This window comes from Mesoplodon bidens (genome assembly GCF_964165515.1).
Source record: "Mesoplodon bidens genome assembly, chromosome: 2".
NCBI classification, from domain to species: Eukaryota; Metazoa; Chordata; class Mammalia; order Artiodactyla; family Ziphiidae; genus Mesoplodon; species Mesoplodon bidens.
The window spans coordinates 127,619,426-127,746,252 of record NC_138177.1 but is presented as its reverse complement, the minus strand read 5'-3'; the positions used below and the strand labels follow the sequence as shown (position 1 = coordinate 127,746,252).

General features: G+C 41.8%; 1 protein-coding gene across 4 annotated transcripts; it reads right to left on the bottom strand.

Annotated features, from left to right (window-relative positions):
- Positions 1 to 11,991: 11,991 nt before the first annotated feature.
- On the bottom strand, positions 11,992 to 118,197 carry WLS (Wnt ligand secretion mediator). 4 transcript variants are annotated; one of them, XM_081225774.1, is made up of 13 exons: positions 117,832 to 118,197; positions 79,676 to 79,948; positions 50,499 to 50,623; positions 45,234 to 45,395; positions 43,378 to 43,514; positions 40,255 to 40,423; positions 38,028 to 38,125; positions 37,599 to 37,662; positions 35,335 to 35,478; positions 34,022 to 34,105; positions 28,703 to 28,856; positions 13,218 to 13,382; positions 11,992 to 12,935 (listed from the first exon to the last, which is right to left on the bottom strand). In XM_081225774.1, exons 1-12 carry the CDS (start codon positions 117,935 to 117,937, stop codon positions 13,231 to 13,233), a joined length of 1,668 nt encoding a protein of 555 aa, XP_081081900.1. In that variant the 5' UTR covers positions 117,938 to 118,197; the 3' UTR covers positions 11,992 to 12,935; positions 13,218 to 13,230. The 4 variants fall into 4 exon arrangements, with proteins under 4 accessions (XP_081081900.1, XP_081081902.1, XP_081081903.1 ...); XM_081225776.1 differs by lacking the exon at positions 117,832 to 118,197 and adding an exon at positions 117,192 to 117,415; XM_081225777.1 differs by lacking the exon at positions 117,832 to 118,197 and adding an exon at positions 117,050 to 117,181.
- Positions 118,198 to 126,827: the final 8,630 nt, after the last annotated feature.

Genomic DNA, 126,827 nt, shown 5'->3' with positions numbered 1-126,827 from the left:
GCTTTTGGGAGGGTTGGGCGGGGACCCAGGGACTGCTCCTTCACGTGGCTGGGTTGGTCTCTGCTTCTGACTGAGTCCGTGGCAAAGCTCGTGGGGTAATAAAAACACTGCATCTCAATGAATACCACCACTGCATGAGAGATAAGCCTTCGAGATAATTTAAATTGCTGGTTAACGTGCATTGTGAGGATGTTCATAGGAAACACTGCATTCTAGATGGAACATGTCATGTGGAGAAACCCAGGAGCCAATATAAGCATTCCTTATTTGTCATTTAGGGAACTGGAAAAGGGTCTGGGCTACATATACTCACAGGTGTCAAGAATCCGTGGCGATGATGATGATGATAACAGCTAACATTTATGGAGGGTTTCTGGCACGCCAAGCACCGGCCTAACTCACGTTTCCTTACAACGCAATGAGATAAACAGTGTGAATCATTTTACACCCTAGGAAACTGAGGCACAGAGCTGGTTCCTCACTTCCACCCCTTTTAAGCTGAATGCAACTTCTGAGATCTAGGTGACAGGACCAAACCAGCCAGAGGAGGAAGTGGTCCCTGGGTCCCCTCTATCCTCCTAGCCAGCCCCCAAGAGCTGAGAGCCTTGCCCAGAGCATCAGCCTGGCAGTGGCCATGACTCAAATTTGTGCCTCAGCAAAACTTCCAGTTACCACACTATGGTCTCCTTCCTACTGAAATAATGTAAACCAAGAAAGTCGAATCCCCTTTGGGAGAATGTCTCTCCTGTCTGCCATTTGGTGGTGTCACTTCAGGTGTGAGGTAGCCCTAAGTGGGCAGGTGCAGACTGGAGCAGCCTCAGTAGTGGGCCAGGGCTGGGATTCTGCGTTTCTATCATGCCCCAGGGGGTGCCAGTGCTGCTGGGGCAGACCTGGAAGGCAGGACAGAAGGTAGGACTAAACTTGCTTCTGTAAGGCCTGGGCTTTACCCGCTCTGGCCCCCAGCTGCTGCGGGGCCTCTGGCAGGCCTCTTCCCCGGGGCCTTAGTCCCTTCTCTTTAGTGTTCAGAATAATGATACCCCTCTTCCCCGTCCCCACGTGAAGTTGCTGAAAGTTTCTCACCAAGTGTGTGTGACAGTCCCTGGCACCTCCTGTTTCAACTCACTGACTGCTTCTCACGAGGTCCTTTCCGGGGCTCCCTTGGGCTTGTGGTTGCTCCAGGCTGGCAGATCCGGATCACATGAGAGCTGGCCCAATCACCCCTGTCCCACGGACATGCAGATCTGCTGCTTCCAAATCACACGAGAGAACCCCAGAGATGAGGATAAAACCCCTATTGTGTGTTCAGACAAAACCCACGGATAAATCATCTTTGGTTCTTGGGATGACACATAGAAGTCCCTGGGACCTAGAAGTCAATCGCTCAGTTTATGGTGTTTTCCTCACTTTGGGACATAGTATAGGGTGGTGGTAATGGAGTCATCCAGGCACAGCCTTGAGAGTTGGCTGTGTGACCCAGAACAAATGACTTAACCTCTCTGAGTTTTAGCTTGCTCATCTGTAAGTGACGTGAATAAAGTACCTATGTCATGGGGCTGCTGTGAGGTGCTGGCACATTATCAGTGCTTCCTAAAGAGTAGCTCTTATAATGTTGTTATCTAGACATTGGTTACAAGAGGGGATTCTGGGGTATACAATAACAGAATACTTCTTAAATGTGCCTTTTAAAAACATCAAATTTCTGGGGCTTCCCTGGTGGCGCAGTGGTTGAGAGTCCGCCTGCCGATGCAGGGGACGTGGGTTCGTGCCCCGGTCTGGGAGGATCCCACGTGCCGCAGAGCGGCTGGGCCCGTGAGCCATGGCCAGTGGGCCTGCGCGTCCGGAGCCTGTGCTCCACAACGGGAGAGGCCACAACAGTGAGAGGCCCGCGTACCGCCAAAAAAAAAAAAAAAAAAAAAAAAAAAAACCATCAAATTTCTGAAGAGATTTTTAAAAATAAAATTAAAAAATATGTTCTCTCCCTATAAGAGAGACATTTCATATGAGGTTGGGCACACATGACAAAAAAATTAACAAGTAGAAATCTAGGGTTTACAAAATTTGAGGACTTCCTTTTTCCTCCTGTGCCCCACTGCTCTGGACCCTTTCCCTCCTGGCAGCAGCCGCTGGCATTTTAGTGCAGCTCTCCCTGTAGACTGGGGGAGCTCCACCTCCCAGATCAGTAGGTGCAGCTCTCCCCTGGAGCTGACCTGAAGCCCTCCTGCTGTATGCCATCCCTTTGCCCCAGAAATCTAGGCCAAGCAGGAAAGAACTCTGAGTTTCATCACTAACTTCCAGGTTGCCTCCTGCCCTTAGTGCTGACCTGGAGAAGGACTCACTAGGACCTCAAGACAGAAGCCTGGAGCAGCAGGTTAGAGATTCCACCCCTCCAGTGGCTTCCTTGAGCCTCCCATCTGAGGGTCAGCTTAGGGGATGGAGGGGGACAGGGACAACACTTGTCAGGACGCTGCTGTGAGCATGCCCTCGCCCTGTGTTAATCTTCCCACAGCTGCATGGGGTAAGGGACTGGCTCGAGGCCACACAGAGGCTGAGATGGATGAGTGGCTGAGCCAAAGGAGCAGGCGGGTGTTTGCCTTTCCACCTCATAATGCCAATGCCTACACAGTATTTGGGACAGGAGGAGAAGCGTATCTGCTAGAAACGCCAGTAAAGGCAGTGAATGGAGTGGTTAAGAACAGGCTCTAGAAGCAAAATGAATTAAACCTGGCTCAGTTATTTCCCAGCTGTCTGACCTCAGGGAAATTGTTTAACCTCGATATGCACCAGTTTCTTCAGCTTTAAAACGATGGAAATAATCATACCTACCTCTTGGGACTGATTTGAGGATGGAAATGAATTGATAAATATCGAGGAATTAAAATGCTACCTGGCACATGCGTAGCATGGGATCTATAAATGTTAGATATTATCACTATTGCTATTGAATTAAATCCCATGAAGGTAGGGATATTTGTCTGTTCTGGTTACTGGTCTGCTTTGGAACAGTGCCTGGCACTTAATAGGTGCTCCGTAAATATTTTGGGGGTAAATAAATATCATCATTACAATCAGTTAGAACTCTTTTGTAATGCAGACATTATTTTTTTTGACCAGCAGAGGGCAGCAAGTAGCTATGACTGACAGTCATTCTGGACAAGGGGGTTTTAAATGTTAATTTTGAAGGCTAACAGGACTGTCGCCTCCTGAGCCAGCTGGTGGGTTGAAAGGTTGCTGTTGCACCTGTATGAGTGGCCCCTACTCCTCCCACTTACCTTTATGCAGTTAGGATGATTGGCAGAAATTCCAACGCACGACAAACCTTGGTTTGATATTCTCACAGGGCCAACTTATTTTCAACTTCTTTCTTCCTTCCTTCCTCCTTCCCTCTCTCCTTCCCTTCTTTCCCTTCTCCCTTCTCTTTCTCTAATTATGTCTCTCTCTCTCTGTCACACACACACACACACACACACACACACACACTCACTCCAATGCATCAAGCTAGTATACTGTACACATTCCCAAATTCTATCTGTACTACTGCACCTTGTACTCCAAACCATTAAATCTAGAGTGGATATTCTTCCCAGTCAGTTAGTGTTGCTAAATATAGTATAATAGAAAGAACATCTGATAGATTAAAAATTAGACCCAGAGAGGTACTGTAACTTGGTCAAAGACACACAGCAATTAGTTGCAAAATTACAGCATAAGCCAGGACATTCTGCTCTGTCCATCCCACCAGGTCATCACTCACCTCCCCTTCTACCCACAGAGAATACTCAAGCGGTCCCCATTTATTGATCCAATCAATGTGATCATCAGCTTCTGACCCCAGATGCTATTTCCCTGAGCTCTGCAATGGAAGAGCTGACTGCTTCACAGGGCATCCCCCTGGGAGGTCCAGGCACAGGGGACAGTCAGCAACCACTGCCTACTTGTCCCTCAGCAAACTCGGCCCCTGCCCACACCTCTCAAGTTTCCTCCATGACCCAGTGCAAGTCCATCGTCCCCAGTGACAGGGCCCATACCGGCAAAGTCAAGGTGAGGACCTGGGTAGCACCTGGGTAAAGGAGCACAGAGAGCTCTACTTCTCACAGGGAGCTTCTAGCGTGCCTGGTGGCTGGGACGGTTCCCACAATTCAGCCTCAAGGCTGTCCCAGAGTCTCAGCTCACGGGTGGCCCACTGCTACAGTCTCCCCAGTTTGCTTAAGATAGTGTCTTTCCCAATCATTATCCAAAAAAACTTTAGAAAAAAGTATTTGAGATTCCTACTGAAAAACAAATTCCATATGAATTAATGAATTAAAGAAAGAAAGCTTAAAAAGAAAATTTAGAAAACTAGAAAAAAATACAGTTGACCTGTTCTATTATCTCAGACTAGAGAGATTTCCTTCAGCATTACAGCAAAGGTAGAAAATATAAAGGAAAAGATTTACAGAATTGACTATATAAAATTAAAAACTCCATGCCCCCAAGAAACATCAAAAACAAAATCAAAAGCAAGTAACAATTGGGAAAAGTTTGGCTACATGTATGAGAGACAAAGGATGAATATCCTAAACCAGAATATCAGAGGAAAACGGATGAAGAATCTGAACTGACAACCTAAAAATATAAACACACAGGAATGTAGAACATATTCAATCTCACTGCTCATGAAATATAAGTAAAATGCAACTTTTTTTGCATCTTAAATTGGCAAATTGCAAAATTGCATAGTGTCAGTGAAGATGTGAAGCCACAGGCCCCCATTATGCTGGTGGCACATTTCTGGGGGCCATGGTAAGCTTACAGGTGTACATCATGAACGCTTTTTTCCATAGTCTTTATCACCATCACTGTGTTTATTTATTACTTATTCCCCCTCACCGCTTCCCCCTACCAGGTCAATATGCACATTGGTGACAGGGACATTGCTTACTTGTCTGTCCCAAGTACTTAGAATAGCACTAGCCCATAACTAGGGTGTTCAACATACACCTAATGAATGAATGATTGAACTTTTGCCCCAGTAATTCTACTCTTAGGAACTGATCCTAAGGCAACCATCAGAGATCTACAAGATTTATATCCAAGGATGTTCATTTCAGCATATAATAGTCAAATTTTGCAAATCATTTAAATGTCCAAAATAGGGGCTTAATAAACAAATGACACATCCTTATTAGAGACTACAATAATAAAGTCATTAAAATCATGTTGTAGATGATATAATGATATGGAGTTTCTAGATATAGTGTATTGTGAAGAAGGCAGGTTACATAATACTGTTTTGTAGAGAATTTCTGGAGAAGTTCTCCAGAAATCTTTTGTATATAATACCACTGTAATATATATAAAATACATGTTACATATATACACATATATTTGATATATACACACATATATGATATATGCATGCATATATAAACATAGGAAATATCTATGCATAAATATACACACATGCATACATGCATATAAAAACTTGTGTAAGAACACTGACATTTTAAGTATTTATGTCTAATACTTCGTGTGACGAAGTATTGAAAAGTTTGCCTTTTTTTCTTGACTCATGCATCTTTCCAAGGTTTTTACAAGCCTGTTTTGCTTTGGGGCATCAGGTAAGAACACAACGTAGCACCCATATTACTCAAGCTGACTCTGGTTCCAGGTAGCTAACAGCTCAGGGGTGACCCTGCACCAGCAGAGGGTGGGTGCTGGCTAGGCCCCGCCTCCTTGCTCAGCGGGGCTGCCGCTCACTCTTCTAGGGAGCCGGAAGCCCGAAGCCGCCTGAGTGAGCAGCGCAGTGGTGACCGTCCCCAGCTTTCCCTTTTCTCAGCATAAGTTCCGCACTCCCTTTCAGTGTCTCCTCGGACCGCCTTACGAACCTGCACAGGAATCCTTGTCTCAGCAGTTGCCTTTCGGGGGACCAGGCCAAGCCACACAAACGTGATTTAACACTCCTGCCCACTCCTAGGAACAGCTCCCTTTGTGAAGCATTTCACAAACAAAGGGAAGAGTCTCTTTAAAACGGATTCTCAGTTCGCAATGAGTCTTGACCGGCTTCTGGCCTTTTCGTGCTGGCCTGGAGTTTCCATCCGGTCAGCATGTAAGGAACGTCCACCAAGCACGTGCGACGGAAGGATCTCCTGTGTTGGCCGCTCCTGTCTTTGGCTCACTTTCAGTCTCTCAGTGTCCCTGAACTGAGAAGAATTCATCATGGGAGTGAAGACCATCCTGACCTTGACTCATCCCCCTGGAAAGAGTCGCTGGCTAGAGCAGCCACCTGAGGGAGCTCAGAGCTTCAGAGGAGCTCAGAAGAACAGTGAGAAGGATCGGAGGGGCTTCCGAGTCAATAAATTCAGGGGATCTATTTACACTAGCACCCCTTCAGGCTGCGATGCCAGCGCATCTGCCCACAGCGGATCTGGATCAAGTGCCCTGCATTGCTGTAAGATGTCATTAACACATAGCCTCCTTTACTGTTCTTAGAATCAGAGCTGGTGAGGACTTCAGAGATCACCTTGTTCAAGGGAGATGGGGTGTAGGCAACTGCCCTAAGGGTCCCAGAGCAAAGTCATATGCAAAGCTATGACAAGAACTCACTAAAAAGCAATAATTATCATGGAGCAACTGCAAATTCCCCCATTCCAAGGTCTGACTTTTGTTCTAAGAATTTGCTCAGTGGTAGCTGTCATCCTCCCTTTGGCCGGAAGAGGGCAGACACTTGCCATCGATGGAAGTGGAGAGGAAGCAGATATTTTTTAGGCTGGAATAACATCTCCCAATAAGGTCATTCTGCTCTAATGAGAGTTGCAGCTCAAAAGAAAATTCTTGACTCTTCTGCTGCAAATATGCCACTGAAGAGACAGGTTTACAGACTGAAGATCTCTTCTTATTTCCAACTTTGTCATTTCACTTCTCTGAACCTCACTCCTTTATTATGTAGTCACTATGTGACTATGAAGAGGAGATATTAAAGGGAAAACATGTAAATTATAAAGTTCCATATTACAAAACACATGCACATGAAAAAAGGAGTTTAACAGTAATGGTGTGTGTGTGTGAGAGAGAGAGAGAGAGAGAGAGGGAGAGAGAGAGAGAGAGAGAGCGAGCAAGCGAGCTGGACAAAGGAGAGATCCAGGCTAAGGGAGGAAATTCTCCAGCAGTTGAAACCAACCCATTTTGCACTTCCATCTTAACTACTTTTATTTACATTTCAAACTGTGCTTATTTAAAAGTTAAAGATATGCTTTACCTATTGAATCTATGTGTGGGAAAAAGTGAAATTCACAGATACACTTGTAAAGTCCTACAATTTAGTTTAAAAAATATTGCTGAATACAAAGGCGGGTATTGGCGATACAGGCATACCTTGGAGATACTGCGGGTTTGGCTCCAGACCACTGTGATAAAGTGAATACCACCATAAAGGGAGTCACATGGATTCTTTGGTTTCCCAATGCATATAAAAGTTATGTTTACACCATACTATAGTCTATTCAGTATGCAGTAGCATCATATCTAAAAAACAAGAGACATGCCTCAATTAAAAAACACTTTATTGCTAAAAAATGCTAAACATCACCTGACAACAGAGGGTCGCCATAAACCTTCAATTTGTAAAAATTGCAGTATCTGCAAAGTGCAATAAAACAAGGTATGCCTGTATTAATTTTAAAAACTCTTAAGTGTTTTAGTGGTCACATGTTCATGAGAAGCAAAAAGGTAAGAAGTGGATAATTTTTCAAATCTAGTGCCATTTTCTTAGGATGTCGAGCCCTAGTAGAAGTATTATTTTCACACTAATCTGTGCCAGCTGGAGCAATGCTGCAGTCTGAGTATCAAATTCTAGAACAATGAGAAACTAGAAGGCACTTAATAGGCGAGCAGTCATGAGGCAAGGGTCCAGAAACCACATCTGGAGGAGGAGCTGAGGAATCAAGGCGTGAGCCTGGAGGAGAGCAGTCCTGGGTGGGACAGGACCTGTGGGAGAAATTGCAGTCAGAACAAAAAGGCCAAAGTCGCAAAGGGAGTCGGGTCTCAATACTGAAGGGTCTTCTCAACCACCGAAGCTAAGTGCATGATCATAGAGACAGGAAGCTCTGGGCACTGGGGTGGATCCAGGAGAGCCCGAAGAGCCCTCTGATGTCAGGAGAAAAGAAACGCACCACTGACACTGTCTCAGAAACCAAGTCATCCCTGTACAATGAAAGTCATCCCTGTAGCAAAATGTGATGGGCAAGAGCAAGCAGCCGAGGTCAGAATGGTTCCCGTAGCACAAAAGTACAAGAGGACCTTGAAATACAGGGAGTGAGGCATAGGCTCATGGAAGTCAGGCTACACCCACACATTAACGCTAATCAACTGCACTAACGTATCCTGATGCTGAATGACAGTGAAAGGAGCAGGGTCTGATTGAATCAAGGGAAGAAGGGCATCCCCATCAGTCAGACAGAATGGGATGAACTGAGGTGCGTTCACTGGCTCACCCACCAATGCTTCCCAGCTGGACTCCCACACTGTGCTAAGCACTCTTCAGGGAGCTGTGTGTATTCTCTTTGGAGGTACAGGGATGATCCCTCAGGCTTCATCATGGTTGAGATGTTATTTCTTTCAAGGGCTCTCATTTCTCTGTGCTTTTATCCCCTGTGCACCAAAAACCTCCCATTTCCTCTTTTAGCCTCCATGGTTACCCAACAATAGCAAGGAAGAACACGTCCTTGATGGATGATGGAGACACAAGGCGTGTCGAACGATTCACTGTTGAGACTGCATGGGAATTGCCATCCATTGAGACTCCCCGATGTGACCAGGCAGCCTCTCAAAGCTGGATCAGTTTGAAAAAGTTGACAAAATAGAGTTTCTAGAACTGCCAAGATGAGGATGAGACCCAAGACCAACCTCCCTTCTGACACTTCTGTAGAGCTTCTCAAGGTACCTGCCAGAACCCCGAGGGGTCTGACTTCCAAAGGCTTCACCAGCTCTTAGATATCAGAATTGAGACATCATCTCAGTTCTGAGAAATGATTAGAACTACTGAGAGGTTGAGAGAAACCACTTATTTCATTTTTATGGACGTTTTCTTCCCCTAAGGGGAAAATGTAGGACTAACACCTCGTGAACCCAATGGCTTAACCAACATAAAACTGATTGTTTTCTATGGGAAATAGCAATTGTACCTTACTTGTTTGATGAATATAATCTTAAATTCTCTTATTTTTTAAAGGCAGATAGTTGGGGAATTTTATACTTCTCCATAATATTCTTCAAAACTACTTTAAAAATTTAACATAATTTGTCAAATGCATACATGACCAATAATTACCTTTTGCTCTAGGTTGATAGTCCTTAATAAAGGCTTTTTCTCACCTCTTGAAGGGTTTCTTGAAGTCTCCAACTGATTGAAAACAATTGTGTTCAACCTGCATTGTTGAAACTGAGAACTTCTTCAGCAGAACTCCAAGCTCATTTCATGTTCATGGAGAAAACAGAACACACAGAGGGACAGGCTGCAACTTCTCTCCTTTTGACCTAAAGTTTCTCCTCTAACATCCATCGGTTATTTCTCTCCTGTCTCTGGATAAAAGTGACCTTTCACTCTTTCAAAGCTAACTCATCAGCTTGTGTCCTTTATCCCAAGTCTCTGACCTTCCTTGGGGCTTATGTTACTTCATCATGGTCTTGACTTCATGGCTGACTCTCACCCCTCAGAGTTTACAAACTCAGTCCCGTTCTCTCCCCAGACTCTGGTTCCTCCTGGACCACCGTCCTACCTCTTTCCTTCCCATCATGAGCACTCTAGTGTCTGCCCTTGCCATGAGGTCCCACGTGTCCAAACCACCAAATCCAACAGGCCTTATTCAATCTTTAAATGCTGTTGAATCTCTCAGGGTATTGAACTTTTTTCCCTTGGGTCTGGTTCTTTCTTTGGCTTGACACCTTGCGTTCCTGTGAGTCATCTATCTCAGTTTCTTCCTCTCACCTCTTGAATGGGCTGTGCCTGGTTCATCACTCACAGCTGACACTTTGCTGCTCTGCCAAGCTGAACTTCATTCTCAGTGATGCTGGCTGCAAAGCCTCCTGCCCTGACTGGTCCGCTTCTTCTCTTGTTCCCAACTGCTAGCTTGTCAATTTCTCCAGAAGCTGGCTTTTAAAACCCAAAACTCCAAACTCCTCATCTGGCCCACTGTAACTCATCTTTTCTGATTGTGTGCCCAGCTCAAAATGGATTCTCCATTCTTTAGAAACTGATGTCAATCCACAGGGTAAGCTGCTAGCAGCCATTTGACTTGGCTTCCTGATCACAGGTGATCTGCACAGGGGCAGCCACCTGCCTGAGACTGAGCCACACACTCACCCTCCCCTAGTTTTGAAGCGAGAGAGACAAAGACTTGGACTAGTTAATGGTAGTGTTTTAGGGGAAAGGTGCATGAATTCCTGGTGCTGGGTGCTCTCGGAAAGTTCTACTGAAGTCCCTCTTTTAGTTAAGCTTGCTAGACTTGGCTTCTAGTACTTATAGACCCTTAGGTAATAGATTCACTGATACTTCCTCTCCAAAAATCCCTAATTCTGTCAAGGGCCCTAACGTTCCCTCACCTAGGAGGGCTTGAAATTTGACTCTGCTCTTGCTTTTCATGAGGTCCACATTCAGAATGTTCAGGCCTTGCCAGTTTTATCTGCAAAATTAATCCCCTCTTCTCCATGTCCTCTACTATTGCCCTGGTTCCAGGGTTTGTGATCTTTTTGCTGGGCTTATCCAGCCTTTCTGTTGCTCCAGCAGTAACTCTGATCATATCACTTTTCTGCTTAAAACTCTAGGCTGAGTCTGATAGCTCTTCCCATAGCATTAAGGACCCTTCTCATTCTGGCTCACAGATACATGGGGCCCATCTTCTGCTATATCCACTCCTTTTATGTGCCAGTCAGGCCTGATGACCAGCCTTGTCCAAACATTCTCTGTTCTTCACTTCCTCTATGGTTTTTTACTGTTGTTCCCTTTGTCCTTCAGCCCTCGTAAAATCTTACTTCTTCTTCTTTAAGGTCTTATCTCAGGCCCTTTCCCCATCTCCTTAGGAGAAACTCTCATCCATCCTCTGGGGCAGGAGATTACTTGTCGTGTTTTAAGTTCATCTTCCCTTCCAGACTGTGAGACATGGGCTACATCTAATTCCTGGCATCACAGTAGTCGATCAGAAGTGGATGTTGAGTGCATTGGATTAAACACCATCAAATGTTTACCAGGACAGGAAAAGGCCTGAGAGAAAAGCCAAAGCCACAGTATTTCCTCCCATCACTATTTACCATGGTTTTAGCCAAAATCAGGGAAAAGAAAGGATGGAGAAGGACTGCCAAGTAGGTGAATTAAATGGATTGCGCTCCAAACCTCCAGGCATCAATGTCTGAAAAACAGGACACTCATGAAGTTGTCTTTAAAATCCAGAAAGAACATAGTTACACAGCTTCAGAGTTTAAAATGCATTTCCATACACATTAACTGACTTAATTTGCACTGCCACCCCATGAAGCAGTTAAAGTTTATGAATGCCAGTTTGTAGGTGAGGGAACAGCCAGGTCAGGTGGCTTCAACAAGGTCATGCTACGTAATAAATGTTGGGCCTCTGCTAGGAAACTCTGCCTTCTAATCTCAGATCCAGTATTCTTTCTCTCTGCTGTACCATGTTGTCTCTCCAATGGCAGAGTTAAAGTACAATGAAACAGGCTATTTGGGGAAGTGGGCATAGGTAGGAGGGTCATAATTTACTTCTAAATCATGTACATTTTCCCCTCACCCTTTCTGTCACACATGCCAGCCTAGGTAGGTTAACCATCCAGTGCAGAAAATGTTACCCTATTTCCAGAAATATATAGCACCCCCAAACACTTTGATTTGATGGCAAAATATTTTAATTTTTCATAGAGCTGTTTCCCCCTACCCCATAGACGCAACACGGAAAAGAATCTGCATGCACATGTTCTGGCTGAGCATGAGGACGAGGTGTGCATATACATATATGCATATACATACAGGTTTATTTAAATGATTGGATCTACACTTTCGGAGGCTGTTTGAAGCATCTTATCAAAAGAAAACACATTTTAAGCAAGAGGTTAAAAAAGCTTTTCAGACCCAGAGGCCATTTAATACAATAAATCCTACTTGGGTAGTTTAGCAAACATTTTTTAAAACCCACATCCAACAGACTGGTTAGTACTGGATATACAGATTTGGTTTCAAAGCTGAAATGCCCCTGGTGTAACAGACCTTCTCATGAAATTCAGTTATTTTATATTATGCCATAAAAAATAAGGGCACATATCTATTGACAACTTAAATATTAACTCGATAGGCTACTTGGTGATATAAATAGGGAAAAAAAAAGTGGTCATGGACTAAGAGGCAAGAAGACTATGACACCAGCCCATCTTGACAGCAAAGAATGTTAAACTCTATCCTAGAATCTAAAACTGGAAAAAAAAAGAATCAAATATTCCACTCCATATAGACCCCATCTGGCCCAAACCATCCCCCAAGGAGTGCACCCCCAACACACGAGGTTGACTAACCACCTGCTACAGCTGTTACTATGTCACTAATTAACAATGATCACAGAACATGTGTCATACCAGAGGGTTTGTTATCATACACCATGCATTAGTGGCTGCAGGAATCTTCCTCCAAGAGTTACCATCAGAAGGCAAGCTGACAAACATCCACACTGCTGGTCCAAGTAAACCACAGCTAAGAGACAGAGCATTCATTTGCACGTGGAGCTCTCTGGCACGCTCCCCACTCTAGTTAGAGGGGCTGGGGCGTGGGGGACAGTCCCAGCCGGGTGCTGCAGCCTCCTACTCCTGGGCCTCCTTGCGGGTCAACTTGTAGATCTCAGTGGGTCCGTCCACGTGGGTGATAGTGGTGGTGAGCTGGAGTTCTTCCCCACTGTGGACACCCAGATCGCCTGAAACAGGGTTTTTGGCGTTAGATGTGATCAAGGAGGAAGGAGAAAGCTGGGATTCGTCTCAGTAACAACCGCCCAACGCCAGAGCTCTTTCACATTCTGAGCTTAGAGAAAAAACCAGGGCACAGACTCCTAAAACTAGGGCTGACTCCCACCCTTTGCACTTGGACTTGCCAGTAATTTCTTAGCATTTCCGTCTCCCAGAGAAGACATTTTAAGGATAGATGAGTCAGCTTACTGCCTACATTATTCGTAATATTATTAACATTTAATAGAGCTTACTTTGTGCCTGACGCTATTCTTGATGCTTTATACGTGATGGTTGAAATTTGTCAAATGCGTCTTCTGCGTCTATTGACACGACCATGCAGTTTTTGCCGTATTTAATCCTCACGAGAGCCCTCCGAGGCAGGAACTCTGGTCTTGCCAGCTTTACAGGTGAGGAAGCTGGGAGGGGGGTCAGGAAGAGGAGCAGACACACGATGGAGCCGGGAACTAGGCCAAGGAAGGTAGGTCTGACTCCAAAATCACGTACACATTCGCTGTGAATAATTTACAAAGCAGCTACGGCCATGTGAAGGTAAAGAAGACCTGCCTATATTTACCAACAGATTGGACAGGGCACTATGTGTAATGCCTTTAGGAATAATTAGGGGTTTTCTCCTCCAGGAAAAAAACATAAGAAATGGGCTCTGAATTTTCTGTTGCCCCCAGGATTCTACACAACACCAGTGTTCTGGAGTCATCACCAGTGGACAAAGGTATTCCTCTGCTAAAATGGAATAATGTGGCCTCTTCTCAACTAGCAGGAGAAAAATAAGTTTCTGTGTTAAACCCTTAAAGTCTGCTACCTGCTGTAAGACCATCAAGTGAATATATAGTTGGCAAAGGGAAAACGAAAAACACCAAAACCAAATGGTTCTCAGTTAGACTGTATGTGGGGTGCACATGTACAGGCATATTTGCAGAGAGGGGTGCTGGAGAACAAAAGGTTAAGGTTATGTCTGGGATTTTTTTTTTACTTACATTGTACACATATGATTTCATAGTTTCTGGAATTGAAACCTTTCCTACTTCAAAGCATGGAATTAAACACACAAGCACTGTTTTCAATTGGGATTCCATACTATTACTTAGAAGAAAGCTCTGGCCCAACTAATATCTTGTCACTAGTTTAGGAATTGCTAGGCATCCATTAATCTGATGGCCTTAGGACCCTAGGGGTCACCCAACTCACTGGTCCTGCAGGCTGCTTGGCTGGTGCCCTTCATGTGTGCCACGGCATATTCATTTTTCACTGTAGATCCTCAGCAGCTGTGCAACTAAATCAGTCTTATGAAATGCTGGAATTGTAGCCCTCTACCCAGGAGAATCTTTAGTCCCAGAAGCAGGGTCATTAGCTGTTGCAGAAACTGTTAATAGCAGTTTGGGGCTGTTCTAGCAAGTGTCCAATCCAAGGACAGGGGGCAGAGCAGGTACCAAAGGGGTATCAGCCCAGACTCCAGTGCTACGGCCCTTGGCATGCACCAGTAGGGTGGAAAGGCTGCTTAAAGGCTTTACACAGAGCTGCCTGGGGCCACGAGTAATTATACAATGAGCAAGTTTTCCCAGGTCACTAACTTACATTCTCGCTGCTGCAACTTCTAGTCCACTCCTCAGTCAAGAACGGGCTTAAACCTCAAATTTCTTGGTCAAAGCTAGTTCTAGATTTGCATATCTGGGTGAGCCAACCAAAACTTCAAAGCCAGTTTCATGATCTGCATGTCTGAGAGTCATCAAAATTTCAAAGAGAGTCCTGAGCACCCCAGTAGACTCATTAGTACCTCCAAGTGTTTACCTAAGGAATCCCTTTCACTAAAGACTTCATAGAAATAGATACTAGATTGTAATTCTACTCAGATTTTGAACCGAAGGCACCAATTATTTAAGCTTAAAATGTGATTCCAATTAGCAGGTCCTGGAAAATATGTATGACCATTACAGATCACATCACGTGAAAAAACAGCCAAAATTACTTGGGCTTTTTAATTTTAACAGGTACCTATATTATAGTGCTTGTCCTATGTCTGACTCCATTCTAAACATTTTACAAATGTTTATGCATTTAATCCTCATTACCAGCCCTTTGAGAGAGGTACTATTTCATCATTTCCATTCTTTTGAAGAAGAAACTGAGGCATAGAGAGGTCAAGTAACTTTCCCAAGACCCAAGTTGATAAATAGTGATGTGGGGTTGAAACCGGAGCAATGAGGCTCCTCAACCTTAGGTTATGCTGACTCTGTGTAAATATTCAAGTTTCCAACACCCATTGAGACTGCCGGTGAAGTACTAATCCACATACAATACGTTACTGTCATAGACATATACATACAGTAATTTGGATGAACTGTTCAGCATATTAATTTTGCATTTGCATCTGATGAAAGGAAGTTTATAGCACACAACATCAGGGCACTGATAGTAAGGAGAGCTATTATTTATGAGTATTTACCATATGCACTTTTGGGCTTAGCACGCCCTGTATTTCCTAATAAGATGTGAAGACACCAAGGCTCAAATAGGCAATGAATTTCTCTAATGTGACCAGGCTTGCTCCCAGCAGAGCCAGAATGAGCACCTGGATCAATGGGACCCTGGCTAGGAAAATCCATGATTCATGTGTGGTTTCATTGTACCTTGAAGACCAACATTTTCCCCTTAGGGAATGGGTGGGAAAATGAGAGTGACATAGCAGGAGTAGGGATCCTGGCATTTGTCTCCAAACTCCACAGACTTCCTCTTCTGCCAAGGTCTCACTCCACCTGCTACCCTCCCTCTCTCAGCTTCTGCTGCTCACTGCACAAACATGTTCAAAGTCTCTTCTCTTCCAAGACAACAAAACAAAACAAAACAAACCCTTCTGAAAATGTGATATGTTTCTTATTAGGGGGTAGGGGCAGAATAAATGGAAAAGAATAAATTATGAAAGGAAAAGAATTCTTCAGTTTGCAGTAAGTCTCTCTTCCTAGTTATGATGTCAGTTCATTGCAGCTAATTAACAATAAGATGAAGCCTTGGGCTTCCCTGGTGGCATAGTGGTTGAGAGTCCGCCTGCTGATGCAGGGGACGCGGGTTCGTGCCCCAGTCCGGGAAGATCCCACATGCCACGGAGCAGCTGGGCCTGTGAGCCATGGCCGCTGAGCCTGCGCGTCCAGACCCTGTGCTCCGCAGCGGGAGAGGCCACAGCAGTGAGAGGCCCACGTACCGCAAAAAAAAGAAAAAAAGAAAAAAGCTGAAGCCATGTTTCTAACCATTGTGAAATGAGACCAATCTCTGCCATGGGATTTAATCTCAGAGGACTATCAATAGATCCACATCTATGGTATGACATCCACAGATATGCAGCTGCTGCTTGATTTTAACTGCTGGAATGCATACTGGGGATGCAGAAAGCTACATAAACTGCACTCTAATGATATAATGATGAGCACAGCTTCCTAAGACTGGCAGCATTTTAACGACAATTATTTGTGTAAATGTGGCTACTTTAGTCAAAGAAGGGAAACTTCTAATTTAATTCCAAGGTTGTTTCACAGAATTTGGGAGAGATCCACATTCTTCTAATATTAGTAAGGGCTACCTAATTCTGTCCTCACAACCACTAAGGCAAATCAGTACCTCATTACCCAGATGTGGAAGCCAGAAAACTCTCATACTATGAGTTGGTATTTATTTCTTGAGGTCATACACAGTATATATTGGAGCCAGGATTCCAAACCATCTGTGTCTACCTCCAAAGCTTATGTTCTTTCTATAACACTCCTGACTTTTATGTGGAATTTTTTCCAGTCCCACAACAAACCTCTTCCCATTTTCACCTTCAACGCTAAGCTCAAATGATAACTCTCTCTAATGATGTCCCTGGTTCAATGGCAAAATGAGAAAATCAAGGAGTGTATTGTTTGTAAAGCTAAATTATTTCCACGCCAAGGACTGTTGTTTACAATTATATCCTTTCTACATTTTGGGTGTTAACAAAATACTGGATGGTGGGTTTTCTAAATCTTTAAAAAAAAATTTTTTTTAAAGAATGTAAATCACCAGCACAGTATCTGCTATGTAGTAAGTGATCATTAAAAACACCCACCAATACTTCCTCACCTGGGCCGGTCCAGCTCCTCCCTGCTCTGCTCTACACGGCTCTATCTAGCCCAGCACCGCAGCACTGGAATTCCCCACTGGGGTTTAGGGACAAACACTCAGCTAGAAAACAGGTGTGCTGGGCTTCCCTGGTGACGCAGTGGTTGAGAGTCCGCCTGCCAATGCAGGGGACATGGGTTCGGGCCCCAGTCCGGGAAGATCCCACATGCCGCAGAGCGGCTAGGCCCGTGACCCATGGCCGCTGAGCCTGTGCGTCTGGAGCCTGTGCTCCACAACGGGAGAGGCCACAACAGTGAGAGGCCCGCGTACCGCAAAAAAAAAAAAAAAAAAAGTGCTTTTGGGATGACTCAGCCTTTGTGATCCCTTCTGGGGGATAAGGCAGAGTGGCCTTGGTAGGAAGGGTTCAGGGATCTCTCAATCCCTTTCAACGATCAAGTTGGTTTATACCAGGCTTGAAGTGAGCCATTTTCCATCTACCTCCATGGTGCCTCCAGACACTCAGTGCCAGGCACCTCTAAGGAGGGGAACAATAAATCCTAGACACTTTGCAAGAAATCTTAGCATCGTAGCTTGAATTGTACCTCCCCGCCAATCCATTTGTTGAAGTCCTCATTCCCAGTACCTCAGAATGTGACTGTATTTGGATACAGGGTCTTTAAAGAGGTGATTAAGTTAAAATGAAGTCATTAGGGTGAGCCCTAATCCAATATAACCATAATTTCTCCTTCTGAGAAAAAAAGAGATGAGGATACAGACATGCACACAGGAAAGACCATGTGAAGACAGGCTATCAAGACCCACTTCAGAATCTAAGCCCAGTCCTAGAGGGAAGACCGATTCCATCGCTGCTCACAGACATCAAGGGGAAGCCAGCCTGGCCATGGGTAGGTGCGTGTCACTTAACACACAAGCAGGGTAAAGATCGCAACAAAAGGCGGCCACTGTCAAAGCCTCATGACTCAAACCAAACATTTACTGAGGCAACAAAAGCCAAAGCCACCTTTCCTGTGAAACAAGCAGCAGGAGACCTCAGAAGCCTCCAGAAGCAAAACTGACACTGAACGGTAGCTACTAAGACACAGGGCCTGGGGTTGCTGCTGTGGCTTCCAGCAGAAAGAATGTGTCAGACAGAAGACATTTAGTGGGAATAGAAATAGAAAGGAACCTGTTGGCACTTAGAGTGTCTCCTGTTCCCTCTGTCATAGTCATCCAGTCAGGAATTCCATTTCTCACTTTTTTTTCTAAAACCTTCTGAAAAGAATTTTATAAATGAAATAACACAAAAACGAAAGCTAGTATCAAGAACTGACTTCATAAGCAACTCCAACTTTTTTTCCCTACATGAACTGGTGACTGAGAGGATCTGGACAGTGTGTCCTGTGTGCAGGGCATCAATGGTGTACCCCTGAGAGATGAAGCCTTTGCTCCGGGATAAGGGTTAACATCAGCCTGTGTTGCAGTTCGTTTCTGCCTGGGAAGACATCCAGAATGATTCGCAGACTGATTATGGAAACAGGTAAAAGGAAAAGCTTTAATGTAAAGGCATCAGGAGCACGGCAGAAAATGTGAATGGTCCTTGAAAGAGAAGGTCTAAAGTATCTTTGCTAAATTAAAGGAAAAAAAGTATATGTATATCTATATATATGTATACACATATATACATATATACACATAAGATGATTATATGTAAACAGATACATATGTATACATTGATAGTCTCATTATATATATTTTTAACACATTAAAAACTCTTCAGTTTTATTAATTAAGGTATATTAAGTACACACATAGTCTAAATAAAGCCTTTCAAAATCCACCGTATGATCCTCAATCCAAATACAGATTACAAGCATTCAAAAACATTCCTGTTCTTCTCATATAAGAATCTGAGAACTGGGATCTCTATGGTTTATAAAACTAAGGGTAATCGTTTAGTAAACATGGACGTAAATTAATTTTATGACCATATATATATAGACTGATTTGAATGTGTTTATACCAACACTGCAGCCAGCTATGGTGGATCAACCGACAGTTAGGAACCTGGAGCACTGCACCCCTGTGGCACCAATGAGCCGCTGACAACATGAAAACATTCTGGCTTGGACACCCTGGCTGGAGTTGTCCTGCCACGTTCCATGTTTCAGGAGGCAGAGTAGGAAGTCTTGTCTCCTAGATCAGACTGCTAGCTCTGTGACAGCAAGCATGTGTCTTTGTCACTCATCCTCTCAAATCCGGCACAGTGCGAAGCACTGAGGCACTCACTGGTTCATTTTTAAGGCTCATTTTCCGAGCCACACAATAAACAGAATTATGTGAGAGAAAATGTTCTTTGGAAACTGACACATTCTCAAACCTGCTGCCCGCTTTGTTTCTCTCTGTCCATTCCTTGACCAAAAGGGAGAAGCAAAAGTCTGTGCTCTCTGCTTTCATTTCCTTCCTATCCACCACACACACACACACACACACACACACACACACACACACACACACACACACACACACATATTTCTCGGCATCTCTCTCCATCTCCCAAACAAAACAACACTTCTCAATGGTTCTTTCTCTTTCCTTAGCCCCTCTGGCCTCTGCCGTATCAGAAACTGCTTGCCAAGTTCCTGGAAATGAGCTTTCTCCAGAGCTCCACTCAGGATCCATCTCACGAAGGCAAGAAGAGCCACATACCTAGGATTCATTCTCCATAGCAAGAGATCCAAATTCTTGGCTCTGGACCTTAAAAGCTAGAGTGGGGAGGGAGTCCAAGCCATTTAAAAATAAAACTTTCCACAAGAAAGGATAAGGAGCATGGGAAAGCTGAGGAAGGAGGAGGAATGCCATCCAGAGAGCCGGAGAATTTAAAAATACAGTGTAGGGCAGTATGGGAAGATGAGGAGTTCACATCTCCCCACAACGTGGGCACTGGCAGGATGCTGGTGGGGTACCTCAAAGCCCAAGGTGACAGGACAAACCCCCGAGCGAACTGGTAGGACACGGGGGGACTGAGGAGGTAGGAGAAGTGGAGGCCAGACAGGACCGGTGCCCTTGAGGGGTGGCTGAGAGGGGGAAGGGGTTCACCCTTGGAGGCTTGGATCAGGGGGAGCACACCCAGAGCATCCCCTGCCCAATCGTCCAGAGAAGTCTGCCTGACTCTCAGGCCAGGTCCTATGCCCTCAGAGGCCCACTCCAGGCTGCATGGGTCCTGGGGGCATAGGAGGGAGATGGGGAGATCAGGAGAGGCGGGCAGGAGGGGGCCTCCAGGACCAGAGGAGCGGGAGAGGAACAGAGGGCGTTGGCCCCACCCACTCGAGCCCAGGAAACCTACTGAGCTCCCAGGTGGGATCCCCAAGTGCTCTGAGACCAGAGGCGGGAGGCACGCCTGGGCCCCTTCTGTTCCACTTAGCCTAAGCCCCACCCTCAACACCCCCAGGGCCTTTTCCAGTCCTGTGGGTCCTAAGCATAGGGCTCGCCCACTGCCCAAACCCCACCCCTGCTTAGGCCCCATGGAAAACTTCCCTAACATGGGAAAGGAAACAGTCACCCAAGTCCAAGAAGCACAGAGAGTCCCATCCAGGATAAACCCCAAGAGAAACACATCAAACCACATATTTATCAAACTAACAAAAATTAAATTCAAAGAAAAAATATTAAAAGCAGCAACAGAAAAACAAAAAATAACATACAAAGGAAATCCCATAAGGTTATCAGCTGACTTTTCAGCAGAAACTTTGCAGGCCATAAGGGAGTGGCAGGATATACTTTAAGGGATGAAAGAGAAAAACCTACAACCAAGATTACTCTACCCAGCAAGGATCTCATTCAGATTCAATGGAGAAATCAAAAGCTTTTCAGACAAGCCAAAGCTAAGAGAATTCAGCACCACCAAACCAGCTTTACAACAAATGCTAAAGAAATTTCTCTAGGCAGGAAACACAAGAGAAGAAAAAGACCCACAAAAACAAACCCAAAACAATTAAGAAAATGGTAATAGGAACATACATATCGATAATAACCTTGAACATAAATGGATTAAATGTCCCAACCAAAAGACATAGACTGGCTAAATGGATACAAAAACAAGACCCATATATATGCCTGTCTACAAGAGACCCACTTCAGACCTACGGACACATACAGACTGAAAGTGAAGGGATGGAAAAAGATATTCCATGCAAATGGAAATCACAAGAAAGCTGGAGTAGCAATATGCATATCAGATAAAATAGACTTTAAAATAAAGACTGTTACAAGAGATAAGGAAGGACACTACATAATGATCAAGGGATCAATCCAAGAGAAGATATAACAATTATAAATGTTTTGGCACCTAACATAGGGTGCATAAATCCACCTCAAGACATAAGGCCAATGCTAACAACCATGAAAGGGGAAATCGACAGTAACACAATAATAGTAGGGGACTTTAACACCCCACTTAAACCAATGGACAGATCATCCAAACAGAAAATAAGGAAACACAAGCTTTAGATGACACAATAGACCAGATAGATTTAATTGATATTTATAGAACATTCCACCCTAAAGTTGCAGAATACACTTCTCAAGTAGACACAGAACATTCTCCAGGATAGATCACCTCTTGGGTCACAAATCAAGCCTTGGTAAATTTAAGAAAATTGAAATTATCAAGCAACTTTTCTGACCACAACGTTATGAGACTGGAAATCAATTACAGGAAAAAAACTGTAAAAACCACAAATACATGGAGGCTAAACAGTGAGCTACTAAATAACCAAGAGATCACTGAGGAAATCAAAGAAGAAATAAAAAGAATACACAGAAACAAATGACAACAAAAATATGATGACCCAAAACCTATGGAACACAAAAGCAGTTCTAAGAGGGAAGTTTATAGCAATTCAATCTCACCTCAAGAAACAAGAAAAATATCAAATAAACAATCTAACCCTAGACCTAAAGCAATTAGAGAAAGAAGAACAAAAATACCTCAAAGTTAGCAGAAGGAAAGAAATCATAAAGATCAGATCAGAAATAAATGAAAAAGAAATGAAGGAAATGATAGCAAACATCAATAAAACTAAAAGCTGGTTCTTTGAGAAGATAAACAAAATTGATAAAACCTTAGCCAGACTCATCAAGAAAAAAGGGGAGAGGATGCAAATCAATAAAATTAGAAATGAAAAAGGAGAAATCACAACTGACACCACAGAAGTACAAAGAATTATAAGACACTACTACAAACTATATGCCAATAAAATGGACAACCACGAAGAAATGGACAAATTCTTGGGAAGGTACAATTTTCCAAGACTGAACCAGGAAGAATTAGAAAATATAAACAGACCTATCACAAGTAATGAAATTGAAACTGTAATTAAAACTCTTCCAACAAACAAAAGTCCAGGACCAGATGGCTTCACAGGCGAATTCTATCAAACATTTAGAGAAGAGCTAAAACTGATTCTTCTCAAACTCTTCCAAAAAGTACAGGGGGAGGAACACTCCCAAATTCATTCTACAAAGTGACCATCACCCTGATACCAAAACCAGAAAAAGATATTACAAAAAAAGAAAATTAAAGTCCAATATCACTGATGAACATAGATGCAAAAATCCTGAACAAAATACTAGCAAACAGAAGCCAACAACACATTAAAAGGGTCATACACCATGATCAATAGGATTTATCCCAGGGATGCAAGGATTCTTCAATATATGCAAATCAATTGATGTGATACACCATATTAACAAATTGAAGAATAAAAACCATATGATCATCTCAATAGATGCAGAAAAAGCTTTTGACAAAATTCAACACCCATTTATGATAAAAACGCTCCAGAAAATGGGCACAGAGGGAACCTACCTCAACATAATAAAGGCCACATATTACAAACCCACAGCAAACATCATACTCAGTGGTGAAACACTGAAAGCATTTCTATTAAGATCCGGAACAAGACAAGGATGTCCACTCTCACCACTCTTATTCAACACAGTTTTGGAAGACCTAGCCACAGCAAACAGAGAAGAAAAAGAAATAAAAGGAATACAAATGGGAAAAGGAGAAATAAAACTGTCACTGTTTGCAGATGACATGATACTATATATAGAAAATCCTAAAGATGCCACCAGAAAACTACTAGAACTAATCAATGAATTTGGTAAAGTTGCAGGATACAAAATTAATGCACAGAAATCTCTGGTATTCCTATATACTAACAACAAAAAATCAGAAAGAGAAATTAAGGAAACAATCCCATTTACCATCGCAACAAAAAGAATAAAATACCTAGGAATAAACCTGCCTAAGGAGGTGAAAGACTTGTACTCAGAAAACTATAAAACACTGATGAAAGAAATCAAAGATGACATAAACAGATGGAGGAATACACCATGTTCTTGGATTGGAAGAATCAATATTGTCAAAATGACTCTACTATCCAAAGCAATCTACAGATTCAATGCAATCCCTATCAAATTACCAATGGCATTCTTCAGAGAATTAGAGAAAATTTGACAGTTTGTATGGAAACACAAAAGACCCCGAATATCCAAAGCAATCTTGAGAAAGAAAAATGGAGCTGGAGGAATCAGGCTCCCTGACTTCAAACTATACTACAAAGCTACAGTAATCAAGACAGTATGGTACTGGCATAAAAACAGAAATATAGATCAATGGTACAGGATAGAAAATCTAGAGATAAACCCACGCACATATGGCCACCTAATTTATAACAAGGGAGGCAAGAACATACAGTGGAGAAAAGGCAGCCTCTTCAATAAGTGGTGCTGGGAAAACTGGACAGCTACATTTAAAAGAATGAAATTAGAACACTCCCTAACACCATACACAAAAATAAACTCCAAATGGATTAAAGACCTAAATGTAAGACCAGACACTATAAAACTCTTAGAGGAAAACATAGGAAAAACACCCTTTGACATAAACCACAGCAAGATCTTTTTTCACCCACCTCCTAGAGTAATGAAAATAAAAACAAAAATAAACAAACGGAAACTAATTAAACGTAAAAGCTTTTGTACAGCAAAGGAAACCATAAACAAAATGAAAAGCCAACCCTCAGAAGGGGAGAAAATATTTGCAAATGAAACAATGGACGAATGATCAGTCTCCAAAACATACAAACAGCTCATGGAGCTCAATATCAAAAAAACAAACAATCCAATTTAAAAATGCACAGAAGACCTAAATAGACATTTCACCAAAGAGGACATACAGATGGCCAAGAGGCAAATAAAAAGACGCTCAACATCACTAATCATTAGAGAAATGCAAATCCAAACTACAATGAGTTACCACCTCACACCGGTCATAATGGCCATCATCAAAAAATCTAGAAACAGTAAATGCTGGAAAGGGTGTAGTGTAAAGGGAACCCTCCTGCACTGTTGGTGCGAATGTAAATTGATACAGCCATTACAGAGAACAGTATGGAGGTTCCTTAAAAAAACTTAAAGTAGAACTACCATACGACCCAGCAATCCCACTACTGGGCATATACCCTGAGAAAACTATATTTCAAAGAGAGACGTACCACAGTGTTCATTGCAGCACTATTTACAATAGCTAGGACATGGAAGCAACCTAAATGTCCATCGACAGATGAATGGATAAAGAAGATGTGGCACATATATACAACGGAATATTGCTCAGCCATAAAAAGGAACGAAACTGACTTATTTGTAGTGAGGTAGATGGACCTAGAGTCTTTCATACAGAGTGAAGTAAGTCAGAAAGAGAAAAACAAATACCATATGCTAACGCATCTATATGGAATCTAAAAAAAACAACAACAAAAAAATGGTACTGATGAACCTAGCGGCAGGGCAGTAACAAAGACGTCGACATAGAGAATGGACTTGAGGACACGGAGGGCAGGGGGCAGCCTTGGCAAAGTGAGAGTAGCATGGACATCTATACACGACCAAATGTAAAATAGCTAGGTAGTGGGAAGCGGCAGCATAGCACAGGGAGAGCAGCTCTGTGCTTTGTGATGACCTAGAGGAGTGGGATAGGGAGGGTGGGAGGGAGGCTCAAGACAGAGGGGATATGGGGATGTATGTATGCACGTGGCTGATTCACTTTGTTGTGAAACAGAGGCTAGTGCAGTATTGTGAAGCAGTTATACTCCAATACAGATATATTTAAAAAAATACAGTGTATCCCTCTGAGAGTTCATTTTCTAGGTTTCCATGTAATATTCCAAATTAGTTTTTTCCAAGGAGCTTCAAAATCTTGACAAACGCTCCATAATTCCTACGATACATTGTGTTATCTGGCAGCGGATGAAGAGATAAAAAGGGAAGAGAGCAGAGAAGGAAAATGATCGGAGAACCCAACTTGGAAGAGCCCTTTCCAAATGCACAGGGCACAGCACCAGCCAGGTAAGTTAAGGGCACAACAAGCTGCTAGGGGCTTACAGGCTTCTGCAAAGTCACAGTGGGTCATGTCACTGCAGGGCTGCTAAATCGTGTGACTAAAAATTGTGTTTATGATCAGAACAGGGTCCCAAAAGAGCTTGCCTGCTAGATTGCTTGAATGTTTTTCAACAAGGGCCCTATTGGCATTTTGGGCAGGATAACTCTTTACTATAAGGGACTGTTTTGCTCCTTGTAGGACATTTAGCATCCCTAGAATCTGGTCACTAAATGCCAGTGGCATGTCCAGGTCATAAATGACAATCCAGTACAGCCATAGACATTTCCAAACACCTCTTTGCAAGGGATTCAGTGGATATGACCTCCTGTTGAGAATAGCTTTTGAGCTTTCTGTGAAATTACAGATCTGTGTGTTGTGTAGACTTCAAAAACAACAACAAATCTGTTGGGGAACAAACCAAGTTCTATTCTCAATGGCAAGGTTCGAAGCCTAGGAGGGTGGCTGCTGTGCTGAGTAAGACGTCCTCATGGGAGCGGCCTAACACTTGGCTAGCAGCTCAAGCATCTGACCCCACAGGGTGGCAGGCAGTCATCCTGCCTCTGCAGACCTGGCTACAGCTCTGGCCTCCCATGTGCCTGAAAGTGCTGGGCTTGGGCGAATTCTCACCAGTGTTTAGAAATCCCTTACGTGTGACGGAATCACCCTCTGGGCTGACACTTTATGAAAGGAGGTGATCTTCTGCCCCTTCCTTGCTAACGGGAACGAAGAGAACCATAGAATTTTACGGTCCCAAAGGATTTTAAGAGATCACGTACAGGTGGGAGAAGTGGTGCACAGAGAGGGAAGCAGTTCGCCACCAGTCACACAGCAAAAACAACCAGAATAGTTTATGTCCATAAAGTGCTGTAGCACGCAGTCAGTACTCAATAACTGTTACCCGCTAGGATTATTATTCCAACATCCCAGGAAGTCCAGCCATTACTTTAGGTAGTATTTCCCTGGAAGGCAAGAACTCCACCTACTAGGTTCTTGCTTAATACTCTCAAGTCAAGGACAAGTCCATATGGTTTCTGTCAAAGTCCAAGAGGATGGCCATGAAATGAAATCAAGATTCTTGTTCACAAGCCCAGAATCCCTTCCTTTGGCATTATGGAGGGCCACTAAGAGACTACATGCTCCCATTACCATGCATATAGTAAAACACAGAGTGCTAGCAGTGGAAAGGAAGCTGAAGGCTACCTGGCTCACAAACTTTGCAGAAGGGAAGTCAATCAAACCAAGAGTTGGGCAGGTGGATAGGTGAGCCAAAGGTCTTTATTCTTGCCCAGGACCCATAGTCAGAGGTGGACTTGATAGTGTGACAGGAAGTCATGGATTAGAAAGGAAGAGAGGCCTGGTGTCTAGGATGCTTTTGTACAGAAGAGGCAGGTGTAATACTGGGGATAGATGGTGGCTGAGACCATTCCACGACCCTATGCCCTCCTCTCCCTGCTCCATCCCTCATGTCATCTCAAGATGACCTATCTCAAGATCACTGGCCCATCTGTGAAATAAGAAAGCTAATCTAGAACTCTTATTTCTAAAGCATTAATGCACTCAACATTTTCAAAGCACCCTTAAGAACCGATCCTGGCCCTTAAGGAGTTAAGTGTTCCAGCAGGAGAGAGAAGGCACAGGCAAACTCATCTACTACACCTACACAGTGAGTGTCATGTGAAAAGTGTAGTAATGTTCCCCCAGGCCTGCTCTTCAGAACACTAGTTCCAAAAGATACCATGCCTGGAAAAAGGGTTCCAGTGGTTAAGACTCTGTGCTCCCAATGAAGGGGGCCCGGGTTTGATCCCTGGTCAGGGAACTAGATCCTGCATGCCACAACTAGGAGCCCACATGCCACAACTAAAGATCCCGTATGCCACAACTACAGATCCGTGTGCCGCAATTAAGACCCAGCACAGCCAAATAAATAAATAAATAATTTTTAAAAATAATAATTTGGAAGTGCTGTTACCCCCACCCATTTTAGAAGACACAGTACAAATTAATGTGCTAAAGGCATTCTTGCAGTAAAATCATATTAATGCTGATTAAAAACCCAATGATTCTCAAACTCATTTGACTACTAAAGCCTACCAACATCCCATGGCAACAATATTCTATTGAATATAATTTGCCGGACTCCAACTGGGGTGATCAGGAATGGGTCTGAAGGAGGAGAAAACATTTTGAATGGACCCAAAAGACGAGTAGGGTTTTATCAGGCCCAGATGGAGGGGGGATATGAATCCATCGACTCAGCAGACACTTGCTGAGCACTTCCTATGAGCAAGGCCAACCCTTGGTGCCACGCAGACATGCAGACCTTAAAGCCCCGATCTCTGCTTCAGGGCAGAGTGAAGGGCACTGGCTCTGATTTGACAAAAAGCATCTTTTGTTTGGGGAATAGGAGGCACATGGCCAGGGTAAAGCAGGCATGAAAAAGGGAGGAAAGAATAAGGGTGGAGCCAAAGAATGTAGGCCTAAGTATGCAAAGAAAAAGGAGCTCTCAGATGTGCTGTTTACCAGGTCACCTCTTCCATGTTAACAGCACTGGCCCAGGCAGTAATGTTCATTTCCCTCTGCCATGGCTGGTAGAGAAACCCCAGGCAAGCCTCTCCCTTCTCTGGGTCTCAGTTTCCTCATCTATAAAATGACTAGACTGACTAAGTTCTCCAAGGCTCCTTGCAGCAGCACCAAAGACAGCACATACTAGCACTTAAGGGGAGGAAGGCTATGGGGACAGGAGAATAGCTACTGGTTTGGATGTGTCAACAGGCTTGCAGGAAAATGAGCAGGGGAAAAACGAAGCTAGCTCCACTTCCACTCAGGGCCCGGTCCCCATCCACCTGATATCTCAGATTGTGGTTCTCAAACTAGAAGAATAAATGTAGCACACTTTCCAACAGTCAATTTTGTTCAAAAAATTGAGGAAAGTAAATTTAATTTTTGTACTAAGACGGGGAGATATTGTAGACTAGAATGCAATATTCCCAATGTATTTTAAAGATTTTTTTAAAATGAGGACTTAATAGAAATACCTGCCCTATGCTGGTGCTTTATCTTATGGCCCCAGAGTCCCTGGAGGTGTTCATTCACACTTGGAGGGAACATTCGACTGGGGAACCCAGAGCCTTTGCTATGTAAATCTTGTAGAGACAGAAGCCTACTTATCCTGATTAAAGCTATGCCAAAGAGGCTGGAACTCACCATTGGACTGGTCTTCCCCATAGTTCTTATGGGATGGTGCATACAAGAACATCAAAGCAAAGACATACAGGTTCCACATGCCATAGATGCCTGTAAAAAAGGCACTGTTCACTTGGACCGTGACGCCGCCCCACTTCCAATGGCCTTCAGTCACCTACAGGATAAAGGAGTGACATTCAATTGGAACCAAGAAGAAACAACTCCAACATAGGAACCAACTAACACAAACACCAAGTCTCTTCCATATATGTGAAAGTAAAGGGCCATGTAAGATTCCATCTTTTAATCTGAATCATACTGGTATGAATTAATGTTAATTGAGGGTTTACTATGTGTCAGGCACAAAGTCAGTGGTTCTCATCTTGGCTGCACATCAGCATCACCTGGGTAGTGTCTCTTCCTAAAACAGCAGCACAGCATTATCTCTAATTTAATGAAACGGCATTTGAGTCTTAACGCTTATCTACAATTATAGTTCCTCCTCTGCTAGCTGTCTTCCCAGCTGGATGTAAACTCCCTGCAGGCAGAAACCAGTTCTGGTTTGTTTTCTGCCGTATCTTCAGCACCTGATATACCACAGGGTTGGTTAAATATGCAAATGGGTCCTCGGAGTGAGTAGTTTTCCTGAGTGGGGCAGTAGGGAGAAGCAGAAGGACACAGGCTTGAAGTGTTTCTAAGGAAACACCCCCCTGCATGCCTGGTACACAGTGGCGCTCTACAGACCGATATTTGTTGAATCAATACGGGCAAAAGCACAGGGATGAGTGCAAGAATGCCAGCACAAATACAGGGGGGTAGAAAGGGTGTATAGAAAGAGTCACTTTTAGGAAATATCTAAGAAGTAAAAAGAAAACATTGCAGTCCATAGTAAACCATAATAATTACACTTAAAAGGAGTAGTCAATAACCTAATGAGTAGTCAATAGGTCAAATCATTTAAATAGTACTCTCTACTCTATTCCTTTAGTATCACTTAAAACAAATTGTTAACGTAGATATTAACAAAGCTAAGACTTTTAGAAATAATAACAAGGATAATGATAGTTAACGTTTATTCAGTGCTAACGATGGGTCAGGCACTATACTAAGAACTGTACGTTGAAGATATCATTTAGTCTTAATAACAATTCTGTAAGGTAGGCAGGTAATATCTCCACTCAACTGATGGTAAACTGTGACACAGAGTATCTTGCCCAAGATTGCTCAGCCAGAAAGTTGTGGCTCTGACCCACCAAAAAGGTGGGTGTTCCTAACCATTATACAACACAAGAGTAGGAATATTATCTTAAATAGGATGTCTCTTAGTTAGAGAGACTAAGAGGTAACTATTGGGTCAAATTTCCTTTGAAATTCACTTAATTGAGCACAATGCACATATTTACACAGTATGTGTGTGTGTGTGTGTGTATATATATATATACACACACACAGACACATACATACACAGGTTTTTATATTCAAATCTGTAATTATATGAACTATGTATCCCAGATGTAGTAATGTTTGGTATATAACAAACTAGATATATATGCAAAATACAGTTTTACAGTAGAAACACTGAAATGGGATGCTTATACTCTGAGGGATGCACTGGAACCAGGACTGGCTGAGGAAACAGTAGATTCATGCCCCCATCCCATGCTTGCTTTAGGACACCTGCACTTGTTTAAAATGCAGTTGCAGAATTACCCATACTATTTGATTTGTAATCTCTAAATGCATTACTTCCTGCTGAGGGCAAGGAGTTGAATTTGCATAAACGGACTGTATACATAATGTCACTCTACTGTTTGGAGACCCCATTGTGCTTTCCCCACTTCTCTCTCAATTACTCATGCCTGAGACATCCTGAGCTCAGAGTACATTCCCACCAATATGTACCACAATGAGCAGCCTCAACAGAGCAGGCCTTGTAAATCCAAAACCTTATTAATGGCAAGTCAAAGAGGTGACAGTCACCCCCTTTAAACTTCCAGAGAGAAAAATCAGGTAGCCCCAACCCAAAAAAAAAAAAAAAAAAAACAGAAAAGAATCTCCCCTCTGCCTGAAGTCTTATTTCTAAAAGTCCCCGTTTTTCCTGATTTCACTTTTGAACAATTTACTTTTGTGTGAAACCACCCAATTATACCCCTGTAGCCAAGTGAAGGTCAAATCCCTTTACACCCAGTAGTCTTGACAACCAACATTCCACTTTACAACGAGGTTTCCAAATCCCAGACACAGGCTCTCTTACTGGAAACATTTCCTCTGTAAGTAACAGAATGAAGTGATCACATACAAAAAAAGAACTGGGGAAGGCTCTCTGGGAGTTTGCTGCATGTGGCTCGACCTAAATGTCAGGCACCTGGAATCCCCTTAGTGAAGGTCAGTGACCGTCTTTCTTGCATTGCACTTCTGTTCCCTACTGCCTGCCATCCCTAAATGGAATGCTTCTTTCTTTTCCAGAGGGAAGGGGCTAAAATACCAGACTGTGACGTGCCATCACTTGGTTGCTATGACTGAGGCCATTTAAATGGCAGGCATTAAAAGACTGCACCTCAGTACCCAACTACAAAGCCTCAAGGTCACTGCATTCCACAGCTTCCGTCGGCCTTTCATTCCTGGCCTCAGAGCTTCAATATCCTGGCGAGATCCCCTCGCATTATATTTCATGGACCTTAAATGCAAGCTCTCCCAGCAAGCCTGAGAGTATAATGGGAGTTTTAATACATTCCTTTTACCTAAGGCTGGGATCTATTTCAGAAAGTTACCCAATAGGTTTTCTTTCAGGTGAGCTCATTGCTGAGACATTCCAAAATGACATTAAAAAATAAATCCTCTGATGATTATATTAATACAGTACCTCGGACACTGAGAGTTATGCCTGAAAACGTCTTAGATATCTATAAATAAACCTTAAAAAAAAATAACCCAGCAGGAGGACTGTAAAGAACTAACGGAATCCAAAAGACCTCATCGCTACCCCCTTAGACTTGAAATCCACTCCAGGCCAACTGTCGCAGCAGATATAAAAAGCCAGCCACGGGCTGCAGCCGTGTTAGAAAATACTGGGCAGTAGAATATTAATCTTTTTCTCCGAAGAAAAGCCACAAACTCTGCGACTTGGAAGGTTGGCCTCCTTTGCCTCAGAAAGGTGTACTAATGAAACATGTACAAGATTAAATTTGGGCAACATGTAGCCAGCTTAAAGATCAGCCAAAAATCCCTCTTGCCTTCAGATGGGAGAGACGCTCTGCAGAAACAAGAGGGTAAGTGGGATGGGATGGGGCCATGGGGGAATGACTTCAGCTTTCTAAAGTAGCAGAAGCACGTGTTAGGAGCAAAGGGGTCCTTTCTTTCTGCCTCCCTGAGAACGTATCTTGGTATTACCTTTTATTACTCAGCCCATCTTCCTCGAGGTTCTGTTTCTCCAAAGAGTGTGTGTCCTGCTCTCGCAGCCTTGCAGAATTGGCTGTATTAAGTGTCACGGTGCATTACTGAGGGTCTGGAGGACTGGAAAGCATTTGGGGCACATGAGGGAATCAGCCAAGGGATAAGTCTGGCCTCAGACACCCTTGTTTGAGCCTCAGCTGGTTGAATAAAAAACTCATTCAGAATCTGAAATATTTTTACTGCGTTTGGAGTGGAGGGTGAAGTTGCCAAGGTTTTATAAACAAACAGTCTGATACAAACACAGCACTGTTATAGGTCAAAGCAGAGGTGGTGAACAGAACCTCTGAAGGTGTGTATGTATATTTGTTTTATTTTTTTCTATTCACATCAGCCTTCAGCAGCAGCACTAACACTGCTCAGTGGGCGTAGCCAACAGGGCTCTAGGGATTAGAGGTACCCTTGGGTATCCTTGGATAGAATTCAAGGGGTCCATGAACTAGAGCGGGAAAAAAATTATGTCTTTATTTTCACCAGTCTCTAACTGAAAGTTACCATTTCTTTCAATTATGAATGTAAAAAACAAATCCCCATGATATTAGCAATACCTGTAATTTTGTCACCAATAGAAATCATATTTTCATATCAATTACACTTATATATCTGAAATCTCTGTAATATGTATAACTGCAAATATATATCACCTATCTATCCATCTATGTATCTATATGATTCCCTTTGAAATCCAAAGTATTTTGTTCATTTAAAAACATTCAAAGAAGAGGCCTTTCGATGTTGGGAAGGCCATGGCCTTCACCTAAGGTAGTATTAAGGGGTCCAGGACACAAAAAAGCTTAGGAGCCCCTCTCCTAAAAGGAAGCTTGCTAGCAGAATGGGGCAAGTCTTGTCCTAAGGCTCTATCTGCACTACTAACATTCTCACTTTTAATCAAATATAGGGATGACAGAGCAGCTGGCAAAGAAAATCAAAAGACTGGATTCTGGTGCCTAACTCACTGTATGTCCTTTGGTACAACACTCACCCTGCTGCTATTCATAAGAGCGCAGCTACTCACGCTCACAGCTTGCCAGGCCCTCTGCAAATCACTTTGCAAGCATTACTTCATATGATCCTTACAGCCGCCTTCTTCAGGTGGTGCTATTATTATATCCATTTTATGGATAAGAAAATTAAACCTTAGAAGTGTTCAGTAATCCATCCATAGTCCCACCCAGTTGGAAAACAGCATAAATGAGAAATGTCTCTAAGGCCATTAGACTTCATATTCTAGCAAACTGGAATAGCAATTCCTATCCTACTTACACATCAGATTTTTGTGAAGCTCAAAAGCAGGATAGGTACGTAATATGTGTGATTTAAACAGTACTTTCCACTTTCCAAAGCACGTTACCAATATTTAAAAATCATTATCATTACCATTGTTGAGATTTTCAAGTAGAGCAAAATGTTGAGCTTTGGAAGTAACCAGCAGAAAGATAAAGCTCTATCAAGGGGAATTTTGAATTACATTTCGTGTTTAAGTGGCAATATAATTGTTACAAAGAATGGCTAATGGACTGTAAAAGGATCTATGTTAATGCTAGATAAAGATCAAATCAAATTAATACTTGCTTGTTGGTGATCTGCTACGGGGCTTGAAAAGTTATCCTCTTAAGTAAATGAAACAAGTGCCCTTCAGTCTAGCTGCAGGCTTTTAATTTATTTAGCAACTTTTCCCTCCTACCAGGCTGTACTGAAAGAAAAATTCAGTCTACCTCTGGCCAGGTGATAACAAGTCCCAGATTAGAGCAGCCTAAAAGCAATGGCTTGATCAGCTGCCCAGCACAACAGCCTCTCTGCTCCTTTCACAGTAGCTGTATAGAATTTTCTGTGCAAAGCAGAGGCACCATTTCAGGACATTCTCATCCTGACCTCTCAGGGTCAACTTACCTGACTAACGATGAAGAAGATGACAGTCATGGCAGCACAAGCCAAGGTGATAAGCATGAGGAACTTGAACCTGAAAATTAGCCCCTATTAGGAAAGAGAGAAAGAGCAGTTTAACATTCTACCAGCTACCACCAATCCTTTTCTCAATATATACATCTATCAAAAGCTAATTTTAAAGAAATCTGTAAAACCAAATCCCTAAGAGTAACAGTAAAATAATTTCACAAAGTAACATTTCTCCTGCAGAAGTGAATATGGCTGGAAAATGTACTGGGCCCAATATTTCCAACGTTCTTATCTGTCATGAAACAGTGATACCAGAGCCTGGGAAATTATATTCACAGCACGTCATGAGGCTGCTAATTTCCCTGCTAAGCTAGTTATGCTTCTCTGCAAGGGTTCAAAGTTACCAAATCCAAGTTTTCTGCGGTTGTAATAAAACTCTGCTCCAGTGAACAAAGAGAAATGTGCATATTAATCAGCATGAAGTGGATTTGGTTGAATTTTCTCATGTGTCACTCCAGCTCTAGACACAGGCAAAGCTTCTGAAAGTGCCCCTGCTTTCCTGAGAGGATTTGAGGGAACCTGTGTTTCAGGGAGAGACGTCTCTTATTCAGGGGCTCTTATTTCCGCTGCATATAAAAACGCTGTGGTTCTGCAGTTTCTGTTTCTCTTTGCACAAAGGAAATAGGCCCATGTCTCCAAGGACAGCCACTTAGGCATGAGCCTAAGGGATCCTTGAAAAATTAAGAATGTGTTGCCTGCATTAGAGATGCGAGGCTGTCGTGTGTTTCTCTTGAACAGGGACATGATCTATAAACAGAGTGAGCACCTGCTGGACATTTTAGGGGAAAGTTGGTTAATTGAAGTCTGGAAATCAGATCACCTGGGCTGAACCCCACTCTCAAGGCTGATTCTCAGCAAGAGAACTTTAAATAAAGCCTCACTCCAAGCCAGATCCCAATTCTACCATAGTCAGGTCTCCTATCTAGCACACACCCACATTCCATTCCAAAGTTGAAGAACCTGCTGAGCAAGTTTACTCCTTATTGGGGATAGAAAGACATTTATACCACAGAACACTCCAAGATCTAGATAAGCCAGAAAGTTAGATGCCTCTCAGAGTAGGATTTAGCCTCTTATTTTGTCTAGAGGTTCTACATTACATGAGAATCTCTCACTGTGTATTTGAAATAAAGGCTTCCATCTCCCCTACATCTCCAGGTGTAGTGGGGTGTGTGTGTGTGTGTGTGTTCACAACAAGCAGAAGACAGTGGGCACCAGTTCCTGAATGAGCCCAGAGATGTGCTCACCTCATAGTGCAGCCGCCGGACTTTGCTCATGGCTGACAGGCTTGACTGCTTCCCGCTGATGTTCCGAAACACCTGAAAGACCATGAAGCACAGAAACAGGAAGTAGAGGCAGAGGCAGATGCCAGCCACAATGATGAAGGCCATCTGATGGCATCCAGTCAAGGAAATGGCCAGCTCATTGCCAAGGACTCAAGTACTTCTCTCCCCATCTCTGTGGGCGATACTCTTTGTCTCCAAATATTTAGGCAATTCTCAGGAGGATAAAAATCTTAAAACCTGGCATTCTAATATCAACAATAGAGAGGTTTTCTGACACAAAAGTACCAGTGAGGAATGTTCCAAATTGCTTTCTAAGCTGAGTAAGAAGAGGAATGGAGCCTTGCTTTCAGAAATGCAGACTCTAGGGTCCACCCTAGACCTACTGAATCAGAATCTGCCTTTTAACAAGGTCCCAAGGAGTGTCAAATGCACAGTAAATTTGAAAAGCACTAAAATATTGGATATTGGTTGTAAAATATCGATCAAGTGGAAAGTTGCATTAAAATCACCACAAGAGTTAAAATACAGGTGCCTAGGTCTCACCGCAGATCTACAGAATCAGATTTTCCAAGGGCTGGGAAACCAAGTACAACAATGTTTGGGAACCATTGGGCTAGTCCCTGGATTTTTTTTTTTGCGGTATGCGGGTCTCTCACTGTTGTGGCCTCTCCCATTGCGGAGCACAGGCTCCGGACGTGCAGGCTCAGAGGCCATGGCTCACGGGCCCAGCCGCTCCGCGGCACGTGGGATCTTTCCGGACTGGGGCACGAACCCGCATCTCCCACATCGGCAGGCAGACTCTCAACCACTGCGCCACCAGGGAAGCCCCTAGTCCCTGGATTTTTATAAGGAGATTGAGATACTCTGGAATCTGGAGGGGATGGAGTGGGGCTGGGTGCAATAGCAGCAGCTGCTGCTACAAGGGATACTGGGCCTGAGACTGCAGGTCTTCAAGTAAAACCAGGGATGAAGTTCTGTCGCAACCTTCTCTCACCACGAGAAAAATCTTGTCAAATGGAACGGGGAGCAGAAGAACGCATGGCTAAAGTGGGAGCTGAGGGTGGGGGCAATATACTCTGAGGCCGATCTTCAAAGCTTAATCTGAGAACCAACCAGGTTTGGGGTAGAGTGAGCTGGCTTCGGAGGCAGGTGACCAGACTCCAACTTTTTTCTGCTACAGCTCCATGCCAAGTTGCATATTTTAAAAAATTTTAACAAGTGTGAACTCAGCATTTATATTTCATTAAACAGTATATTGAATGCAGTTTCTCTTTCTTTCCTAAAATCAATGGTACCCTTGGATGAAGAGAAAAGAGTTGTTTGCTGCAAGACTTGACAATTTATTTGCCTCCTTAGACCTCTATCACATCTACAGAATAAAGGGGTTGAGGCAGACTTAACATTATAAATATTCTTGGTGTTGTGCAGCTCACATTTGAGGGGGCGCGGAGCGGAAAGGGGGAGCTCAACTCTCTTGTCTTTAAAGCAATGATACTATTGATCACGGCCAAACAAAGCATATTCACCAGCACATGACAAGATATTATCTATCAAGAAAGAATACAACTCAAGCCCCCTCGCCAGAGGACAGTCTTTTTCTCCTGAAGCACTTAACATATTGTTGAGGAAGATAAAATATTTAAATCCAGCATCCTAAAAGGGATAAGCTAAGACTGTCGCTTCTGCTTCATAAAGATGACTCAGACACTTTAGGCCAACCAACCAGAAGCCTGGGTGACTCCTCTGGAACTAATCCCCTTAGCCTTATCTCCACTTGGTCTTGGAAATGAATAGCAGCAGCATGGGATGCCAGCACACCAAAGTCACTGTAAGAAGCTTTGCACACAGACGACTTCAGAAACAGGCTCTCCCACAGGGGCCCAGAGATGAACCTCTGTGGCTCCAGGGAAAAGCTAGTCATGCTTCAGTCTGCAGGGAACAAGTGTATAATAGATCATTTAGACAGGCAGCAGTAAGACCAGCTACTCTGATTCTTCTGCCATGGGGATGTACTGCTATCTCTCATTTGGCCTGCTATCACCCAGGCTTGAAAGCAAGCATTAATTCTCCTCATTATTTGCCTTAATTGTGCTGTTATCATTGGTCTGAAGATCAAAGCCCTGGCTGAGCACATACGGAGAGCATCAGTGGGACTTAGAAAATGATCTTGGGGACCAGGCGGCTATGGGACGAAATAAAACCCTGAGCCCATCAAGAAAGGATACAGCCAGCTCTGTTCCAACATCTGTAGTCCAGATACTGTAGAAGGGATTCGTGAGTTGTACCCCTCTACAAAGAGAAACGAGATGGAAAGGCAAGAAACAATTAATACAGAGGCAAAGGGGAACTTTCCTCCTTACATACTCTCAGCTTTTCAGCCAGAGGGGTGGAGACTGTATTTAGACTAAGTCACAGAGGACTTAAAAGAGAAAACGGAGTTTGAAGAATACAATCAGCTCAAATATTTTGTATCTATAAAGAGCTCTGTCTCTGATTTAATCCCAGTGCTTATCTGAGGATGTGACCATGTCCCGTGCTTTCATCCTACAGGCTCCCGACCACCCCCTCTCCTTTTCAGATACTTTTTCAAAAGAGCTGGGAGTGGACCTGGTGACATGCCTTTCAGCCCAGAGTCCCACGATCCCCCTGCTCACCTCTCACACATGTCAAATATGAAGAGACAGAAAGAGCCAACAGCAATTGGTCCGACTTGCTTCCAATACCCTGCTATGTGATTCCGCTCATGCTGATCCTGAGGAAAACCAAGTTGAAAACTGAGATCAAGATGTGGGAGAGCAAAGCAATTCTATAGGTGACTCAGTCATCCAACAATCCTTGCTGACCACCTGTTGTGTATCAAGCATCGTGCTAGACCAGCATACAAGCCCATCCATAAGGGCTCTCATCCTGTTCTCATAAGAACAGGATGCCACAGGAGGGAACACAAAGAAAGGCCTTGTACCTGTCAGGGAGGAAGATATTTTCCTCTACCCTTCTAGGTTCTTCTGGCTGGTCTAAGAATTAAAGTGACATGAGACAGATTAACAAGGTGAAAATCAAACAAAAGTTTAATAACATGGGATAGTGCCAGGACAACTGAGTAACTTGCCAAAATGGCCAAAACCCTCACCTCCCTTTTTCTTTGATAGCAATAAATGGGTGGAAAATTTACTTAGAGAAAAATGCACCCATTCCATAATTCCTTCATGATATAGATAAGAAACATAGTGTTCACAAATGGAAAACATTTCTCCAAGTTGTACATAGCTTTTTGTTTTTTAAAAACAATTACATCATAAAGCCTTAACAACTCTTTCTTGACATCTTCCATAAATTATCTAAAAAATAGATCCACACTTTGTTTAGCTTTTATAAATACCTTGACCTAATCACCAGGCCGCTGACCCTCACTTCTTAAATACCATCTTCAGCTGAAGACAAAAGAGGCTGTTGGGGGTAGTGGTTTGGGACTTCAAAGGGGAGGAAGGCAATTCACATGGAGATGGAAAACCAAATGTTTGGTAAATAAATGTTTGCTGGGCCCTGCTGACGCAATGAGATGTAGTAAACTGATTTTTGAGGCCCTGCTTAGAGTTTTCCCCACCACACCCAGCCCATATTCTTGCAGATGTCTCTGGTGATAGCTCTATTCAGGGAACAGGGCCTCTACTGAAATTGTTTTAGGCAGTTAGGGGGAAGGTCCAAGTTTCTTCCTGAGTCTTTTGAACCTTGATTGTTTCAGCTAGAAATAATTCACACGTCAAAGAGATATTTTGGTTTTGAGTGGCAAATTTTGCTCCCCTTAGGTAGTGGAAGTTCTGTGATCCACAAAATAACTCATTCAGAATTAAATTCCTATGTGACTTATCACTTGTGTTTTTTCAGGTGGGGTAGTTCCCAGAGGACAAAATAAAGACTTAAATGCATTAAAATACGTCAAGTGTAAGAGGTCTCTTATGGTTAGGAAAATAGAAATAAAGTCTATCTTCATTAAAAAGAAGAATGATTCCTCTTGATAGATATACAAAGATGTTAAGAGACAGAAAATGAAGGAATGTAAAGTGAGAAAACAGGGAAAGGTAAAAGACATGTCGTAGTATCCAGGCTAGGCAATCCACCCAGACTGGCTGTCCTGCTGCTGCCCCCTGAGTCACCTCAACTCCCATCCCTGCTGCCGAGGGCTGAAGGACCCCTCATGCCCACCCCAGCTGTAAGGAAGAGCTTCTCTCTCTGCTCACTGCTCTTGTGGAAGGGCTGCAAGGCTTCAGAAGCAATGATCAAACCATAATGGAATTTAAAAACAGTCCGCTCTACTATGAGGCCCATGTGCCTGACACAAGGACCAAGCTCCAGCTGGCCTATCCTCCTAGCCACAACGTGATGACTGCACCATTCTTATTTTTATCCATGGTATCTTCAATCCCTCTTGAAATATGATTTGGTGTCTGTGCAAACTGAGACCAGGGAGGTCAGTATTTCAGGGTAATAGGGGTTACTAGGCCACCTGGACAAATTGCCAGCTGGAAAGAGCCCGGCCCACATTCTCTGGCGGTTACCTTGGTCCTAGGCACAAGCAAAGCTGAAGCCAAAGGACAAGAAAGAGTGATCATCATTAATGTTTGTGCATTTACTTTCTGCTAAATACTTAGCCATGTTATCTCATTTAAACCTCACGAAAACCCTATACATTAGCCTTTAAAACCCATTTTATAGTTGAGGAACCTGAGATTCAGAGTGGTCAAGTCACTTGCCAGCTAGTTTATAAGTGGTAATGCAGGAACCTGAACCACGAGTCTGACTCCAGGGCTCTTGAGCTCACTACTCCTGTAACCACTAGTTTATTCTGCCTCATCCACTGCCTCTTCCCCAGGGCGCTCTTACCATCATGTGCTCACCACAGAAGATGATCCAGAAGGAGAGAAGCATTGCATAGAAGATGCCCTGTCGGATATCGCCAAACAATAGCATCCAGGTCCAGTCAAACCCAATGGAAAACCATTCCACTGGGATATTGATAAAAGTCATGGAAATCCCAAGGGCAAAGATGACTCTGATGGTGAGACAATATCAGGAAAACTACTTTATTCATCTGGGAGGCAAAACATTTTTGATTTAAAAATCAAAACCCAGTTTTGGGAACTGAGATTTTACATATTGGGACTGAAGCCATATGATCAGTTTCTTTGCTCTCATAATGAGTCTTTACACGGAGATGCTAAATGTCTTCTTTCACTGGCACCACTGCAGAATGAAGGAGTATTACATTAATCTTTCTACACAGTAACTGAACCTAACCTCCTGAATGCTCTGGACTTTATCTTGGTGCCACGTCAGATCAAGAGCTTCCTATAGTGTTTTCACCCTCCCTTGCCTTCTTAAACAGACCTCACTGAATATAATTATCTGCTCTTACCTATTCAGGTTATCATTAACCTGATCATTAAGAACACTCATTATTATGATATCCTCAGCAACTATAAAGTATACAAGCATATTGGTTTCAATAATACATGACTCCAAACAATATGAAATACAAATTATTTTAGCTGCTTGTTTCATTTTTATTTTGCTTTTCTCCTGTTATTTCCACTTCTCTATCAAAATATCATTCATTTTGTTACTGACTTATTCACACTTTCATTCACACCCATGATATGTTTATTAAGCACAAATCATGTACCAGGCATTTTGTTAGGGACATACATACCTAAATGAATAGGACCAGTTCTTTCCTTCAAGGAGGTATATTCAGTGGCTGAGCCAGACAAACTGTGATAAGTAATGTGACAGAAGTGTGCACAGGCTGCTACCAGGATTTCTCACTTTGATAGAGACAGAAATTGAACTGAGTTGTGAGTCAAGATTAGGGAGGTGGAAGGGCATTCCCAGCAGAGGGAAGAGCCTGGAGGGAGGCACGGGAGTCTGGAACAGCCTGAAGCATTTGGGGATCTGTATGTGGCACGTATCAGGAAATGACAGGACATGATACCAGAGAAATAAAAAGGGCTGAGCTGGTAAAGAAACCTGCATACCTCATTAGAGAATTTGAAAATTATCTTGAAAGGACTGAGGATCCAATAAGAAGGTTAAGCAATGGAGTGACATCATTCCATTCATTCATTCAACAAATTTATATTTATTGAGCTCCTACTATGTTCCAGTCACTATTCTAAATGCTGGGGATATAGTAGTAAACAAAGTAGGTAAGAATTCTGCTCTAGTGATGCTTGTATTCAGATGGGGTGAGTGGAGGGGAATGGGAGGAATGATAATAAATAAATAGAGAATGAGTATTATGAAGAAGTATAATAAAGCAAGGTAGGAGAATGGAGAGAGATCGGGTGCAATTTAAATAAGGTAGATGGGAAAAAGCCTTTAAGACAGAAATTATATCAGGTCCTGAAGGAAATGAGGCATTGAGCCACAATGATACCTGGGAAAGAGCACTTCAGATGAAGAGAATAGCAAGTGCAAAGGCTCTAAGGTGGGTGCATGCTGGGCATGTCTGAGAACCATCAAGGTGGATGGTAGGTGGTACAGAGAATAGGAGATAAAATTTAGAGGTGGTGAAGAGCCAGGATCATCGAGGGTTTATAGGCCAGAGCAAAGGAAATGAAAAACCAGTAGAGAGCTTTGAGCAGAGCAGTGACATCATCCAATTTCTACTTAAAAGGGAACAGTCTGTCTGCTGTATGAATAGATTTCAGGAAGGAAAATGATGGAAACAAGAGGAGCATCTTATAGCAAATAAGAGGCTATTTCCTATAATCCAGGTGAAAAATGAGAAATCATGGTGAGTTAGATTAGGGTGGTAGGAATGGAAATGGTGAGATTTCCTGGTGTGTTGGAAGAGGCGTGTGAAAAAAAGAGAAGTAAAGGATGCCTCCTACATGTCTGCTCAGCTGCTTCTGAGCAGCTGAAAGGATAGAGTTGCCAATTCCAAAGACCAGGAGGGCCCAAAGAGGAGCAAGTTTGAAGTGAGAGGAAAACAAGTGTTCTTCATATGTGTTACATTTCTGTGTGAGTGAAGATGTTAAGTAAACAGGTAGAATATTTGGGTCTAGATTTGGGAGAAGCTGAGGTTGACCATGTAAATGTAGAGTCATCAGAGTGTAGATGATTTTTTAAGACCACAAGACTAGATGAGATCACCCAGGGAAAGCAGCGTAGCTAAGAAAAAGAAGATGTCCAAAGACCGAGCCCTGGTTCCAAAGTTTAAGAGGTCGGAAAAATCATTGGAAACAGCCATGGAGACTGAGTGGTCAGCAAAGGAGAATAACAATGAGAATGTGGAGGAGACTCTATGAAGAAAAAGGGAGTGATCAGTTATGCCAAATGCTAATGACAAGTCAAAAAAAGCGAGGACTGAGAAATGAGCACTGGATTTGGAATGTGGAGGTCATTGGTGGTTCTGTTGAGCAATTTTAATAAGGGGTTGAAGGAGCTCAAGAAAAAGCAGGAGGAGAAGATATATAGACAAGATTTTTGAGGAGTTTTGCTGTAAAAAGCAGAAAAATTGGTGTGGTGGCTTCAGGGGGAAGTACAAAGAGTTTTGACTAAGAATGGGGGAAGGCAGAGTGTGTCTGTGTATTAATGGGAATAATCCAGCAGAAAGGAAAAAGTCAATAATGTGGGAGAGAAAGGGGCTATGTCTACAGAAACATCATCCTTCTGGCAGTGAGAGGGGTTGGGATCAGTTAGCAGCAAGGCAGTTCGTCCACTGTAATAGAGAGAAGTATCTGATTCAGAACATGGAAATGAAGAGCAAAGATACAACAGAGAGCTGGAAATATGAGAGCAGTAGAACCCCTAGGATTTAATAATAATTTGCACATGAAAGCTGAAGGAGAAAAAGGAGTCCAGGCTGATTTGCAGTCAAATCACCAGCCCAAGTATTGATAACACACTGACCACTTGAACTAGGCCCCCAGCAAAACCAGGTCCATGGCAGGCAAATCACAGGATGCCAGCGTTCCTTAAGGGTGCTCCAAAATCAGCTCTTACTTTTCCAGAAGCACTGGGGGTCGAGACATCATGGTGATCCTTCTCCAATACCACACCATAATGATGAAGATGCTGGGTGTAAGGAAGGTCTTCATGGCAAACCACACCTTGGTGAAGCCTCCATTTTGGTGAATTCCCTAGATAGAGACCAATCATAATTTTGAAGGTCAAAATATCTTAGTGTTATTTTCTACCAGCAGATGCATTCTGGGGAGAGGTAAATGGAGATCTTTTTTGCTGAACTTTCAAGATCAAGAGCGCTAACATTCACAGCATGTACTGTCCTCATCCTACCCCCCTGGGCCCCTCCTCAGGCACTGTAGAAATATAAATCAAAAGGCATAAAGATAGACTCACTCTATCCTAAGGGAATGATTAAGAACATGATCAAAGATTTGTCTATAAGGTTTTCATTGAAAAATTGGAGCTATCTTAGATGCCCAAAATGTTGGCATTGGTAAAACGTGTTAAGGTAAATCCGTACTGTGGAATGCTAAGCAGTACTACAAAGTATATTTATACTGTATTCACAATATACCATTAATTTTTTTTGTCACAAACTCTTTATGAACTCAGAGAAATGTATTATATTATCAACATCTTGAATACATATGTAACTTTACACATACCCTTGCCATTCATTGGTGAATCAATCCCAGATCTCAACACAAATATTTTCCATCACGTTTTTAATAATATGTGGGCATTCAGTAATATGTGGGTGTCTAGTTAATACACTCATCAGACAAATATTGAGTGCCTACATTGTGCCAACAGTTGGAATACAGTTGTAATGTGATTTGTTTCTATTAATACAGTATTGTTAATGATAACAACATTTTTAAAAAATTTGTTAGAGTGGCTTTCAGGTTATTCCCATAAGATTTCATTATACCTTACTTGTGTTACAATATCCTTCCTTTAGTGGAGAGAAAGGGGTGGAATGGATGTCACTGCCACAGGAGTTGCATATAAACACATTCTCTCTTCAAGAGATGAAAAAGATTTTGTGGGTGCCTACTGACATAGTATGCCCATGAAAGTTGGTATATACATAAGCACCAGCCACCGTATTTCACAGTGAAGAAACTCTTGAAAACCACTGTATCAAAGTGCTTTTAGTATTTGCTAATGAAGATACAGAAACACTGAAATTCTGGGTTTCATGTAGAATAATCCCAAATTAAGACATTTTAAATATTCTCAAAATTTCTTCCAAGGAAAGATACATACAATTAATTTTAAAAAGCAAGGAACGAAAGAGTCAGTTGAGTATGATGGCCTTTTTTTTTTGTAAGGGAAGGATTATATACGTATATACACAGAGAAAAAAATTGAGGAGATACAGCATAACCTCAAAGTGGTTATTTCTCTAGATGGCAGGATGTTACAGGTAACATTTATGTTCTACTCTGTGCTTATTTGTGCTTCTAATTTTCTAGAGTAAATATGAATTTGTTTTTTAGATGTAAAAAATCCTAAATTAGATATAAAAAGTCATGCTGAACATTCTATTTTTCCCCTACTAAAGAGATAAAATGGAAAGAACCTAAATCACAACTGCTCCCTTTAACATTTGTGCTTGCAAGGTGAAACATGTAAAAAAAAATTACTTTATCTTGGTGTTATTCACTATATAATCATGACCATCATAATAAAATCTTAAATGGACACAATAATTGCATTACTTTCCATTTCCATGGGTTTGTTATCCTTCTTACTTCTTAATGAAATAGTTGAGACATGGAGAATTCAAGAGTGAGATGGAGCATCTTTCTAATACACATGCTCACAACCAGTGTTCTTAGCCAGTGCTTTGATGTGACAGGCTTCCTGGATCAATCAGATTCACTTACCACCAGCCGGATATCCTTAATCTCTCCAATCCCAACATTGATTTTCTTCTTCTCATTCACAGGCAGCCGGATGTTTAGAAGGTAATACTTATGAGCCACAGACCCAATTTCCATGAAAGGAAGGACGTCACATTCATAGTAACGGCCCTCATGTTCTGCGGTCTGGAAGAAGAGTAGAGGGTTTGAGGCATGGTCACTATTTTCAATAGACAATGTCTGAAGTGTCTTGCCTTTGCCTCATATCACCAATTCTAAAAAGCTAATGCTTAAAGGTATACCTCAGAGGTACAGATAATAGGGTACACTGGAGGCATGGCATCTACAAGCTGCCCCCTCCCACAAAATAAAACCCAGGGACTTCCCTGGTGGTACAGTGGTTAAGAATCCTCCTACCAATGCAGGGGACATGGGTTCAAGCCCTGGTCCAGGAAGATCCCACATGCCACAGAGCACCTAAGCCCATGAGCCACAACTACTGAGCCTGCACTCTAGAGCCCACAAGCCACAACTACTGAACTGGCGAGCCACAACTACTGAAGCCCACGTGCCTAGAGCCCATGCTCCACAACAAGAAAAGTCACCGCAGTGAGAAGCACGCACACCACAAGGAAGAGTAGCCTCCACTCGCTGCAACAAGAGAAAGCCCGCGCACAGCAACGAAGACCCAACACAACCAAAAAGAAATAAATAACTTTATAAAAAGATAAAAATAAAACCCAGCCACATTCGAGACAGAACCAGAAATTTTAGGTAACAAGCAGAAATTTCTTCTATTTCGACACCTTTCTCAGCTCTTCAGTCCTCATTAGAGCCTCACGTCAGACTAACCTGGTCTACCAGGGCTACAATTTTATTTGCAGCATACCATCGGAGACCTCTAAGGCTCTGTAGAACAGTCAACTCAAATGTTCAGGAGGAAGCCCTTGCTAATGTTCATCACTTTCTTGGATGATGACTACTTATTTACATGGTTTTGGCCTGCAGGAGAAGCTACCAGAAGCTGAAAATATCTATTTTTTATTGATTTGACCAAAAAAAAAAAAAAAAAAAAAGAAGCTACCCAAGAAGCCCTTGGAATTTGGGGAAGACACAGGGAGATGAAAGGAAACAATGAGATTAGCTTGCTAGAGATGACCACTTGCAATTCTTTGCCTCTAAAGCTTTCTAACTGCCCAAGAGACAAGATGGCAGAGGGAGCAGAAATTAAATAAACAAAAATTTAGCCCAGTTTCTAGAAAAGCCTCTTGGACTTCCTGCCAAACAATTTAAGAGGTACCAGCCAGCACATGGCAGTGGGAGATTGGCAAGTAGTACAACTTGCTTTTGAAAACTAAATTCTGCTCTTCCTTAGCAGGACACATGGCTATGTGTCCCAGCTGAGGGGTGGGGGAAGCGGGTAAGTATGGACAAGTATAGGCAGGAGCTTCAACAACCGAGGACTCTTCCCTGATAAAGCAGATGAGTGTCTTGTCTTCACTGCTGGGTTCGTATGCCAGCTTCAATGTTTGCATATTACCTCCTGATGAAGTGATGGGGGACTGATTTGGTGTTCCTAAGCCTAAATTCTCAGGGCCTCCAAAATTTTTGTTAATCTTCAGAGTAAAAAGTCCAGTGGAGAAATCAAAAGGAAGGTAACAAGGAGTCTGTTTCTTCTGTGATCTTGGGGCAGGGGATGGCGGGGGGGCTCTTTACTGGACAGTCAGAGCTTAGAGTGCAATAAACAGACCTTTGTACAGGAATGGAAGACACACATAAGTAGAGGTAGAGCAGGCAAATATCTTGCTTATGCACTTCCATTTTTCCCTTTCCCACTCATGGCAGACATCACTAATCAGTCATGATAATTTTTCATCCTCTAAGGTCTAAGGGGCTCTTATCAGAACTACCAGTTGATTAGACACGGCATGTAAGATTTTAAAAATTCTTCTGTAGAAAGGATCCTTCTTTTCCAAACTCCAGCTTCAGGTTGGATGAGTCTTCCTGTATAAATCTGTCTTCCTCTCCCCTCTGCTCCTTTCTCTTATACTTACAAATCAAGGCTATTATTAGGACTCTGCAGAACTACTGAAAATACAGTACAGCCTCTAACTCAGCCTCAGATGAAGCTGCACTCAGGTGGCTGATTACCTGCTATGGTAACAGCAAGAGGTGGGTTTTCTGATGTGTTTCCAGTCAGGGTCTTATTTATAGAAACTGAGAGTTTGAAGGAAACAAAACTTATTTAGTCTAATGCCACTGACTTGATTATGTGGCTCACCCAAGGTCCAAAAGTCATGGCAGAATTGGGTTGAGGACGTGGGTCTCCCAAGTCCAGCCTCCAGCTCTGATTCGAAGGAGGACTCGTGAGTGCAGCAGGAAGAAAGGAATGCTGTTTTGCCTCAGACATGCCTGAAGGCAGGCATTGTGCTGTGATAAGGAGGGCCCTGAACTTCAAGCCAGGAGGCTGAAATTCTAGTCCTGACCTCACCCCTTGTTGGGTACCGGGGGAAGGTCATCCACCTCATTTGGCCTCACTTTCTTCCTAAGTAAAGCAAGAAGGTTTAATTATATGATCTCTGGGGTTCCTTCTAATGCCCCGTCAGGGGTCTCTGTGTGTCCTCCACTTCCCTGTCCCTACAGAAAGGGTAACACCACCACATGAGACAAGTTTACCTAAGTCCAACAAATGAGAGAGACACACAGGGTCCTGGGATCCTGGCCTGGCCTACCTGTCTCAGAGACAAATTCACTGTATCCTGCTGGGGACTTTTCCTTATTCACTGAGGTTCTGCCTCTGCCAGTATTTAGGGCATTTAGGAAGAAAGATTTCCTTCTCTCTCTTCCTCCCTCCTTTTCCTTTCCCCCACATCCCTCCACCCTCCCCCAAATCCAGCATAAGCCTGGCTAATTAGGACAAATTACAGCAGGTGGTAACTTGACTTTTTTTTTAACTTCACAATCCACCAGGGACTAAAAAGCTTTAAAGCAATTTCTCATTTAATCTTCAAACTCAAGTCTAAATTTCACTGCAATCAAAAAGCATAGATTTGATGATTCATTTCCTTCACACTTTTCAAGGTTTAATATCTTTCTTGAAAGGGATCAACACATCCTAAAGATAATTAAGCAACTGTCATTAAGAAGCAATTGTAGTCTTCTTAACGGCCTCCCCCTGACTCTGCTTCTCAGTGCCCTCTAAGTGTATACATAAGATGAGAAATGACTTTTCCCTTTTCTGAGGTTTAAATTCCATATCCAAAAGCTTTATATCCTTTAGCTTAGACAGCCAACCAGTCTTAACCTCTGAATGATGAGGTCAACTTTTAATTAATTTCCTCCATTGCATATAAAGGTCTAGAAATATTACATATCTCTCTCTTGCTACCTCCAATTTCTCTTGACCATTCATTTTTACCTATAGATTGCCCCCAAAGGCCTACCCAAAACAATTCCAGATGGCTTTTGGGTGGGGGGAACCCTATATTTGACCATTCAGTAAAGGGTCTACTGAAGTGACTTTCAAACTTTATCAGGCTTAAGAGAAGGAATTGAAATCCTGTTAAAACACAGATTCCTTGGTCCTACATGCTGAGATTTTGATTCATAGGTTTGGGGTGTGCCCTGGGAATCTGCATTTCCTACAAGCTACCAGGTGATGCTGACGCTGTTAGTCCTTAGACCACACTTTCCATAGCTCTTGTATAGGGAACCTGGGGAGGGAGAATTAACAAACACCAGGTGCCCCAAAAGATGCTTATGTGTAGGGTGCATGGTTTGCCCATGAGAGTTTTAATTTATACCTTTTGTCCTGTTGGCCCGACTGGTGAAACATGTCCCAGACTTGATTTTAAGTGATAAGGTTCATTATCTCATCTCGTCCTTATAAAATTCCCAGGGCAGGTATTATTATCCCATTTTGCAAAGGAGAAACTGAAGCTTGAACAGATGAAGCAAGCTTGCCTGAGGTCATGCAGTCAGTAAGTGAAAACAGCCTGGAAGTGAAGCCAAGTATGTTTTGCTCCGAATCCAGGCCTTTAACTAATGTTCATGAACCTGCCCGGACCCATCTTACTCCTCTTTGGGGCAGGATGGACAGGGCAGGGGCATGGTACTCAGAGGCTTCAACCTGCCACTCTTACCATTCCACAGGGAACCCCAATTTTCCAGTTATAGGCAAAAGTGAAGTTAGGAAAGGCCAATGTTAGGAGAAGAGAGGAACTAAATCAGTCAACAGAGCGAGTACTACAAAGTAGCCCAAATCCTTCAGGAGCAACTGACCTGAAGATATCAAGTGACAAATGACATAATCAGGAATGTGCTTCAGTGAAGTTTGGCCTCTCATGCATTTCATGCAAAGAAAACAAGACTATTTATGTCTGTGAAGGGACATCAGAGATCACCTAGGTGGTGGTGTTCCTTGTCAACACTCTTGAGGAATGTGAGTAGCCATGAGTAACAGTAACTACGGCTCCATTTCAACTTCACAGAGACTTTCAAGGGGGGAAGGGAGTGGTGAGGGGGGAGGGGGACAGAATCTTGGGGAGGCATGTGTGAGGGCAGCATGTGGCACTGGAAAAGGGCCCCTCACTAATTCTGATTTGGTCCTTATACAGACAAATCCCACTATCCTCTGAGGGTCACTGAGTCCATGCCTGTATTTTAATTCCTGGAGAATCTAAGGCCTTTGTCCAAGAGAAAGTGTCTCCCTACTCTCAATGAAGGATAGTGGCTTTCCTCCCCTTGGTGGTTAAATGAGTCTTCCCGGAAGAACCAAAGAAGGGAGAGTCCTAAAAGTATGTAAGAGAACTGAGAGGTCTCAAAGGAAACTAGATTTCTCCCTCAGGTCCTCTTTTTGTCTGTGGTGTTTGTTCCCTGGGATTGTTAGTCTTCACACCTGCACACTGACTTTGGCAACAGAGATGCCGTTGAAACAGAGAAGCAGACACATGCATTGAACCGATATGAACAGATTTGTACACCTAAAATTAACTTAGCAATGATCTTCAAACACTTTTTGTTAATATCCAAAGAACAAGAATTTATTTTTACGGAGGTATTTCAGAGAAACAACTAAATCACTTCAAACAGACATTCCTTGTTCTGTTCTTTCCTCCTTTGCAGGGACATGAAATATCTACATGGCCCTCTTCTAGGACAAAGGACAGTGACTACTAACCTTTGTGGGTCATGCATGCTTAGGAACAAGAAATGTGTCTGAGCAAATGTTCCCACATACCTGGAAACAAAATTAAAAACCTCATCAACTGAGACTTCAAGGTACCCTACCTTGGGGGAGGTGAAGGTACATTTGAGTTTCCGGGGCACTCTCTCATGGGCCATTTCAGTCCACTCAGCAAACATATCATCTCGGTAAGCCAGGGAAATGTCCATGGAAACTTCTGCATTTTCTCCTGCAAGAAAAAGGATGCACAATTCAGAAACAGCTTCTGGGAAGATACTTTGGAAACAGTTTAAAAATTCTTATAGGCTCTACCATGGAAACCAATAAGACAAAAGAGACGTATCAGTTCCTATCAAATGCCAAACCTGACTCTCCAAACCCAAGGACTTAAAAGTCATAGGATGACTGTCTAAGCTGGAGGTTGGGTTCCCTCCCATAACCAACTGTTCTGCCAAGGAGTCAAAGAGCATCCACTTAAATTCCTCCAGAGACAGGGGTTTCACTCTCTCTGAGGCAGTTCAAATGGTCAGATTCCAACTCACGGTCAGCATTCATCCTCCTTAACTTGCACCACTGGTCCTAGGTCTGCCTGTAGGAGTCCCACAGCAGATGAAGTCCTTTTTCCACAAAAGTTCCTTAGGTACTTGAAACCTGCAACTCATCTGCCTGTGTTTCCTCTCCTCTCTGATAAAAATGACCAACTTTTTCAGCCACCCCTCAGAGACATGATTTAAGTATCTTGGGTGCTTTCTTCAGGACATACTCTAGTCTGAAAGCATCCTTTTTAAAATTACCCCCAAGAAGCTCTCAAATATAGGCTCTGCTGCTTCTCAAAACCCCTTCTTCAGAGTATGGACAAAGTTAATATAAGAGGTAAAGGGTTTTTCCAAATTAAAGACTTATACACAGATAGGAATATAATAATAAGTTCATAATTGTGCAAAGGAACATTCACATACACTTCCATATCAATAAGGACCATGAATGGGTTTAACTCACCATAGAACTCATTAAGGAGATAAGAGTAATAAAAACTGCCTCTATCCATTTTGTCTGTTTTATACTCTGTTGAGCAAGTTCAAGAACAGAGGAGTCTTAATGGAGGAAAAAAAGCACAGACTACATTTCCAAAATGACCTTGGTGAGCCAGCTCCCACTGGGGTTATGAGACTGGGCTCAGTTCTAGGCTCTGGAACCTGAATATCAGGTCATAAGGGAAACATAAGAATAACTGCTGTCTGAAAAATTAGGGCTGTTCTTTCCACTGACCCAGTGTGGCTTGTAGACAATTTGACAGTGTGGTGAATCCCTGGTTCTCTGAGGAAATCTAGGAAGAGAAGGAAATAATGCAGGAAAGAAGGAATTTGAGGCCATTCTGATATAGACCAAACCTTCATGAACGTCAGCACCCTCTCCTTTATTAGTATTATTTAAACCCTCTGTCACTAATAATGAACTATCAGAAAGAGAAAGTAAAAAAAAAAATCCCATTTAAAAATCACATCAAAAAGAATAAAATACCTAGGAATAAACTTAACCAAGAAGATAAAAGACCTATACTCTGCAAACTATAAAATACTGATGAAGGAAACTGAAGATGATACAAAGAAGTGGAAAGATCTCCCATGCTCTTGTATCGGAATAATCAATATTGTTAAAATGGCCATGCTACCCAGAGCTATCTACAGATTTAATGCAGTCCCTATGAAAATACCGATGACCTTTTTCACAGAACTAAAACAAATAACCCTAAAATTTATATGGAACCACAAAAGACCCAGAATTGCCAAAGCAATCTTGAGAAAAAAAGAATAAAGCTGGAGGTGTCACCTTCCCAGATTTCAGACTATACTACAAAGCTACAGTAATCAAAACAGCATGGTATTGGCACAAAAACAGACACATAGATCAATGGAACAGAATAGTGAGCCCAGAAATAAACCCAAACACCTGTGGTCAATTAATCTATGAGAAAGGAAGCAAAAATATACAATGGAGAAAAGATAGTCACTTTAATAAGTAGTGCTGGGGAAACTGGACAGCTACATGTAAAAGAATGAGATTACAACATTTCCTCACACTATATACAAAAATAAACTCAAAATTGATTAAAGACCTAAATGTAGAACATGATACCATAAAGAAGATAACATAGGCAGAACACTCTTTGACATAAATCACAGCAATATTTTTTGGATTTGTCCCCTAAGGCAAAAGAAATAAAAGCAAAAATAAACAAATGGGACCTAATTAAACTTAAAAGTTTTTGCATGCAAAGGAAAGCAATGATAAAACAAAAAGACAGCCTACAGAATGGGAGAAAATATATGCAAATGATGCAACTGACAAGGGATTAAAATCCAAAATATACAAACAGCTCATACAACTCAGTATCAAAAAAACAAACAATCCAGTCAAAAAATGGGCAGAAGACTTGAATAGACATTTTTCCAAAGAAGATATACAGATGGCCAACAGTCACATGAAAAGATGCTCAACATTTCTAATATTAGAGAAATGCAAGTCAAAGCACAGTGAGATATTACCTCACACCCATTAGAATGGCTACCATCAAAAAGTCTACAAATAACAAGTGTTGGTGAGGATGTAGAGAAAAAAGAACCCTGTACACTGTTGGTGGGAATGTAAATTGGTGCAGCCACTACAGAAAACAGTATGGAGGTTCCTCAAAAAACTAAAAATAGAACTACCACACAATCCAGCAATTCCACTCCTGGGTATATATCCAGAAAAAATGAAAACACTAGTTCGAAAAGATACATGCACCCTAATGTTCATAGCAGCACTATTTTCAGTAGCCAAGATATGGAAGCAATCCAAGTGTCCACTGACAGACAAATGGATAAAGAAGATGTGGTATAAATATATATATATATATACATACATATGTAAATACACACACACACATAAGCACACACAATGGAATATTACTCAGCCGTAAAAGAAAATAAAGTTCTGCCATTTGCAGCTATGTGAATGGACCTAGAGAATATTATGCTTTGCTTATGTCAGAGAAAGACAAATACTATACGATATCACTTATATGTGGAATCTAAAAAATAATACAAACGAATGTATATAGCAAAATAGAAACAGATACAGAAAACAAACTAGTGGTTACCTGCAGGGAGAGGGAAAGGGTGAGTGGCATGAGATTAAGAGATACAAACTGCTATGTATAAAACAGAAAAACAACAAGGATATATTGTATAGCATAGGGGATTATAGCCATTATTTTATAATAACTGTTAATAGAGTATAATCTGTAAAAAAAAAAAAACCCTGAATCTCTACGCTGTATATCTGAAACTAATATAATACTGTAAATTAACTATACTTCAATGAAAAAATAACTAAAGATAATAAGTCTCAGTCAAACATGGTGAATTGGCTACTTATGTTTTCCTCCTCTCACTCCTGAAACTCCACAAAAAAACCAAACAAAAAAACAGTAAAAGAACACAAAGGATATTAAATCACAAGGGGGAAAAAAAATGGTAGTGACATGAGCAAACCAGAGACTGCAACAATTTTTTCGAAGATGAAAAACAGATGGAGTAGGATTTCCTGACAGCCACAGAGATGGGCACAACTGAAACTCCACAGAAGGTATATTTTGGAAAAGTGAGCCAACATGTCCAATAGACCCCCAAGCCACTCAGAACTGGAAAGCACCACAGGTGTTGCATAAGACAGAAGAGGCAAGATGCTGACAACAGGGTAGCGGGGTCAAAGTCTGTACACAGAATCACTGGAACCCCAGTTCTCATCCATCTTCCCATCTCCACATAATCCAGGAGACTCTGGACTTGAGGACACCAGGCTGTGCAGAGACCCAGGGCTGAGAATGGATAATAAGAGTCTGTATAAGAAACTGTGGGACACCTGGCTTGGCAGAAGCAATGCTCGGAGTTTGTATATCCTCTTGGTTAGGAACCAGAATGGCTACAACTGTTTGTCACTTGGCAGCCTCAGTGGTCCAAAGAAAGAACTGAGCAGAGCTCCCATCTGTGAGTTCAATATTAGGCACCAGGGTACCTCCTTTTCATTTCTAACATTGGGATTAGGAATTGGGACTTTCAACTCTGTCGAAAGGGCACTTCCAGAACCATAGAACTTAACAGTATAAATCTGAAAGGTAGGGCTTCCCTGGTGGCGCAGTGGTTGAGAGTCCGCCTGCCGATGCAGGGGACATGGGTTCGTGCCCCGGTCCGGGAGGATCCCACATGCCGCGGAGCAGCTGGGCCCATGAGCCATGGCCGCTGAGCCTGCACGTCCGGAGCCTGTGGTCCGCAGCGGGAGAGGCCACAACAGTGAGAGGCCCGCGTACCGCAAAAAAAAAAAAAAAAAAAAAAAACTGAAAGGTATAAAGGAAGTTATCAATTCTCATATTGCACTCCTTGGAGGACCAGGGTTCAGAGCAGCACTGGCCCTAGACACACAGCAGGAGGGGCCCTGAATCTGGGCGCCACACTTTTAAAGGGTCCCGCTCTGTCTGGCCCTTTTCCAGCTGTTCTCTTCCTCTCCAGATGAGAAGACCCTGAAGTGAAGGGGACATGTCCATCAAGATCCTAACCCCTCCCCCAATTTTTAGAACATGGTCCAGGAACTCAGGACCCCAGAATATGTACCCAGACAGCCCTGAGCTTACTTCCACATCGTGGGACTGGGGGGAACCTCTTCCCCAGATCTGGCCTCCCAGAGGGAACTACACAACTACTTGTGCACCCTTGGGCTCAGGAGTGCTCAAAGGGCTGCTGTTTGGAGGAGGATACAGACAGAGATTGAGCTTGGAGGGTAGGGTGTCCACACAGAAACACACTCTTTGTATGGGATGGAGCCAGGGGTGGGAAGAAAAGACATCTAGAAGCCCACACTCCCTGGTCCATCACATTTTTGGCACGGAATTCCAAGGCATCCAAGAATCTTAAATTCACATCCAGACTTCCAGTGCATTACGAAAGTAAATTTGTTACAATTGGATGATAAGACTTATTTGGCTTAACAATTTGTTAAGCCAAATTTATCACTTTAAAATATTGAGACATGTGGCAGCCATGCCTTAATAGGTACTCTTACCTTGCACCCCACAAATGTTAGGAGTGGGCCTGGTACAGAGCAGGTGCCTCAGGGAGAGAAAGGGCCAGACAGACTGGCCTCCTGGCCTGCTCTGGCTTTAAAAGTTATTGCCACCTGTTGGGAACCCCCAGACTGTTTTAAAATATGCTGTTAAAAACAAACAAAAGGGGCTTCCCTGGTGGCGCAGTGGTTGAGAATCCGCCTGCCGATGCAGGGGACATGGGTTCGTGCCCCGGTCTGGGAAGATCCCACATGCCTCGGAGCGGCTGGGCCTGTGAGCCCTGGCCGCTAAGCCTGCGTGTCCGGAGCCTGTGCTCCGCAACGGGAGAGGCCACAACAGTGAGAGGCCCGTGTACCGCAAAACAAAGAAACAAACAAACAAACAAAAATTTTAAACACTGTTTTCGTGTACAATTACTCTGTGTTAGGCCCTCGTGACTTCCGTGCTTTCATTTAAATGACCTCGTGAAACAACTTATAAAGTGGGCATGGATATTTCCTTTTGATTAGTGAGTAAACCAGGGTCCTCAGATATGAAGTGACTTGCCTGAAGTTGTATTATTGTTGGTAACATGAGAAAGAGAAGTATTTTGAAGCTGTCTTAAAAGACAGCCATCTTTTTTGTACGGCTTAAAGAAAACTGGGTAACTTATGATGAAAGAAGCCCCTCAAACTAGTCACAAAATATGAATAGGTAGGTCTTTAATAAAAGCAAGTCTCCGCGTGTACACTGTCCCCTTCGGTCCTCACACCCATCCTATAAAGAAGAGGTTAGTTATATAAATTGTCCAAGAGTGCATGGCTAGTAATTGCAGAGCTGGGCCTTAAACCTCAGTCCGGATCACCCTAGACCCCACCACTCTCTGTTACCTTTGTTGGTAGAAAGAGAATTCAAAAGAAACTTAACAGTTGAATCAAACACACTGCGTGCAGAGACCACTCAACTCTGACCAAACACAACTTTCTACAGAAGAGAAACACAGCACTACTTCAGAAAACTGACTGGAGGAGTGTGATGTGACCCACCCCCCCAGCATGGAGTTGGAAGCCTGGGGACGCTTGTGTTCATGTTGTGGATCTGGCCCTAACCGGGCATGTAGTCAGGGACAGGAGTGAGCCCCGTGGACTGGGGGCAGCTGCTTTAAGCTCCAGCCATCATCGTAAGGCAGCACAGGTCTTCCGACCAGACCTGCTGCTTCTTTCAAGAGAAGCCAGAAATGCAGCTGGTTATACAACATCTCTCAATCTTTAAATGTCAATAACCAATTCCCTAAAAATAAAAGGAAACAGGGGCTTCCCTGGTGGCGCAGTGGTTGAGAATCTGCCTGCTGATGCAGGGGACATGGGTTCGAGCCCTGGTCTGGGAAGATCCCACATGCCGCGGAGCAACTAGGCCCGTGAGCCACAACTACTGAGCCTGCGCGTCTGGAGCCTGTGCTCCGCAACAAGAGAGGCCGCGCTAGTGAGAGGCCTGCGCACCGTGATGAAGAGTGGCCCCCGCTTGCCACAACTAGAGAAAGCCCTCACACAGAAATGAAGACCCAACACAGCCATAAATAAATAAATAAATAAATAAATAAATAAAACGAAAGTCTTATATACCTTTAAAAAAAAAAAAAAAACCATGACATGGTCAGATTTAAAAAAAAAAAAAAAGGAAACAAAATCTCTGTGCAGGTCAGCTAATAAGACATCAGGCAAGCTGTGTCATTCTTTGAGGGGACACTTTTCATACTCCCCCCACACCACCGTTCTCTTTTCTTTCCATTTCAGCATTAGGCGAAGTTCTTTCTAAAGCTTTCTATTTTGGTTCATGAACTTTACCACATACTCTGCCTAATCCTCACACATCACCTCCTTACTTCCTTTGCCATCTGGGGGCAGGTGTTATCATTCCTGTTTATGAGGCAGAGAAGCCAAGGCTTGGAAAGTTTTACCCCTAGAAACATCAGACGCTCAAGCTTCTAGAGTTTCATGGCGTATAGTTCTTACAGAAACCACAGGGAGAATGGCCGGTTCAAGTGGCCCTCGAGCCTTCCCTGGCTGGACTCTGTGATCTCCCCTACCCACCCTGCCATGAACATTCAGGTTCCTTACCCTGTTGGAATAGGACTTGCCTCCTAGGATTCTGTGATCATTAAATTAGATACTACATGAAAAATCCTTAGAATAGTGCAGAAAGCATGAAGGGTTAGCTACTGTTTTTATCATTTTATTAGGGAAGTGAAAGTCAGTCTTATACTTACTTTAATTCAAAATAATTACCAGGTTTCAGGGACATGGAACCTCCCACAATGAACTCGTATCCAAACCTGGAACACAAAACTCAGAAAAAGGAAAACACTGGGCAGAGAAACACAGCAAAGCTCTGAAGTCAGCCACCAGAATCACTTTCTCTTCTGTCTCCAATGGACTCGGAAACAAAGTTCAGCTTTAATGACTATGTTGCATGTAATAAAACACTGGTCTCGTGACACCCCTCCCCTCCCCACAGAGATAATGAAAGTAAAGCATCCAATTTGAACGCCCTGGGAGAATGGCAGGAAGGCCAAGGCTACCTCTGGCACCTGGAGAACCTTCCCTATAAAACAAGGACGCTGGTTATACCAGTTCCATGGGGTAAAGTTGTGAAGTATATCAGCATAGGGTATTTATAGATTTGAAATGCATGGTTTTCCACACCTAAACGAGACCAGCAGCTTTGCTATCCTGTGGGTTGTTGGAGCCTCGCGTTTCTCAAATGGCTTTGGAGACACATTTTGGTTGCAGGGAAAATCCATTCTCAATACTGGGAAGGGAGGTGTGGAAAGGCACACTCGGTATTTCCATCCTGTTATGGGAGCAGTGCTCTGGTGTGAGGAACCTGCACTCTAGGGTTCCGGAGGAGCCGACCCAGACTGCAGAGTATCATTACCAGCAGAAAGATCTGTGCCTTTCCATATTGGGAAGTATAGACCAATCACATCCTTAAGAAGCATTTATCTCTGTATGAGTTAAAACGCCTTGCCCTTCATGAGAAAAGTGTTTGCCAATCAGTTTTCTGAAGACAAGTGGAAGGCCAGAGAGGTGAGCAAGTCCTTAGCATACGCCAAAAATGGTGGGGGGACAAATAGCTAGGAAAACAGTGTGAGCACCTCAAGAAACCTAGGGCAGCTGCTTAAGGTAAGAATGGTCCCTGGGAGGAGGGGCTAAAGTGATGAAAGATGAGCTTTCCTTGAGGAAAAAGAAAGAAAGTAATCAAAATGCTTCTTACTTACACTTTTAGAAACAGGTATTTGCCAGCCAGGATAGTACAAAGAGTTTGGCAGCCAAACAGATCTGCTTTTCAATTTAATCTTTATGTCTTCCTAGCTGAGAGACATGAAATGTCTTAGTTTCCACCTCTGCAATATAGAAATAGTGGGACCTACTTCCCAAGGCTGTTGACAGGACCACTTGGCATATAGGTACTTAAAAATACTCACTCCCTTTCCATCCAGTCCTAGGATGGTTATGTTATATTATTGATCAATTAACTGGAAATAAAGGGGAAAAGGGGGAGGACAAGTTACATTAAGAGTTATTAAAGAATTATTTTATGGTTGTCAAAAGCTTTTCAGTTCCCTAAGAAACCTTGATTTCCCTGGGCCCTTGTTCTGGGAAAAAAGTAAAGAGATTTCAAAATGCTCACATGCATTCCCACATTACATAGGGGAGTGGCCAGTCACCAGGTTTGTTTGGGTAACCTCAGAAGGAGGCCGTGCAGACCAGCCTCCTCCCAGCCTCCTGCAGACATATAATCTGGGGTTATTTATGCCAGCATTCCTACCCTGATCAAAAACTCCCCGACCTGGCTTGTATTTTCTCGACGTTTTCAATTAAGGAAATAACAAAACCAGCCCTGTCCTATATCCACGGTTAGGTCTGGCAAAAATGGACTCAGCTAATTATAAATTTGGTCTCAGCTGTTTTCTTAAGATGCCCTACAGGCCTGGGTGTAAGCAGTTATAAAATGAATGAGTACAATTATTTTGCAAACCAGCCTAACAGTTTAGTTCACACCACCTCGCTCATTTTTCCCCCATCACGTCAAGCATTTGCGTTGTGGAGAAATATTTTCCACATGTAGGAAGACATTTTTCTAAGCATCATCAGAATGATCCCTTGCTATATTCTGAAGCAGTATCTCCTAATTGAAGTAAGCTGTCTATGAAACATGACTAGGGCATAGGGGAATGTTCCTCACATCAGACCCTTTGCCATTAGAAAACATCCACTCACACTTACTGCACCCTACTGGACCGCTTAAAGGCTATACATTTGGAAAAGTAGCTGGGGCATCAAATGTTTTGTAAACAAATGAATCTGCAGGACCACAGAATATAGAAAAAATACATCCTGGTGTTCACTGGGTTGTAGAATAGCTCCTTCCCCTTCCAACTCAGCTCACTTGCCCTGAGGGGTCTCATCTGCTCTTGGGACACCAGCCACCTCTCAAGTTCAGATTCCCCTCCTAAGTTTCAAATCTGCACACTCACTACCCACTGGATGGCTTTATTTCTGTGGTTCAGAAAAGAAAGCCAAACCACCAAATCTGGTCAATTCTCTCAGCTCATCAAGTCTTGCAGATTTATCCCTGTCTCTCTCCTCACCACCACTCCCCGTGTTCAAGGCCACCATCATCTCAGGTCTAGATGATGCAAACACATGCCCCATGCCTGTGTTTCACACTGTAGCCAGATAGATGATTTCTGAGATACTTTCAATGTCTTTATATTACCCTCAGTCTAATGTTGAAACTCCCTAAATGGCATAAGAGACTAAGATCTGACTCTTGGTTAGCATCCCAGGGTCTCATCTCGCAAACCCTTCCCTATTCCTGCCCCCCAAGACTAGTCACCTTAGCCTGCCATCCTGCCTCCAGCCTGGAAGACAGGTAAGAGTTAAGGCTCTGGAGAGAGGCAGCCTGGAATCACGGCCCACCTTGGCCACTTGGTGGCCAAGTAGGCAAGGTGTGCAACAGCAGGCAAGCCACTGAACTTCTCTCTCTATAAAAGGGGGAGAACGGTACGCCCATCTCCTACGGTTGTGAGGACTAAATGAGCTAATCACTCAGCACAGCCCTGGCATACAGTAAGCGCTCAGTAAATGCTGACTGCTTTTTTAAGTCTGCTACTCAAGGGTTACCTACTTACTGCACTTGGGGTCCCTGCTTGCACACGAGGTTTTTAATAGGTGTCCCCTTCGAGAGGATGAATTACAAAAGAGTTTCTTTGCCTCTGGGCTGCAGACAGTACTCTGCAGATAGTGTTTGGCATTCCCACTCGTGCCAGAACAACTCCTGCTCATCTTCTAGAATTCTACAGATTCATTCCCACCTTCCCTCACCCACTAAAATGGATGAAGTGCCCCTCCTCTTGCTCGCACAGTACCCTGTGTGTCCAGCACCATAACACGTATCCTACGGCAGTTCAGCTACAGGACTACTTACCTGTATCTCTTTCCCTACCCACCTCCCACTTAGACTGAGAGGTTCCTGAAAGCCAGGGACTACCTCAGTCTTGCTCACAGCTCTATCACCCATGTCTTTCCAAAACAGATAGTCATTAAATATTTGCCAAATTAATGAATATCATTCTTCTTTCTCCAAATATTCCTACAATCCAAAATTCCCTCCATCACTCCATCACCTCTATAACAAACGTGTGTAGTCTATAGTTTGCTCTGTTTTGGTGGCATTCACTTTCTTTTCCCCACTGCCTGCTTCCCTTCTCCCACACACCCCCCACCCACCAACACACACACACACTCCGAAAAAAGGATGTTCCTCAAATTTGGCCAAGGGTCCCATCAAGAAGCAATATGCTGTTCCCGGGGCTGGGTGGAAGGGGAGTGAGCCTGAGGGAGGCACCATGTCCTTCCTCCCTCTCCATCTGAATTATAATATGGGGATGCAGTAGTGTTCTGCTTGAGAGGGCTAGTAGGGGTAAAGGAGGAGAAAAGATGTAGCCACAGGGACTAGAAACAAAATAGTTTTCTGACCTGTTCTAGAGTTTAAGGTTTAAGTAAAGCAATAAAAAGATGGGTCTTTGAGGTGTGTATCATACCTGCCCAAGTCTATAGGGATAAGAGAAGAGCTGGAACTACTGGCAAGAGACTTCAGAGAAGAAAAACTGTACAGCACCCATTTGGGTAGAACATGTCAGGTCTCTGGTAATCTACTCAAGCCTACTTTTCCAAGACAGAAAAGAAGCCCATCAGGAACTCATAACAGGAAGTCTTAACAGCTGGTGTGGCCACCAAGATGGAATAATGTACCTCTGAAACCTCTAATTCTAAGTGGATCATCCAATCCAATTCATTTTTTCCTCCACCAAATATGTTTAAGCACCTACTAGTTTCTATGCACAATAGTGGGGATGAAAAAGACATACAAGGCAAAGTCATTGCCCTCGATTGTTCACAGTAAGGTGGGGAAATATACATATATTTTTTTATGTATATGCAGGCATATACATAAATAAGTACTATCTCATGTGGGTAGTACATCTAAAGTAGGTATATACAGTCAGTCCTCTATATACAGAGGCAGAACCTGCAGATATACAAGGCTGACTGTACTGCACCATTTTACACAAAGGACTTGGGTGTCCATGAATTTTGATTTCAGGTGGGTCCTGTAACCAATCCCCCAGGGATATCCAGGGATGACTGTAGTCAGCACAAAGATGTCAAGAGTGCCTGGTAGGGGGACAAGAAATGCAGCATAGAATACATGACGTTCTAGATTATCTCATCTAGAATAGATGATGTTTAACTGTGAATCACAGGATGAGTAAGAGTTCACTAGGTAAGGAAGCAGGAGAAGAAATTATAGGCAGAGGAAGCCGCATGCCTAAAGAGTCATGGAAGCAAAAAATAGGACAGTGTAGTCAGAGAAATCAACTAATTCAATACGGCGGGGAATGGGAAAAGGAGTGGAGAAAACAGACAAGGTTGAGAGGAGGAAGGATTTTCTGACAAAGAGAAGAAACGTGCTCTGAACGCTGCATTTTATTTATTTATTTATTTTAATATTTTACTTATTTATTTCTTTGGCTGGGTTGAGTCTTCGTTGCTGCACACAGACTTTCTCTAGTTGCGGCAAGCGGGGGCTACTCTTCATTGCCGTGCACGGGCTTCTCATTGCGGTGGCTTCTCTTGTTGCAGAGCATGGGCTCTAGGCACGTGGGCTCAGTAGTTGTGGCTCGTGGACTCTAGAGCGCAGGCTCAGTAGTTGTGGCGCACGGGCTTAGTTGCTCCGCAGCACGTGGGGTCCTCCCGGACCAGGGATCAAACCTGTGTTCCCTGCATTGGTAGGCGGACTCTTAACCACTGCGCCACCAGAGAAGTCCCAGCATTTTCTTTAGAAGGATGTTTAAGTAAAGAGATCTGGCGGCTGTGTGAAAGGCAGACTGGGATAAGGTGGGGGAAGGGGCAGAGAGATCTAGAAGAAACTGTGGCCCGCTGCACTTACACAGTTTTCAGCATGTTTAAGATTATTTCATCTCATAGTAAAGGTCACCAGAAGGACCTTCCCCATTTTCCAAGGAATTTGAACTCAACAATGAGCCAATCTTTTCCTTAAAAAGCTAGAGAAATCAGAACCATCCAAGCTGGCAAGTGTTAAAACACTGGAGAGCAAATGTGGCGACACTGCTCTTTCCTATTTGACCATAATCAACATAAATGTGGAGTGAAAACAAACTTGACAGCCAAGGGAGGGAAACACACAGTGGGTTTCTTTGCTTTCTCCCCAGGACACCATCAGTGCACAGAGCATCTAGAATAATAGCCAGTGTGATGGTTACAAAAATCTACCTACCTGCCTCCCTCCCTCCCTCTCTCTCTCTCTCTCTCTCTGAATGCAATTAGAGAAGAGAGCTTCATTCACACTGAATCTAAAAATAGACGACGGCAGAGTTCACAGACTGACAGCTGCATTCTCATACAGTAACCAGGAGAGGAAAGGGATGGCTAATTTAACTTAACAACTCCCAAAACAAACAGTGCAGAAGAAGTCCAGGATAAAGAGAAAACACAAAGGTCACTTCTTCAAAGGGCTGGAAGAGGAATGGGGTCACTCTGTGGCAGTTTATTAGTCCTCCTCAAATCCTGATGAAACCAGTGAAGTAATGTGCCCAGATCTGCCCAGAGTCCTTCAGACAGGAGCTCTGGCAGATGAAACGGCTGAAGAAATGCAATCAAGATCAGGCAGGAGGGCCAGGACTTGTCTTCTTAACTTTTTCCTACATTACCTGGATACCTTAAAAGCTAAGAAAGTCACTCCATTTTCTAGATAAGTTAGCTCTTCCCCCCTGCCCCACCCTACCTTCAGGAAGTCTAAATCACACTCTGCCTAGCCTGAGGCAGGAAAAAAAAAAAAAGTTATCCAGGAAATTAACATGGATCATTAAAGGAAAGAAACCAGGTGTCTCAAAGGAATTCACCCTTTTTTTCCCCTCTCCTCGGTCCCAAAACATTTTGTTCCCCAGTCTGTCCTGCCCAGGGAGGGGATTATGGTTGGGCTTCAAAAGAAACAAGGGAATGCTTGTGGACAGGAAGCAGTTTCTCTCTGCAGCTCTCCCACAGATCTGTGCTGGCTCTCAGGGCGGCTGCCAGCCAGCTAAATGTCAGATCGCTGCACCCCGCATTCCCGAGCCACACCACCTCCATCGCCCCGGTGACTAAGCTGTTTCAACAGCTGTGTCACTGCTGGAGTCAGGCCAGTGTTATTTGCACACAGTATGTGTTTCGTTCGGCTTAGGTGGGGAATTATTGCACATGGGACTGGGGTGCTATTTGCAGAGTAGGTCCTCCCCTTGATCATCAGCAAGGGCATTCCCTGACCTCCGGGCAGCAATGGGACAATATTGGGCTGCTGCTCAGGCTTCCAGGAGATGGTTGGACTCATAACACCACAAAGAGGGTGGAGAAGGCGTGTGTGTCTGTGAGAGAGAGAAGAAAACCAGGACCCTGGGTTGGGCCCCGAAGACTTCAACGGCCCCTCCCTCAATAAAAGCCACCAGTACTAAAAGGAGGTTCCTTCTTCTGCTCTTCCTCTCCAGCTGTCTCCCTCAGTCTCTCCTGTGAAAGCCTCTTTCCTTTCATGTAATGTTGGCACCCCCTTCATCTCTGTCGGTCTCTCTGTGCACCTCTCCTCAAACTTGCCTCTGAACAACACCAGGCCTGGAAAGCGTCCTCTTGCATGCCTTGTGCCAGTGCCTCTTATGTTCCCTCAGACCCTGGCCTTCCCCTCTCTCACTGCATCACCTACCGTCATTTATGTTTATCTCACTCCTGACGCAAGCTGGGCCCGTGGACTCTCGTTCGTGCCCTCCCACCCACTACAGTCGAGCCTCTTGCTCAGCAAGGCAGGCACAGCAGGCATCCTTTACTAACTGCTGAACATAGCAACCCAACTCCCTTCCAGCGAGGGCTGATGGGACCCAGGCAAAAGCATTGCACTTGTGGCCTTTTTTATCTGTGGGCAGGACCAGTTTCCACTTGTAGGCAATTCTACGCTGCATCCAACCAGGAGCCCTATTAACCTGCTCTCCCTCCTAAGCTGTTCTCACAACAGCAATCAGGCTACGTTTTCTGACATTAAAGAGATCCCAGAAATGTGTTTTCTTAACCGTAATTCAAAAAGAGTCATGTACCACAATGTTCATTGCAGCACTATTTACAATAGCCAGGACATGGAAACAACCTAAGTGTCCATCGACAGACTAATGGATAAAGAAGATGTGGCACATATATACAATAGAATATTACTCAGCCATAAAAGGAAACGAAATTAAGTTATTTGTAGTGAGGTGGATGGACCTAGAGTCTGTCATACAGAGTGAAGTAAGTCAGAAAGAGAAAAACAAATACCATATGCTAACACATATATGTGGAATCTAAAAAAAAAAAAAAAAAAAAAAGGTTCCGAAGAACCTAGGGGCAAGACGGGAATACAGATGCAGACGTAGAGAACAGACTTGAGGACACAGGGAGGGGGAAGGTAAGCTGGGATGAAGTGAGAGAGTGGCATGGACATATATACACTACCAAAGGTAAAATAGATAGCTAGTGGGAAGCAGCTGCATAGCACAGGGAGATCAGCTCGGTGCTCTGTGACCACCTAGAGGGGTGGGATAGGGAGTATGGGAGGGAGACGCAAGAGGGAGGAGATATGGGGACATATGTATAGCTGATTCACTTTGTTATACAGCAGAAACTAACACACCATTGTAAAGCAATTATACTCCAATAAAGATGTTTAAAAAATAATAATAAAGGATATTCTAAAGACATAAAAAATAAATAAATAAAATAAAAATTAAAAAAAGAAATGTGTTTTCTTATAAAGGAGGTCTTGTATTTCAAAAAGAAATAAAACAATGATTCTCTAAAGCTCACTTTTTTTTTTTTTTTTTTTTTGTGGTACACGGGCCTCTCACTGTTGTGGCCTCTCACGTTGCGGAGCACAGGCTCCGGACGCACAGGCCCAGCGGCCATGGCTCACGGGCCCAGCCGCTCTGCGGCATGTGGGATCTTCCTGGACCCCGGCAGGAACCCGTGTCCCCTGCCTCGGCAGGCGGACTCTCCACCACTGCGCCACCAGGGAAGCCCTAAAGCTCACAGTTTTGAGTGCTTATTATGTGCAGACATTTTCAGCTGCACATAGATGCCAGCCAGATGTAAATGATCACCTGCAATTTCAAAATGAGGAAACTGGGAAGGAGGCAAACTATGAACCAGGCTTGCCCACCTCCACCACTCCAGGCCTTTCCCATCATGTCATGAGTTCGGGGACGAGGCCTGTTTCTTGCTCTAGAAAAGCCACTAATTAGCTGTAGAATTGGAGTAAGTCACTGTACACACTGTATTCTTTCATTAAATACTGAAGTTGAACGTATGATGACTAAGGTCCTTCTAGTTCTAACATCTCATGAATGCAGAAAACCACTAGCTGCTTAACTGCCTTCTACCTTTGAGGCACTGCAGTAAAAACAAAGAACAGTAGAACAATTCCTGCCCTCAGGGCACTTATAATGGAGTTGGAGCAACCAGGGATAAAAACTTGATTTTGACTAACATGAGTTAAACAAATACAAAAATACCGGAGTCCATGGCAGTCCTTGAGAAAAAACAAAGTCATAACTATAAAAGGACAAAAGTGCATTTCAACAATGGTTTCTCTCCCCCCCAGAAAATATCTTTGTGCTGCTGGCAGGAAAAGCCAGCTACCAGAGGGGATCCCGTCTGTTTCACGGGAAAGCTTTGTTTCCGGCAAGTTTCGTAAAGGAAAAAGTAGGCTAGAACAAGCTTTTTATTTCCAACCCACCTTTTCTTCGTTCCCATGAATGAGGAAGGGATAAGAATGACAGCAGGCAGCCAGGGAGAAAAATAATATGGCTGGTGGGTCCTGACCTCTTGGATTCCTGCCGACAGAGAAGCCCGAGAGGCAACATTTAATTGTGAAAAAACCAGCCTTGCTCGCCTCTTATCTTTCTCCTCTGTGACTTAAAACCCACAATTACTGGCAACCCCTAGATTCCGAGTCACTCAGCTGGTGGTGGCAGCAATGGCTGTGTCTGTAACTGAAAAGAAAAAGGGGAGTTCGATTTTACCTGCCTCGGAAGCCAGCCTTGTGCGAACACAGCCCTAACCCAGCTTTACGACTTCTCCCATTAAAAAGTTCACAGATGCCCTCCCGTCGGGAAGACCACCATGAGAGAAGTCCAGATGGAAAAAAAAGAAATTCGATTTCCAGCTGCTGTATAATTCAAAGGACAAGCTATGAGTCTCAAATCTTGAATTCCACATTTCATTTCAGCCCTAAATATGTGATTTTCAATTCCTTTTCTCAAGGATCAAACTCCAAGTTTCTTAGCCCCGTCATCAAGGCAACTCACAGACTGGTCCTCTATCTGTCAGGAGCTTATCTTTTCTCTCCAATCTAGAATTCTTCTAACAAGTAAATTTACTGTCCTTTGCATACAACACGTCATTTCACAGTATTTCACGGTGGAAAAATATGGGTCTTAGTCCTGCCTTTCTCAGCTGCAAACCAGATGACCGTGGAGAAATCACATACCTTCTATAATCTCAGTTTGCAGACCTCTAAAAGGTTGTCACCCACATACTTCCGCTCCCATCTTGACTTATTACTCTATTCCCAAACACTTTAATTTACATATTCATATGTGTACAGTCAAATAAGATTAAATCATCCCTTGTGGACATATTCTCCTAAGGATGCTGAGAATTTCCCGTAACTTCTGTTTTAGGGTGTTCTCCAATTGCTTAGGTGGTGATCAACATGAAGTTTGGCACGCATGGGGTCTACCTATACCATGAAGTTGGAACTCTTACCTTGAGATTCATAAACCTCTAAATTCCACAGATGACCTTCAGGTCTTCTGTTGAAGTATGAATACAAAATATTTGAATGGGGCTTATGCACATTTTTCTCCCAAGGTCAAGGTCCTTGATCCAAAGTTAAGAACCACTGTCCTGAAGTAACGAAAGGCCTAAGGCCATCATCCACCCAGGTCCTTGTTTTGCACATTTGACCCTGCTGCTTCCCTTTCTGGGCTACTATATTCTCTCCAGAACTCACATTTCTTCTCTCTGCTCAAGTCCAAGAATAATACTCACCTTTACTGAGCATTTACTCTGTACACTTACTATGTAGAAGCCTCATGTGTATTTTATTCTAGTTTCATCCTTAAAACAACCCTAATAAGGGTGGTACTACCATTATATCTATTCTATTGATAAAGAAAATGAAGTATAAGGAAGTTCACAAACTTACCAAAAGTGTCATATAATTTATAAGTGATAGGTCGGGGATTTGGCCCCAAAACTCTGGCTTCCCAGAACAAAATAAGGCTGCCCTTGGATTGTTCCTTTGCCATCAGATAGTAGACAGTCACAAATTCCAACATCTCCTTTAAGACTCCACCCTTCAAGACTCAGTTAAAAAACTATCTTCGCAGTTAGTTCATCATTTCCCCTTCTGTGTTCACGGAATATTCTGGGCACTTAGCACTGAACACATTACTGTGATTTTTTGGTTTCTTTCTCTCTGAATTAGACAGTGAGCACCTAATTCTTTTGACTACATCTCAAGTATTTACTGTGCCAGGGGCTGTGCTAGGGACCCAAAGATACAAGAACAAGATACAGTCCTTGCCCTCAAAATTCAGTCTTTCAGGATAGGGAGAAGTAAACAAAGAAGGGTCATGATGTTTTTTGAAACTGTATTATGAAAGATAAGGACTTATCTTTATACCTTAATTCCTGAGTAAAAAATGCCAGCACATAGTAGAAGCCCAATAAATAAGCAATAAATGAATGCAGGACATTGGGAAGGGGTCCTCAGAAACTGGACTGTTAAATTTAAAAGATCTACCATCCCTTTATGAAAACTCTTTGAGGTTATTTGTATACTGACTCACCTAAAAACTGTTTCCTGTGTTGGTGTCTATGATACATTTTTTAATGTCAGACTAAAAATACACTTCCAGTACACCAACCCTGTCTGCCTACCCAAGGACTAGAAATGAACACAAGGTAACACGTAACAAAATAAAAGACAAGAAAACTCACTCATTTCAACACTAAGTTCACCCACTAACAAAGAGGCATCCATCCCCACTGAGCAGCATCTTCTAAAATGGTTACACTTAAAGTCTTTGAAGTAACTGATTCACAAAGCTGAAGGGATACTCATGAGATTTTTATAGAGCCAAAGAATCTTAAGTGAGTCATGGACTCTTCAGCAAAAGAGATGTACAGTGGATGGAACCTTAGGAGTCATCTCGTATGATTTCCCACTCAGATCAGGAAGCCTCTCCAGAGCACTATGGATGGATTCACGCCATAGACTCAGTGGGATCAAGGCACTAGAGTTCCAAGATTGCTTTCACTTGTAACCCCTCTATTTCTCAGCTGGGAGCCTTTGGACAAATCATTTAGCTTCTCTCATCCTCAGTTTCCTCTGATTTTATAAGGGAGAAGAACTATTGAGATGATCAGATGAAATAAAATAAAGTTGTCTTAATCAGAGATGATTTGCTTGCAAGTAACAGGATTTTATGCACACTAGCTTAAGCAGAAATTAGCTGGAAGGATACAAAGGTATCTCAAGAAACTCAGGACACAAAGTGCTGACAAGCTTGAGGAACCAGAACCAGGAAGAGAAACCTGTCAGAGAGAGATTCATCATTTGCAGTTGATCATAATTATACCCCATAATTATGGTCCTTTGTCTCCATTTTTCTCTTCGCATCTGATTTTCCCAATCTGCCAAACAACTTTTCTCTCCAACATCTCCAACACCTGCTGCCCAGGTAGCCCCCAGGACTCTTCAGTTTAAATGCCAATGAAGGTGGGCCTAGAAATAGTGAATCCCGATTTGTTATAAGAGAGAATCTGATTGTTCCCCCTTGGGGCAAGGGCCCATCCTAATCCAATCACCTGTGGCTGGGGGACTGACCATGTGGCCAGGTGCCCACTCAGCAGGCACGGTGGAAGCCCACAATCAGAGAGGAGAGATAGACAAGTTCTGCAGGAAAATGACATGAGGCCAAAGCAAATGGCTGGCAACACAGACAACCACCAGCACTCCTAGTACAAAAGTACTTTGTAAAGAAATCACCACCAAATGCAAGTTATCACTTGGGGTCATCATTATAATTCCCCCCTCAACCAGCTTCTGGTTGATTACTACCAATGACAGGCTGCTCACTACTTGAAGAGACAGCCTTTTCATTGCTGAACAACTTCAACTATTAAAACTCTTTTCTATGTTGACAGTAACTTTTTAGAAGATAACTAAATTTAAATGTTTACAATCTTCCCCCAACCTTTACCTTTAAAGAACACATAATCTTGCTTGTTAGGTCAGGCCTGGGCTTTCCTTTGTGGTCATAATATGAATAACCAGCAAGGCAGGAAAGATAGATTCATTGGACAACTACTTTAGGAAACAACCTAAACCAGAACAATTAAAAAACCAGAACCTCTTCTTCCTTTAAAGAATTACTACTACCTCTCCTACTAATACCATTAGCACTAACTTACTAAAGCAAAAGAGGAACTGGAACCATTTCTAGCATCAGTGTGTAGACAGTAGGTAGATGTTGAAGAAAGTGGTTTTTTCCATTGTAGAATCCCTGGCACTTTTGCAAGTAGAATTCTGCTTTGCTTAACAAAGAATTTTCTTTCCCCATCTAACTTTCTTTTGCTTTGAAAAGCATCATCCAGAAAATAATTTTACTTCATATTTTCTTAGGTTACCCAAAATAAAGGTATGATTCCCCATAAAATAACCTCATATTAGCTATGTGGTGATTGACTGGCATTTAAATATTAACAAAAATACCCCAAATTAGAAGAGGAGGTAAAAGCACAAAAACACCTTATATATAGTGGAGCACCAACAAGGAATCTGCTGCTGCTGGTGGCTTTGCTGTTCCCATTTTTCATTGATGTCACCAGGCTTTTATTTTAGTAACCAGGATATACTTGTTATGGATGCAAAGAGAATCTCCTCATTTATATTCTAAACTCAGAGCAGGAAATGAGACACATGGGTGATCTGCAGCTGTGGCACTATAAACAGGACCAGCCTACCTCCTAGTCTAGATTCTAGACTGCACTACATTTCCTGAACTTGGGAGATTAAAAAAAAAAAAAAACATAGAGAATACACCATTTTAGAAAGACCAGCACAACTTCTGTCCAAGAATCTTAGAGGCCGCTGTTTGGCAGAAGGCTCACTGCTCTGTATACGGTAGCTACTTGTTGCTAGGTACCATCCACCTGCCTACATGGCTGATACACACCAGGAGATCCTGCTCTGTCTCCAGCCAGCTGTGCTACAGTGGGCAAGTATTGTAAGGTTTCCTCATCTAGTAAACTAAAGGACTAGTCCTTTAACATTTTGGGGCCAAACACCCATTTGAAAACCTGACAAAAGCCAGAAACCCTTTTACTCCCAAAAGGCACATAAGTAAATATGACTAAAATTTCACAGAGTATCAGGGGCTCATGTGGCCCTTGAACCCTACCCATAGACTCCTGGTTAAAGATAATTAGACCAGCAGCACTCTAACCAATCTTCCAGTGCTCAGAGCCTGCAATCACACAGTTGATGTTTAGTAACAATTACTGCAAATTATTCAACACCATAGATGAGTGTTTTGCTAAGACTAAAGACCAATCCAAAACGGTCTAGCTTCCAATGTTAAATGGACTGGTAAGTCAATGAATGACTGGAAGGAAGTGGGAGGGACTGGATAAGCAAACTATAAACATTAATAAAACATCTTGGGAAGGTTTTGAAAGAGCCCAACTCTGTTTCTCAACTGGATTTTTTCATTTGGAAATACAGAACCCAAAACCATTGAGCCAGATATAGAGATCCAGACAGCTTTATAGTGATGCTGTCCAAGTCACGTGCTTACACCCATCACACCCAAATAAAACAAAGCCAAAGGTTCCCATGCTCCTGCCAATATAAACACGTTCACAATGGTTAATTCCAAAGTTGTGCCTGAAGATTCCCGCAAAGGGAAAGATAATCCATCAATGAGAGTAAACAAACATGATGTCCTTAATATTCACTATCCTGGGTTAATCAACAAAATATGGTCTTCTCCCACGACTTTAGTTTCCTTCTATTTCAAGTCAGTAGGTAAGACTGAGTCATGCTTGTAAGTTCTAGGTTCTAGCCTTGGTTTGAAGGGGAAACACGACTCCATAAGAAAAAGGAATGGCCGTGTAAATCCATCTCGAATAGTGACAACCTCTTTACCTTTACCCACCACCTCAAACCCCACTCCATTTAAGTCTGCCACATCTTTCTGGTGTGTTTTGAGCTTTTTCAGCTTATCTTTTTTTAAGGGGGAGGGGCGAGAGGAGATGAAAAATTTGAGGTTTTTATTTCTGCTCACATTGACTCTGGGGCAGGTAAAGAAATTTAAAAGGTAACTTAAAAAATCTTGGTGTCACCAGCCTGTAACAAAAACTGTCCAATCAGAAATGTTTCTTATAAATAGAGACTGTGACATGGTCATGAATAAAAGAAGGTCCCTATTAGGGGAAGTGGGGGAATGGGAGTGGGAGGGTAGAATTAGATTTCTTCTCAGTGACTTGCTTTAGTATAGTTTGTTAAAGAGGATTATCTGATGAAGCATGGAATTCCAGTTATGTGAATACCATATTACCAATGGTCTGTTCCATCACAGTAGTTGTAGTTTTATGGTGTACAGAATCCTCTGCCCCATTAAGCTCTCTTTGTGGACTTTTTCCAAGAGGCATCTCAAAATATAATGGAATTAAGAACCATGACTCTTGCTGATGGTCAACAATAAGATCACAATAGGATTCCGTCTTTCTTCCTTCTATAAATTCATCCCTAATCATTTTAGATAATGTGACAGTTTATTTTCTACAGTCAGCAGATTGTTCCTTTATTCTGTCTTCATGTGGTGTCTAACTAACATTCTATAATAGATACATAAATGGAAGCACACAATCATTTCATAAAAAGTTAGGCAATTTCCTCCCAGGACACTCAGCCATCTAACTTGAAAAATGACTGGGTAATAATATCATTCTACTTTTTTTTTTTTTACTAGAAATGTTTTACAGAAATGTTTTCAGTTTGAGAAAAGAAAAATCACTTGTTATAGAAATAATTCCATCGTTACATGTAGTCATTTGCAAGAATGAAACAAGCAAATAAGACAATACTCAATTATAGCGTACAGCACGGGGTTCGAGGCAAAACATAATGACTTCATTACCTAAGAACAGAATAAATGCTCTGGCTTTCCCCATCCCACACCATTTATCAGTATTTCTTCATCCTAAGGGATATTTAGACCCCTGAAATCCTAGATTTACTACTCAAGACAGATCAATCCACCTTGAGGCTTTCTGCCAAAGAATTTCAGTGCTTCTATTTCAACAGTAGATTTGAAAGCTGGGTAGAGACATGTCAAAAAAAGCCTCCTTCTTTGATCTCTCCACCCAAGTTCCTCAAAAGAAGCCCCATGGAGAGTCTGAGGTTATGCTAAGTATGTGACTTGCAGTTGTAATCAGTAGAGCGACATTCCATTACAAGTGGGTACCATTTTAGCCAACCCAAACCTGTATTTCACAAATACATACATAAATTAAGTGACTGATACAACACTTTAAAAAGGATGACATACACCCACTCTAGAGGATATTTTCAAGTAACAGAATTTGCTGTTACAGAACAATCCAAGCGCATCACATAGATAAGCATTCATTTTTCTCAATGATCAACCATCCAGACACCAGATGTTTAGGTTGACTTTTTTTTGACACTTTTTAGTCCACTCACACTCCCTCCATTTTCTAACTCTCCAGAGCAAAAACTGAAGTTCTCTGTCTCTTTCAACTCTATAGAAGAACCACCTTTGTGCCCTGACAAACACGTTAATTCCATGCCTCTGAAATGTTTAGGTAAAAGTCAGCAGTGACCCAAACATAGATTTCAACAGACAGGTCTGCTCAGAATTTGTACAGTCATCCCTCGTTATCCAAGGAGATTGTTTCCAGGACCACCCTCCACCCTCAACCCTCAGCAAATACCAAAATCTATGGACGCTCAAGTAACCTATACAAAGTACCATAGTACAATAGGCCCTCAGTATCCAAGGATGAGATACGGAGGGCCACCTGTAATTGGCATTTACTGAAATGTCCCCTTTCTAAGCATCTAGAACTAGATTCTATTCAACTGGCTTTCCCTTCCCAGATCCTGCAGACTATAGTTTTAAAACTATCACCATTTACAAGTTGAACTGGCTACTACTTTTCATACTTATTACTGAATGACAACTGTAGGTTTTTTAACTGTTTATGTTTTAAAAATGATAGTAGGGATTCTGCTTAAAATTGCTTTTTCAAGTATGGATTACTTTTATTGAATAATAAACATGGAATATCATCTTTTTCAACAATCAAATAAAATATACACATTCTCTAAACACTTTTATTACTGTAAATTACCCTATAATATCATCATTTCCCTCCAAAAAACACCAGTCTGATGAAATCTTGAAGTTGATGAAACAATGACCAGTTTTTAAAGTGAATGTCAATTCTTATTCAGTTTCTGATGGATTGTCAAGATTTCAAATCCTAGCCAAAACCTGTATCATCTTAAATTGAAAGTTTAAAAGGAATAAACAGGGCTTCCCTGGTGGCGCAGTTGTTAAGAATCCACCTGCCAGTGTGGGGGACACGGGTTCAAGCCCTGATCTGGGAAGATCCCACATGTCATGGAGCAACTAAGCCCGTGCACCACAACTACTGAGCCTGTGCTCTAGAGCCCGAGAGCCACAACTACTGAGCCCACATGCCACAACTACTGAGCCCGATGCCTAGAGCTGGTGCTCTACAACAAGAGAAGCCACCGCAATGAGAAGCCCGCACACCGCAACGAAGAGTAGCCCATTTGCCGCAACTAGAGAAAGCCTGCGTGAAGCAACGAAGACCCAACTCACCCAAAAATAAATAAATAAATAAAAATTTTAAATAAATAAATAAATTTAAAAATAAAATGAATAAAATTTAGCACCAAATGACTGTCCTTTAAAATATAGAGTCCTTAGATTATTTTATCTGCTCAAAGACCCTTCAAAGATACATGAAAACTCTGAATACATATATATATATACACATATATATATATATAATCCTAACTTTAACTTCATAGTCCAAATGTGAAATCTCTTACTACTTGAAATCTGAAACTCATTTCACAGACTGTCTAGGAAAGTTTAAAAAAAAATAGGATTGGCCTGACTTTTCCTTCCATTTGAGGTAATATTGCTACAGCTGAATCTCTGATAAACAGAAAGCCATCCACATATAATAGGATCTTGTTCACCACACTTATCTTTTTTCTTCTGCCCCAACTCTTGCTGTCAGAAAGGCATCCAAACAATGATAAAATATAAAAAGTGAACCGGCAGCTGCACATACTCTTTAATATAAGGATCAGGGTAAAACCCAGACCTACCATGTCTTATAAATATTATTATAATTAAAATATATGTATGTGTGTATATGTCTATATCAATCAGCAAAGACATACCATCCCTCTTTCATCAATGCCCTCCTTAATGCCCACAAGCAAAAGGTAAGGAGAATACATTTAAAGAAAAAATATTCTCATAAACCCAAAATGTAACATTTTCTTTTTTTTTTTTTTTTTTTTTTTTGCGGTACGCGGGCCTCTCACTGCTGCGGCCTCTCCCGTTGCGGAGCACAGGCTCCGGACGCACAGGCCCAGCGGCCATGGCTCACGGGCCCAGCCGCTCCACGGCACGTGGGATCCTCCCGGACCGAGGCACGAACCCGTGTCCCCTGAATCGGTAGGCGGACTCCCAACCACTGCACCACCAGGTAAGCCCCTAACATTTTCATATTAAAGTCAACAGCCTCCACCCAGAGCTACTGCTCAAAATAAGCATTTTTTGATCTGGTTTTCTTGATGACTCTATGGTTTCAGTTATTTTATACATTTATTGAAGGAACTGTTAGCTGTCTATCTTGTTAAATTTTTAGTGTGGGGGGCTTCCCTGGTGGCACAGTGGTTAAGAATCTGCCTGCCAATGCAGGGGACACAGGTTAAATCCCTAGTCCGGGAAGATCCCACATGCCGCGGAGCAACTAAGCCTGTGTGCCACAAGTACTGAGCCCACATGCCGCAACTACTGAAGCCTGCGCACCTAGAGCCCCTGCTCCGCAACAAGAGAAGCCACCACAATGAGAAGCCCGTGCACTGCAACGAAGAGTAGCCCTCGCTCGGAAAAAAATTTTTTAGTGTGCCCCTATTAAGTGCAGACCCTCACGTTATAAGAAATTAAAGTATGTTTCTAAGATAAAGAATCTTTAGTCCACTCTTTTTCTAGATGAAGATAAAATATATTTTGGAACCTGAAGATGTACTTGGGAAAAAAAACCATAAGATGCATTCACATTTCATTTACATATAGCAATGTTTTAGTTAAAGCCTTACCAACATAGGCATTTTTGATGTTTAGAATTAATATTTGATGGGAAGCAATTCATCTGTGAAGTTATTAAGATATGTAATAGGTTCTGACAACCAATAAGGATGGGGTGTGAAATTTCCCACACATCCAACAATTCTGATGCCAGTAGGGTGTCCTACAATTCAACTCAATTCTGACACTATCTACCCAGAGACATCATCAGATCCCACAGGTTAAGGGCTCAGTCGCACAAAACTGCCCCTCTCTTCAGACGCTAATCACAAGCCCAGGTTGTTACCTGCACCTCTGACCTACTGGCTACAGAATGGAGGATCCCATGGTCCCCTCCTTAGACTTCAGATGCCAGCCGCCAAGTCCAGGTTGTTACCTGTACTTCCAACCTAGTAGCTACGAACTAGAGGTTCCCACAACCCCCTTCTCAGGTTTGATTAATTTGCTAGAGCTGCTCACAGAACTCAGAAACCCATTTATTAATTAGATTATAGGTTTATTACAAAAGATATTAAAGTAGATACAAATCAACATCTAGATACATAGGGCAAGATCCCTAACAAAGGAGCTTCTGTCCTCATGGAGTTTGGGGTCCAGTATGGTGCCACGTGGAAGCATTCTGATTCCCCAACCTGGAAGCTCTCCGTCTGGGTTTTTATGCAGGTTTCATCATATAGGCTTGATTGATCAACTCATTGGTCCTCAATGATCTCCATTTCCCGATATTCATGCCATATGTAATCTCAAGTGTGGGCTGCACTTACTCGTTCACTTCTAACCAGTAGAATACAGTAGAAGAGATGAGATGTCACTTCTAAGACTGAGTGGCTTCTGTCTTAGGCACCTGCGTTTTCTCTCTCTCTCTCTCTCTCTCTCTGCCTCTCTCTCATCACTAGCCCTTATTGAGGGGTGGGGGGGACCTACTCTAAGACAGCCCCATGGCAAGGCCCATGTGGTGATGGAACAAGGCCTACCAGCAACCACATGAGTGACCACATGAAGCAGATCTCCACCAGTCGAGCCTTCAAGCCTTCTCATGAGACTGCAGACCAGACCAACACCTTGACTGCAACCTCAAAAGAGAAGCTCAGCCAGACTCCCAAGTTAAGCTGTAGCCAGATCCCTGACCCAGAGAAATAGGGAGATAATACATGCTTATTGATTTATGCTGCTAAATTTCAGGATAATTTGTTATACCCAGCACTAATACAGCCAATACAGAGCAATTATTTAATTTCTATTACAGAGTAAATCATTTCCTTTATACTTGGAGCTAGGAGTCTGTCTGGGAACATTATTCCTGAAATACACAACAGACAACCAGATAACAGAAAACTCTGTCCTTGACCTTCACACCAAAACATAAATGAGCCAGTTAATCTACCCATGTCAGCCTACCATGGCTCCTCTAACTGTTGTAATTCTCCTTTCCTTGAATACATTCTTAGAATTAGGACTATGAAAGCCCAAACCTCAAGATATATACATTAGCTTTAGTCTCAGTTTTTAACCTCATAGCAAAGTTTCCTGCCCGATTCTCACATATTATATGGCATATTCCTCTCGTTATAGCACTTATCTTTCCTTATGGTATGTTTAAGTATCTTTCTCCCAACCACTTCTTCCCTAGTGCTTTGTTCAATCTTGTATCTTCAGTACCTACTGCTTAACACATGGCTGAGACTTAATAAAGCTGGAATGAACAAATGTGTTACACAAGCAGTGAATGAGTAAGCAAGTCAATAGGCAAGAGAATACGGATGTGGGAAGTACCACTTGAATGCTGTTATGAAGGTCCAGATGTGCCCATCAGCCATTACTTCTACCTAAAGTACTCTTCCACTTGCACCCACCCTCAACCCAACTCCTTGTCAGGGTTTTCACTATTTAACACTCACCTCAAAGATGTGTCTGCTCACCTCTACACACACACACACACACACGTGTGTGTATACGCACCAAGGCAGCCTTCCCTTTCTCTGCTCTGAAGCCTTTTCTTTATGCTCCCACAGCTCCTGGGTATACCTTGGTCACAGCACCTAGCACACTCTACTGTAATGACTGGTTATTTGCCTGTCATTTCCACTTAACTATAAGCCCCTTGAAGGACAGTGTCTTTACATGTAACCACATGTCCAGCCATCAATTTGGTATGTGGGTACTCAAAAACAGTTTGAAATAATGGGTAAGAGACTGAATGAATTAGGGGTAGGGTGGAAACTCTACATTTTGAAAAATTATCTTAGCATAATCTGTTCCAGATAAAATGTCAACCAGGCACATATACTGCTCCAACTCCTAAACAGAGTAAAATCAATGTGATTGTGTATCAAGATAATTGTTGATACAGGAAAATTAGAATTGAAAACGTGCTTTAATCCATGGATAGGCCCTAGGCAGATCTGTCTTCAACACACCTTTTTCTCTTTCATTCTCACCCCTGATCCTGCTTCAGTAAAAAACGTTCTCTTCCTTCTCAATTGCAGATTCCTTATACTGTCCTCAGATGCCACAAGTGGATCTTCCTCTCCAAAATCACCCAATAATCTTCTCCTCACAAAATGTTTATATGCCTCATGCCCTCAGAGTCTTGAATCATAATTGAGTAAGCTAGAAAAATAACCTGGTTTGTGGGAAAATGGGTGCTCGTGGGTTGGTATTCCCATTTTGACAGGTATATTTTTCTAAGACAATGGCTTCACTCAAAGCCCAGCCAGAAAAGACATTTGCAAAGATGGGACCTTTCAGAAACCCTCAAATCACTCCACTAGGATGAGCTCCCTCTCAGCACTAGAGAGGTGATGAAACTTGGTTAGGGCAGGGCTCTGGCCGCCTGACTTTGAATTCCAGCTCTTCCACTCTCTAGCCTTCTGACTTTGGGCAGTCTCACTGATGTCTGAGTTTTCTATGTGTAAAATGAAATAAGACCTACCTCTAGGAATTAAATGGGTTAATTCAGGTAGAGTACTCAGAAAAGTGTCTAGTAAGTAGAAAGCAGTCGATAATTGTCACTAGTAATACTATTATTTTACTGTTATTATAACTGGTTCTGAAAAGCCTGAAGAGAGAAATTCTCCAGGATAGGAGAGGGATAGGGAGAATGCACTTACTGATTTGGTTGTTCAGCTTGAATGCAATGTCCAGCTGCAGGATAAACAGCATGAACTGGAACCAAGGACTCATCTCCATGGAGGGGAGGGGAATGTGAACAGAAAACACAATGTCATTGGCTTCGATTTCCCTTGGAATCGCTTCCTCAATGTCTCGGATCTTGTCACACTGGTTGGGTCCCCAAGGCATTAACCATTTTGTCTTGTGATGGTTTTTACGGACATCCACGCATTTCACTGACATGTAGGACACTGCCGTTGTGGGTCCTGGAGCTGAAAAGAGAATATTTTCCTGTTTTAGAAGAATCATCCACGGAAGTGCCTATTTCTTTCTAATATTCTTTCCACTACTGTCCTCTCTCCATTTTTCACACCACCTTCTATAACTTGAGGTCATTAATACCAAGAGATCTCCCAAATCCGGGTGAGGATCCTTCAGTGACCTCCAGAGGCATCATAAAGCATCCCCAAGAGCCTTCCCATTGTTTTCAGTGACTGTTATTTATTGAAAGAATACATTTGTTTTCTTCAGTTTTGTTCAGTTCCTTCCTCATTCCAAACAAATGTCACAAAAATCAACTGTGCTTCACTTTCCACCTGCCTGAGGGCTTGGAGACCTCAGGGGCTTCACAGAACACAGTGTCTGAAGTCAGAAGACCTGGGTCTGAAGCCTGGTTGAATGACTTACTCTCAGGTAATTTTGGGTAAATTGGTTAAATCTATAGTAGCTTCAGGATCCTCAACTGAGAAATAAGATGGTTGGCTTCTAAAATTCAAGCAAGATGGCTGGTTTCTAAGATTCTTCTTAACTCTGAAATTCTACAACCCTGCTTTTGATTGAGAGAAAGAGTTTTTCTGACTTTGGGCCCCCATTTAATGTACCTATCAGAGGATGGAACCCAAACACTGACTGACACTTCAAGGATATACTAAAATACGATACATGCATTTCAAGAGGGATCATCAAATTTGAAATATATAACATTAACAACACAATTTTGTGATTATAAAATGCTCACATAATTATAACAGAAAATTTGCAAAATACAGAAATGTTGAAGTTCCAAACAACATTTACCCAAAATCCCACTAAAGAGAAGTAACCACTGTTGGAAAAATATCAAAGTATTATCTGTCTTTTCTATGAGTGTGTAACTAGATACAAATTTATAGAGGAATTAATTTGTATAACTTTAAAATACATACTAATATTAACACATATTGTTACAAAATAGGGTCATACCTATTTGTAGCTTCTTCTTTTTAATCACTTAGCAAAGTAGAGTAGAACAGTGGTAAATAACACAAGCTGTGAAGCCAACTTGCCTGGCTCTCTCATTTCTGGTTGTGTCATCATGAATCCAAGCTAGCAAAGTTTGGGGTGAATTTCTAAACCTGTCTGTGTATTAGTCTTGTTATATCTTAAATGGCAAAAATAATAGCTTGAATGCAGTGTCCAGCTGCAGGATAAACAGCATGACCTGGAACCAAGGACTCATCTCCATGGAGGGGAGGGGACTGTGGACAGAAGACACAATGTCATTGGCTTCGATTTCCCTTGGAATCACTTCCTCAATGTCTCAGATCTTGTCACACTTTCTGAGTCGTTGTATACATTAAACAAATTAACATATGAAAAGTATTCAGAACAGTGCTTGAAAGTACATGAAAAAATATAAAATTAATTTTAGCTATTATATTATAAACATTTTCTATGTAATTAAAATTTTTCAACTAGTGGTTGCAAAATAATCACACGATACACCCTTTTAATTTACCTATAACCCCCACCCCTTGTTTTGTAAAGGTTGTCTATAAATAAGAATAATTCTTTGCCTAATATGTTTTGTTAGTGATTTACCTCAACTTTTCCCTCTGCTGTCTCAATTTGTTTACGGCATATTTTAATACAGAGAAATCCCAGATTTCATGTACAATCACACTTTTATGTTCTCCCCATTCTTCTGTGTATAGAGAGACTTTCTAATCTCCAAATTCAATAAACTTTTACCTTCTAGTCATTTTTAAAAATTTCATTTTTAAAATATTTAAATAGTTGATCCACCTGGAATTTGTTTTGATATAAGGGATGAGGTGAGACTCTAGCTTCATTTTTCTAAATATTTAAATTATTCTTTACTGAACAAACTCTCCTTTTTTGTTGCTTTATGACAGCACCTTTGTCTTATGTATACAAATAGATATTTCTGGACAATCTAGTCTATTTCCATGTGTTGGACTGTAAATTCATGGCCCAACACAACATGGTTTTAAGTCACGTAAACTGATGGTTTATATCAATATCTGATAGAGTAAAACCCCTCCCCCATGCCATTTCATGTTTATATTTTTTGCTGGGATCTGATTGAAATTACATTACATCTATAAATTAATGTGGACAGAGTCAGCATCCTTTCCTGACATTTAGTTTTCCCACCCAAGAACAGTGATCACTTCTTTATTAACTGCAGTCCATTTTAATATCTCTTTGAAAATTTTCATAGTTTTCTTCATGTAGATCCTTCTACTACAATATATTTTTAAATCTATTTATAAAACTTTTCTCTGAAAGTAGTGGAAGGAAAACATAAATCTGGTTTATGTGCATGGTTTAAATATGTTTAATTTTGCACATATGATGCCTGACATGCAGTGCTTTCAGACCCTTTATGAACAGAAATCATCTCTTACTTGACAGAGATCAAATAGCAACTAGAGGAATATGTAAAGCAAGAGGAAAAGTCATTTATGACGCAAGAGTGTGTATTATTAATACTTTGCCCTACTTCTAGTGCTCAAATACACATTTTTCTATCCCTAAATATCAATCCTAACAGTAAATTTTGAGTAGTAAAATGTTATGTTCCCAGAAAGTTGGGATGATGCCTACTAAAACTTGCCAGAAAACACAGCACTGCTAAACTCTAGCTGAAAGTTCTTCAATGTAGTATCCTGAATACCACAACACAGAGCTACCACTAATCCAGGCCAGGGAAGTTTTTCTTTAAAACTCAAAACTGTATCATGAATACATTTTACACCTAATCCATCTAAAATCAGACATCTCACTTATTATTAGAAATATGAACCAATCAAACTTTGGTTATCCTGACTCTGCTAAATAGCCCACCAACATTACAAAGACCAAATGGCACATTTAACTAAACTTCTTTTAATGTGGTTGGAGAATAAACAGGGAGACAAAAGTCACGAATTCTATTTTTGGCTAACATACTCAAACTGACTATTTGCTGCAGAAAATAGTTACTACATTTTAAAACTTCTATTCTTCCAAAATGAACCTAACCTTTTTTCATTTCTTTATTTTTTTTTTTTCCTTTTGAAAAACAAGTCTTTCCCTCCTTAGACCAAAATGAAAAATAACTATCTGAGTTCCCAGTTAACCTCCAAAACCACATTCCAAACTTAATAACAGAGAAGCTGAACACTTTACAGGCACAAAGGCTGCATTTTTAATGGACACGGTGAACGCCTGCCTTTGTAGCAGCCTGAATTATTTTCATTCTTTCATTAGTCTAGTGTTTCTTGCATAAAGAAGAAAATCCCAGGAATACTAGTATTTTCATAAATATCATGGCAATGAACTTGGGAAGCCGCAAGTGCATCTCAAGCTGTTCTATAAGAATCACAAGTATTTTTCTTCACTTGAATAAATCTAGTCTAAAAAACCTTTTGTATAACTTTAAAAACCTGAAGATAATTCAATATTTTCCATTTCTAATAGTGCTCAAAAGGCAAAACCCTTGTATTATTTGAGAAAGTAAACAGACATTCTGTTATTCAAACATGGACAGTTAATGTTCCCTGAATAACATGTTTACAGTTTAAGACAACTTCCTACTCCAGCTAAAAGTGAATTTCCAGGTGTTTCTTATGTAGAAAGCATATCAAAGTAAGCCAAAAACAAAGTCTATAGCTCTTAGCTCCTTGCCTACTATAGAAGGTGTTTTCATCAGCTATAGCCAACAATGTGACTACATAGATCACAAAGCAGTGTCTAAAATCAAAAGAACTTTGATTTCTGTCTTTAAATTTTTAAAAAGTGTGGGGGACTTTATTGTAAGAGAAGAGAATGAAATGGGAGAAGCTGAAATTATCTGTGACCTTTGAACAAGCCACAGTCAACTTAACCAACAGTTATATGCAAGGAAGGCCTCAGTCGCCAGCATGGTTCTAGGGATTAATAGTTTGTGTACTTAAGAAGGAACTAGATGGATTCAGGTCAACAAACTGAGTCATGTTTGCTCAGGTGAAAGCTAAAAATAACCACTCCTCAGTATTCCTAGGATAGTAATGTAATATCACCCAGCTGCTTCGGCACATATTATAAATGTCCCTACTCTACCCATTCGTAGCACTTAGTTGAAAACAAGTGGCCCAAAGCTACTTCTACATCAGTACAATTTCATAGACAGAGCAGTTTGGCCCAAAATGAATATGCCCAGGCACTGTGGACTGGTTAGTTTATGGTAGGTTAACACAACTTTTGGAGTAGGCACAGAAGTTATAAAACACAAGCTACTCTTTGAAAACACCACCCCATTTTGAGGCCAGTTCTCTTTACCGTGTCAAACATAGGCCATTTTTTTTTCCTTTTTTTATCTGTATTTCAACACAGTATTTTTGGCCTCCGTCTCTCCACAATAGCAGAGAACTGTGAAATATGACACTACACAACATTTAAAGTGATGTGAAATCAATAAGACTTCTAATTCGAGGCTGTGAAAAACTGGACAAACACAACATGAAGCCTCTTTAAAAATTCAGTGACCCTTCAGTGACATACATCACTAAGGCTCATACTGCATTCACCAAATATGCCTTGAATACCTACTATGCACGAAGCACTGTTAGGTGCTTGAGGGAACCTAACAGACACCAGCCATGTGGAATGTAAAAATAATGGGGAAAACAGACAATACATAAATAATTACAGGAAAAAGTAAGTATAGTTGTGGTGATACTATATTTACACTGACATTACCTGAGAAAGGGCCATAGTCAGATATTTGGAAGCCAGGAGAAATGAATTCACTAGAATGAGGCAAAAATTCCAGTCATCATTACAATGCAACCTTGAATAAAAATGTAAGTGAACAATGACTAAACCTGTACTTCTTTTGGAAGAATATTCATTGACTCCAGTCAGCTTCCTGTTATGGCATCTCAAATGGCTGTCCAGTTTACAAATTACTATCTGGCCAACCACTACCGCTATCATGCTCAAAGCTGAGTCAACATCAAATCATTAGCCCCTACTCCCGCCAGAACCTTTAATTAGAGAGCTGGACGGAGACACAAGACTTGGTTGCCTCCTAGAAAAGTTAAAATAAAATTAAAACAACATGCTGACATGACACATGGTCTCCGTTTAAGCCAACACAGACTATTTATTTCTTTGCTTTATTACAAGTAAAGAAGTTTCCTTTAGCAGTTATCTAGGAGTATTACTATTATGCGGGCACTGTGCAAACTAAAGATAGAGACAAATGACAGTCCCAGACCCTGAGTTGCTCACAGTCGAGTGTGGGAGGGTGAGAAGTTGGCAGAGAAGTCCATCCTGATAGAAACGTGCCCTTACAGATGTTGCACAGGAGGCATCATTTGTGAAGGGGGCTGGGAGAGCTGCTTGCCCGAGGCCTGGACTTAGACTTCAAGGAGAGCAGGTGTTAGTTAGCCAGGTGGAAAAGGGGACAGGAGTAGGGAAGGCGCTGAAGAAGAGCATGTGCTGGGTCAGAGGCTATCTAGAAAACCACAATACAGTTGTTCTTCTGTATCCGTGGAGGATTGCTTCCACGGCCCCTATGGATACGAAATTCTGAGGATGCTCAAGTCCCTTCTGTAAAATGGCACTATATAGTCGGCCCTCCTGATCAGCAGATCAATCCCTGGCTGGTTGATCTGAGGATACCGAAGGCCAATCGTACGGTCTGTGTTTGAGCATCACATTTTTTTTTTTCTTTTGCGGTACGCGGGCCTCTCACTGTTGTGGCCTCTCCCATTGAGGAGCACAGGCTCCGGACGCGCAGGCTCAGCGGCCATGGCTCACGGGCCCAGCCGCTCCGCGGCATGTGGGATCTTCCCGGACTGGAGCTCGAACCTGCATCCCCTGCATTCTCAGGCAGACTCCCAACCACTGCGCCACCAGGGAAGCCCTTGAGCATCAAATTTAAGAAGAGATCATTTACTAGGTGAAAATGCTGCACAGCCCTAACCTTGTTACAGCCCTTTGCTTTCTCTGACCAGGGGTCTAGTTCTCTAGGGGGCCCTGGCTTCTGTTCCCAACAGTCTCAGCTTCACTTTGTACAGCGACATGAAGAGATCCACAAATAACAAAGAACTTTTATTTGGGGGAATCTTTCCTTCTAAGACACTGTTGGTATCTTATAGGTAGCCACAAGGCCAGACATGAGCAACACGGTGCCCCGGAAGGAAGGGAGAAGGCAATGGGGTCTCCAAAGAGCCTGTGCAGTCTCCATTATCAGAATAGACTTCACCTAAATTAGAGGAAGACTGTCTTCCTTGCAACCGAAATGATATTTCAGGATTAATGTGCTTTGGGCTCCAAGGGGAAGGAATGTGGAAAACAGACCAATTAAAAGGGTAATTCATGTTTACAAGCATTAATAACCAGAACCTCTCTAATTGAAAAAGTAACGATTTTAATTAAAAATGGTCAAACATTTCAGAAATATTTTAGAGAATTTTATTTTTATAATAGCATCTTAGCTAACAAAAATGAAAAAACAAAACTATACACACTGATTTAAAAACACAACCATTTCATGATGTATGTAAGTCAAATCATTATCCTGTACCCCTTAAACTTATACAGTGCTGTATGTCAACTATATCTCAATAAAACTGGAAGAAAAACATTTAAAAAAATAAAAACACACCCTTACAATTAATGAAATGAAACAAAGCTGAGTAGACTCCCATTAATTATATGATCTAATAATGAATATATAATAATTGACAGAATAACCCAACCAGTATAAGATTGTCCCTAGAAAAAAATGCTGTAACAGTACTTATTCAAAATTTGTTTTAATGTCAAACATAAATGAAGAGTTAGATCTGTAAATTAACGTCTTGAAAGTTAAATCACTTGCTTCCTGTCTTCATAGATTTTATGGTCTGGGAAATCTTTGCTGTCTGATTTGATCCCATTTAACTATAAGATTTCTACACATTTTGTACCCTATTATATTCCAGGAAAATTGTTTTAATTGTCTGAATGAACGAAATTATATTAATACTTCATATAAAAGTTTACAAAATATCCAAGCTGTAAGCAACTATCCCTGAGACCAGGTCATTTTCTCTTCTGGAATGAAATGTGATATATAATGTTATAAATTTGGGGACTTAACATTTAAATCTGGAGAAATTTTTAAACTGTTATGAAATATATGCAATAAGTTTGATCCAGGTAAACTATAGAACTGTTTAAACAAAGTACATTATTTATATTCTTACAATTATTTACTTTCTTGAAAGTGTTATATTTCTTTGTTGTAGAAAATGGTGCACTTATGTAAGAGTTCATTACTCTTATTTTTCATTATTTTGTTTTTGCTAATTAATAAAAATTTAAGGTGTTATTTCCTTTAATTTCATTCCTATTTCTTAAAATAACTTATTAAGCTGTTTATATAGGTGTAAAAAATATGTGACAGAATTATATTTAGAAGAGAGATGTATTAAAATATTAAAGTGAAAATAAATAAATAAATAAATAAAAACATAGACGATTGCTAGCAGGTACTTTCTACTGACTCAAGAGGGAGGTTGATTTAACTCTTGAAATCTCTCTGACCTGTATAAACATGAATAATTGGTTTATTTTTTACAATTTAATTTGTTTATTTGTTCTCTACTTTGTTCCCTAAAAGATTCTGGATACTAGGAAGAGAATATTAGACTTTATTTTTTAAAAAGAGTTGAGGCTGATTTAAAAGCATGGAATTAATGTTTGGGGCACTAAGAATTACTTGGCCTATGTCTGTATCTATGAAAGTAGAGAATAAAAGCAATAGCTGGATAATGTAAGCCCCACAGCTTTCACCTGAACTACAAAGCTAAATGGCTCAATATCCATTTCACTTTGTAATATAAAGAAAACTTCCATTTCCTGGCTATGAATGGTATGTATAAGATGTTCATCATGGATGGTATGTATAAGATGTTCATAAAAGATTATATACTCAAATTGGTTCTAAGCTTTGACTATCTGAATATCTATGCTTGCTTAAATGAGAATTTATATGAAAGGCATTGGGCCTCTAAGGCCCTTGGACAATTCCAGGGTTTGCTTAGAATTTTTTGATTCCCTCCCAAGGAAGGGGATGGGGAAAAGAGGGGCAGAGGAACATAGGTAGCCACAGAAACCAAGGAGAACAGATGAATACCTGTTATTTATACAACTACAAGTTTTATTCAAACCACCCCCCAAACACTCATTTAACATAAAGGAATCTTCAGCTAAATTTAAAAATTAGTTTTTAAATGTATTAAATTGAATTCCCTCAGAGATTGCACCTGCCTTTCTTAAGCTCAGAAACCTTCTACCTTAATTCTAGTTAAAAGGATACATGTGGGGACTTCCCTGGTGGCGCAGTGGTTGAGAATCTGCCTGCCAATGCAAGGGACGCAGGTTCGAGCCCTGGTCTGGGAGGATCCCACATGCCGTGGAGCAACTAGGCCCGTGAGCCACAACTACTGAGCCTGCGCGTCTGGAGCTTGTGCTCCGCAACAAGAGAGGCCGCGACAGTGAGAGGCCCGCGCACCGCGATGAAGAGTGGTCCCCACTTGCCACAACTAGAGAAAGCCCTCGCACAGAAGCGAAGACCCAACACAGCAAAAATAAATAAATTAAAAAAAAAATAAAGCTTTAAAAAAAAAAAAAAAGGATACATGTGGGATATACTATACAACTGAAGTAGCCACATCATATTATCTGGTTGAGTTGAGAGGTTTTAGACAACTAGCAATTCCTTAACCAATTCTGCTTACTGTTCCCTCCAGGTCAGTTCCTAAAAAGATTTCTTAGTATCTACCACAGCATATACCTAAGTTTTAGAATGCCTCATAATAATGACCACTTCAAAACTTTTCAGCTAAAGGAAGTGTAAATACTTGTGTTAAACTGAGTGCTTCAGAATTAACTGACTCAGTCTGTTAATTCCTTTACATAAATTGCTCTGAAGGTGTAATGGTCAGACACTCACTCTACCTCTGCCATTGACTTTGAAGATAAAATTCTCCTATATTTCAACCATACCAATTAAATCTTACTACATTACTACCTAAAATATTATTTCACGATTCAATCTCAGTCACTAGAGAACCAAAAGTGGGTGTGCAGGGCCAAGATCTGGAGAAGTAATTTTCAGAATTATCCTAGCTATGCCCCAGTGGGCGTAACGGGGTACATTAAGTGACGTGCAATTCATTCTTGCCAGCCGTTTTCAGTAAGTAGTAGTTAATTATGCTAACATCTGTTCTAAGAAAGCTAAATTTTTAAACACAGCAGAACATTCCTCTACACTAACCTACCACCACCAAAACACACAAACACACACACACCCCACATAGCAGAGATGAATGCAAAGTAATTTGTACTGTACACACACAAGTCAAACACGTATTTTCAAACAGTTCCCTACAACATAAACTTATGAATAAATGACAGACATTTTGACAGGAAAGGTCCAGAAATTGTAGCAGACACTTGTGTAATTCATTCCTTCCTTAAAAAATATTGAAAAATAGTGTATGTTTACATCTTAGGCTGATGAGGATTTTAAATGCTTAGCCTACAACCTCAATTGTTCTGGAGCCAAAGATGCAACAGCTTTGAGGAATAGAAGAATTACTCTACATTTGTCAGAATCTATACAGCAAACATGAAGCGCCACTTGGCTTCCATTACTTGTCTGGCTTGGATCCTGTGGAATTGAGGAGCGCTGGAACCAGAAGGAAAAAAATTACTGTGCTTCGGGACACAGAGCCAAATTCTTACATAGTATTTGAAATGCTGTGGTAAACATGAAGTTACTTTAGGCTCAAGATTAATGCCAGTTTTTTTCCCTCTTTTTGAAAAAATAATAAAATGCACATAAAGAGCCCTGCCAGAGTGTTAGCACATAAAATCTGCCAACCATTAGACGTGCTAATTGGGGGAGCAATCCTGAATTCAGATTAAAAAAACTGACCCTCAACTTTGGTGTCTGGCAATGAACAGAGATTAAATTAAGAAGCTTGACAGGTACATCAAATATTTCTAACCTCTAGCTCTGAAAAATACCTACAATGACTGTTTCTCCATCGCTTCAAAAAGACTCAAAACACTAGAAACTACACACGAAGTGAACACAAAAGTCCTCCACAGAAAAAGCAAACGGCTCATCTGTTGACACTATTGCTCATCGCTCAGCAAACCAGTCATCTGGGCTGAATTTCTGACTTGGTGCCAATGCGTCAAAATCAGCCACCATTCAGCCAAAAGGCTGTGGAATGCAGCCAAGACCACCTATGGAAAGTGAATTATAGCATCTTATAATTTACTACCTTGGCTATGATCTCATAAACCCAGCATGGAGGGTGAACAAGCTTTTGTGTGGAAAATCTCTCAGAGCCCCTGTAGAGGCCCCCAAAACTGCTCCTGGCAGCTATGTGGGTAGGGAAGACACAAAGGTGGCCACCTGGCTCTATGAACCAGCAAGCTCACCACTGGCACACCTTTGGAGTGAAACTTTAGGGTTAGAAAACCCCCAAATTAAATCTTCTAGGAGAAATAGCTGCTTTGTTCTGAAGTACCTATTACATTCTACAATAATTTCACATGTTTATTACCTATAATTTATTATTATCAGACATGTATTATTTATAAAGTACGGATATTCTACTTTTATCAATATTATCAATGTTAATAATAAACATGAGGGCTTCCCTGGTGGTGCAGTGGTTGAAAGTCTGCCTGCCGATGCAGGGGACACGGGTTCGTGCCCCGGTCCGGGAAGATCCCACATGCCGCGGAGCGGCTGGGCCCGTGAGCCATGGCCGCTGAGCCTGCGTGTCCGGAGCCTGTGCTCCACAACGGGAGAGGCCACAACAGTGAGAGGCCCGTGTATCGCAAAAATAATAATAATAATAATAATAATAATAATAGACATGAACACTAATATGTGAACTGCACGTTGCATTTTACAAAGCACTTTCAGACACTTGGATCATCTAATCCTCATAGGAAACAGGTGAAGTTGTTATTATAATGGTCCACACTGCATATGCGGAAGATTGGTGGCTTTGTCCCACCAGTAAGTGGCAGAGCTGGGACTAGAACCCTGGTCTCACTTCACATCTGCTGCTCCTTCCAATACACCACATTGCCTCAATTGCCAGTTTACTCATTAGCCTTTACCTGTTTACTATGAGGGTTTGAAGCCAATATTAAAATTGTGGGAGCACGTTTAGATACCACTCTTTAGCATTATTCCCTGGAAACTGAGGTTCACAAAGGTAGGACTTAACAATTATTTACCCTATACCAGCACTGCCTTGAAGGGATCAAGGCCTGCATGGTGGAAAGAAAAATAGGAGACAAAATGAGATAAAATATTCACATCTTAGACTTAAGTGTATATAATTAATGGCTGCAAATTTGAAGATTTTATAACAAAATCTATATTCCTAAGAACATAAATAGGGAAATTTTTGGCCATTTCATTAACATCCCCTACACAAGTCATTTGCTTTTAAAGGCATCAAATCCTACTTCTGAGATCAAATCTACAAAACAGCTCAGACAGAAACCTGGGCAAAAGAATCTTCTGCGGCATTATGATCTATTTACCTAGCAGCTCTAAATGAGATTTCCTCTGTGGTCCAATGAATTACATATGAAAGTTCACAAAAGAGTAGCAAAGAAAAGCAATGGAAGACTTCTGGTGTTGAACGAACTGTGGAGCACAGGATGGTATCAGAAGTCTTGAGATGACACATGGAGCTTCTGAATGGTGACAGGCAAATGCAATTGTGACTGGAGGGAAGAGCTAGTTAGGAGGAAGAATTTGTGGGCCCTGTTGGTTAACCTGGGACATGAGTGAGAGGGAGAAGTCAAGGATGTCCAAGTTCCTTGCATGGGCAGAAGATGGATGGCAATGTCATTTTCTAGAAGAGGAATCAAAGGAAAATGAGTGATATGTCATATGACAGGCAGAATATAAAGAAGCTGGGGGTGTAGAGCTTGTTAAATTAAAGAGCTCAGTCTGTATGATGCAGGGGGTGTTACAGATAAAAGGTCAAATACATGAATGACTAAGATTTGGAAGAGGAGTTAGATTTATTCTAGGTGGTTCCAATGCTGCAAGTCCTAAGGAAGGAAATCTGAGAGCAATAGAAATCAGATGGTCCAAAGTTAACCTGACCAGTTGAAGACAATGAGTTACTCATACCTGTGTTGAGTACAAATGCTCCTGCTAGAAACACTTGGTAAGTGCAAAGAGCGCAGAGGACATTTGAGCACTGATGGGGATGGAAAGACAGCCTTTAGGGCCTTCTCCATCATTATATTCTATGAGCACCCTTCAGACATTTAGAGCTTCAACTCTGGGCCACAAATTGGTCTGCTATCCTGAATTACTACAAGTTTGAGGATAAGAACCTTGGCAGAATGAATTATCAATTATCATAAATTATCAATGAATCAGGATTGTGGAGTTCTAGTACTGGATATGCCACTAAGCAGGCAAAGTATTCAACCAATCTTGGGCCCCAGTTCTCTCAACTGTAAAGGGCAGTATTTTAACTGCTAGACATTCCTAACTTAGAAATTCTTCGACTCTAAAGGGAATTTATATGTTCTATGCTATGGTGAAAGCCATTCTTTTTTTTTTTTTTTTTTTTTTTTTTTTTTTTGCGGTATGTGGGCCTCTCACTGTTGTGGCCTCTCCTGTTGCGGAGCACAGGCTCCAGACGCGCAGGCTCAGCAGCCATGGCTCATGGGCCCAGCGGCTCCACGGCATGTGGGATCTTCCCGAACGGGGGCAAGAACCCGTGTCCCCTGCATCGGCAGGTGGACTCTCAACCACTGCACCACCAGGGAAGCCCTGAAAGTCATTCTTTTAAGGTTGAAAAATACCCTTTTAAATTAGGATCAATATATATGCCAACACTACAGGCTGACATGCCTTGCCCATCTAGCCCCTTCTCCCCTCATTTTCCTTGTATTTTCACATCTGTTAGAGGAAAAGACTGTAATCTCCTACTCTTCTCTGCTGCTTATTGAGGCCGAAATGGGCTCTGGGTGTTTTCTATCTTCCAACAACTGCTGACATCAACAAATTATTCCAGAAAGCAAAGGCAAGCTAGAGCCAACTGTATATGTAAAATTTCATACTGATATATTCAGCACGATGAAATATACCCCTGTAATACATAGTATGGGAAGGTGGTCCAACCTAATCATAATGAAAACGTTTAGGGAAAAAAACCCAAAACTCCATTCCAGCTTCCAGCCAATGGCCCATACACTTGCAGTATAACAACACAAAGACATTCCAACACAATGAAATAATCTGGAGTATGTCCAACCTCTATTTTTCAGGTTGATAGAAATAGGCTCAACAGAGCTGAGTCTATTATTCAGAAGAAATGGAAGTCATGGCAAACACTGCCCTAAGCCAAAAGATCATGGACAAAATTTGCTAACGAGACATCAATTCATAACATTCATTCAGATTTTCATTTAAACTGCTGGGTTCTTAATATATTTCAAAATTTACCCTCTATAAAAAATGTTCCATAAGAGAAAATGACAATTACAGTGCAGCAAGGGAAATGCTTTCACCGAAAATGTTCTTTAGGTTGCTGTAGGCATCTACAAAAACAGAACAAGAGAAATTAAAAGCAAGGGCTCTAGACTCAGAAAAACTTGGGATCAAATCTAATTCTGTTTCTTACTAGCAATGTAGTTGGGAAATTTTCATGGCCTTACAAAATGCCGGTTTCTCCTTTGGAAAAGTTTACTATGAGTACCAACCTCATAAGTTTGTTGTAAAGATAAAATAATTAGTAAAAAGAGCCTATCACAATACCTTGCACATAGTAAGGCCTTAATGAATGTTAACTACTGATAATAAGAAAGCTGCCAGCAGCTGGAGAAGAATAATCTGGTGGGAGATGGTGACATGCTCCTTGCTCTCTATCCTGTCTCCCCCTCCCTCCCCCAAGGGATGTGTTTATCTAAACATTCAAGGAACTAGAGGGTCTGAATCTTGGTTCATTAAAAACAGAGGTTCTCAGCAATCGGAGATGATTCTATCAGAATTTTAACTTGAACATCTAAGACGTCTTTCCCTAAGAAACATCCCAGGGATATCCTAAGTAGCCTGTTGTTTGAACACAGAATTAGCTCTTAATTTTCTCCTCAGTGAAATGGGCTTAATAACATCTTTTTTCAGTTATTTCCATAAATTATTAGAAAATAACTATAGCCAAAAGTATTAATGTGGGTCTTCCCTACTCCATCGCCTCCTCCCTGCAGATAGAGAGAATGCTGGGTTTGCTTGCTCTGTTGCAGGCCCTCACCAGCCCCCAACAAGGGTTCAACTCATTGCTAAATGGATTCTTTGAGTTTTCATGATACACAATCAAGAGAAAAGGGACAAGTGGAAGAGATGGGCTTGGGCTGGGGGTGGGGGGGATTTTACCAGAGGAGGTTTTAGGGGTATTTTGGAAGAGAGAAGTTAGAAGCATCGAAGAAAAGGGGGATTTCCAGAAGTAGTGCTACAGATTATACGTCTTCTTTACCGTGTTTCACAGTATGAATAGAGAACTGAAGTTACTATATTACTTTAATTCATTTTGGGGGGATTGCCTATTTCTTTGACAGAATCACTACTTCAAGATGGCTCTATTAGGCTAGTCATGTCTTTACATGGGGGCAACACAAACGAAATAGATTAACAGGTGCAAAAACATCATCCAAACCTTTGGCAGGACTTATTTAATCAGCACATGACACTGGGAAGATGGAAAGGATTAACATTTTAGAAAAGGCAAGTTAGGATTATGGGGCTGACCATATGAGGTTAGAGCTACACCTACACTATATCATCATTTATTTATTTATTTATTTATTTATTTATTTAATTTTTGTGGTACGCAGGCCTCTCACTGTTGTGGCCTCTCCCACTGCGGAGCACAGGCTCTGGACGTGCAGGCTCAGCGGCCATGGCTCATGGGCCCAGCCGCTCCGCGGCATGTGGGATCTTCCCGGACCGGGGCATGAACCCGCGTCCCCTGCACCGGCAGGCAGACTCTCAACCACTGCGCCACCAGGGAAGCCCTATCATCATTTTATTTCAATATTTTGTTCAAAGCCTGGGCTCTTTACAATCAGAGAGCTGCACATGCCTATTCCCTCTTAATACTCCTGGCTACCCTGCCGCCATCCCTCTACCCCAGGGTTTCTCAACCCCGGCACTTTGACATTTGGGGCTGGATAAATGTGGAGGCTCTTCTGGGCACTACAGGGTATTTGGCAGCAGCCCTGGCTTCTGTTCACTAGTTGCCAGGAGCATCTTCTCTCCTCCGCCCGAATGTAGTGCAAATCAAAAATGTCTCTAGACATTGCCAAATATCCCCTGGGGGGCAAAATCACTCCTGGTTGAGAACCCCGGCTTTATCCCAATCACTCGGGCTTCGGAGAAAAATTCATACCCCACTAAGCCAATTTGCGACACTCCCTTTTCAGAGTTTGCAACTATGGGGATTCCAAGCTCTGAATAATCCATAACCATCACAGTTGCCTGCATGCTGGACTGGCTGCATCGGGCATCAGGTTGTCATCTACAAATTGTAAATGATTATAACAGCTACCAATCGCTGGGTATTTCATATGTGCCAGGAAGTAGGCTAGGGGATTTAACTGGGTTGATTTTCATTCTTATACAGCAGTAAGTGGTAGATATCATTATCTCCATTTAGAGGTGAGTAAAATGAGGCTCTGAAAATGTAAATAACTCAACCAAGGTCACAGCCAATAAAGGGTTGAGCTGGGGTTTGAACCTAAATCCATCTGAGTCCAGAGTCTCTTTCTGTCTCAGGTCACACTATTTCTCCTAATGAGAAAAACCAGTGCAGACATATATGCGAAGTACATTTGGCGTAAGTTACATGAGTTAAAATGGAGAGGCCAGCACACAGACTGTTGTAGAACTCAGTGCTCTCTGAACTAAGCTGATCACCAGTAATAGAGGCGTGTTTGTTCTAAGGACACTGACAAGTTGATTTTTGAATTATGGATTTTCTACTGAAGACAGGAAAATGGTGGTTTCCTCTAAGCAGAAACAACAAGCAGTAGCTGGTTGCCATGGTAGCAGAGGTAAACTTAATCTTGACTGGGAATACAATCACCAGACAGGGACAGCAAGATTCTGGTAAGGAATCTTACCAGACAATGGTGTTTTCACCTGGAAAAGGGAAAGTCAGAGAGAAATGAGAGGCATCTTCAATTATTTGGAAGGCCACCATCTAACAAAAGGGAAGCAGCACATATTCTAGATTATTCCAAAAGGAAAGTCCAGGATTCATGAGTGGAAAATACAGTGTGGTAATGGAAACCAGTTTTCCATTGAATTATAAGAAAGAACATTTAACCATCATAGTGTTTCAACTCGATTGAAAAATTAAACAATTTTAATTGTCTACTGAGCAACCATCACTGGAATGGAAAAAAATGCTGCCAGGGAGGTCGTCTGTGTTGGGGAGACCCCAGTGTGGGTGAGGTTAGACTAGACAAATTCCCAGGCCCCTTACAAAACAAGAATCTCTGTTTCTCTAAAGAATTGGGAAATTGTGGATTCCTGCTGAAAACAGACAAATGGAGGGTGGGACAGGTGGGGATCTCCATTGGGCAAAAAGCACCAGCATTAGTTCATCGCCATAATAGGAGAGGTAGACTCCCATCTTGCCTGGGAAGAAAATATCATTTAAGTGGTACCAGATAAGAGGGGAAGACCTTGTGGGGGATTTTTTTCTCTTCTGAATAGATGAAGGGGTAGGGCAATAGGCTTTTAAAAAAAGGACCAAGAATCAAGCAGCTCTTTCTTTTGTCTTCCAACCCTAATACACTGTGATGCCTGTTTCTTGGAATTTACAGCCAGCTCTATCTGATTTTAAAAATCCATTCAATTTTTTAAAGAAAATAGACAAACATCCAGGTAAGGAATAGCTAGAATAACAGTTGACAGCTTTCTTCTAAACACTGATATTGCCTTTGGTTTCACTATCCTTGACTTGCCCTCAACCAACAATTCATTATAAAACAACTCACCACCAGATTCAGGGAATGGCTAGGACAGGGCTAACCTCAACCTTTCCTCTTAGAAAACCCACCACGTTGTAAATTTGCTGGACCTGTCTTGGCAAATAAAATTATTACAAAGTCAACTTCTGCTAAGGCACACAACCTCCCTTGTAAAAGGGAGGAGGTGCTAAAATAATAACAGGTTTTCAAAAAAAAATACTGATTCATCTTACCATATTATATATGAATAATACATTAAGAGAATTTTCCCTATCTTTTCATCTCCAGGGCACTCAAAGCGTTTATATTCTCATTGTTTTACACCCATTAAGTGGGTACCAAAGATTATTATCCTCTTTTGATTTCTAAGAAAGCAACTACAGAAAGATTAAACAAGTAAGCTGTCCAAGTTGCTCAGTAAATTGAGATGTTTGGAGTTGTCCACTCAGTGCTTGTTTTAGGGACTTAATACTACAAAGTGACTGAATCCTAACTCACCAAAATACCCAAGTCTTACCTATCTCTTCCCCATTTCTCACACATGCATGAAATTTTCATCAACTAAGCACAAAGCTGGCACCATGTAGATCTTGGACAAGGGTATCCTATCAGACGAGCACCATGTCTGCAAGAAGCCTGTCACCACACCTGACTTGGTGTTCCAACCAGAATCAACCCACTACTTTATCAAGTGAAGTTGATTCTGCCTGGCCATGTCTGGGAAATTTTTAACCCCTCGATTAGCTATTAACAATTGGTTTCACTCAGACGAGACAAAGGACAAAATAATAGTGGTTTAAAAAAAAATGCCTCCACCATTCTGATTACAAAGGAGGCATGATTAACGAAGTTCCCTTTGTGTCCAAGCTCCATTCTGAGAGCCAGAGAAAGAGACTTCCACCCCCCTTTTTTGATTGCTGAGTCTTTTCCTACTTGTCTCATCACCCACACAATCTGTTCATAGCCCAAAGAGACAATCCAGCCAGTCTGTGGAGAGTTCCTAAAACATTTATGTCGTGAAAGCAGACAGGATGAACAGGACCTCATCTCACAAAGGATGATGGGACATTCAGCAAAAGAGTTCACAAAGGAAAATACAGACGGAAGGCCCTAGGCTGAATGGATTTGCCCACAATGTCTAACACAATGCCGGTCCTTATGGGTATTTGTAAACCTTCTGGTCAATTTACAACCACCCCCAGGTTTTGTCCCCAAAACTCCACCGCTTTTCGAACTTACAGTTTTTAAAGAAAATACAATTATCCAGTTAAAGAAGTCCAAATCAGTGCTTTAAGGATCATTCAGTCTCTCTAGACCTTTAAACATGAAAACAGCAAGTGAAACAAAGATTCTAGTTCCAGCTCAACCATGTTAGTGGGCCAACATAATGCATATAAAACACTTAGCACATTGCCTAGCACATAGTAAGTGCTCAATTAATATTACCTAACATTTTTACCACACCATGCTCTGTTTTATTAATGATATTTTTATGTATGTCCTGCCTGTCTACTCAGCTAAAATGGTGCCACCTCATTTGTCTTTGGTACATTACAAAAGATAAGTGCCTTGCCTTCATACACATCCTCTTATTTACCGATTTACAGATCTATGGTAGGGTACAGACAAGATACTAAAAGCAAACCTAGTCTCATAGCTGGTGAGAAATAGGTTCCCTGAGATCTCAACTCATTAACTTCACGCTTTCTTTCCATGACACGACAGATGAGCAGATTATCATGATTTCTGCCTCTTTATGTTCCCCAGAATTTAGCAAAGTGCTAAGATATACCTTAATCACCATCTAAACAAGTTTCTAATCTGCCAGTAACCTAAAGACTCTGAGGAGTTACTTTAACGCCTTTAACAAAAAGAAAAGAAATGGGTGGAAAAAGCCAACGTATTTGGCTTTGAGAAAGACATGCCTCTGTCTTTATTTGCCAAGGAAAGCATTACCAGGTCTACTCAGCAAATAATCAAAGGCAAGAAGAAGCATGAGAGATTAAATGATATGTCTAAGGAGGCAAATGGGGCTAGAGCCAGATCTCTTGATACTCTACTCATAGCTTTTTCTATTAAGCTTGCTCTTAATTCAGTGCCTTGAATGACGTGAATCTTGTCTTGAATTATGTACATCAAATTGTGCTTCCAATGACCACCCACACTGCAAAGGCCCAGGTCAAACTCCCTAATTCTTCAAAAAAATCTTTATATCTGATCTAAAAAATACTTAGAGCACTTAATCCATTTCACCCACTTTGACCTTGACAACAGACTGTCTTATTTGATCGCTCTTATCTCTCTAATCAAAGTTAAGTTGCCCAAAGGCAAGATCCATGTGCATTCCTTCTGTAGCCCATGACTAACCCAGCTCAGGGATTGTAGTAACATGTGACAGATCATCCTTTGTTCTGTCTCACAGATTTCTGGATGCCCCAAAGAAACCTCAAGTCACCATAATACCTACTCAAGTTTCCCAACCATCCCCCCAAATACTAGCCTGCTTGGGCAGTCATTAAGCTTCTCCTGTGGTGCCATCAAGAACCTCATTTTAGCTGCTGGGACATCCTCTTGCCATCCATTTCACACACACATCTAGCTCAGCAGGAGTACATGTTGCAATGAGCTTTGCTTCAAAGCCAACAGCCTGGCCAAGTTCCAAGAATTGTCACTAATGATCTTCACCAGCCAGTTGGTGCTCCAACCGTGACACAACACACACACACACACACACACACCATTTCAACTATTGCTATAGTTGGAAGAGCTGCGCCTAACAGAAGTTTGTTCCATACCTAATTTTATTTTTTAATTGTTACCAAAGACCTAACATGAGCAAACTCTTCAAATACACCTTCTACGATATAGCAGCAGTCTCCATTGACCTATCTTTAAACCAAAGGCATAGTAAGTAAATCAGTCTGGGGTCTTTTGGCTGCAAAAGAAAGGAAACCCTGCACAAAGCTGCTTGAGCAAAAATTAAATTAATCAATTAGCAAGGTGAAGATGAAAAATGTCCAGAGACAGCATAGTCTTTAGATAGTGGTTGTTTTGAGAAATCAAATTATATCAACAGATCTCATCTCTCTACGGTCACTGAATTCTATCATATTTTACTAGCTTCATTTTCAGACTTCATTGGAAGGGCTCCAGCAGTTCCAGGCTCATATTATCTGGGTTCAGGTTCAGTAATAAACAGAGAGGACATCTCTTCCTGGTAGCTTCCACAACAAATCTCAGACTTCATTCTGATTAGACTAAATTGAGCCATGTGTCCCCTGTGGCTTGGTCACATGTCCATAACTGGAGTCAGAGATGAAAATTCTCTTAAAGCACATGGTCTGAGAGTGGGAAAGGGGAGGTACCACAAAGGAAATGCAGGATCCTGCTATCAACAGAATTAGGCTGAACCATCCTCCTCCGTAGTAAGTCTTCCCTTTTTCCCTAATCTCTAACAAGTTGTATTACAAGGATGATCAACTTTGAAAATAGTATACTAAAGGAAGGAAACAACCAGGCAAGTCACAAAAGACTATAAGTAGCCAATAAGCATATGAAAATAGGTTCACCCTCACCAGTAATCAAAGAAATGTAAATTAAAAGAAAAAGGGCTTCCGTGGTGGCGCAGTGGTTGAGAGTCCGCCTGGTGATGCAGGGGACACGGCTTCGTGCCCCGGTCCGGAAAGATCCCACATGCTGCGGAGCGGCTGGGCCCGTGAGCCATGGCCGCTGAGCCTGCGCGTCCGGAGCCTGTGCTCCGCAACGGGAGAGGCCACAACAGTGAGAGGCCCACGTACCGCAAAAAAAAAAAAAAAAAAAAAAGAAAGAAAAAAATATTCTTGGCACATTAGCAAAATTTTTAAAAATAAAATTAATGCCCAGTACTGGCCAAGATGCAGGGATATGGACACTCCTAGGATTGACTTATGAGGTATATGTGATGGTTATCATTGATCTCGAAGGGCGAGATGGAGATTATCAAAATCTTTAAAAATGGGCATGATTTTTGACCTCAGATAAATTCACAGAAGTGAAATTGCTAAGAAAATAATTAAGGGCATGAATAAAAATTTAACTACAAGGGAGCTTTTCCCAGTAGTGCTATTATGTAGCCCCCAAACTGGAAATAACATCAATGTCCAACAGTAGGAGATTAGGTAAACTAATTACGGTAATCCATTCTATGGGCTATCATACCAACACCAAAAATGGCTTTTCAATGCATATTTGTTGGCATGACTTTAAGGGAGAAAAGCATACCATGGAAGAGTTACTAAGTGGGTGACCATACCACAGCACCATTTACTAGCTAAAATTAGTAAATTAATTTCACTTTCATCTCTAGGTGCTCCCTGGCTCCTTCTTTAAGATTTTCCATAGGGTTCTAAAGACCCAGATCTGCCCAGGGAAAGGTCAAAATATCTGGACACCTTCAACAGGCTAAAATTTGTTGTTCCTTCGAAGAGATATTTTTGACATATTTGCTTAACAATTGTTTAAGGGAGCAGCTGAGTGTTACATGGGGAAATTAAACATGATGGACCACAGGTGACATGTACTTGTCCTAGAAGATAGCTCAGAAAGTAATGTTTGGTTAATATACAGCAACTTCTGTAAGAAATAATTCTCTATATTAAAAAACTAAGCCTTTTACTACTCTTTATCCTATATCATCATGTAGCAATTAATCTTCAAATCCTCAGAGTAACTCCACCACAAATAAATCTTACCAAATCAACCCTTCTCAAACAAAACTAACCACAAACACAGCTATTCTCCATTTCAGTTTCCATAACTTTAAAATGTGAATAATCCTGGTGGACTGACCTGTCTCAGAGTGCTGTTATTAAGATCAAATGAGATCATTTATATGAACGTGCTTTGAAGAAAGATAAAAGCACTATACAAATATGAGGTATTAGGAGTATGAAGTCATCACCTAGGTTTAACATGCACTTAACAAAGCATCCCTGAGTCTATGTCTAGTCTTTGGCTCTGCCATAGCCTTCACGTTCTTTTCCTGTAGTCATTTCTGAAAACCAGACGTTGGCCTGCAGAGTTTCCCTGCAACAAAAGGATAGATCCCTCTCTACTTTCAAATTGGAATAGTGATTATAAAAGCATGGTGTTTCTAGCTGTTGAAATGTAGGTAATTAAATAATGGGGACAAATGTCAAAGATAATCCAAAAAGCAGACAGACATGCTTGGTTTAGACTGGAGCCTGAAATGGAAAGAGGCAGCAGCATAAATGAGTAGAGGGGTTAAGGGTTTTCATATTATCTCATTCAAGCCACAGCAATTAAAAATCCTAAAGATGTAAACTTTTGAGAGTGGGAATTCTTTGAGAATTAGCAGCTAATACTAAGAGTAATATTAGTACTACTAAGTACTCTCAGTGCAATATTTTATAGCACTCCAAATATCTTCCCAAAGGAAAGCATTGCTTTAAAAAAAACAAAAAAGTTGTTTCTTGGTAGGGCTGTGCCCTTATACTATGGACTTTTATAGGGTTTTTTCCTACAGTCTTTTTCCCATTGTGAAGAATGGTAAAAGTTTAAATGAAACATGGATGGGTCAATAATAAGCACACTGAAGTTCTTAAATTCCCTTCTTTTTAAGCCTCCACCCCAATTACATCCCTCCCTTGAGGATATTTACAATCCTCTATGACACATGCTCTGTACCTTCTTGGTTCAAGGAAAACACACCTACAGCATTTCAAATTAACTACTGACCCTTACTCTCACACTATAAACAAATCCTTTTCAAAATCTCAATTGCATTGTGTCCACATTGATTAAAGCTTGAAGCCTGGTGACCTCATGTGGTGTTAACTTCTCCCATGCACCAACAGCATTCTGCCTTTCTACTCAATTACCCCCTTTGGTGCCAGAGGATCGCTACCCAATGAACATACACAATGGACTTCTGCTTCATTACACTAACCAACAGCAGGATAGAAATAAGCAGAAGAGGAATAAACAAGCTAATTTATCATGAGGACAGAGCAAGCTTTCACCAGTCTCGCCATGGAAAACTTCAGTGGTTAACAGGAATATCAATAGTCTGGGGGTGATGTTTATGATCTTACAGATTGCAGACAGAGCCAAATAGACGCTGGTGATTAAAGAATTTTGCAGATTAGCAGGTGTGAACACATGCACACAAAAACCATGCCTTAAAACTCTGGGCTCCTACATAAAACCAACTGAATAATTATTTGGGAAAGCACAACCCAGGGCTTTGGATAATGTGGACTGACACCCTGGTAATTTGCCCCAAGTGTTCGACCTAACTGTGGGGTCCCTCTTATTCATCTTTGACGAGGTGGTCAGGAGGGACCCAGCCTCTTTGTGAGAGGGGTCTGGATACCCCCCTCCCTTCATTAGGCATGGCAAGGGCACAGTGGCTGATTGAATTAACAACTTTGGAGGGCTTCGGTCCCAGTTCCCAGACATTAGCACCATCATCCAGAACAAATTAAAAGTCTCACAGCAATTAAGCAGATTTTGAAAATGAATTTCCCATGGTTCAATGGTTCAACAAGCAATCTTGAGTTAAGTATGAGAGAAGAGTCTTAGAAGGAGAGGAGGAACTGACTGCTGAATTTCCAAAGAAAACACATAATTGGTAGAGGCATAAACAATAAATGTCTGAGCCTCTGCTAACTAGGCTTTTACATTTCTTTTATATAAAATTGGCAATAGTCACAGAAGTGTGAAAAAATAAAAAATTAACACGGAATTGTATTAAAATGGTGCATTTTAGGAGGATTCTTTTCCTTTTTTCTTTGCTTTTAATTCCTTTAACATCATTGTGTTCTTGCTTAAAAACAAATAAAATTAGGAGGGGACAAAAATGCATGTCTCTAGTCACTAGCAATCTAAACGCGACTCTAGAGCCACCTACATCTCCCTGAACCATTGTATCCAGGTTCGGAGCAGGCAGAAAACCTTTTATGTCAGCTCCCAAAGGACTCTGGGTGATTTAACACTGGGAAATCATTCTTGGGTTAAAAGAATAAGACTAATAATAAAATAACATGTAGCACATTCTATGTGGTTACAATTTGCAAGTTACTGTACACATACTTTTCATTTCACAGATTATTTCATTTAATCCTCACAGCAATGTCACAAGCGCTACTACTCCCATTTTACCCAAGAGGTAGATGAGGAAACTCTGGTTCTGAGTTTAAATAATTTGTTCAAGGCCACATAGCCACCAAGGGTAGAGCCAGGATTTCTATCCAGTCCTTCTGAATGCAACGCTCTTGCTTATATTTAGAATAGCAAACTTCTATTTCCGCTGTGGTTTTACCTAGCCTTTAGAGCAGTGGATAGGTTCATAGCGTATACACACACACACACACGTCATTATTTTAGAGGGAAGGCCTGCATGATGATGTGATGACCCAACCAAGGAGGAATTCCTGTTGCCTCTTTCAAGCCCATTTTCTCTCCATCACCACCGCCTCCTCTCCCCTGACTCTTGTGTCAGCTCTGTGTCCCCTCCCCAATACTTCCACCTCTAGCTGGAAGGTCTGGCTAAGAGAAGTCCAAGTCCAGCTTTTGCATAGCTTTCTCCTTGGTTTTTGCTTCCTTCCCTTTCAGTATACATCTGCTTCTTAAATCTCTGTTCCCACCTTTCCACCTGGCTCCACTGGAAAGTCAGCAGGCCCAGGCTCCTCTTTGCCTGCAGGCACCTATTCCACACAGCATGTTTCAGTAGTTCAGGAACCTGGAAGAATGTGTGGATGAATTCATTCCCACCCACCAGATCAACAAGCTGAACACAATGGGATGCAGAGGTGGTTATTTGAATGTCTTATGCTTTCTTGTCAAGGGCAGTTATAAAAGCTGACATCACAAATACATTACTGATCTCTAAAGGAGAACCATAAATACATCTGCAAAATTCTTGGAAGGGAAACTCTGAAAGATGAACTTTCCATCTTTAAAAGTTTATAGAAAATTAAGCAAATTATGTGATCTTCTTAAAGAAGCCCCTAAAAATCAGCTCTCAGGGAGCAGAAGAAACACACTTAATTCTTAAAGATAATAAATCACAAAATTCCATTATGGTTCCACATTCCCATTTGAATATTCAAGATTCATGTACTAGGGTGTCCCTTTTTCCCAGCAAACTTTATCAGCTAGTATGGATAACCACAATCAATTTTCTGCCTTTATGGCCAAATAAAGACCCAATACATAAATCAGGCCTAGTAGTAATCACTGTAACACTAGGCATAGGTAATGAAACACTCCCCTAGCAGTCAGGAAATTTGGTTCAAATCTTCTCTCATTGCAATTTCTCTGTGCTTTAGTTTCTATTATACAACATAACAAGAAAAGGTCCCTTCCCCAAACTCCTCAAACTTATAATTTTATAAATCTAAGCATATAAGTCATGAAGGTGACATAATCTTTTAAGTTCAAGTAAGTAATAAGAAACCTGTCCTCATTTAAATTATAAAAGAATAGCCCAGAATAGAGCGTTAGAAATTTTAGGGCTGACCTTAAAGTTGAAGCATTTTAGCTACCCCTGCAACAGGTCCAAAATGCAAGGCATTTATCTATTTCTTCAAGAAGTATTACTGAGCACCTACACTGCACTACCCTGTAGTAACCACTGGAGATAAAGATGAGCACATTAGACCATCCTTGCTCTCATGTAGTTTATAGTCTTACAGGGATTATATTTTAACTTTATTTTTCTTTATAATTCCTTATAATACAACACAATAATTCTAGCTAAGGTTTCAGAAGTAGTTAACATTTTATAAGAAAAAGATCATTTCTTTCCTTGAAGCTTGACTTTCAAAGGTCTTTGTCATTTATATTATATCTAGAAGCAAAAACATTTCCCAGTGGATGATGACTTCAATTTTATAATGTAAAACAGGACAACTGGGATTTGCCAGGCAGCAAGCATGGATGGAATCTCTCTTCCACATATTGAGTGGTATTCATTTAAAAGTCAAGCTACCTGGGCTATATATGCTATAAAGAGCCATGAATACTGGCAAGCATTTTAAAAGGCAAAATTTAAGATTCAAATTAAACCTTGGTGAAAACTATCACTAACTGGATCAAAAAGTAAGTTACCTGCTCTAATTCACCAAATGTGTGGATGACATGCTTCTTGAACTGCTGGCTTGCATGGATTATGCTTAATGGGAAGGCTATCAAGCAGGGTAGCTGGGTTTCTAATTTTATGTAATTCACTAAGAGGCAGAAATAAGCTGCCATGAGCCTAACTAGACATGGGATGACTCAAAAAAATCCTTAAAAAGCTAATTAGTGACGACTTCTAATTCAGGGAAATGTCTAACATATATTGATGGATCTAGCACATACGTACAGGTAACATATTCTCTCATTTAAACCCATAACCTCCTGTGAGGGAAAAATGTTTAGACGAGGAAACTGAGGCTGGCTCATAGAATGTAAATGGTTTGTCCAAGTTTGATAACAAACCGGATCACACCCATTGATCAACCCAAAAACCACGTGCCAGCAGTTAGAAATCTGATCACTTTAAATCAGTAAGTCTATCATTGAACAGAAACATCATATGGAAAACCTTGAGCCAACACCATGTTGTTTTGCAGTGTGACAATTCCCTAGGAATCTTATAAGAAGCCCAAGTCATTAAAAGCAACTTCTAAATTCCTGTAACGTCACTGCTTAGCTGGGAGAGTTACTCTAACATGAGATGCACAGAGAGCTGGCGGCTTCCCTGGACAGAGCTGGTATCAGTACCTAACCACATCCTGACCTGGAAATGTTGTCTTCTCAAATATATACTAGTGTTGATTTTGTTCAAATCCCAAGCCTACTGCTCATCCCTCTCCCAAACTATATTTTCTCTCTTTGTCTTTTTTTTTTTTTTTGCGGTACGCGGGCCTCTCCCTGTTGTGGCCTCTCCCGTTGCGGAGCACAGGCTCCGGACACGCAGGCTCAGCAGCCATGGCTCACGGGCTTAGTTGCTTCACGGCATGTGGTATCCTCCCGGACTGGGGTACGAACCCGTGTCCCCTGCCTCGGCAGGCGAACTCTCAACCACTGTGCCACCAGGGAAGCCCTCTCTTTGTCTTTTTTAACAGGTAGGTGGGGTAGAGAAGCAACAGGAGAGAATTCTCCCGATCTCTAGAAAAAACTAAGATGCTAACTGAAAGGGGACCTTAGCATACTTTTAGTTTAAAAATCTTAGGCATCTACAAATTATTCTGTTTCTTTCTCTTTCATCAACTATTAACCAGAAACACCACATGCTCATAGAGCATAACTCTGTTCCATTTGGGCATGTTCAAAGAACGATGCTGGCCGAGGATTTAACACAGGCTGGCTCGTGAACATGCAAACGCTGTACAGTTAGGAGACTGGGTGACTGAACGGATGTCCAAGGCCCTGGAGTTGCCTGTCACAAGCCCCTCCTCACCTCACCCACTGCCACCTCACAATTCGGAAGAAGCTGATCCCTTCTAAGTACAGATGTGTTCTTTAAGTGACAGCAAGGCCCCTGGTGCAGTCTCTTTCCAAAGCCTCAGTAAAAATCTTATCTACAACTTCCTTTTGCCCAGGCACGCAGAGGCTGAAGTCAGAGCCCATTTCACACAAGCCAGAACTAGCTCAACAGAGCAGAGCAAAGAAAGGAATGTGGGGATGTGTCTTTTCTACATTTGAGGCATTCCGTTCTCAGGCGAGTTCTAACCTAAATGAGAGCAGATAAAATATATAAGAACCTGGAGTAAAAGGAACAGAAAAAAGTCTTGATCTGCCTTGAGAGAGGGCTGGGTTTCACAAATATGGATCCCAACTTTCTGGTTGGGATCACCTGAAGGCAAGCATGTTAAAGAGAGAATTAAACGAAAAAAAAATCATTACAGCTAAATCAGAGGTGCAGAAAAACAGTGCTTTGTGACTCTGCTTAGTTTCAGCAAAAATAAGAGAAGTAGAAGAATCTACCCTGTCATACCGGCACCTCTGAAATCACAAAAATATGCTTGTCAGACACAACTGCATAAGGCCTTCAACAATTTAAGCCCTGTTTTGGCAATTTGAATTTTCTACTTGCAAGTACCTTCAGAGTGCAGAAATGGCAGATACAAAGGATGAGCAACTTTGTTGTTTCTTTTGTATGTAAAATAGATCCAGAAAATACAGGGCATGTCACTTCCCCTAAACTCACTACAACTTCAGAATTATGCCTGCCACAAACATCCCCTGAAAGCACAAAAGTTAGTCACAGACGTTTAGACAAGGAAGCTTTAGACTGATGAAGTCTTTAAACATGAGGATGTCACTTTGGGTTGGATTGTTAAGGACCAAAACTTGGTAAAGACCAAGTTTTAAATTTACATTTTCTCAAGCAGGAGAAAGGGGATGTACCACCCGCTCAGCAAACAAGGAAGAAATTTACCTTTATTTTTGTTTTTTATTATTATGTGGTATTCTTTAGAATCCACATAGAACAGCTTAACACTCCATATAATCCTATTGCTTCATCAGAAGTTAGCTAAGAACATTAAGTACACAAAGGCAAGCAGAAGACAGTAAAGTTATTGCTACTTTATTTTCAAGTAACAGGAAAGTCAACAGAGCTTTAAGAACCACAGGTTGGGAATTTTCTGCACATTAACTATACGACGGAAATCAGATGATCTTCACGCTGAAAAGCAGAAAGAGATATATGCTTGGAGTGCTGACTGGCATTAGAACCTGAGTCTAAACCAAGGCTCTGCCTCTAATTGTGTAAACTGAGCCCCTTCCCTTTCTTGGGACTCGGATTTGTCCTCAAAGGAGGTAGGACAAGATGGTCTCCAAGGCCCTTTCATCTTTACAATTTAATAGCAACAAGCTTCACAGCTTCCATTCAGGCCAGATACCACCAAAGGGGACAGACACAGTGGATCCAAAAAGCTGCACTCATGGCAAGTGATAAGATCACAAAGCTTTAGAGTGGAATTAATTAACATACCCCAGCCTATAATGTAACGATGCCCCTGGAGGGGGAAGGGGTGCTACTGCTAGGTGTGAAATGATTTGCCTATATCCAGAGACCCCAGAACCCGGGGCATGCTCCCTTTCTCTCTAGGTAACATGTCCTCATGTTACCTACCACAAATCTACATCTCTCTGCTGCCAGTGAGTTTCTGTGGCAAATTGTCCCAACTGCTGTAGACTTAGAAAATGGCATAACCAAGCTCTATTAAAATTGCCTATAAAGCAAAAGTAATTAACCTGGAGCAAAATGTGCATGCTTTAGGACAATGATTTAGACTCATGTTCTTTTTAGCTAGTTAGCTGCAACAATATTAATATCTACCATTTGGGGAAGGCTCATTCTGAGACATACAGTTATAATGGGAATTCATGTTAGAAAGCAGGTTGACCTCTCTGGGCACCTTCAAACCCAAAATGAGTAATGTTTTGGGTCATTCCACTTCCCTCTGCCTAAATAGATCCATGAATCTGGAGGTGTTTGACAAAGTGGTGGTGACTCAAGAAAGAAAAAGAATAGAAAATAAACGACGTCAAGGCTAAATTCTTCCAGATCTAAGAGCAGAGAGGTACAGAGAAAGAAAAGTAGGAGAAATGGATATGGGTTAAGCAGATGGTTTCAGCAAAATGTCCTCTGGGAATCAGATCTCTGGTGGGCCTGGCTCAATGAGAAACCCAAAGGGTGCCTTATCCTCATGATAGTGGATTCTTCACTACAGTCATCCATGAAATAGGAGGCCTCTGCCCCACATCACAGTTGAGGGTGGGAGCCAAGGAGCTTTTGTGACTTATTTGCGATCACGGAGACCACAGATCGTCTGCAGAGTTACAGCCAAGTTCCTCTCCACTACATGATGCTGCCCTGAGACCAGGCACTCTCTCCCTGGGAGGGGCTCAGTCCAAAACTAAAAGCAGCAGATAACTGGCCCCCAACCAGCTCTCATGAGCTTAACCTCCTTAATCCGGGGCTTGAAAAAAAAAAACAAAAAACTGAACCAATCATTTACAGACCGGTTACCTTCTTCATAAAGAAAAATCATAATGTCTTGCCAAAACAAATGTAATAACTTGGCATCTTCTTTCAATTTCTTCTGCTTTCTTGGAAATGTGTATTTATGGATAAAGCCTCTTAGTTAACCCAGGGAATTAACTAGAAGATTAAGAAGGCCCTATAATTCCGGTGGGCCAGTGAAGAAAGAACACCCTTTACCAGGGAATATTAAAAGAATAGAGTAGAAAAGAAAAAGAGGGAGCAGAAATTGCACTTGAAGGCCCAGGATTTAAACAGGCAAGTAGAGAAACACTAGCTCACCTTGGGAGGAGTGGGTGACATAGGAAGTAGATTTTGGAAATCCAGGCATAAGTTATGTCACAAAGAGATGTTCTCATACGTTTATAGGGGCCTTAATTTTCCTTTCCTGAATCCATATTCTACTCCTATCTCCCTTCTCCACACCCACATTCCCCTTTCTTGTATTTAACAGCTATATTCAGGACCTATTGTGTATGCTAAGTCTAGCTGGCATTCAGGTCGAAGCAACTCTTTGACAAGTTTTCAATTACAACTCTCAGTTACTCTTTGCTGTGTGTAATAATTTCTTTTGCGGGGGGCTGGGGTGTAATTTCTTCGGGTTCAGCCCTCTTCGGCATTGCCTGCAAGCACTGGCCAACATTTACAATAGCTGGTGAAGGAGGTTAATATATTTTAGGAATTGGGATCATTTGTATAGGAAGTAACTAGGTCAATGAATAGTACCCAGGCAGTGATGGGAGTACGTGGTCTGGGAAAGGCGTAGAAGCAGAAAAAGCCAGTCTGAGCTTTCATCTTCTATTGAATCTGTGTAGAATGTTTCATCACACTTGACTCTTTGTTTCCCATAGAAATTGAAGGAACAATAGGAGGAGAGTGGCATTAGACTTGAGAGCATGGCTTGATTCAGTTCAGGATCATGGGCTTGAATGCCAGCCCTCTTATTTACCATCTCTGTTAACTCTGAAAATTTCCTTAAGTGAGCCTCATGCTCACCTGAAAACTGGAGAAAGTACCTGCTCCTCTAGGTTGTTATGTTCATTAAGTGAATCAATACATGTAAAATGTTTTCCATAGTCACCCAATAAATCTTCAAAAAAGCAACAAATCATAATTAGCCAAATCCCTCACTACTGGTCAGATGACACTCTGATTATTGCTTTTGCTCCTCAACAAAATTTAATTATGGGTGGAACATGGTAGGGTGGGAGGGATGGAGGGGAGGGAGAGGTAGTGCTAAAGGGCTAAAGAACCTTAGGATTTCTGTATTCTAAAACATATGAGTTGCTCTTTTCTGTTATTTATCAATTCTTTTTGATTAGCCCTATTATGAAAAGGAAAAAATGCAAAACATTTCATCATCAAGTTTGAGAAGTTCAGTGCCTCAAGCTCCTCCTCTCCACTCCCATCCCTATCCAGTCACTTTTTCTGGGAACCATCCACATCTGGCACACTTGTCTATTCTATTGTGCCACCGTTACAACACCTCAGAGAAAACAGAAGACAAATGAAATAGATGTGATCTTTTCACATCTTGATGCTCTCTGTCTCCCTTCATCTCAGAGTCTCTATTAAAACTGAGGGCAGTAAATCTCTCAATAGAGAAAATCCATCAGCATTTTTTTCAATAGGACATGTACCTATTCATGGCGTCAGCATGGAAGCCTCCAGTTTGAAATGCCCTCGTTATTATGCATGGGTGTATATATAAACAAAAATTATCCTTTGGGGAAACTGAATTTTCAACTTTCAGTAAGAGGCTCTTCTTTCAACTGCTCTCACTGCCAATCCACACCCTCTAAAAAACCTCTCCAACCTCAGTTGATTTCTTCTCTCCTCTTCCTTTGAAAAAGTCCAGACTTATATAACTGTATAAATGTTAAAACCACTAACTAGATAAAATAAAATTGAGTAATCTTCCTTAAGGTAGCAGAACTCAAACACTTTGTGGCTAATGAACTTGGCTGCTCAGCCAGTTGGATTATTCATAGAATTATGGGGACTGGTTAAAACCTGTAAGAAATTGGTTGGACTGGCATATATAGACTTCTCAGAAGTTGTCCTCCCTTAGCTGAATCAAGGCTCTGCTTTATTAAGTACAGCTGGACTCCATTTCACTTATCATCAGATTTTATACTTTTTCTTTTAACATGTTACCTGTTGGTTAGAAATGAGAAATTGGTTGCATTTGCAGTGTTACTTATCATGTCTGTCTACATTCAAACCATTTCTATTCAGCCCTAGAAGGCAAGGCTTTGGGAAGTGGGGTCAGGAGTACCTAATGGTTGATAATTCTGGATTGACTGGAATCCAATCTGAGTTTTGACCCTGACTAGCTAGGTAATCTTGAGCAATTTTTCTAGACCTTTCTGTACCTCAGTTTACTTATGTGTAAAATGGGTACAACAGTACCAATGTGGCAAGGCTTTGCATGAATCAAATTAAACAAAGTCTGGCACACAGTACATATTTAACACATGTTTAGCATTATTTATATTGTTATATTAATATGTTAAGATGAAATATTAATATAACCCTTTGGCTTCTCATTTCACATGTTCTCAAATTCCCAGTAAATGAGTGAGAATTATCATGATATTAAAAACCTCATCATAAGAAATCTTTGGCTAGTGAACTTGGATTAAGAGGGACTCTTTTCTACCTCTGGCTCCCCAAGTTTACTCAGGCTTCAAGTCCCCTCTTTCCTAAGCTCTAGTCAGCATTGTAGCACTATGCTGGGTACACATTAGGCTCTAATCAATATTTTGCACACTAGGTAGGTAACATACATGAGCTCTAAGCTAAGGACTTTCACACAATTCCAAATTCTACATCTCCATAGAAACACCTTTATGAGGAAGATAAGGTAAGAATCTTTCCTCAGTCTACATGGATTAAAAAAAAAATTTTTTTTTAAGGCTGCATTACTGCAAAATGTCAACTAGCTAGGGAAGGCTTTGAGTCTAGATCTGGGTTCCAGGCAGGGGACTTGAAAACCTTACAAAGCCACACTATTATCTCAAGGAAATGTTTCTCACTTTGAACAGGGAAAAGGGAAAGTTCCAATAGAAGCCTAGACAGGCTGTACTGAATGATTAGATGAAAGCATGATTAGAGACTGTTAGCACTAGCATGACTCTGTTGCAATAACCAAGTAGATAGCTTAGATAGTTTTTTAAAAGTCAAATAATGTAATTTCAATTACAAAAAAATTTCCCACTCTTTACAAAAGAATTTTTGAGGTTGCACAGTACTTCTACAAACCATATTAGATACTCTGATAGTTAACAAAGAAAAAAATGACATGGTTTACTCAGATATGAAATTTTACAAAATAAGAATCAAATACAGAAAAATGTGGAGTAACATCAACCAAAAGCAAGTTCAATAGTTCTTTTCTCAACAGATACCCAAACACTGCAGGACTGCCAAGTATTGCATTATTAATATATGTTAAAATGTAATAAATACTACAACAAGTTTAAAACCTAATATATTGGGAAGCAAACACTTATATACCCTGCATAACTGTAATTTTATCTAATTTCTTAAAATCCTGCCCCTTTCAAGTAAGTGACAGTAGCAGAAACAAAAACTCTTCATATTAATGGACCACAATCAAAACCATCCATAGTTTCCATTCAAACAATAATAGCACAATAATACGGGCTATATCATTGAAAAGCAGTAGATAAGTCTATACTAAAATTGAGAAAACTGATTATATATGTGTGTATATGTATGTGTATTATACATGCATACACACATATAATATTCTCAGCAATAAAAAACAAGAAAAGGCTGCTCACATACTAAGCCTTTGAAAGAAAGCAATCCTTCCTAAAAAAATAATAATGGGCAATTTGTTGATACATATTTGTGTTTAAGTTTGGAATATTCTAACTTATGGGTATGCTTAAAACAATGCAATAATTTTCTATTCATCCAATCCTGATCTTTATACTCTTACCAGTTTTAGAACAGGTGGGAACGGTAACCTGCTTTTCCAACCATTATATCTCCCAGACATGACTAATTTGAAGCTGAGCAAATTGCACATAATAGGCCAGGGAATCAAGTTCATGATTTTTCGTCGGCTGCACTCTTGTTTCAGCACACATGGTCTCCTTCCCCTCCCCACTTCCACCACCCCTGCAGCTGCTTCTCTATGAACTAAACTCACCAAACGTGAAATCAAAGGAAAATTATTTTTAAAATTTTCTGCAGGCTTATTTTTAAGGAGGCTAAAGATTAAGCTATATCTCTAAAAATATTTTCTTTTCCTTCAGGGATTCTTAAATTTTTAAATGAATTCTAAATACAAAATAAGTTAGCCACTTAAGAAACCTTCTCAATACATAAGAAAACAATCAGATGCATGATTTTATAATGACTCAAAGTTTTTACAAAAGCATGGCATAATTCAGTGAATTCTTAAGTACCCCAAATTCTACCACATAAGATATAGCTTCCCAGAGACTTCTTGAAAAATCCCATTAAAGGCTTAGCAGTATACAGACCCTGGCACAAAACAAACAAAACAAGCACAAAAACAAACCAAAAAAACCTTGGTTCTAAGAAGGCTGTTGGAGCAGGGGAGGATTTAAGCTGACTAAACCAAAACCCAGTCCCTCTTATTTCCTTTTTACCTAGTGTTTAAATTTTTCCGCATCAATTCTAGAAGGCTACAACCAAACACCAGTCTGAATGCCACATAAAACTTAAGCACTGAAAAATTCATACAATTTCACAACTGAAAGGAATCTTAAACTCATCAACCTACCAATGAGGAGACTGAAGCCTGTTGGTTAACTGAAAAAGTGCCTGTCACCTTGGGTGCATGGTTTGTCATTATTGTTTGGGGGGGGGTGGTTGATTGTTTTTGTTTTGCGTCTGCGTGTGTGGAGTACTTACAACACCCTTACCATCAGGAGGTTTTCCATTCGGATCCTCCCCTTTCTAGGCTAGGCTGTCATGTTTCCTTTCATCTAGGACAACAGTGATCAAAAAGCAACTTATATACCAAGGCCAATTCAAAGTGAAGATTTCACTTTCTCACTTGGCCTCTGCAGATGAATTAGAAAGACAATGCACACCTAAGACATCGGGATCAATAGGGTTGAGCAGTGAAGAAGTTCTCTTCTCACTGGGGAGCGTGGAAGAGGAGGTTTCTGGACTTTACTTAGACTTTCCAGCCTACACACTTCTCCAGCTACTGATTCCACTCACTCACTTTCTTGAAGTTCCATCCTTTGCTTAGTTTCACCTGCTTTCCAGTTTAGGGAAGTTTGGTGGGAAGACATATCACTTACCTTTTGTTGATATTTATTTCCCATGTTTAGGTCTTATAGCATAGCTAAGTTCTTAGATTTGTTTGACAGCAAAAAAAAAAAAAAATTACTCTACAACTGGTTGAGGTAAGGGCTAAGCCACTATTCAAGTGTTGCGGTGAAATGGATCTGATCTTTTCAGCCTTCAGGCCAGAACTAGGGACATAGCCTTGGCAGCTAAGGAGGAGAGGTAAGAGGTAAACGTACACAACAATTTCCCCCAAGAAGTGTTATACAGAGATAGTTTTCTTTTTCAAGCAAAGATGGAATTCAATCAGTTGATTTACTGAGGGGAATCTAGACCTATCACTAACTTTTTGAGATTGTTATCAGATATGGTCACTAATCAAGTTCTCAGGGAAAAACAACCCTTGGCACCACTTACTCCAAACAAACCCCTCCTTGAATATACAACTGTTCTGATCGTATGGAAACTCCAATGTCCAGCAGCCACTCACCAATGCCCTTGGACCTTCTCCACAGTACTAAGATTCCAGAAATTATGCTAGTTCCAGAAGTGCCCTAAGAAACCTACAACAGTGGATAATGGGCTAGATCAACTTTAGAAAAAGAAACACACACCAACAAATACCAGGGAACTATGTGTAATGGTTCACTGCTTGTGCAAAAACCTCAAAGAGGATGAAGGTCAGACAGGGATAATAGGCCAATTTAATTCTGAAAGCACAAGGTGCAAGAAATTTTAATTATGGTCTGCCACTGAAATCACACAAGATCCAATGGCATCTAACTGCAACTGCTCATCAAGGGAGACAAGAGGTGTAATTGTAACCGCTGCATAATCACCGTGAGGGCACAGAGAAGGCTGCCTTCAGCTCCCAGTAGAGAATGTATTAAGAGCCTCGAAAAATCCAATACAGGGAAACATGGAGATTGCACGTAGCTAAACAGGAGCTCCTAACGGGAGGGGTGGGGGGAGGGTTCCAGGAATAAAAAGATTAAGCTGTTTGACCCAAATTGAGGATACGAGCTTGGAAAACTCTGAACCTCCTTCTGCTTTGTGGATACACACACAGCGAAAGGCACGATCTCCTCCAGAAATTTCTCTCCTTGGTGAAGCTTCACCCACTCTCCTTTGTTTAAACAATTAGCTTGGATGTTACGGTGATTTACAAAACCAGACTCCCTTTCATTTGTTCCCATCAAACCCAGTCTGGAGACAAAACGCCAGGCACAGGACTCGAGGTGCCCAAGCCTGTGCAGCTCTCACGACCACGACGACACCCGCGCCGCGCGGGCTCCGGAAAAGGGACGCGCGCAGAAAGCCCCTCCGTAGACTCTCCACTCCGCAAAGTTTTACAGATCTGCGAAATACGGAAGCCAAGCCTCTCATCCCTACCCGTGGCGAAGTTGGCGCTGAAGTTTGCGCCGGGACGTCCTAAATCTCGAGGGTAAGGGGAAAGCGACTGTGCGGAGAGGCGGGAGGATGGATGGAGATGGAGACACGGCGAGAAGAAGGGAGTATTTTTGAGTGGAAGGTCTGTGAAACCATCTTCTTCACCCGGAAGCGTGTTTGGCTCGAGAGGTCCGGGCGATGCACGCCAGGGGAGGTCTCCCAGGGGGGAAGCTGTCACCTGCGGGGGGCTGCGGCGGGGCGCAGGCCGCCCTCCTAGGCGCCAAGGTAGGACCCGGGGCTCCAGACTCACCGGCTCTCGGAGCTCTAAGAAGTGGGGGAGGGGAGATTCGCGAGAGGGCGGGAGGCCAAAAGCAACACCTTTCTGATACGCCTTTCCCCTCCGACCTCTCCAACTTCCCGCAGCGCCATCCAAGGACTTTCTCCCACCGTACCTCACCCCATCCAGGCTCCGGGCCAAGGCTCGGACCTTGCGGACGGCCACGGCGGGGCGTGGGACGGGAGTGCGACGAGGAAGCCGAGGGCACGAAGGTCAGGACTCAAAATGCAAACTCTCAGCCCCCAGCTGAGACAACCCAAAGCGTTTACACATGCAGAGATCCCAGCCCTGTAACAGGGCTCTCTGGGTTTGCGCCGGGCGCAGTTCTCTGACTCTTCAGTTGTTCCTAATAAAGTCGATTACGTTGCCCTCCGGGAGCTGATTGGGAGGGAAGCGAGAGGAAAAGGGGGGGAACGCGGGAAAAAGCGGGGGGAGCGGCAATCAACTTTGTAACCCAGCGCTTCCTCGCGCGATCCGTCGCCATGCTTAAGATTCCCACCCCCGCTACCCCCCTCCTTCCTTTCAAGTGGATACTGAAACTAGGCCAAAACTTTTCCCCCTCCTTTTCTCTTAGCCACTAGACTGGATTGTGCCCCACGGAGCCCCATGGAGCTCTGCTTTCTTAAGCACAATAGCCGGACTAATTAGATCATAGAAGCAAGGCAGTGATACTGTAACAAGTAGCCGAAGAGGCAAAGAGGGAAGGGGCCCGAAAAGAGAGAAAAGGGGGAAAAGTTTGCAGCTCTCGCACTTACCCATCAAGCCTCCCACCAGAAAGGCGATGATTTGGAACAGGAGCAGAATCCCACCAACAATGCACAGCTTCTTGGTGCTCATGTTTTCTATAATTGCCCCAGCCATTTTTGCGCCCCCCTTTTTCTTTTCTCCTTGAAATAAATGTTTTAGGGTGTGCTTTTTGCTCCCTTTCCTCTCACGCTCCCTTCTCCCTCGCCTCCTTTCTGGGCGCTGCAAAACTTCAGGGGTGCGGGAGCGCGGCGAGGATGGGACCGGGACGGAAGACGCCCGCACGGATTCCCCCGGCACAGCCGGCTCGGGCTCCCCCAATGCCAGGAGCTGTGATTGTGGCCGCTCCGCCGCCTGTGGACGCTTAAAGGAGCAGGGAAGCGGATCACATGACGCCGCCTCCCTCCCTTTCTTCCTCCCTCCCTCTCGCGCTTCCTCCCTCCCTCCCTACCTCCCGCTCTTCCACTCCCTCTTGCCCGCCAGTGCGGGGCTCCGAGCTCTGGCGGGTGCTGGTGTCCGGCTCCCGGGTCTGGAAGGCAACCTGTCCCGCCAGGGGCTCGTGTCGTTTGGGGGCTGATGTTGTTGTTTAGTAGGTTCCCCCTACTCCGCTTCCCACACGTTTCCTCTTCTGGTGCGAGATTTAAATCCCCCGTGGGCAGCTCGGCAGACCTTTAACTTACGCCTTGACTTTAGGAAATGGTCCCCACCCCCAACTGCTAGAACTCTCTTTAGGAAAGAGGAGGAGAATTTTTTAAAGGGACCCAATAGATGCTTAAGTCAAAGCACGGAGATGCGGAATAAAGTCTCAGCTGGGCTTCCTTCTGCCTGATCCCAGCCTCGTTATTGGGCAAATACCCAGCTAAATCCCCCCCACTACACCCCTTGGGGAACCCTGCGCTCCAGCCAGATCAGGCCACTGTTCATTACCACATTATCCCCCCATTCCATAGGTTTCCAGAGCCTTAACCCTGGCTCTTGCCTTGAAAGAAAATATATTCTACCCCATCGGAGTTTTAAACCTCATTTAAAAACCAGCTCGCCTGAAAAATCTTTCTTACTTTCCAAACCACCTCCTTTTAATATCTCCGGGCATTAAGCCCCTACAATTCCTGTGTTTACGTTCTTACCTCCTATTGCAAGGACTTGTGTGCACACGTTTGTCTCCACCATTTAGCTGTAAACTCCTGGGGGATAGGGACCGAGTGCTCTTCATCTTTGTACCCCCCGTGGTGCTTAACAAAATTCTAGCTCTAGTAGGTCCTCTGTAAAGTTTTGTGGAATGAATAAATAAGTGAATGTGAAAGCAAGCCCACGGTGTGCATTTCAAAAGCCTGAGACCTTATTTGCCTTAGAGGGAACACATATTAAGTTACAATGTTTGTCCTCTCTTTGTAAGGATATATTTATATTTATGCTTAACTTCCAGGGGGAAAGGTAAGTGGGACTCTAGAGATTTCCTGCTCCATCAAGTCTAAATTCCTGGGCCTGGCTGTTCCACGTTACATAAACTAGCCACTTGACCAGTATAACTCACATTGCCCCACAGACCCTTGGTTTGGTAACACCCTATTCTCACACATAACACAGTTTCCACCACCCACCACCCCTTACATGCCTAGTTTCTTGTCCCTCGCCTCCACCTACACCCTCTTCATGCCAAGGGAATATGCCAAGCCCTGTCTCCTCCTCTACTCTGTTCCTGATTTCTCAGTGCCCTTATAGAAGATGCCATGCAGGTTACACTTAATAGAAGTGTTCGATTCTAATCTCCAGCTAGACCAGGAACTCCTTAAGGACAGGTGCCAAACCATACATATATAAAATTCCATCTCCTTGGAGTCTAACAGTTTTTAACAATTCTGGGGATACAGTTGTTATTTATTTATTCTTCCCTTTAACCAATAGGCACATATTGCACCCTTAACTTGTCCCAACTTTTCTTTTCTAAGTACTTGAGGATACCAAGATGTGAAGACACTTGCCCTTGACCTGGAGGAGCCCCAGACTAGCTGTTATTCACTGAATAGTGATTAACCATCTTTACTTTACAGAACAGCAGATCAAATGGCAAATGGTCAGAAATAGACAGAATTGTTGTGAACAATAGCGGTCAGCACTTTGGTACCCAAACATAGATAGACCAGCGTGGGTTATTTTTGCATTCCTTCTTTACCTTTTCAGAATCTTACATCATTTTTTTCCCTGTCAGAATTAGTTCCAGAGCATCATAAAAAGAAGTAAGAATGTCCTTCTCACCTTACTGCTAGTTAACTCCACATTCTGTGTTCTCATCTCAACAAGCTGGCAACTTCCACACATTTAAATAATAATGCCTTAGGGTTAGAATTCCTTTTTTTAACATCAAGGGATATTTCTAAAGTAAGGTTGACAGGATTCAATATCAAGATTTACTCTCCATTTGATATTACATTTCACTATTTAAGAAGAAAGAAATGGGTGTCCCACGCACTTCAAGTTTGAATTGGATCCATAAGATATTCTTGGCTAGTTGCATTGGTTTCTTCATTTAAGATTAATGAGTCCTCAACTCATTTTTCTATCAACTGCTACAACACACCCCATCCCCGTAGCTCCCAAATGCATCTCTTCAGAGTAACTGGCTTAACTCCTTATGTTCCAGTGTCCACATCTGGAAACCAGAGGCTTGGGATAAAATACTGGTTCCCCACAAATATGATCCCCTATTTTGAACAGGCACTTATATAACCATTTTTATTAAAAAGAGATATTTCTAATTGCTAATAAATGCTTCTAGCTTGCCTGAGATTACCAATATTGCCAAACTGAGTGTAGGGCAGACAACGTGCAATATTCATCACCATGAACTGCTTTAAAAAATTCACAATGTCTATTATGTCTCTATGAATATTAAAAGTGACTATCGGATCCTTATTTCCCAAGGGAATAACACAGATGAGTAGAAAAGAGCATGAGTGTTTGAGTCCGCTGGATCCCAGCTCTGTCTCTTGCTATGTGTGATCACCATAAACCATTACAGAGTCATTTACCCACTCTGAGGCTCAGGTTTCTCATCTGTAAAGTGGAGATCATAATAGTACCTACCTCATGGTATTCTTGCAAGATATGATGATGATGATAACGATGATTATATTTAGGAACCCTTAGAAGAAAACAAAAATCTTGTGTTAAAAGACTAGTAAAACTGATCACTAATTGGTTCTTTCTCAGCTCTAAAATTTTATCATGTTGTAATTATTTTTGGAAGCATATTTTAGGATCAGTCTGGGTGATTAACTATTTGACAAAAGTGCTAATAAGGCCAACATCTAGTACTGAACTCTGAACAACACTCAGTAAACCTTAAATATAGATATTCTATTCTAAAAACTGAGCCCAATCACCAGTAAAACACTTCTTTGGAGTCATTAGGTACATTGTCCAAAATACAGATAATCCAAGGATGCAATCCAGCTCTGCCAACTGAAACTGATCATTCCAACTCCACGTCACTAGACTTTAAGTTGGGGATCCTGATTTATCCATTGATTTATTTGAAGGGTTTGGCATATGGAAGGTCATAAAGATTGCAGTGCATATTTATTGAATGGATGAATGAATGAGTGAACGAATGTATGAATAAATGAATATCTAACTGAAGGTGGATTCACTGCAATTCCTCCCCCTCTCCCAACCCCCATTCCTGTATAGCGTTCACTGACTAAATGCCTATCTGGCACATTTTCCTGCGCTGAAGTTTGCACATCTATCTATATATGTGCTGTATTGTCACCCGTGGCTGGCAAGCTCCTTAAAAACAAGGAGATATGGACTGAGCCTTTGTGTCTCTCACAGCCCCAGCACAGCAACTTGCACAGAGCAAGACTCAGTTCCTCAAGTTGAGAAAGCCCCCTTTGGAAGCCAAGGGTGGCATATCATTATTGTCATCGCAGTAAATGTAACATAGAAATACAAAAGAGTTGCACCTACCTACTCAAACACATAATTTACTTCTCGGAGGGACCTAACAAGAGTAATAGTCCCACTCTGAGGCTTCTCATTCTCATAAATAGCTTTTATCCATAAATAGCATCCCCGCAGCTCCTCCGTTGTTGGTATTTTCTCACAGTTAGTGCCTGTGAATGCGAGCAGGCATTTGGGGTTCACACTCTATTTTTTTTTTTTTTTTTTTTTTTTTTTTTTTTTTTAAGTTTATTTATTTATTTTTTTAATTAGTTTCTGCTTTATAACAAAGTGAATCAGTCATACATATACATCTGTTCCCACATCCCTTCCCTCATGCATCTCCCTCCCTCCCACCCTCCCCATCCCACCCCTCCAGGCGGTCACAAAGCACCGAGCTGATCTCCCTGTGCTCTGCGGCTGCTTCCCACTCTCTATCTACCTGACGTTTGGTAGTGTATATATGTCCATGCCTCTCTTTCGCCTTGTCACAGCCCACCCTTCCCCCTCCCCATATCCTCAAGTCCATTCTCAAGTAGGTCTGCGTCTTCATTCCCGTTTTGCCCCTAGGTTCTTCATGACATTTTTTTTTTAAATTCCGTATATATGTGTTAGCATACGGTATTTGTCTTTCTCTTTCTGACTAACTTCACTCTGTATGACAGACTCTAGGTCTATCCACCTCATTACAAATAGCTCAGTTTCGTTTCTTTTTATGGCTGAGTAATATTCCATTGTATATATGTGCCACATCTTCTTTATCCATTCATCCGATGATGGACACTTAGGTTGTTTCCAGCTCCGGGCTATTGTGAATAGAGCTGCAATGAACATTATGGTACATGTCTCTTTTTGAATTATGGTTTTCTCAGGGTATATGCCCAGTAGTGGGATTGCTGGGTCATATGGTAGTTCTATTTGTAGTTTTTTAAGGAACCTCCATACCGTTCTCCATAGTGGCTGTACCAATTCACATTCCCACCAGCAGTGCAAGAGTGTTCCCTTTTCTCCACACCCTCTCCAGCATTTATTGTTTCTAGATTTCTTTTTTTTTTTTTTAATTAGTTTCTGCTTTATAACAAAGTGAATCAGTCTCCCTCACTCTGTCTCTCTCCCTGAATGTGTATGTATATATATATATATATATATATATATATATATATATGTATATTCAGTTTCTTTTAAAATGCTTATTTTTTTTCCACACAGAACCACCCTTCCCTTCTTTCTCTGAGTCCCATTGTCTTGTTTTGTGTATACACACAAGACCCTTCCCAGCCCCCTCCTTCACAGGCTAACCTTGGGTAGGAACTATGTAGAACCCAGAGCTTGGAAGACAAGTATTTCAACCTGATCTTTAGATGAATTTGTTTAATTAATAAATACCCCACCACCCCTCCCTTTTTACATATCAGCACCTGCCCTGAAGTTCCCCATTTCACTTTTTCTTTCACATTTCGCATACATTTCAGACATTAGGCTTATTCATGCCCAACTTTAAGTCTTACTAATTGTGTAAATAAACTTGAGAAAATTACTTACCTTTTTGATATTTATTTTTCTTATTTCTAAAAAAAAAGGTGATAATATAACCTCATAGTTTGTGGTGAGCATTAAGCAAAATAATGTTACAAAGTGCCTAGCACAGAGCCTGGCACAAAGTGGGCACTCAACAAACATTTTGCATGTTATAAAGGAGGAGATTTCTGTTCCCAGATAGTAAAAAACAAACAAAAAAACCCCAAAGAACTATGAAACACCTAATTATTGTCTCTGAAATTGCAACCGGAAGGGCAGGTAAGAAACTTTATAGGTTTCCAGAGGCCTCCAGTGGGAGGCAGCTGACAACTTGAAGTAGCCAGCCAGCACCCTGCTGCTTCCCAGGCTTGAAAGAAGCTTCGGCAGAGAGCAGACATGCCTCCAGTGTTTAAGCCTCAGAGGTCACACCTGCTGGGTTCCTGGAGCAGAGGTGGAGGAAAGGGCTTTTTCTCTTAGCGTGTTTTCATAGCCTGTATAAGCCTAATGGGGTCTGAGCTGACTGCTGCCCCCACTCCCCATCCTCTCACGACTGCTCTTCCTCCCCATCTCACCTTGTGCTCTGTCATGCTCACAAGCTCCTTTCCATCTGCTTCTCCCCAGCGAGAGTGGCAGTGGGAGGAGAGCCTGGACAGTGATCCTATGATGTGTGGACAGCACTCAACACCGCGGCACAGAGTCAGCACACAAATTTAGCTGAATGAATGAATGACCAATGAACATGTCCCAGTCCCTGGCTGTCCAGGGGTTCAAGAAGGCCCCCCACAGGTGGCCAATGGCAAGAAGAGGGGCTCAGACTTAACGTCAGCCCTAGACCATCTGGGGTGAGAATAGGCCCTGACTTGGACCAAAGCCCAGTCCTTTACCCCCGTGTTAATTGTAAATTAGCTCAGAATCATCACTAAGCAGCTCAGCATGAAGGACAATCTCCAATAAAAACAGCTTCAGGCGTCTATGTGTAATGTGGGAAAGTAAAGGTTGTATGAGAATAAAATACGTGAAAGTCAAGGAACTTCATATTTCTACTTCCCACTAGCCAAAGGAAACTGGGATGACTGGGAGTGAGGGAGGGCAGGTAATTCCCCAAATGTCAGATACATGGCAGCAAATAGCCCCTAATAATAACACCAATAATGATAACAGCAACAACAACAAGAACTTATATTGCTTCCTATGTACCAAGCACTCCATGAAATGCTTTACATATGTTATCACCATTAATGCACGTGACAACTTTTGAGGTAGGTACTATTTTTATCATTTTTAAAAGGGGAAAGCCAGTTCAGAGAAGGTAACGAATATTCCCTTGGCCACAGAGCTAGTAACGTGGGGAATTAAGATTCTAAAGTAGATGCAACACTCCATTCATTCAATCACCAAATATGTACTGAACTCCTCTAAGTGCCAGGGGCTGATCTAGACCCCGGGGAAGAGCAGTGAGCCCAACACAGGCCTTGCCCTCATGCAGCCTACTTTAGAAAGCTCACTTCAGAGCCTAGGTTCTCACCTCCTTTATGTCAGCCATGCCCTTTGAACTTATCAAAGAAAGAACCCCATAAGGCTGTGGAAGTGAGTAGAAATCATGTTGTCATTGGGCTGAGGGGCCTAACTCCTGCTTTCCCATGTTTCCCTCAGGAGACAATCATACAGAAACCCCTTTTCCTGCCAATTCTGAGACAGGCCCTGTTTTAGTGTTTTTCAGCTACTACTTAGTTCATACACTAAACTCTTTTTTTCTTCAGCACCTTACTCTCACTCAGGTCAAACTCCCTCCAATAAAGCCTTAAATCTTTGCAATTCTTTCCTTCCTTGGATCTGCCACTAAGGCTTTTCCAAGTTGAAGATCAATTTTCAAGTCAAATGACTCATGGAAGAAATTGTTAAGCATGATTTCACAGTGTTTTGAGAACATCCTTGAAGAATATACATTAGGAAAAGACATTCAATGAACAAAATTAATTTTGGCTTAGCTAAGCTGCAGATTGAGTCCTAAAATATTTTTGTTTGCTATTGTGTTGTCTCTACACAAAGTTTCAAGTTGCTTTATAAATATTATTCATCTTACTGTATCATTTATATGGGTAAAAATTCCTACTTCTGATATATGTCTTACCTTTCTAGGAAATCTGAACCTGAAGCCTGAATGATTTGATGATACTTCTTTTCATTTATTTCATAAAAATTTATTATACATTTACCATCTGCCAAGTGTCTGGCAAGTGCTGGGATACAAATACAAAAAGGACAGATATACTCTTACTCTCATAAAGCTTATAATCTCAGGTGTGTCCAACGATCTTGGTGATGCAATGGCTCTATTAGCCAAGATAGTAAGCCCTAAAGAATCACTGGTGTAAGACGCATGGAAGACACTCTGATCTGAGAAAGAGAAAGGGAATGTGCTCTGAGAGGGGGTGTGCCTTCCTTGGCTGAATGTACGAGGTCCTCCACACTCTGGCTCCATTTAACCTTCAGAGTCAGCATAGTGTAGCAGTGAAGAGCATGGATCTGGGGCCAGATTACCTAGGATCTGAATCCTTGCTTTGCCAATTATTGGTTGTGTGCCTGGGCCAGTTAGGGTAATTGTTTTGTCACTCAGTACCCTCACCTGTAAAATGGGAATAATAATACCCTCCCTAAGTATGATCATTACGCAGATTAAATGGGATAATTTGTGTAAAGTATTTAAAACTGGTTGATTTTAAGTTCAATAGATTTGCTAAAAATAAATAAACAAATTAATTTTTTCCTTTTCTATCACTCCCACAAATGTACCTTGGACTCTGTTCACTTTAACATCTTGATAAATCCCCAAAGCACCACGTGTTGTTGGATATATATCCATTAATAATTATTATTACTATTATTATCATCATTATTAATGTATGGGATATCTCCTATATGCCAGGTGCTGTTTGTATAATTATTGGAGGCAGTGTGAGAAGTAAGGATAAAGATCAAACAGATCTGGGTGGAATTCCCTGGGCAAGTAACATGACCTCTTAGAGCCTCAGCTAAGTCACCTGTAAAGTAGAGAGGATCACATCTTCACAAAAGCTATGGAGAAGATTGAATACATTCAATGTATAGAGAGCTTAGTAAAGTACCAGGCATTTGATAAGCACTCAATAATGAGGACCTAGAGGAAGAGCAGGAGGAAGAAGAGGAGAATAATCTTAGAGGTGGCTGACATTTTTTAGTTGGAAAACAGGTTCAGTGCTCTCAACCCTTGCCTTCCCATCCTTCCCTGTTCAGGGACTCTTCCTTCCCCCGTGCTTTGTTCCCATCAACTCCAATTCCCTGTAATCCTTGTTGAAAACTCTCTCATGGAACAACCCTGCTCTTATGGAGCTGTAGAGCTGTCTGTTAGAAAGAATGGGATACTAAGCCTCTAGGACTGCTTGCTGAAACTTTATTTTTCCAGTATCACAGATATAGTTAGAGATACTTTTTGATTCTCCTGCCTTATAAGCAGATACAGTATCTCCTTTGGGTGAACCCTCATATAGCTATGTCTATTATATCCCTT

What these genes read in the sequence shown, in the direction of transcription:
- WLS (XM_081225774.1), bottom strand. Translation starts at nt 117,937, where the DNA reads ATGGCTGGGGCAATTATAGAAAACATGAGCACCAAGAAGCTGTGCATT. An exon ending in TTAAGGATATCCGGCTGGTG is followed by an intron (nt 43,515 to 45,233) that starts GTAAGTGAATCT and finishes GTCTCTATCTAG; the next exon opens with GGAATTCACCAAAATGGAGG. An exon ending in TGGGGAAGACCAGTCCAATG is followed by an intron (nt 13,383 to 28,702) that starts GTGAGTTCCAGC and finishes CCCCCCTCCCAG; the next exon opens with CTTCCTCACCTGTAAAGCTG.